Here is a 140,572-nt window from a genome sequence, read left to right as displayed (position 1 = left end):
TTTTTTTTTTTTAATTTAAATTCAATTAGCCAATATATAGTGCATCATCAGTTTCAGAAGTAGTGTTCAATAATCCATAAGTTATGTATAACACCCGGTGCTCATCACATTATGCTGAGCAAAATAAGTCAATCAGAGAAAGACAAGTATCATATGTTTTCACTCATAGGTGGTTTATAAGAAACAGCAAAGAGGATCATAGCAGAAGGGAGGGACAATTGGGTGATGGAAATTTGGAATTTCTGTGGAAAGTTTTGAATGGCTATTGGAAGTATGAACAGGAGAATGACATAACAGGTATTATGTTTGAGGAAATTCTCTTCAGGTGCAGCATGGAAGATGGCTCTGGTAACACGACCTGATTGGAAGTAGGGAGGGATCCAGACAAAAATAAGTAACTAGGACCAAGACAGGCACTCCCTCTAGGAATAGAGAGAGTGTGATGCATTTGATGCATTTGAGAGGCATGGAAACCAAAGAAACCAGTGGGAACCTCCATGTCACCCGCTAAGGACACCTTCAGATCCCATGTCTCATGTTTCATGTAAGTGGTAACTAAAGCCTTGAGTACAGATGAAGTTACCAGGGAAAGCATATGGAGTAAGAGGAGCAATGGACCCAAAAGCACTCTGAGAAACACCAGCATTTAGGGTCTCAGCACTCTTGAAAGAGATCCAGAAGGAATAATCACAGATACATGAGGAAAACCAAGATTTCATAAGAGAAGAGAAGTCCAAGTGTAAAGCAAATGATACAATCAGGGCCTATTCTCAAGAGAAGTCACACAAATCAAGGAAAGAATGTGTCCATTGGATTCCCAGTTGTGGGAGTCTTGCTGAACTTGGAGAGAAGAGTTTTAGCAGAATGTCAGGGGTAGACATGGAAAGGGTATGAACTGAGGATTGAATGTAAGGTGAGGAAATGTAAATGATTATTGAGGTTCCTGTTTCCTGAGGCTTGGCTGGGCATGTAAGGAGACAAGGTCTCATTGGATGAGAGTTACCTGACTTAAAAGAATGCTAAGCCTCTCAAATAGGTAAAACTGAATAGCAATTTGTTGGAAGGAAGAAGGAAAAAAGGAAAGAAGGAAGGGAGAGAGGGAGTTGAGGAATAGAGAGGGAAGGAGTGGGGAAGGGAGGAAGGAAGGAAGGAGGGGAGGAAGGAATTTTACCAAGATTTAATTCCTGGTAGAATTTTGTTTCTGTAGATACATTTGAATCTTTCAAACTAACAGAAAATTTAAAGTAGACAACTTATCTCATTATTCTTCTTATCTTAGTTTTCAAAGTATGTGAAAGTCATCCTATTCCAATGTACTCAAATATTTTCAACATGGATGCCTACAAACCTTAAGCTTCATTCAGATCTTCTAACCCTTGCTTTGGTTTTTGTGTTTCCAACAGAGCATCTATAAAGCACCCACAAAGTAGGAGGCAGAATTCAAGCCAGAGAAAGGACAGTGCCCCTTCTCTGTCTCTCATCACTCCAATCAAGAAATAACTTCTCAGCCTATTTAATGAATTTCTCTAAAGCCCACCCCTCCTGATCCCTGAGTTGTCAGGCTGTGGTATAAATTGTCCTGCCTGACAACTCAATCACAGATTCCTTTGACAGGTAAATGCAGAGGCTCCATTCTTTACCTAAAGTTCTCTCCATCCAGAGCAACTTAAATTCAATAAATGGCCACTCCTTAAAGTTCAGAGAATAGTTTTTGTTGTGTCATGTTGTGGTTTCCACTGGTTTGTGTGTTATGAGAGTGCTAGAACAGAGTTCACCCACAGGATTGTGTCTGAGTAATTTTTTTTTCATGAATACGATAGGGGTTTGAGGTAGAAATTTTAATGGGAAAAGCAGAAAAATACAGTATTAACAACCCCATTTAGAGTCATGATTGATTTCACTGATTTGGATTTTCTGCCCTTTTCTGGAAAGAAAAAATTATAAATATCACTGAAAACGTTTATCACCTGAGATGCACCATTTGGAAAAGAAAACAGGAGAACATATTTTTAAACCATAAATTTCTACCGTGTACACCCCTCACATAAATAAGCAGCCCCAGCCTTTGCAAGAAATATTAAAGTTCATTTAAATTGCAAATCTGACCTTATTAAAATAGCTTTCTCAAAGAGCCATAAACAAATAGAGTGCATTAGTAATACTGCCAAACAACAGAATACATTCTCATCCAGTTCTGTAATTAAAGTGGAAAAGTAGAATTTTCACAGTTCTGAATGACTCAGAGATGGAAGAAGAAACATGTGATGACAATCTTGAGGTGGGGAGAAGGCATCCATCTGGAGGGTCCCTTCAAAAACATCTCTGCACAATGATTCTGAAAGTCAATATAAGCTCTTATGAGCAGCTTGGAAACATTATTATATTGCCACTAAACTAATGTGCTTTTGAATACTTTTCTCCACAGCTACCACATTCCCTTTTAACGCTGGAGGCACAACTATTACGATTTACTATGTTTGGGGTAAGAATAAAAATGAACAATTAAGAATGAGCTTGTATCTGCAAAAGGCAAGGAAGAGCCAATAAATTTCAGAATTAAAAGCCAAACAGGCTGGGCTGGTTACCAGGTTTATGGAAAATCCATACCTGAAGGTATATTTAAATTAGTGGATTGTCAGCAAGCAAATGGTTTCCTTTTACTTAGAAAAATAATCCAAGGTGCCATAGGCCACACAAATCAGATGGAGTTGAAGAACTTGACTTGGTTCTAGCTGGGTTTAGCAACTGTGAATTTATGGTTAAGGAAGGGCTTCCGTGAGGTCCAAAGCAAAGTAATGAGAGTAATGAGTTTTAAAGAATTAAAATAAATAGATGAAGGTTCAGGACAGATCACAAACAGAGCTCTTCATTGACTTAAAATGAGATGGTCACCCAAAATACACTAGCTTCTTAAATTTTGTTAATTTTTAAATTTGTTTATTTTTTGTTAAAATTAATTAATTGTTAATTTATTAACAAATTAATTGTTAGTTTTGTTTACTTTTTTGTTAATTTTGTTCTATCTAGATGTGGGTTTTTTTAAAGATTTTATTTATTTGACAGACAGAGATCACAAGTAGGCAGAGCGGCAGGCAGAGAGACAGGAGGAGGCAGGCTCCCCGCTGAGCAGAGAACCTGATGTGGAGCTTGATCCCAGGACCCTGGGATCATGACCTGAGCCAAAGGCAGAGGCTTTAATCCACTGAGCCACCCTGGATTCCCTAGATGTGTTTTTTTTAAATTTATTCATTGATTCACTCAACAAATGTTTCTGGAATACCTACTCTGCACTAGACACAGAACTCAGTGCTGAGGATGTAATATGAACAAAATAAACACAATTCCTGCCATAGCTAAGTTTACGACTTAATTTCATATAATCTGTTTAGGAAGGCAGGATAAGTTTCACCTCATTTTATAAATATTTCTAACAAAAATAATTCAAATAAGCTTTGATGCCTAAGTGGTTTGCTTTTTGTTGTGCCTTTAAGAAGTGATGAGTGTGTGAGTGTACGAGTGTGTGTGTGCATGTGTGTGTGTGTGAGAGAGAGAGAGAGAGACAGAGAGAGAGAGAGAGAGAATTTCACTTGTGGATATTCTCTAAGATTTTAATAATTTCAAGCGCCTTTCACTGAGAGCACTGTGTACCTCAGACAAGCTGACATACATCCCTTCATCTCACTTGTGCATGAGCCCTTGGTAAATAGACCTGTCCCCTAAAACTTGCCACTCACCAGCTTCCTATGTTGTCCCAGAATAAAGAGAAAACTAACTTGTGTATGAAGCCAAAATAGCAGCATCAGGCTCAAACTTTACAGCATGGCATCCTGAGTGGTCTCTTAGCCTCTTCGAGCCTCAATTTCCTTTTGTGAAGTGAGGAAATAATTTCAACTTCCTCTTCCTGTTCAGAAGATAACGTGAGATCACACAGAATAAAGGCAGTATGAGTGCTGGTGTCCAGATGCAATAGCTGTGTCTACCACTTCTACAAACTACTACTGTTACAGTTGGGGCTCTGTGATAACAGAGAGATTCTCAAGAGAAAAACAGACAAGTGTTTTGACATGTGTTCTGCACATGTAACACATGAGAAGACTCAGAGATAAGTAACTCAAAGAAGTGGCTTAGAACTCGGGCTTGTATAGCAGTTCCAACAAAGAACAATACATTTATAGAGAAATGAGGAAAATGATTTGAGACTTCCGAAGGTAGTAAACTATGGGAAGGTAAGTAGAATGGAAACTGATGGTAGTTAAAAGCTGGTGACATAGATGCCTCTGGTGCCATATCCAGGCTGATATGGAGCTAAAATTGTCTCTTATGATTACCTTTTGTCCTCCTTGGAAAAGAAAGAAGAAGAGACACCCTTGAAATGTTGTGTCCTGCTTTCAGGTGAATAGGGGGAAGGTGGGGAGCTTTCCTTGTAGCTGCTTCTTCTCAACTGCCTTCAGCTCAAAATGATCCTATGCCAAAGTGACATATTTTGGGGTGACATGTTCTATGTCCTCCAAGGACAATGGCTCTCTGCAGGCCAACCAACTGTTTGTACTTGGCTGCTAAAAGTATCCTCAAATTAGGCTGAGGCTGCAACCGGGCCACTGGCAGAATGAATACTAAGCATATGTGTCTGACGCTGACACACCCAAAGATAAATCAACACTGAAATTCCCCAGGATTTTCAGAGCATCTGCCTCCACTTGCGTGGAGTTGAGGTTTTATTCTTTGAACCCACTTTGTTTAATCATCAAATGCTAATTGAACCCCTTCCTTGAATCATGGTAGGGACTTAGATTTCACAGGTGCCACAGGGACCCACTGAAGAGTTAATATGCACTCGTACATACCCAGCACAGTATGCATTCAATTATTTTTGTTCCCATATAATAAAAGATCTGAATACAACAGTCTGCTAAAACAGAAATGGAAAAAAATAAAAGAGAGAGAAAGAAAGAAAGAGAGGCAAACCACCAGACTAATGGAGTTACTGAACTTAAGCATTTCATTTTGTTCTATATAAGCAATTCAGAGTTAGGAACGTGTTTTAGTTCTTGTCATTTTTTTCTCTCTGTAACACCAGGAGAGAAAGTTTCAAATGACTAATGACTAAAATGGCCCCAGATTTCTCATTCAGAAAGGACCATTTTCTATGTTTGAAATGTAATGAGAAAAATATCCATCAATGCTAAGCGCTTGAGTGTGGCTATTCCCAACTAATAAATCACAAACCTTGGTCAATCTGTTGATCCCAAAGCCTGACCTGAGAGATTGCCATGCTCCTCCCTTTTTCTGCTCTGAACCCACTTCTCCAGAGTCCCATGCCTCACATGGGATTGCCACTGTTGGGGAGGTAGGGATGTGAGCAGCCTCCATGCCCCATGCCCTCTGCCACCCTCCATATGTGATTCATGTTGCTGCTATGACATCAAGTTACTACCAAATTATAACCACTATCCCAATTCCGCTGTCATTTATATCACTTACAACACCATCCTCTCAACCCAAACCAGTGATGTCAAGACTCAAAGACATGGAAAGGTCATTCACTATTAGAGAAGGTCGGGGAAGCCACTGGAACAGAATCCCAAGTGATCTGGGTGTTAGCATTCAAGTTAAGAGCCATTGTCTCCACCTCCACTGTGGCCTGCCCAAAGGCTGTGGAAGAGTACAGTGGGGTGGGAAAGAGTGTGGGGAGGAAAACAAACCCCCCTTGGGCATCAGTAACCCCAGAGAAATAGCCCATTGTCTCCACTCAGTCAGTGCATGCGCCCTTCCTCCTATGAATTCCAGCTCAGGAAATAAAATCAAGAGACTGGAACTCAGAGACAACAAGGGGCAAAATTGATTAAAGCTTCAATTTTCCATGTAATACAGCTTGAAGATAGCAAGCTGTATGACTCCTTGAGGGGATAACAAAGAATGTGATGCATTTCTCTGAAGGCTTAGGAAAAGGATCCCCCAGCATCGTATGTGGTTTTATTTCCTGGAAATCAGAAGAAAGCACTCTTCCCCTCCACACTGGTACTTTTCTATGACTTAAGCAACACCCTAGAAATCCCCACCAGGCGATAGCTACAGGTCTGGCCTGAAAGTCGGCTGAGTCAGCAGGTATTTATCACCTACTCTATACATCACCAGGTGTCTCGCAAGGTTGAATTTACAGAATAAACTCAAACATTCTTCTCCCCAGAGAAGTTCAGTCAGGATGGAGAAGCAGTATCTCTGTACACAAAATGAGAGACCAAAAGAGATGAGCACAGAATCTGGTACAATGTATACGTACGATAGAAATAAAGATGGCCGGGACAAAAGAAAGGCAATAGGAAAGGCAACATGAGATGGAAAGTTCCGGACAAGTTTAGAAGAATGCATAGTTCTGCTGGTGGTGTTCCAGGCACCCTTTGGGGGCTTGCAAACTCCATACTGTAGAGTCGTGTCCTACCCACCATCACGTGGAGCTAGATTCAGATTTCCAGATTCCAGAAGCCTGCTATCTGCGTTTCTGGAAGCTGTCCAAGACCACAAAACTCCTACCTACTCAAAAATCTCAGGGTGAGCAGAAATGGGTACACCCCAGCTAATGGAGAATGTGCATACTGGCAGACTTAAACGGGGATTGGCGGGGGCAGGGGGGGATCATTTGGCAGGAAGTTTTCAAAGCTTCACAAATATGCCTTCTTTGGCTCCAATAATTCTATGTGGAAGAATTTATGCTAAGGAAAAAATAAGGCTGTGCATAAAGATTTTTTAGCTGTGTCCATTTTTATACATATCATAAAAAGTTTGAAGCGACCTAAACAACCAAGAACAGCAAATCAGTTAAGGAAATCATACCACGTTAGTATGATAAGGTACTGTTCAGCTATTAAAACTGAACCAGATAAGTATGCATTGGCATGAAAAGATGTTCATGACATGCAAAGCATACTACAAAATTGTATGTATGATATGACTCTAATTTTGTAAAGAAAATAAAGTGCATTTAACATACACACAAACACACACACACACACACACACACACACCAGCTTATTATGCATCCTTGTGTGTATGTCTATAATTACAGACAAAATACCAGGGTGATTATCTCTGGATGGTGGGATTCAGGGGTGCATTTTATTCCCTTTTCAATTATCTGCATTTCATAGTTTTTATATGACACACATGAATGGCTTTGGATATTGGGGAAAAAAGTTTACCTTTTTTATTTTTAAAAAATGTTAAAAAGCAAACTCTCAGGGGAAATTAATCCATGAAACAAGATGAAGAGCCACAACATTGGTCTGCCAGAGAGTCTATGGGGGCCACGGGTTGATGTATGACTGTAATTCAACTCCAGGCAAAAGTGTGGTAGGAAAAAGAAATGCATGCTGATTCTCAGCCAGTCAGCTTGGCCATTTTATCCAAGACACCCCCAAGGTGGGCAGGAAAATAAAAGCCCAGCAGACTGGAGGGACTTCAAGCAATTCCGTGTGACTCAGATAAAGATGAGAAGGGACACATGCAGTGGGTTCCTGTCAGGCATGAAGGCAGCAAGGTAAAGCTTGTGTTCCTTGGCCTTTGCAAGCTCAAACTATACCACTTCGTCTCTGCATGAACAAATAGGGAGACGATCATGGGGAGGCTCCCTGGAACCCAGCTCAAGCCTTCTCAGCAGGATGAGGCATGTGACACTGTTACCAACTTAATAACACAATTACACATTACACAACACTGTTACACAACTTAATAACAGTTTTTAGGCAAATGACAGAAAGCTCACTGAAGCCACATTACCCACTGCATAGGGAAAAAAATAAATAAGGCAGAGTTTATTAACTGGCAGAGAAAATGATTATAGGGTAAATAAAAGTGACTCCAGGAAACGGAGATAAGGACATATTAAGGAAGAAAGAAAGACATTCAGCCAAAGAGGGTCTGTGGAATGAGGTAGGGAAGGGGCAGGCCGCTCCAAGGAAGCAGGGAAGCCAGGCTGGCTCAAAACACAAAGAGAGAATTCATTCGTGGTTTTCTTAACACAATGGCGGGCAAGATGGGAAACAACATGGGACTCCCTCATGCACACATTGTCCTGAAATGCAGAAATCAGGGTCCTGGAGTGGCCCAGAAAGGGCACATGAAGGGATGGACGCCCTTTTGAGGAAGAATCTACGGGACGGGTGGAAGAGAGCATGAAGCAGACTGCTCAGAGAAACCCAAGAGCTTCTCCGAGCAATTTCTCGCATACCTCCTGCTGTGCAACCAGGGAAGCTAACCCACAGCCCTGTGGAGAAATAAACCCCACAGAGCTCATCTGTCTGTCTGTGACTGCGGGAGCCGGGTAGTGACTTCTTACGTCGACACTCATCCATCCCTACTCCAGTTCTGGAAGAGATTCCCTGGAGACGGACTGTGTCTAGAAGTCAACCAGAGACACTGGCTCCACTCTGCTAAGTGCTTACTGCTTTGGACACGTGGTTGTGCCAACTTGTGCTCCACATGACACATCCCCATGCAAAGCCCTTTACCTGAGATTTTGTCGGTGAAAGACGTAATGATCATACCCAAGCTGCTGTTCCCACAACATCTATCTCTTTCACTTGGGAGACAGTTTACACTCTGTACTTTTACTGTTGTACGAGTTATGAAAAATTCCCCCAATAACCTCACAAGCAGGTCCTTCACAACGCTGAGCCTTCAGAGTGATGCTCCCTGTGTAAACTGCTAGTTTTCACCTTGCTAACTTGCAGACTAAACTCCAGGGGCATCCCCTCTCAGGAGGCTTCCTTGCCAGCCCCTCCTTACTTCCGATAAGCCCCCATGGTGACCCGCCATCACGTCCTTCCATGACCAGACTGATAGTTCTCTGAAGATGTGGCCCGAGTCTTTTTCCATGTTCATTTCCGGTCACCAAGCCCTGAGGATGGCATTTTGATGAGGCTCAAAAATGCTTGCTAAGTGAGTGAGAAATCAAGCATGCAAATGGCTTCCTCTCCAAGCCATCCCTCCCTCCTGTTGTTCATGTTTTGGGAAGAAGAACACGGATTCAGGAAGAGAATAGCTAAGATACATTCTTGCACGGGCAGTCTTCTACCCTTCCCAAGTTGCCAGCTAGAGTTCATGTCAACATCCTTGCTGTCTACTCGTGCATTCAATATATGGATGAAGGGCTTATCAGGGACAAGACCCGTCCTTTGTAGGGTGCAGCCTACTTGCCTTGCCCTCTTGAAGTCTTTACTTCTAAATTCACGGCTCATAGTACTCATAAAAGTATAAGTATTAGCTCCTATTTATTTAATTTCCACTACTCTCTTCACGTCAAGCCCCCTTGGCTGCCCCTAGGGCCGGCCTTGCCAGCCCTCATGATAATTTTGGCCTCCTGGTTTCCAGTGGATAAGCTCTGCTCCCTCACCTTTATTATGCTGGGGTTCCTTCCTAGATGGAGCTTCTACATAAATTATGTTCCCCAACCCTTGTGGCATTAGCATTCCCTTCTCCAGATGAGAAATGAAGGTACGTAAGGGTTACAAAACTCACCACAAGACACGTGGTCTGTGGACATCTGAGCTGGGATCAGAACCTGTGTCTTCCTGGAATGCCAGCATGCTACTCCCACTCTGTGGACCCTCCCTCTCTTCACCCTTAGCTCTCTTAACTCTTTTTGTGTATATATGTGGTTCCTTTAAAGAATTTTTTTTTAACTAGAAAACCAGTACAAGTAGCTGTCACAAAACATGACAGTTGGTAAAAGTCAGGCCCATGGCCTAGATAATAACGGTTCTGTATCTTAAAGTTGGAGAAATCATTTTGAGCAAGAGATGGAACAGTTCTCTTTATAAACTCGTTTATGAACTCAGCACTTAGAGCTACACTGTCAGGAGGAGAGAGATGGGTCACAAATTGCTTCAGAAGGAAACCGATCAATGCAGGGTCCCTGGCAAAGGTGTTTTGATTTGTTGCCTCTTGACAAAAAAGAAATGTCCCAATGAGGAGTTGTTCCCAGATATTAAGAGACCTCCTTTGGCAAAACCCAAGTAACTGAAGAGCAGACAGAACCCCTTTGAGCAAGCTGCTATCACACAAATACGTCAGAGGACAATGTGGTGTTTAGTCACCTCCTGGGGTGACCACAGCCCTGTCAGCTTACGATTACATTTCACTCTGCTGCTTTATATTAATTAGAGGAGCAAGTGAGGTGACCTACCTGTTACTAAAGCAAGATTCCAACCGAAGGCACGTTCAGCCACGTGCATAAACAAGGCCCTGCCCACAAATCCTATTGGATTTGGCTCCTCCCATCTAAAATGGGATTAGATATGCAAGATACTTACTGGGGAAAGTGCCAGGAAGGGAAAACGGAAAAGGACCACGTAGAACTGGAAGAGCCATCAGACCAGAGTGCAGGTCTGACCTGTCTGGAGACAGAGAAGAAGGCAGGTGTGGTTGAGGTGTCCTCATCTGTCATGCAGTCTGGCCAAAGTTCCTACAGGCTGTCCTAGAGTCCTGAAGCCAAGGTGGCCCATCAGAGGAGTCTTACTTCTTGCAGAAATGGGACTGCATCCGTGTGGTCACAACGTTTAGCCATCAGCTGGAACAGCTCAGGGAAAGCCCATGGACATGACCACTGAGGGATCCCATGGAGCCTGTGGGCCCCTGTGAGCCAGACTTTGTCCAGGACATTATTCCATACCTGCCCCCTTAGGCCTTCACTCTAACAGAGGGCTATGATGAGGCTTTTGGTCTCTCAGTCACAGTGTCAACTCAGATCTGATGTCTAAGTGTCCTCAAAATGTCCCCGTTCCCCTGTGTGCAGTCTGCTCTCAGTGAAGAAAGTTCTTATCACAGGAAATATTGAAGAGCCTCAGGCTGAATGTCAGTCAGTTACTGGAGAAAAAAAAAAAAGAATCTGTCTCTCAGTTTCTTTTTACAAGGCCACCAATCTTTTCTGATTAGGATTCCACCCTTTCCCTCATTTAACGATGATTACCTCCTAAGAGTCCTAACTTCAAATACAGTCACACTGGGAGCTAGGACTTCAATAGATGAGTTTGGAGGGAATACAATTCAGTCCAAAGCAGGCCGCCTTGTGCCACTGACTATTGGTGCCCCAGAATCCAGTCAGAATGAGATCCTGTTTGCTACCAGGTCATAAGTGACACAGTCCCAGAACCCCATCTTACCACCTGTTTCCTGGGACATCGCTGGCATCACCTACATCGGTTTGGGTTTTCCAACAAGTGGATGACAAGACCAGATTTGATATGCAAGAGATTTATTGGGAGAAATTCCTGTGAGGAAAACAGGGTGGTCCAGAGGAGGTGGGGAAAACTGTCAGACAGCAGTGTGCACGTGGGCCTGTGAGGGAGAGAGGGAAGGAGGGGGTTTCAGATGAAGATCTCAGACTGCAATGCAGTTCTAGAAAGTTTCATCCAAGCTGAAGGGCAGTTCTCGAATGATGAGCTAAAGCAGCTTTCTGCTGAGCAGTCATTGCTGGAGCAGCCCATGGAAAATGAAGCTTGGCATGAGGTCAGGGAAGAATGCAGAGCTAAAGTCATCAGTCAGTGACCTCCTCCCCAGCAGGGACTCTGAGTAGTATATGGGCATGGTGACCAAACCTACCTACTCCAGAGGTTTACTAGAAAACATACAAAGTATCTGGAGTCTACCAGGAAACCAGGAGACAATCAACTGAAAACCAAGCAAAAATGTACTTGCCTTTTGTTAGAGGAATTGCTGAAAACTTCTATCCCCTTGTGGCAGACAGAATTCTATGACCCCCGTGGTCCTTGTCCTGTGGATTTCGTGAGATCCTTCCTATGACTCTATGATATTAAATGGCAAAAGAATTCTTACAGGGGAGCCTTGGTGTCTCATTTGGTTAAGCATCTGCCTTCAGCTCAGGTCGTGATCCTAGGGTCCTGGTTCAAGCCCCACATCGGGCTCCTTGCTCAGCAGGGAGTCTGCTTCTCCCTCTGCCTCTCCCCCTGCTTGTGTGTGCTCTCTCTGTGTGTCAAATAAATAAAATCTTTTTTAAAAAAAATAGAATTCTTGCAGATGTAATTAAGATACTAACGAGTTACCTTTGGTTAATCAAAAAGTAGATGATCTGAGTGGGCCTAACTTAAGCATTAACTGGTGGTAGCCAGAGAGTTTTCTCAGCTGGCATCAGGGGGAGTGATTCACAGAGTGAAGGGGATTCAACTTGAGGGGTCTCACGGCCAGCTGGGAGAGGTAGGAGGGCATGTGAGTTCCAACAAGGAACCACAAGTGACCCTCATGACAAGGCTACCCCGCTGGTCGCCAGGCAAAGGGGCCCTCGGTGCCGCATCTGAAGGACCAGAATTCTACCAGTGACCTCAAAGCCTGAGGGAAGGAGACCCAGGAGCCAGGCTTTCCCACCGAGAGAGCTTCCTGGAAGGCAAGAGTAGCTGAAGACCTGTGGACAGTGGTCCCATGGGCTTTGTTTTATTGTTCATGTTATTTGTGCTACTTCGCTTGTTATTACCATGTCTCCAGCCCTCCAGAGGAGGTCAGAAGGGAGAGAAGGAGGAGCCGAGAGCTACAGAGGAAAACACACAGGACAAGAAGAGACATGGTCGCACTTCAGCAAAGGGGGCTGTCAAAGCAAACCACTTACAAGCTTGAGGAAGAGAGTTAGGAAACCCAGCATCCTAAATGGACTCCTCAGAGACCCCTGAGCGATGATGCACAAGAGAGGTCTTGAAGGGGTCACACAGGCATAAGAAAGCCCGGTCTCTTTACTTGCCTGCACACCTATTCTGAAAACCCTCAGCTCCAGTGTCCTCGGTTGCAAACCTATCAGAGGAGGGGAGGCATCTTTTTCTTCTCACACCGCCCTCTAGCTCAGCAGCACGGCAGAGACCCACGTGGCTATCCTGCTTTCCAGTCCTACCTGCTCACCTCCTAAACCCAGCACTTTACCTAGGATCTGCCCATCAGTAGGCACTCAATAAATATTAGCGGAATTAATAAATGAACACTGTGACAATTAAATTGGATGTGTGAAAGTCAATGTAAATTTAGATGTATGTTGAAGTCTCTAGCCCCAGACCCGGTGCATTCAAAAGGCTCAATACATGTTAGTTTCATTGTACCCTTCTCTTTCATCTACCAAAGAAGCCAGATCAAATTGCCCCCCTCCTTGCTAGCCGTTGCAATTTCACAAGCTTGTCATGCTAAACACCAAAATGCCACCTGCTGAAGTTTCATAAACCCCAGGGAAAAGAATAGAGTCAAAAGCAGTTTCCTTGATAAATTACCCTGGGTGTTTCTTTCACAAGCTGTTTGCACATGACATAATCATGCATAGAAACAGACTCGAATTCTCCACTACCATTCTCAGATACAATGACTTACTTTCTAGAGAAAATTGAAGGGGGAAAATGTGTCTTCCTTTTCTGCAATTCCTCCTGGAAAGCAGACATTCTCCTTTCTGGGTTGTTGTTTCATATTTTTAACGAAAAAGATTTTGAACACAATGATCAAAAAGCTGTAACTCACATGTCTAGTCTGAGAAGTGGAGCTGAAAGAATGAGTGTAGCCCCTGAAAGAGATTCCAGAATCACTCCCATCCTTTATGTGAATTCTCAGAACCTATAGGTCATGACAAACTTCTTCAAACTCCCCCTTTCCTGTCCCTTCCACTTCCTTCTCCAATTGCAGTTGCTCCCACACCTGCATAGCTGAGACAGGGGATACCTGGGTTTTTCTTGTTTTAAAGGCCACAAGTAGAGGCCTGTCTTCCCACTGACCAGCTGTGAGATTTTGGCAAAGCTAAGTAACTTCTCCAAGCCTCAGATGCCTCATCTGCAAAATGAGCATGCCATGCCTATCTCATGAACCGTTGTAATGAATGGTTGTATTAATGAGATATGCATGTAACACATGTGTTACCTTGCACTCGCTAACTAGGGGTTTATGGCTTTGCAAATTATATTAATGATGTAATTAGAAGCAGTCTCCGGTCATCTAATAAGAAGCAATCATCGATTGAGAGTTTACTATATTCTAAGCACTGTTGGAAGGGTTCTCCCCATGTCTTCCTGTTATCCTTGCAATTGTTATGAAAGAAGTTTTCTAATCCCCATTTTTCCCAGGAGAAAACTTGCCCAAGTTTACGCCACTGGTGTCTGGCAGAGTTGGGATTTGAACCAGGCTGTCTGGTTCTGGAACTCGGCCTCTCAACCACTAGCCCGGACTGCTCCCCTTTGAAATACCACTGTGGCTTTATAGTCCTGAGAACTGAGCAGAGATGCTAACGACCAACCGAGGAAGAATGTTCTTTTTTTTTTTTATTATTCATTTTTTAAATTTCTTCTCAGTGTTCCCGAATTCATTGTTTATACACCACACCCAGTACTCCACGCAATATGTACCCTCCACAATACCCACCACCAACCTTCTCACCCAACCTTCCACCCGCCTCCCCTCCAAAACCCTCAGTTAATTCCTCAGAGTCCACAGTCTCTCATGGTTCATCTCCCCCTTCATTTCCCCCAACTCCTTTCTCCTCTCCATCTTCCCATGTCCTCCGTGTTATTCCTTGTGCTCCACAAATAAGCAAAACCATATGATAATTGACTCTCTCTGCTTGACTTATTTCACTCAGCATAATCTCCTCCAGTCCCGTCCATGTTGCTACAAAAGTTGGGTATTCATCCTTTCTGATGGAGGCATAATACTCCATAGTGTATATGGACCACATCTTCCTTATCCATTCGTCCGTTGAAGGGCATCTGGTTCTTTCCACAGTTTGTCGACCGTGGCCATTGCTGCTATAAACATTGGGGTACAGATGGCCCTTCTTTTCACTACATCTGTATCTTTGGGGTAAATACCCAGTAGTGCAATTGTAAGGTCATAGGGTAGCTCTATTTTTAATTTCTTGAAGGAATCTCCTCATTATTTTCCATTCTAACAGTAAGAATGGATTCTCTTTATTATTTTTATTTTAGATACCATTTGTGTTTTAAATTTTTGTTAGCTGTTTGTAATGAATCTTTCAATGAACTAATTAGGAATCTTGAAGCCTTTTGGAAGCTTCTTTGTATCAATTAAATTAGGTCACCCATTCAGTTTAATTTGGGAACCCTTACTTTCTTTTCTTTTTAATCATGTTATGTTAGTCACCACACAGTACATCATTATTTTTTGAGGTGGTGTTCCATGATTCATTGTTTGCCTATCACACCCAGTGCCCCATGCAATCCATGCAGATTCTCTTTTTTAAAATCTTTACAGTCTTTTGCTCTGGATTTCCAGGAAGGCTAACTCTTCTCCTTGGATAATATAGCCACACTTCCATAAATTTTCCATTAAATATTTATTTTACATAAACAGAAAAGAGATATAAATTATTTTATACATTATAACATAATACAACTATGTAAAATCTAAACACTAAGTCCTAGAAAAAAAAGAAAGAAAAATACCCCAAAATATTGATAATAATCATCTTTTAAAAGTGATTCCCACCTTACTTTCCATCTTTCTGTATTTGCCAAATTGTCTATACTTTCTAATGCATCACCTTTACAAAGGAAAAAATACCATTTCATGAAATGAAAATTACACATTCCGTCAGATGATTGCACAGAAACCAAGATTCCTCTGATTATCAACTACCCATCCGAGGCCTATTGTGTTTATATAAATACTCCAAAGTTTCCTTAAACACGTAAAAAATTAACATCTTCTATTTAAATTCAACAACCTCTACTCCTCCACTTCCCACATATGCTAGTTTAAGCCTGACATTTAGAAACTGCCTCAAACCATTTCTGTGAGTGGAATCCTGCCACAAAATACAAGTTTATTTTCTCTCTGGTTTCGTGCCATTGGATTGCTTTGCCCTCTCTCGTTCAGGTGTTCTCCAAAATTCTTGCATATGTTTACTAACCATGACCATTGTGCTAAATACTATACAAGCATCAGACAGAAAATAGAGACAAATAAACTTTATTAAATGTCATTCTTCATCACTAAAAGCCAGCCAACTCACTACACATACAAAGCTTTCAAGAATCATTTTCCAAAATGTGCCAAGCGGGGTGCTGAGTGCTTTCTCAGACAGTTACTATTCTGAGAAGCCTCTTGTATTAGTCAGGATTCTCCTGACAACAAACAAGATCTATATCTAAATCTACGGACATATGTATATTCGGGGGAGGGCTGGTGGGATTGAGATCTATGTTAAAGAATCAGCCCCTATAATTATGGAGGTGCATGTCTGAAATCTACAGGGTAGGTCAGCAAGCTAAAAACCCAGGGAAACGTTGCAGCTCAGTTCAAAGACCAACTACTGGCAGAATTCTTTCTTACTCAGGGGAGACCTGAGGTCTCCTAAGGTCTGCAACTGATTGGGTGAGACCCACTACATCATGAAAGATAATCTGCTTTACTCAAAGTCTATAAATTTACATGTTAATCTCATCAAAAAAAATACCTTTATAGAAGCATCTGGAATAATGTTTGACCAGCTATCTAGGCACCCATGGCCCAGCCAAGTTGACTCATAAAATGAACCATCAGGAACCTGTGATACTAACATGAAGAAACCAGCTTCAAAGCATCTACAACTTTCCTTACTAAACACCATAGAGTTGGCGTTGGTTAATAATTTCAAAACTTCTGTGTAATCTGTTTTTATGTCTAGGAATCAAAATTCTTCAATATAATTTAAATATAAGAAAAGGAAGCTGTCAACACTGAAATACAGAAGAATCTCATTAATTGACTGTGCCCAGGAAAAAGTCCTGAACTACTGGATATTGAAAGAAATGCAAGCTTATTAAGTACAACAATATATTTTAGTCAAAAGTGGGATCACTATAGGGGCACCTGGGTGGCTCAGTGGGTTAGTGTCTGCCTTCGGCTCAGGAAATGATCTCAGGTCCTGGGATCAAGCCCTACATCGGGCTCTCTGCTCAGCAGGGGGTCTGCTTCTCCCTCTCCCACTGCTCCTCCCCCAACTTGTGCTCTCTCTCAAATAAATAAATAAAACTTTTTTTAAAAAATGGGATCTCTACAAATTATCAAGTCAATTTCCTTCTGGATTTCGTTTAATAATCAGCTGTAAATGATGAGGAAACAGCACATCAATTATTGATATAGAAATAGATGTCAAGTGGACTTGCAAAATTGTGTTCTTGGGGGAGGTCAAGCCTGTGCAGTGTAGCCTGGTTTTCAATATTGATGAATGTAACCTTTCAAACATATATCTGACTTGGAAAACACCTTACATCGGTAAGGCCCAAATTATTAAGGTTCTTCTAATTCTAACAATTTCACCAGGCGTCTGGACTTTCTTTTTAAGACACATAACTTTCCATTAGTGCAATGCCAGAGAAAAAGCCAGAAAAGGTCCCTTGTCTTCCACAGTGAGGGATGCTCCTTTTAGTGTGGTCAATAGAATTCTTGAGGGGAGGAATATTTCAGAAGGACGTATAAGCAAATGTCTAGCACAGGAATAAATGCCTGCTGGCTAAGAGACCAAGTCCTCGTGGAGGAGGGCACACTGAGCAACAGTGTGCAGGTGGATTCAAGTGCAAAGCAGTTTCGTGACAGACAAGAGAAAGACAGAACAAATGAGGCGGTTTATCAAAGGGGAAGGGAAGGGTGATTCTAACAATAAAACGAGATTGATGGAGTCTCCTTTCAAAAGTGTTCTCTCCAAAATTCCCAAGTTCTTCTAGAAACACGACTTTGTCCAGATGTAGTTTCAGATCCCCCCCTTTTTATTGTCAGAGAGAAAGTCACCAAAAAAAAAGAAAAATTCTTTGAAATCTTTGAACGCGTTTGACACGGAGGACGCGCCCAGCCTTAACTTCTCAGCAACATGGTGCTTCGTGCTTTTCCTGGATGACCAATCATCATTCTGCTCAAGACTCAGTTTTTTTAAAAGGCTTCAAATAGGTAACATATAACAGAATTACTACAGTTAGCCACACTTCTCAATTTCAGTTTATCCCATTCTTCATCTTTTTTGCCTTCAGCTGAACTGATTAATGATTGACCTTGCCTGTTCTCCATAATGCGTTGGCAAGGAGACTGGGATTCCATTTCCTACTGGGACAGCAGGGTGGGGGGGACTGCTGGGCAAAAGGGGGTGTGGTTGGAAGCCCTCTGCAAAGATTCTGCCTCTGGATGGACCTCAGAACTGACCAGCTTTGACTCTATTGCCCAGATGTTTATTTTTGTGCAGAAAGGCCCCCAAATTTTAGGAGCCAGGATTTCCTGGACATTCTCCTGGGATGATGGGCCCAAAATGAGTGGGGGGAGGGGGAGAATAGTAAGGCAGGAAAACCTGGGTTCAAACTCTTGCTTTGACACCGAGCAGCTTAGGTTGCCTGGTCTCATCACCCGTCAAGTGGGATAAGACCACATGCTTTGCAGGCTTAGCTAGAGGCAACATAAGCATCAACAGCTGGGAGCACGGGACATACATCAAAAATGATGTTGGCTTCTCTGTATTAAGAAAAAAAAACTGGGGCAGTAGAATTCAGGTAGTTTGAGAGAACAGCTGTAGGAAGAGACTGCAAAAAGAAAATAAATAATTTATTCCCCCTAACAATGCAGATTTTTCTAAGAAGTTTGTCACATTCACTTCTGGATTTAATAAAGAGAACGACAGAGAGCCAAACTGGCTGCCTGGGACTTCTGCTCAGTCCTTGAAGGCCAGGCTGCCTCAGAAAGGCGGGGCCCCTCAGGGTCTCCCTACACAAGCTGCAGAGACAAAGATGCACCTGTCTGTCTAGGTAGGGGCCAGAGGGGTCTTAGAAAGCCCTTCCAATACCAACTGCTGATGTCAATGACCTTCCTACTTTTCTTCCACAGCGCCCACCTCCCTGCTCACCTTCCTTCACCCACCAGACAGTTGCTAAAAATCCTGGCAGCTTATTTCCATGCAACATTAAAAGGTTTCTACCAAAAGACATAGGAACATCAAAGGCATCCAAACTTGGGCCTTTACTGATTGTGGGGACACAACTGACAACCTCCTTTTGATTTCAGAGCTAAAAGAATCATCCAGCCAAGCAAACCCCCAAGAGAGAAGTGCCTCGCACACTCCAGTGTTGGGCTGTTGACCGTGCAGAGGGGTGGGGTGGGGGGGGATGCTGAAATCCATTTGATGTATTTATGGTCCCTACTCTGTGTGATACCTTCAAAGAATGTGATGACCAAATGCCACAAAGCTTCCTCAGAAATGCACTGCGGGCCCAATAAATACAGACATAACTTGACATTTCTTTGACATTTATTGGCTTCTCAGAGGCTCACGGTATATGGAAGACAGGCCACTTGAATGTTAAACAGTATCCTACTCACGTGGTTTGCGTTGCCGTTTACAACGCCTTTCTCGAGGCCCTCTCTCTCCCGTCCAAGTTCCAGAAAAGAAATGGGGATTGAAGAACTACAGACGGGGATGTTGGCAGCTGCTGGATGGTCAACGGAGACAGACATCCATCCACCGCTTCCCCTGAGAAGTGGAAAGCAGTGCTGCAGAACGTGCTCCCTTCCCCAGGGGTCTGACCTCCCATCTGGTAAGAAAGAGGCCATTACTCTAAAGGGTTAATGGTACCCAGTTCATTGGGGGTGAACTTCACAAAGGGCATTAGCCAGAACATAAAGGCTCTCCTTTGATATAGATGATGATTGTGCTATGCATGACTAACATCACTTCAGGGCTCACAATCAAGTCGAGGGTTTCCATTGGAACCACCTGCACCAAGAGTGAACATAATATCCCCAAGGGGAAGTACCAGGCAGAGGCACCAACATGCTCCCTTCTGACATCTTGCACCAATATGCTATGACCCATCAAGGAAGCCGTATTTCATCTTCAAATGGCTGAGCTTTCTACTGCAACTCTTAAAAAATGCTATTTGTAATTGTAACCAGATTGCCCCCCCCCCAACACACTACAGAATTTGGTAATAAAGGTAATGTTCTTCTATAAAACAACGGTTTCATAAAATGATCAGAGCCTGGCCCAGTGTCCTAAACACTTACCTACCCCCTTAAAGTTTGGGATTAGATTAAAGTGCCATGGGGACATAACTGATGTAATGTTTCAAAAATCATAAATGCAGGGGGAGGGATTTTAAAGCTGAATAATGGAGAGGATGGAATAATGCAGTAAAAGCTGGCTCAAATACTGAGTCTGTGATACTTGATTTATTTTTTTAATATAACGCCGTAAAGGCCATGCTTGAATATACAGCAGTATTTTATTTATCTGACCGTCGTGATCCTAACAATGGGTGTTTAACAACAGCTTTCCTGGAGCTGGTGACCCACACAGATGACGCTGGTTTCGGGATATCCCCCGAGTAAGGTAACAGAACAGGAGGGAGAGGTTGACAGGCTGTGTTTCAGGGGTACGTGAGAGCCCCACTGAAAGGCAATTCCTCACCTCTCCCGCATGGCTCTACAGTTTTAAGAACTGCCTCCAGCCCTGAAAAGCTCAGCACTGGACACAAGTTGAAGACCCTCATGGAGAGTCACAGCCCCCAGGACTGGCCCTGAACTTTCAGGTACTGAAGCTGGCAGTGGGGAACACACACCAGCAGAGAAAGAAGGTCGTGGGGAGGTGGGAAGAAAGCAGCACCCCCTGTTCCTCATCTGCCTGAAGACCCAGCTCTGCCCTCTTGGAATGTGCCAGACTAAATACCGTGCGCCATGGGACCGAAGTCTCACTTTATTCTGATGGAATTTTCAAGTCCTAAACTGAGAGATGGAAAATTCAGCTTGATGGATTGACCAACATCCTTCTTTCTTTAAAAAGAAAAAAAAATCAAATCCCACCATCTCTGCGCTATTTCCAACAGTTCCTTGTCAGACAGCCCATGGTGGGGCCCTTTACTGCTCCCCCAGCAGCATGGCACAGTGGCTAAGAGAAGCTCTGGGTTCAAACCCTGCTTGACTCCCAGCTAGTTTTGTGGCCTCATAACGACCAGTGGAAACTGGTCAAGCCTTAATTTCTCCACCTTTTCAATGGAGATAAAAAGATTACCACCTCAGAGAAGGTTCAACAAAATACCATCTATAACCAGTAATGACAGAATGAGAGTGGTTCAAAGGTTAAAATCAAAACTCAATACTCCCTTTTATGTCTTCAGTGGGGGACATTGTTTCTTAGCATTTGGTGGAAGACCATCTGAGGCATGGCCCACAACATGTGCACCTGAGATCTTAAAGTGTCTTCAAATCACGTCTCAAATATGGTCTCATTTCAGAAATTGGAAGGTCCAGTTCTAGACAATAATCACATTTGACTTGTCTTCAAAACTTCTGCTCTCGCCAAGCTAGTGCCCACTCCAGGAAGAACTCAGTCCCTCCGCATGGTTCTTTTGGGCTATCTCCTTTTAAATGATCCTAGACCCAACATTATAAACGACCTAGACTATGACCAGTTAGCACCTCTGGCCTAACATTCATACACCTTTGACCTACTTCCTTCTTCCTCACCACTTCTCTCCTTCATCCTGCCCACCCTCCCACATCAGACCCAAGCTCAACGTGCCCCCCAAATGCCAACCAGACAATCCCTTCTCCAAGTAGTCTCACTGAAATCCCTCACAGGGGGAGGGTGGGAGAGGGAGGGGTCTGACACAAGCTACCTTCAAAGAAATCCTCCTCAGGGCACCTGGGTGGCTCAGTCAGTTAAGCGGACAACTCTTGATTTTGGCTTGGGTCATGATCTCAGGGTCCTGGGATTGAGCCCAGTGGCAAGCTCTGTGTTCAGCAAGGAGTCTGCTCAAGGATTCTCTCTCACCCTCTCCCTCTGCCCCTCCCACCACTCTCACTCTCTCTCTCTCTCAAACAAATAAAAAATCTTTTTAAAAAAGGAAAGAAGGTAGGAAGAAGGGAGGGAGAGGAGAGGAGGGATGGTGGGAAGAGGAAATCCACCTCACAAACCCACACCCTTTACCTTTTATACCCTACAGGGGGAGTTTTACACCATCTAATGCCTGTGCCCTTGAACATCTGTGTATGGTCTGGCATCTCACCTTAGAATTTCACATCTATAGTGAACTGGTGTTTCTGTTGACATACCCTGTTTCCCTCCTATCCCATGTGTACAGAGTGGTCAGCACTTGCTTGGCATACAGTAAGTACTTAATAAATGTGTCTCTCCAGAGTAATAATGTGAGTCACAAACTACGGCACTTGGCACAATAACATCAAGTCTGAAACACAGATCAGGGCATATCTCCATTTGGCTAAAATCCTCAGTGGCTTCCCACTGCACTTAGAACAAACCCCCATCACTGCCCTCCCCCGCCAGCCCCTGCCCATCACCCACATGTCACCTCCACGCACATACTTCTCTGCACATTTCCTCCAACCACACTGGAAATCTTCAGCTGCCGTTTCCCCAACACCCAAGCTCTTCTCTGTCTCAGGGCCTTTGCCCTCCTGCTGCCACGGCCTGAATACTCCTGCCGGATCTCTGCTCTGATCCCAGCCGAAGACGCCCACCTGACCAGCCACCTGGAGTAGGTTTCTCCATCCCACCCCAATCCCAGGTACAAATGAGCCCATTCTTAGGAAACCTTTCCTTCATGGCAATTTCCACAATCTGAAATCATCTTAATGTTTCCATGTGCTAATATTACGGACTGAATGTTAGTGTGATCCTAAAATGGGTAAAGCCCTCACCCCCAGTGTGGTGGAACTTGGAGGTGAGACCTTTGGGAGGGAATTAGGTTTAGTTGAGGTCATGACGGTGAGCCCTATGATGGGATCACTGCCCTTAATCAGAAGAGGAAGAGAGACCAGGGGCCTCACACTCTCTGCCATGGGAGGACACAGTGAGGAGATGGTCATCTGCAGGTCGGAGGAAGGCTCCCACCAGGAACCAGCTATGCTGGCCCCCTGTGCTCAGACCTCCAGCCTCCAGACTATGAGAAATAAATTGTTGGTTAAGCCACCTCTTACGGTATTCCGACATAGTGGTCCATGCCGGGACAGTTTATTTTCTCTCCTCTCCCTCAGACAGTGAGGGACTCCTTACGATTTCCATCTAAAGAAAAATCATCTTCCTCTTCCGAAATGCATGGTGTTCTCCTAAGACTACTACCTATGATAAGGGAACAATTATAACTATTAACATGTATAAAGGAGTGGGAGGCAAATTGTCTTATGGGTATTAGCGCACTTAATAAACACTATAAGGTAGGTACTTATTATGCTCATTTTCTACTGAGGAAAGGAAGGCACAGAAACGTTCAGTAACCACTGTCAGGATTACACAGATAATGAGGGGTGGATTCAGAATTTGAACGTGGACTGTCTGGCCCAGAACTTGGATTGTCGCCCATCTTGCAGTCCGCCATCTTGTTCTTCCATCACCTCTGTGCGCAGAGTGGAGGTCTGCCAAAGCAGGGATGGGCACCCTCTCCCCTCCCCACTCCACCCACTCTCTGTCTTTCCAAATCCACAGCACGCCTACAGCTTGAAGACTGAATTTTTACACAAATGCACAGAATAGTCATAAATTTATAGATTTAAAACTCTACGTTTTTACCATTCAAATTCTTTTTGGCTTAATCATAATTTTATGATGCTTCTCTGAAATCTTTCTATCAACATCTGCTTGGCACCAGCTAGACTGCTAGATGACGAAACATGTTAACTATTTATGTGTGGTGTCACCACATTCCTGTTGTGTACCCATGGGATGGGGTGACTTCAAGATCAAGTCAGTCAGAACTTCTCTCTCTCTCTCTCTCTCTCTCTGCTTGTTGTTGTTGTTGTTGTTGTTGTTTTGTTCTGTTTATTTTATTTTTTGGTTTGTTTCTGAGACAAAGCAGAACAGAACTACAGGAGTGTGCTCCAAAACATTTTTTTTCTGGGCTCAATGAAAACAGTAATGTGACCATTTGGTGAGGAATTCTTGGAGAGAGGCAGTGTTTAAAGTGTTTAAAGTTCGGGTTCTGTAGGCAGACATGCTCTGGACACTCACTTGAGATTCTGAGCAAATTACATCTCTTGGTGCCTCAGTTCCCTAAACATGAGGAGTGAGGACACATTTATCATAGATTATTCTGACTATTAAATGAGTTAGTATGTACAAAAGTGTTTAGAACAGTGCTGATATAAATGTGAAGAGCCCGTCAGTTTGGGGCAAGTAAGGCAAAAAAGGGATGTGTCAGAAGGGGGGAACCCCCCCCAAAAAAGTAGGAGAGGAGCTCAACCAGCCTGTGGATTAGGGCAAATTTCATGAAACATAACCCCAAGACAATGCATTTACAGACAAAAGGGATGCTGAGGTGAGATGAAACATTATGGCACAGAGCAGAGAATAAAAGAGAAATGCTTTCATTTTAGCCTGACACAGTCTTCCCTATTGTCTCCCATTTACAACCACAGGTTCTAAGTCCCCACAGGTCCCACCTAAAGCAGCTTCCAGCCCACACAAGAATCACCTTCTGCCATGTCGCCAAGGTAGCCACATCCTAATCCTCAGAACCTATGAGCATTACTTCAAATGGCTAAAAGAACTTTGCAAGGGTGAATAAGTTAAGGATTTTGAGAGGGGGAGATTACCTTGGGCTATGCATAAATAATGAGTAAGTCCATCACAGGAAAAATATTGATAATAGTTACCAGTGTTTGAAAACATAACACCATTGTCTTCATCCATTTGGGCAGCTATAACAAATGCCACAGACTGGGTCACTTAAAAAAAAAAAAAAAAAAAAAAAAAAAAAAAACAGAAATTTCTTTCTCATAGATCTGGAGGCATGAAGATCCAAGTGCCAACATGGCTGCCTACTGCTGAGTTCAGAGCTGGCTCCTTCTCCCTACGTCCTCACGGGGTAGAAGGGGACAAGGTTCTCTCTAGAGCCTCGTTTAGAAGGCACTAATACCATTCACAAGGGCTTTACCTTCTCCATGTAAGCACCTCCCAAAGACCTCACTGACTAATAACCATCCCCTTTGGGAACAAAGATTTCAACGGATGGATTTTGAGGAGACACATTCAGAGCAACCATTAAGCTTTTCTCTGTATATTTTCATTATATTCAACCTTTACCATAATTTCCTTTCTACAGGTGAGCAAACAAATTTGAAGTGGTTATTTATCCAAAGTCATAAAGTTAATGAAGTAGCCAAATGGGAACTCAAACCCAGGTCGAGTCCCTAAATAATTACATTGAATTGAACAAATAAAAATATATAAAATTTAAGTTTTCTCTCAATTTTCTTATACTTATGAGGTCTATTACTACGTGTCTGTCGGCATAAGCTACCAGAGATCCACACAAAAGAACTAGAAAAACATAATATTATTAACGGCAAAACTCAGTATCATCAATGCCTAAGATGGAATCAATGCTTTAAAAACACTAGGGACTTGGACTTGTAATGTTACTTTGTTTAATAGAATGTACCATTTAGTTATATTCAGTGTTTCTAAGCATTGTAAACTGGAAACAAATAATGAGCTCCCTCTGAAACTTGCCATTTGTCTATATGTGCCTGCTATTGTCAGGGGCCAGGACGTTAATTCTCAAGACTACACTAGGATGCCAGTGATTTTTTTATTCTTCCCATTTTACACATGGGGAAACTGAGATGGGAGAGGTTAAGTCACTGGTCCAAATTCACTCGTGATATGAGCGGCAGAGCCACAGCTGGAATCAACAGACAGCCATCTGATTCCAAAATCCATACTCTTTTCTGAAACCTCTCAAGAGGAAAGAAAACTAGCAAATTCTATCTACTTGCCCCTCCCACAAAAGATGTCCTCTAGAAGAACATTCCCACCCTCAGTCCCTTAGAGGGACTGAGAGGTAACAGATCATCTAGCTCTGAGGAGAGATGAGGAGAAGCAGCGAGATGAGGCAAGACAGAACAGCTAAGTCTGTGGCCTTGTGGGGTTCCACAAAGAACACAGTGACTTCTAGGTATGAGGGGCCCTAAGCTAGCACATTATTCATTTTGAGGAGCCTGAGTCTGTTTGCCTGTGGCTCAATCCCTTTCCCTGGATCTTACCTCTGGGGTCACTGACAACAAACCCCCTTCCTTTCCTACCAATGGATCTGACGTGCCTCCCTAAGTTTTGTTCCTGAGCTAACCAACTCTGCTTCTTCAGATGCCCTTGACAGAATTACAGAGGATTGATAGTAGAAGGTTTCTGCATCAGAATCTGTCACCATCAGAGGTGACTTCCTACCTGGATGCTTCCTAGACTTTAGTCATGTCAACTCATATCATGTCAGCAAGATGGACACTGCAGGATGGGGAGGAAGAGGCTGGTCAAGGATTTCGTGTTTGTTTTTGTTTTCCTTTAGTTACTGATCAGGAGAGTGTTGTAATATTCAGTTCTTCCAGTTGCTGCTTCCAGCTCCTGGCCACGGGAGTGGTAAGTTGAATGAAGAGCAGCCGGGGCCCCGAGCTGGCACTGGTCATCAGAACACAGGGGGTGACACGGAGCAGTGGCCTGCACCTGACCACCTACCCTGTGAGCATGACCCGAAAACTGCCTCACTGGAGTGGGGGAGGGTCCCCTCTATTTCCTCCCCTGGGCAAGAACGTTCCTACCTCCTCTAAAGCATGAAGAAGTGGTCCCTCTCCATCTCCAGAGACGTGAGCAAGCATAATTTCTGGGCAAGGAGCTTCTTGTCACGTGCCATAATACCCCCTGGAAAAGGGCAATGAGCACATGCAAAGTGCCCACACTCAGGCTTATTTGTTCTTGAAAAAAAGGAAAAAGTTATTCCTTTCAGGGTGAGCCTCAGTGAGGTCTTTGGGCTCCTGAAAAGAATTTGACCCAAGATCTCCTGTAGCAGTTTCCATTTGTAACTTTCTGGTTCTCATCTAGATAATTCCATTTAAGGTGGCTTCATTCACACAGTGGTAAAATAGAGGTATTGCAGAAAATAAATGACTTACAGTACATTCTTCTCTAAGAAAGATGGCAAGGCATTAAGACCTTGCCACAAAAGCCAACCAAAATATCCTAAAAGATATCATGCTAAAAGAAAAGAACACAGACTTGGGGCACCTGGGTGGCTCAGTGGGTTAAAGCCTCTGCCTTCGGCTTAGGTCATGATCCCAGGGTCCTAGGATCGAGCCCCACGTCGGGCTCTCTGCTCAGCAGGGAGCCTGCTTCCTCCTCTCTCTCCGCCTGCCTCTCTGCCTACTTGTGACCTCTGTCTGTCAAATAAATAAATAAAACCTTTTTTAAAAAAAAAAGAAAGAAGGGGCGCCTGGGTGGCTCAGTGGGTTAAGCCGCTGCCTTCGGCTCAGGTCATGATCTCAGGGTCCTGGGATCAAGTCCCGCATCGGGTTCTTTGCTCAGCGGGGAGCCTGCTTCCCTCTCTCTCTCTCTCTCTCTCTCTCTGCCTGCCTCTCCATCTACTTGTGATCTCTCTCTGTCAATAAATAAATAAATAAAATCTTTAAAAAAAAAAAAAGAAAGAAAGAAAAGAAAAGAACATAGACTTGATCTGGATTCCATTTAAACACACATGGGCCCAGGATGAAGGACACCATGTTGCAAGCCAGATGCAAGGCCCCTGACAAGAGATCTCCGACTTTAGGCCAGTATCCTTTGGGTTCCAGGGTCCCAATGGACTTTGGTTCTGCTGCCACTTCTGACCAGGATGTGGGAGCTCTGTGGTGAGGTGGGACAAATAGAATCAGGAAGCCAGGGTTGAAGGTCTGCCTCTGCTTACTTTCCATCTGGGATTTTGCACCCACCCCTGACCCTTCTGAGCTTTGATCACTTCATCTGTGGAAACATTATCTCTTCTCACACTATGACTTACCCAGCAGAGTTATTGTGAGAAGTAACAACAGAAGCGCTACATTGCCCAAGTATAACTGGTGGGATACAATCCAGGAGCAGGTCCGGGCTCTCTCTTACTGGCTCTCCTGGTTCATTCCATATGACTGGCTTTTTCTGGCCCCTCTATCATATTTAGGTGAAGTGTCAGGATCCCTCAGACATTTTAAAGTACAGTAGGTCCTTCAGCAACACAGGGGTTAGGGATGCTGACTTCCACCCAATCAAAAAAACACATATAACTTTTGACTCCCAGAAACTTAACTACTAATGGCCTACCATCTGCTGGAAGCCTTACTGATAACATAAACACTCGATTAACAGATATTTTGTATGTTATATATAGTACATATCCTGTATTTTTACAATAAAGTATGCTAAAGAAAAAATGTGATTAAGAAAATCATAAGGCAAATATACTTACTAGACTGTAAAAAATCCCTGTATAAGTGGACTCACAGGTTCAAACCTGTGTCGTTGAAGGGTCAACTGTAATCAAAGCAGTCTTGGTTGGGTAATTCATACCTTTGGGTCCAAAGGAATAAATAAAACTTTCCACTTTTATGTTCGCACTCACAACCTCTCTGTGTTCACAGCTGACTGAGCCGGCTGGCCGCCTGCCTGGGAAAAGAGGATGTTTGACTTCTCCTTCCCCACATTGTGCATTCATCCCTTCTCCTCAAATGTGTTAATCATGGTTTCTGACCCTTTCTGGATCCAAGTGTAAGGGAAGGAGAGAAGAAAAGGTGTCTCATCTTGGGATGACATGAAGCCCCAGCTTCTCTCCAGGGGCTCTTTCCTGAGTCTCTCACCCCATAGGTTAGCATTTCTCTCCTGTAACTCTATTGACTTGGGCAAATGTTTCCCTTCCAGCAACACTTAGAGATTCAGACCTCTGCTTCCTCGGGAGGGAGGGGGGAATGGACTGCACCTTCTGGCAGCCATCTTGGTCAGGATCTAAGAGAGCCCCACCGCTCACAAGCAAGCCCTCACCTGCTCCATAAGACACCCTTCCTTTGCCTAGAGAAATGCACAGACTGCAGTGGGCTCCAGGGAAGCACAATTGCTCCTTCACTCCTTTCTGTCAGCAACTAGCCAGTCAGTCTCTCAGGGTCTGAGTTCTAGAGTCACACACCAGTCATTGATATCCACCAAACTGCCTGAGACATATTACAGTCTCTGGGTGAATTCCTTGCAGCTCCTTTCTCTGGACTTGAGGAGAATCACCCCACCCTTCTCCCTATGGCAGTGACTCACCCCACCAACAACTCTTTGCACCATACCCCTTCTCATCTCCCCACCTGTACATCCAGCCTCTTCCAGGCTGGTGGTCAGGAGGGAGTCAGAACCTAGGTCTTGTTCCCCTCGATACGTAAGTCTTGCTTGTGGTTTTGTGTCTCACTTTGGACCATAGCCTCTATTAACTGGAATGCCCACCTACAATTGGGACTGGTAGAGCTTGGTGTTAATACCTTATTACAACAAGAGTTACAATGGTAGGCAATGCTGATCGTCACTGAAATGCACCGAGTGTTTCACAGGCATGTTCCTATTGACTCCTCACCGTCCCCTATGAGGAAACTGCGGTGTTTGTTTCACCTGACAGATGACAATAGCTGAGGTCCAGAGAGGGTCTGTGACTTGCCTAGGATTGCAGAGGGGTGATGGTGAGAATGAAAAGCGGGTCGGTCTGATGCTGACGCCAGGGCTCCAACCTCTGTTCTCACACTGGAACGCCAGTGGAGCCATCAAATCAGCCATTTATTTGATAGTCTACGAGAAAGCCTTTTGTAAAACTATAAAGCATTCCTCAATTATTTATATTGTTATTGTAGTTATAAAAAAACAATAATTTTTATTATTCCATTCTATCGATATGGCTTTAGGCTGCTTATATAAGATACATTAAACACTCCAGGATGATTTAAATGGGGACTGGGGATTGGGAGGTGATGGAATAAGTGTTGCAGTGGCCATTAAAATGTCTTAGACACTAAGGTGCCTAAAAATGGAATATTTAACTGCATTAAGATCACCAAATTAAATTGGCTGTCTTCCCAAGCATGATCTATAGCAATTGCCACTTGACTGAAAAGTGAACCAACAGAATGAAATGTAGGCAACACCAATGATGTTCAAGCCCCCCTCTATGCGACACACGTAGCTTTACTGATTGCTCCGAACACAGAACACCTATGCTTCGCATTCACACAAACATCAGAAATATTTGCACAAGTTTCCCAAATCAAGAGGATTTAAGAAGATAGTTTTCCATTAAAACATGACGCGCAGGGGCACCTGGGTGTCTCAGTCGGTTGGGCATCTGCCTTTGGCTCAAGTCATCATCTCAGGGTCCTGAGATTGAGGCCCGCATCAGACTACCTGCTCAGCAGAGGGCCCGCTTCTCCTTCTACCCCACCCCCACTTGTGCACACTCTCTCGCTCTAATAGATAAATAAAATCTTTAAAAAATAAAATGTGACGTGCATACTATATCTGCAGCTAGCAGGTAATGAGTTGCTGCTGTTGGCGGGGGCAGGGGATGGACACTGGCCTGAGCTATTCCTGAGAATGACTTCCTTCAACCTTCTCAACAACCTATGTAAAACCATGAGGATTCTCGAATTACGGAGGGAGCTTAGGACCAGCACCATGGGAGGCAGAATGATCCCCTAAGAACAATTCTTGCCCTGGGGAGAGGATACTAGATGATGCAGGTGGTAATTGCAAGGCTCCTTAGAATCACAATAGGATGGAAGGACAGAAGAGAGAGGCAGAAGGTCAAGGTCAAATTCAAAGACAGATTTGAAGATAGCATGTTCCGGTCTTCGAAGGTGGAAGAAGGGGCCCTGAGCTAAGGCATACGAGCAGCTCCTAGAGGCTGGAAAAGGCAGAAAACGGGTTCTCCCCTGGCACCTCCACTAGGCACGCAGGACTGCTGACACCTCAATTTCAGCTCAGTACACCACTCATTAGGACGTCAGATCTCTAGACCTCGAAAAGAGTAAATACGTATTGTTCTAAGCCATTAAATATAGTTTGTCTTAGCCACAAGAGAGCACTAGTACAGTCACTTGCATTAATCAACCAATTTCTTCAAGCCTGGATTTGGACTCTGGTGTGCCTGTCTCCGAATTCCATCCCTGGGCTTTCTCACTGTTATGGGATAAAAGGCGTCCGCACCACCACCCTCAGAAAAATAATAATAATAATAATAACAAAAATAATATGAAAGCCCTAATCCCCAGTATCTGTAAATGTGACCTAAATTGGAAATAAGGTCTTTACCCATGATCAAGATGAGATCATTGGGGGGCCCTCATCAGTACCACTTGTGTCCTTATAAAGGGTGAAATTTGGTCACAGACAAGCGCAGTGAGAAGACAGTGATGTGAAGACACAGGGAGAAGATGGTCGCCTACAAGCCAAGGAATGTCTGAGGCTTCCAGAAGCTGGGAGTGGAAAATCCTCAGGCCTTGGAAGGGAGCACGGCCCTGCCAAAACCTTGATTTCGAACCCCTGGCCCCCAGAACTACAGGACAATAAAAGTGGATTGCTCCAAGCCACCTGGTTTCTGGAACTTCGTCTTGGAAGCCCTAGGAAATCAGTGCGCCCAGGGCGGGAAGCAACCTCGTGGTACCTGAGTGTGGTCTTACACACGCTCACCACATCTAATGCTGGGGAGCCTACTGATCACAATGATGAACAGTGAAAAACAGTACCACCTGACACTGGTGTGAGTTTTTATCTTCTAGAACACTTAGCCCGAGTTCTGACTTACTGGAACTCAAGGCAATCATGTAAGAGAAGCCAGGACTCCTCCAGGGCGGCTCCATGGGGGCAGCACCTTCCAGACACTGACCTTCAAGAGTCTGGGTGCAAATCCGGCCGCTGTCACGGACTCTGGAAATGTCCCACCACCCACGTGCCTCCGTTTTCTTCTCTGTGTATTAGAATCATCATCGTTCCAGGCTCGGAAGTTTTCGCGAGAGTTAAATTACATAACACACGTGATGTTCTTCACCCAGCCCTAATAAGCGCCCCCAAAACCCCACCTCACAGACAGGAAAACCAAAGCTCAGAGAATTTAAGTGATTTACTCAAGGACGTACGGCTTCTAAGTCACAAAACCAGGACGAAAATCCAAGTCTCCTAAATACCAGGGCAGAACTATTTGTACTATAATATGCTGCCTCTTACTTTTTATTTTCATTATTCTTCAGGTTTAAATCAATCTGAACTTTTTTGTCCTTTGAGCAATTCTAATTTTAATTCTGCTTTCCATGCCCACCCCAGTCAGTCAATAAAGATTATAGTTTCCCCCAACCACTAATTCTTCTTGTCTAAATGCTTTTATGAGACCCTTTATTCCAAGGAGTAAGTCACCTTATGGCCCAGCAGCAAAGCCGTTTTCTCAAGATAAGGCTTTCACTGGATAAAACACCAAAGACATAAAAGGGTGGAAGTCACAGCACCCCCCACCACCTGCCACCAAGCCACTCGACCCCCCAATCTGCTGTGTTCTCTTCCTGGGTCCACTTTGCTAAGTGAGGCGGACCCTGATAATTTATGAGTTCTTTCGGTGTTTGTAAATAAATTCAGTGTCCCACAGATTTAAAAGCTGCCTTGGGACCTCCCTTCCACCTTATTATATTTTCTGCATTTATCCAACCATTTCAGAAACTGGTTCTCCTTAAAATTATGAGATGCAGAATGAAAAACCCATCAGGATTTAACGACCACATTTCAGCATCTTACCGCTTAAAGGAACTTGGCTTTTTCAGCGTTTTTGCAATCTTGCAGACTGGAAGCAGATCAAAAAGGTAGAGCGAGAGTTTGATTTTTTTTTTTTTTAACTGTCACAAACCATACATCAAAGTGAAACTATTGATAGGGAGCAGGGAGAAGGAATGAAAAGTCATGAGGGAGGAGGATGGGACAATATTAAAAAGGACAATCTCTCAGTCTAATAAAATACAATTAACTGAATTTCATCAAGTCTTCTATAAAAAATACACAAAGAATCAATATTAGGCATAAAACCCAAAAGTGGGTTGTTATCTCTAAACCAGAGAAAACGTTTCATTAGGCTGAAGGATTTTATACTCCCATTGGGAAAATTGCTTTTCCCTGGTACCCCTCCTTCGCTTACTTACAGAAACCCAATTGAAAAGTCAATCATCAAAATCACTTAGCAAATGTCAAAAGGTGTTGCCACTTTCTAAATATATTTGTTCCTTTATGGGAAATGCAGGCCCCAGAAACCCTGGCACCTTGCCCCACCCCGACCCACACTTTTCCAGCATTTTGCTGTTCTGCCATTTTCACAGTTTTCTTTTTCTGTTTGTCTGCTTGTTTTTGTTGTTGTTGGAAACAGAAAGCCCATTTTATAAGGTTATGGGCAACAGCTTTTTCTTTTAACGGGTCAGTGTTCTTTAATGGCCATGCACTGTGAGACCTCCTGTTGCCTGGGTTATAAATGAGCGTCACTCCCAGGCCCGGCTCACTGCAAGCCTTTTCCAGGCTAATCGGACGACATACAGTCATTTCACCTCTCCTCTTAAGAAGAGCCTTTTGGTTACTTTACACTCCGTCCAGTAACAAAGCTGGTTCTGCGTAGGGTCCCGCGACCACAGATCAGATCTCCCACCATTTACTAAAACACAGGTGGAGCAGATACACGAAGACCCCAGGAGCAGAATTTGAAGATCAGGTGCACGGACACGCACACACAGTCAAACTTGGAACTCAGAAAATCATCCAAAGATCTCAAGCCATAAATTACTGAACCAGAAACAGCATGATCTAAGACCGTCAGGCTTGGGTACCAAGGGCCCAGCTTCTAATAAATGGTAGCCATAGTATATTGGTAACCTACTGGGTACCCCCAACGTGCACCCAACATGTTTTACCATTCTGCTTCTGAATTCTCTCCTCACTGGCTCACTTTGGCAGCTGGGGCAGAGGGCTGCATTCTGCGGGCCCAGGGCTGTTAAACTCCTATGTGATATATCTGAACGCTCTCTGTCAACCATCGAGTGCTTTAAAAAGCCGCCCACAGTGACTAGTTCTGTTTGTGGACCAGTCTGTGTGTGTACTCACTTATTTAGCTAACGAAATGAACCAGACCGGCTGCATATTTCTAACCTACTTTGTCTAGGCCATGTGGATGTGTCCTAAAGATGACAGATGGTGACAATAGGGGGACAGCTGCAGCCCGGCCCTGGTCCCCAACGAGCACGTCTGGCATCGGTCTCCTAATAATCCTTAAATTTGTAAAGCTGCCTCTGATATTCTCAGATCCAAATCCTTTTCCGGATCACCCAGCTATTTCCGAAAGAACTTTCCATGATCCACAGAATAAGGGCCTCAATCTTAAAAGGACTTGTAAAAGAAAGAAAGAAAGTTAATTTACTAACTAGTACTAAAGTAGGTACCTTAGATACGTGTCGTGGTATCTTCCAGCAGCACATAACCTCCATGAAAGCCTCGTTTGACATCACCAACAGCTCACACATGGCCTGGCTCTCAGTAAAAACATAAGGCCTTAACATATTGCATCCACAAAATATCAGAGATCAAGCTGTAGTTGATATGAAATCCTGGGAGAAAAAGAAGAATCGGGCTCTATCATACGACTGAGGGAAACTCACGACAGAGCCATAAAGAGCAGGATCACAGCTGTGTGGCTCACGCTACAGACTAAAGCCATTTAGTAAATAAGCATTCGTTGCCCTTTGAAGAATGTAGTTTTAGCCAAGCCAAAGTTGGGATTCAATGAGCAAAGGTGGTGATAGCCAAAGGACAGTTAGCCATAACATAAAAACTGCTTAAATAACACATGAAATACTTCATGATCCTAAGAATTATGCCAAGAACGCCAATATACTTTGCACAATAATAGGAAGAATTATATATTAAATATACTATGATTTAGAATTTTTAACAGCATATTCCTATCCATAAAACCATCAGAGTTCCAACCTCTGTGTAGTATAAAAAGATCCTTTTTTTAACGTCACAGCAAGCCCGTGTGATCCTTTACCATGGTCCTGCTGCCATCTAGTGGACAGACCTTAGAATGGAGATTCTTCTGTTGCCCGGATAGGTCAAGGGAAGGATACCCAGGTCCTGAGGTTCATGTCAGACATGCATTTTTCTTTAGGGGACCAATTTTTGGAATTCCTCCATAGATTTTCCTGTGTATTCATTTGTGTCATCTTACATTTATCCCTTTCCCGTGTCTTCGTAGAAAGATATTTTCAAATGTGTCAGTCATACTCAGAGGGCCGGAATAGAACTTGTTTATCTGCTTTGGTTTACAAATGAGAAGCTTCCCACAAGAGGAAGTGTGTCCCCCTGGAAAGAATCACCATCAGTCTGACAACAGCCTCCCATGGTGTGTCCTTGAGAAACTAGACTCAAACTAGTGACAACTTCCCTGTTTTTTCTTTTTTTCTTTAATTAATTTTTAAATTTTTTATAATTTTTTTTTCTTTTTGTTATTGTCCCCAGACATTCATGAACACTGTTGTGTGACCAATAGGCTACTATTTGGAAAGAGACATTTCATTTCAGTCCCTTCTCATGCATTGCAGCACTACTGGGGTCACACCAAGGAGGGCAGAGGAAGTGGAAGGGAAAGCAGAGACAGGGCTCCTTTCTCAGCCTCGGGGCTTGAATGAGTCATTCCACATGCCTGAGTCTGTTTCTCCCCCTGGCAAATGACCAGTGGCATTAGAGGATGAGAGAAAGTACCTCTTCCCTCAGGGGTCCTGGGTGGCTCAGTCCATTAGGTGTCTGCCTTTAACTCTAGTCGTGGTCTCTGGGGCCCTAAGATGGAGCCCTGCATTGGGCTGTCAGCTCAGCCTGAGTCTGCTTTTCCCTCTGCCCCTCCATCCTCCACCTCCACTGCCCCTTCACCTCCACTCCATGCTCTCTCTCTCGTTCACTCTCTCTGTCTCAAATAAATAAAATTAAAAAAATAAAATAAAATAAAGTACTTCTTCCCTCAAAGGCTTGTTCAGGTTGTTGGGTCCATGGTCAAAGGAACAAGACTGATACCAAGCAAAGGTCAAGCAAAGCTTTATTTAGCGCCAAGCATCAAGAATCAAACCGACCGTCAAACCGACCGTCAAACCGACCGGTCGGGGCCGTCTCTTGCAAAGAGGCGACCCCTCCCTGCCTCACAGACTAACTTTTATAGAGCAAAGGCCATGTGGTTGGGCCTGGCCACACGCAGGTGGCCGATGAGATTGTAACACAGAGAGAAAGCTGCACAGTCATGCTAGGTCACACACGGGTGGCCAACTGAATTACAATTTACTCCATAGTATCTATTTGAACTAGCCTATCACCTTGGTCAGAATTGGCACCCAAAAGGCCCCCAAAAGGCGGGGCCCACACTCCTTGGTAGCTAGGAAGAGAGTATGCGCTCCCCACTGATTGGATATCTCCACCTGGCCTGACCCACCCTTGTATTTGGGCTTTGTTACCTGGGACTGGTTTCCCGGGCTTGCTTTTAAGTAAGTCCCCTGGGGGCGGGGAGCGGGGTCAGTTTAAGTTTTACTGCATAAACAAGAAAATGACTGTTTAATCCAAGATGGAATCCTCTGGCTAAATAGGCCCTTACAAGATCTATCTTTATATGTGAGTTTAACCACCTTAGGAGCAGGGCCAAGACTTTGCCTAGACTGCAAACATAGAAGAAAATGGCAGGTTTCTCTGGATTCACCCTCCTGAGTGGCTGTCAGGCCCTCACTGGCATCTAGAAAGTCTTGGAGAGAAGCGTTGCTTTTATCCACTCAGTGGATAGAATTGACATATGCGATTCACACTGTTTCTGGGCCCTCCATTCACTAGGCTCATGGGTCTTCACTTTGGGTGCCCATTGGAACCATCTGGGGAGATTTTGCGATACTGATGCCTGGGTTCTCTCCGGATTTAATTTGGCGTGAGGTGCTCCTGGGGCCACAGGATGACCTTACAGCTCTCCAGGTGACTGTCATTTGCAATAAAGCTTGGGAACCACTGCTCCAGAGAAAACAAAACACAGAGCCCTTTGATATACATCTTTTCGAGAAAGGGCAGGAGACTTATACCTGTACCCAGCCACCCCATGCCTTGTCATCCATCACCTTAAAAACTACAGCCCACTCTGGCTTCCTTTAAACCCCCCTACTCACACTGCTGAATGCCACACCCTGCTAGTTGGCTCCTGATGTATATGCACGCATTGCCATAACTCTCTTCACCAAAGGAGGATAAAATAAAAGTTAAGGGAATACTCAATTCTCTTTGCCTAAGGCTTTTTAAGTGCCATAGACATTTTAAAGAGAAAGGGTAATTTAGAGATGATCTATTCTAATTCCTTGATTTAGCAAGCAAGCGTGCAGACCAGGGGAGATCATGAGTCAGGCATTGGTTACACGCCCTTGGAACAGGCAGACTCCTCGCTCCTGCTGCTATGTAGGCTTTACCATTAATGCTTCACTACAGATCAATACGGTGGTCATTTTACAATTATGTTGAGATTTCATAAGATTAAGTCACATAGGTCACTCGGACATGAACTTGAACCTGGACCGCCCCAGCTCCCATACCAGGCAAAATCCTGGTCCCAGAGCTCCAAGTATCCAGGTCAGACCTGAAGCCTCAGGGCTATCCCTCCACCACACCTCGACTGCCCTCCATTGTCCACCTGCTGGACCTGAATTCTTAACTCTATACAGCAGTTCATCTTCCCAGTCTTGTTAGAAACCTACATTAGAAAAACCTTGACTTTTCTTGTCCCCAAATCCCTACAGCATCTTATTTCCCAGCCAGAGTGAAATTTCATAATCTGACAACAGGGCAAAATTTGGAAATTGGGATAAACTGGGAAAATCTACATGGTGTTGTTTATCTCTAGTGGCTTCATACACACGAATGTTTTGTGTGTGTGTTTGTTATGTTCATTGAGGAGACTGTGTAAACTTTACAACAAAATACAAAAAAAGAAAATAAGAGTCCCTCTATTTGGACCTCTGAGAAATAATCACCATTTTCACTTTGATATTTTTATGCATTTATTTATAGTTGTTTTTTATAAATTTTTTATTGTCTTTGCAAAACTGGAAACATAATGTGTAAATTCTACTTTATATACTGTCTCCAAAAACTTAATGTTATATCATGAGCAGTGTCCCCTGTCACTAAACATCTTTCTGCAAGCGTGTTTTTTTTAAGGCTTTGATCCCATTGTACAAGTATACATAATTTCTTTACCGATGCTTCTATCACTGGACATTTAAGTCAATTCTCATTTTTCACTATTATAAAGAACGCTGTAACAAATATCCTTACACACACATTTTTGTAACTAAAGCTATATTTTAAACATATACAAACATACATAATGTTTATAAATACATAAAACACAATATGTTATTTTACACATTACCTATTATATACAAAACAGCATTTATAATAAATATTTATATATGTATTTGCCAATATAATAGGTTAAAAAAAAGGCTGTTTTATTTAATTAAACTACCCATTTTCATAAAACCTCCTATGAACTACAGCAATGCAAGTCTCACATAGTCATCATCAAAACAATTGATTTGGTCGTTGAAAATGGCGCCTAAGATGGGTTCTTGACCACAAACCACCACAAAGTGCAGGGTCCAGAATCCTCCCCCGGTAGAAATGTTTCACAGGCACACACAGCATTGTTATGTTCTTAGAATCTCCACACTCAGGGCGCCTGGGCGGCTCAGTGGGTTAAAGCCTTTGCCTTCAGGTCAGGTCATGATCCTAGGACCCGGGCTCTCTGCTCAGTGGGGAGCCTGCTTCCCCCTCTCTGTCTCTGCCTGCCTCTCTGCCTACTAGTGATCTCTCTCTGTCAAATAAATAAATAAAATCTTAAAAAAAAAAATGCTCCACACTCAAGGGAAACACTCCTGAGAATACCATCAGCCCCCACTGAGCCAGTGGCAGCCATTTTCTCTCTGTTTGCTCTGTAGTACCCCAATTTACCCAGCAGGAAAGACAAGCTTTTTGTTTTAGCTGTAGAGCAGAACTGGTCCTTCACTGGTCTAACAGGAGTCCCAGAGAAACACATGTTAGAAACCTACATTAGAAAAACCTTGACTTTTCTCATCCTTCACTGGTCTAACAGGAGTCCCAGAGAAACACCCGGGAGTGTTCAGCTGCTCTCAGCTCAAGGAAGTCCTGCCAAGCAGGGCATGCCAACGAGCTGCCAGCTGTGGCCTTGGGCAACTTACACCCCACCTCCCTAGGCCTCAGTTTCCCCATCTGTTGAACTGGGATATTAACTGATCTTATAGGGTCCATAGTACTTTTTAAGATTAAATGAGTTCATGGAAAACAGCAAAAGCAGAGTATAATTCTGGTACCAATATCAATGTGGGGGGGGTGTTCCCTCTACCCCCAGACAATTCTCAGACCCCAGCCGGGTGTCCTACAAATCAGTTCTGACACTTGCTACCTGAGATGGCGTCAGATCCCACAAGGGCTCAGTCCCACAAGGCTGTTCTCCATTTTAGATGCCAATTGGAAGGTTGTCACTTGTGCTGACCACCTGACTATAGATCAGCGTTCCCATGACCCCTTCCTCAGGTTCAATTAACTTGCTAGAGCAGCTCACAGAACTAGGAAACCAGTTCACTCACAAGATTATCCGTCTATTGCAAAAGCTTTACAGGATGTGCATCAGCAGCCAGATGTAAAGATGGGCAAGGCACAGGGTGAAAAGACTCGGAGTTTCCAGGCTCTCCTGGGGCACATCTTTCCCCTATTTCCATGTGTCCATCAACCCAGAAGCTCTACCAATCCTACCCTGTTGGGATTCTAGGGAGGCTTTATTACATATGCATGACAGATTAGATCTTTGACCATTGACCATCTATCCAGCCTCCAGCCTCTCTCCCATTCCTGAAGTCCAGGGGTGTGGGACTGAAAGTTCCAATCCTTGGTTCTTCTGGTAACCAACCACTTTCTTGGGTGACTGAGGGACTTTCCAAAAGTTGTCTCATTAACATAGCAAAAGAGACCTTGATCACTCTCATTCCTTCAAAAATTCCAAGGTTTTAGGAGCTCTGTGCCAGAAACGAACCAAACACCAAATATATATTTCTTATTATGAATCACATCAATGCAGAAATAGCCTTCAACACACTGACCCCCTCTTCTGCCTGCTAGAAGGAACTCCTGACCTAGTCTCATCCTTCCCTTGGCTGCCGAACTGAGCCAACCAATCCTTCTGGATTAGCCTCAGGGTCCCCTCTACCTCTCTCCATACAGACCCAGCCAACATTCCACTGCTGCCAGCTGGGCCATGTTTTCTCCTGAGAACCCCACCCACTTGACCCCCACCGCTGCTGGTTCTCTGGTTCTCCAGAACCATGGGAACCAATCATCTGTCCCAACACACCTTAGCTATGTAGCCCCTCCCCAAGCAAAAGGGCTCACCTCTTCCCAGTCTCCACGTCTAGAATCCGTTGGCTCCTTGTACAAAACATACTGATCTACCAAAGTGATTTTAAAAAGGGACTGTGAAATTAGGGTCCACAAACTCAACTGAATGCTATCTGGCCACCAAAGATTACAATTATAGAGAATATAAAAAAATAGATACAGTACCTTTTATGAAAATGCAGACTGTGGAATAGGGCTATGAACACTGATTATAATAAAGTTAAAATGTGCCTATACACAGCCAAGGGGATCCAAAAAATAGGAAAAGCCATGTTTTGTTAAAATATGAGGTCAATGAATACATTACTTCATTTTTTAAGTTTTCATTGTTGTAATGTATTCTTTTCCATTGTTATAATGTGTTCTTACAACAATAAAATTCAGTCTAACAGGCAGGAAGCTCAAATTTTAATTAAAATCTCCATCTTAAATGGTTAAAATTAATAGAACTTTGGACTCCAAAACTAATAGCATTGAGTTAAATACTATAAATTTATAATAAAAATAACAATCATTTAGGAAGTACTGAGTATATGCATTCTGGAGCTAAGTTCTTTGTATGTATTATCTTATTTAACCTGAACAACAATACTCAGAGGATTAATTAACCTAGTTTGTTTACACCCAAGGAACCTGCAGCCCCGAATAGGGAAATGGTTGCCCAGGAACAGAGAACTAACAGGAGACAGAGGTGAGGGAGGTCTGTTTGGCCTCCAAACCCTGTGGGAGGATTTCCACTTACGCTGTGTGATTCATTCCTGACAGAGCCAAATACGTAAGGGGTCTTAGTAACATCAAGTTTGGTAAAGTCTCGTTTAGCAGGGCAAGCACGCCCAGATCCTTCATTTGGGTAATTTATATTAGTGAAAAATGCTTAAAAGCAGATTACACTTTTCACTTTGCCTGCCTCTGAAATACATTTAATAGGTAAACTGTGATACTTATTAAAATGGACTTTCACAGCATCTTAAACAGCTGTGACAGCTTCGTGGTGAATTTAAAATTTGCACTTTTTTTTTTTCCTACTCTGAAAATACGATTTCTACGATTCCTCACTAATACATTTCTTATCTGATTAGTGTTTGATGACTCCAGCTCAGCGGCTGACACATAGTAAGGATGCTGTCCACCAGGGAACACGAGGGAAGGGCTTAGGGCCAACCCACACCAAAGACAGTACTTTGTGATACGACCGATCAATTCACATCTGCAAAGCCATTTAAGGCTTCCGGAAAACACTTAGCCATTCAGAAACGTGCATGAAAATATCATTCGTCTTATGCAGCCAGTGTCCTAGAAATGCTATGCAAACCACGCAGCCTTCACTGAATTATTCCTTTAACCCCCTGAATAAAAATCCTGTTGGAAGGGCCCTCTATCCCAAGCCACTGAAAAAAATTATACCCTCACCTTTGAGGGTATAATTTCTGCTGAAAAGCGACAGAAGCGCCTTGGATGAAGGAGATAGAAAGCTATCAATAGACTGTCACCAGCTAGACCCCAGGACCTGATCTTTATTGCTCACAGGCTTATACCCACTGACCTATTGTCCCACATTTTTTCCTAAGCTCTTCTTTTCCACTTATCTTTTAACTCGGGCAAAAGACCCATGGGGCATATCACCCCAGGCTGGAAACCCGAAATACCTTTCAAACAATAATGACTGTCCTACCCAGATAAAGAGTTCTCATTGGCCTAGACCACCCAGCCCAGCTTGAACATAACTGCCAACACACACCTACGCAAATGGACCTTGGAGTGACCAACGGTGACCCTTATCTCATTATAATACCAAAATCCTGCCCAAGCAGGAGCACAAACCTCATTTACATAACATACAATGTATGTATAGGCATGTTTCCGTAAGACTCATGCATACCCTTATGCCCGCCTCTACACACCATGACAATATTTCCCTACCTAAATATTCATCCTAACCCTAAACAAAAGGAATCCACTCATGGAATATTCCTCATCATCTCTTTTTGCTACAAATAAAGTTTCTTTTGTGGGACGGCTCACCTGGTGTGGTTTCTACCTGTGATTCATGGAGGAGCGAACTCACCTTGATTCTCTTACAGGATGACAAGTAAAGGGAAGAATTAGGTAGAAGCACAATCCAGATTTTCTGCTCTGTTGAGAGTAGAGGGCAGTGATGGTGAGACTTTGAACCTAATGGCCTCAGGCTTTGCTCTTTTAGCAAGAGTTCATGGAACCCCCCAGAACATATCCGGAGCATACACCCCACACCACCATGCTCCCTATCGTCTAGACTAGGGTGGCCTGGCTCCCATTTCATTTCAACCATCCAGAAATTTCCTGGCTGTTCATGCCTTTCTACCACCTCTGACTTAGGGTCCTGCTTCTGCTGAATTCACTAATCTCTGGATTCTCTCCTCACCCAACCCTGTTCTGCACGGCAGCCACCGTCCCTGGAGCTTCAGGTCCTTCTACCTACACAAATGCCCTGTCTCTGTCTTTCCCTCTCACATATGCACACACAAGCTCTCATACATACTACACACACAAGCACCCCACTAAGAAAAGACATGCACTTGTGTGCACAACACACTTGACTAAGGATTTCAGCAAACTGGGAGGTCAGCATGACAAAAGTGCAGTCCCTTCCATGTGAGTGTTTGCCATCTCTGTGCAGAAAATTCCTTGAGCTTCTTACCAACAGCGGGACTGGGATCATCAATCTTGTCTGTCCACCTGATTGGGCCAGATGTTCGGATTTCTAGTTACACATTACTCTTGGCTGTGTCTGTGAGGGGGCTTTGAATCAGTGGACTGAGTGCAGGGATTGGCCTCCCCATCGGGAGGGCCTCAGTTCAACAAAGAGTGGAAGAAGGTTGAATTAATTCAGCTTGACTGTTTGAGCTGAGATTTTGGTCTTCCCCTGCATTTGGTGCTCCTGGTTTTTAACTTTCAGACTTGGAATCTGTACCATCAGCTCTCTGGCTCTCAGACCTTTGAACTCTATCAATATCTGCTTTCCTGGGTCTCCAGCCAGCAGACAGCAGATCATGGGGCCGCTCACCTCCATAATTAGATGAGCCTGTTCCTTGTAATAAATCTCTTCGTGGAGGTACATAGGTAGGTAAGTCAATAGATAGGTAGATAGATAAATAAAGAGAGAGAGAGATATGCATACACATACATTTATGTATATGTCCATATCCTCTTGGTTCTGAGTCTCTGGAGAACCCTGATGATACAAGAAAGGCGTTCACACTCCACAGGCCTCTGGCCCCCTCTCCCACTGCTTCCTCTCTTCTCCTTCTCCCCACATCTTAATATCATGTGCAAAGCACTTTCAAAATTCCTTTCGTTGTCTGGACTCCTCAAAGCCCTCAGGGCTCCCCTTCCACCCCCAAATGACTTGTCAAGATCCTTTCTTAAAGGAACTCCCTTCCTGGGAGTGTTTCTGGTAGCAGATGTTAAAATAGTACACTCTTCTACCACCTACGTTTGTACTTCTGTCTCCTCTGCCTCCTTTTTTCGTGACTTGCTGCCTGGTAGCTAGGACAATATTCAAACATGGTATTCTGGATTTGATAAAGTCTGATAACAAAAAGAACCATTAAATAACTTAAAAATACCCCCATTGTTACGGATATCCCACTAATCGGAAGGACCTTCCTGACCAGAGGGAAGACCTGTATATTTCTTGGCTTGGGATCCTAACCAGGCAGAGGCCCCATCAGTTCCGTGGCTCTCAGCTCTATTCAGGGACAGCTGGTCATCCATCAACCACAAGAGTTGAAGCCTAGAAGACAGATGTTCAATAATCCAACAAGATGGTTGGGGGGAGGCACCAAGTGCCTGATTCCATGTCAAAACAGAGGCTCGCCCAAGACTCTGCTTAGCGGGAACTAAAGAAAGCCATGCCAAGCAGAAGGGATTTCAAGATAATTCAGTAGGAGTGGGCATGGAGAGGACAGCTGGAGTGTTGCTTTCAAACCTCCGACCATCATGCCAAATGCCCAAATTGAACAGAGTAGAAAAAAACAGAACAAAGGCATGAGCAGATGCGAACCCAGAGTGTCAGGTGTCATCTTTGCCATGACAAAAAAAAAAAAAAAAAGGAGAGAGGAAGGAAGGGACCAATTTCTTGGATCCATGACTTTACACGTGGGGCCAGTTCTAGGTCAAAGACACTCAAGAAGCCCACCCCTCCTTTCCCACCAGTTCTGCCCTGGACTTTCCCCTTCCACCAGCCTTTTCAGGCCCGCAGGACATTCTTTCACCTCCCTGCCCATCCTCTTTCTCCCCTGTATTTGCCCTGAAACCCACACCCTGGCCCACACATGAAAGAGGATTCCTGGGGCTTTTGCCTTCATGGGAAAAGCAGAACACTGTCCACACCCCTCTGGGGCAGCTGCATTTTCACCCTGTTGAGAGGATAACGCTACCTTCGCATGAAGGTTCCATCCTACCCTAGGACACGAGGACAGGAGGTGGGGAGGGCAGTATGATGTGCCTATATTTTGGTCAAAAATTTTTTCCTCTTCATTCCCGAAATCACTCTCTGCCTCTGCTGGCTTCTTTTTTCAGTACAAAGAGAGCAGCTTAGCCAAGGATTATGGGCAATTTGGGAGGTGCAATTTGCCTGCCAAGTTGCCAAGTCACTAAGAAAATGCAACTTGTCTGGCAATAAAGGGACCAGGAAAGAGTGATGGTCTAGGAGTTCTCCCACAGCTGCAGCAGGGATCCACCGAGGGAGATGCAAGGCATGGTAGGGAATAGCTCTCCTGCTGAACCCCAGCATCTAATCAAGGGCAGCTCTCAGCCCATACCCCTGTGGCCCCACCAGTAGTATCCCGCTGGCCCATCACACTCTCCACCTGAGCCCATTCTCCCTGCCTCTCTCCAGCCATGCTGCCCACTCCTGTTGTCTCCTGGGTTGCTCTCTCCTCCCCCTGAGCTCCAAGCACAAACAAGCTAGGGCTCAATCTGTGTACCTGTCTTTTACATCAATTCTCATGCTCTCACTGACCCCGCAAAGACCTCTCACATGCTGGTGACTCTCAAATTTGTAATCTCAGGTCCTTCCCCTCATCTCAGACATGTATATCCAACAACCTACCCAAGTTCACTTGGGTGTCAGATAAGTACGTCAAATAAAACATGTCCCAAACAGGATTCTCTGTCTTCTGCCCTAAATTTGTCCCTCCTTCTCTCTTATTCAGCTCAGTCAATCAATGGAAAGGCCATTCTTCCAACTACTCAGACTAAAGTCTTAGCCTTGTCCTTGACATTCTTTTTTCTCAGACCTTCTACATCTGTCTAGAATGCAACCAACTCTGATCCCCTCATCACTCCCGTCCTGGTACCAACTGCCTTCCCTTTGAGTCTGGACCGTTGCAGTAACCTCCAGCCAGTCCTCATGTTTCTATCCTTTCCTCAATGTGCTCCACCGGAGCTGGGAGTCAGATCAGACCATTTCTCTGCTCAAATCTTCCGAGGATTTCCAATCTCACTCAGCATAAATTCCTACATGATCTGTCCCCTGCTGTTCACAGAATGTCTTATCTTTATTTTTGGCACTTAGTCATACCTGCCATAGTATATATCTGTTTTATTGCTTAGAATAGGAGTCAGCAAACTATGACACCCAGGCCAGCCACCTGTTTTGTAAATAAAGTTCTTTCGGCGAAAGCCATGTCTATTCACTTATTATCTTGTCTACATCCACCTTAGTGCTAAAAGGGCTCACATACCCTATGAAATTTACTATCTGACCATTTACAGAAAAAATATGCTGATCCCTGATCTAAGAACATACAACCCACAGGAGCAGGGATTTTGTAAATGTTCCATCAATATTTGGTAGATAAATAATAAACAAATAGAAGGGCATGGTAGTGCCCAGAGTTCCAACAAAGGATCAGAATGTGATATCCAAATGAGTGTCATCTTGCAAAAATAATAATAATAATAATAATAATAATAATAATAATAAGGTCATGGGTGTAGACCTCACTGAAAATAAATCAAAAATTTTTGGACGCTGCAAATGGTTTCTGCCTCCTAAGAGAGGAGTTTTGAGTTTACTTTCAAGAAAGATGATGTTTTGGTTTAGAAAAAACGGATTAGCGGGTTCCCACCTATTGCCCCTGAGAGAGATGTTTGTACACTGGGGTAAAGCAAACGATGTTCAGGACTGCTGTATTTAATAACTCAAGTAAGGTGTGTCTTTCAGCAGGGATATTAGATGAGAGGAAGGCAAACAACCAAATGATTCCTTTTCTCTTTAGATGCCAAAGAAGCTTGTCCTTAACCCTGAGGAGGGGAGATGCCTGGGGCCTTCCCAGTGCAGCCCCGGGAGCCACCCCTGCTGTGCGGAGACTGGCGGGGAGGTAGGCAGGGAAGGCTCCCTGAGAGGAACAATCTGAGGGCAGGTCTGGGCCAGACAGTTTGTGTGCACCAACACCAGTGGTGGGTTTAAGTTAGTCTCTGCGGTTGCTGGATCTCTCATGTGCTCCTGGGAATTAGAAGAAGGGCTTGGCCCAAACATGGAAAAGCAAAGGGGAGAGGGCAGTCCATGCTCTCCTGAAGCCAGAATGGGGATGCTGGAGAGGGACACCAACCCAGGGAGCTGTGCGCACTGGAAAGGGTCACCAGGAACTGGGACAGTCATCACGGGAGAATGCTGGGGCCAGTTGTCCTGAGCACCGGCGATAGACATTCCCTCAGAAAACTCCCAGAATTCCACTGGGGAGGGGACTCCCATGGTCAAGACAGTGCAGAACATGACAATGTGGATACTTCCAAAGGAATCGTGATCTTGTGCTGGATCACAGCCTAGGAAGACTGGGACATTCAGCTTACAATAAAATCAGCAATTTAAAGAACATTATTTTAATGACCACCAATGAGTTTTCATGTACTCATTCATTTGGTAAATATTGATTGAGTGCCTGCCAGGTGCCCATCATTGGGCTGGTAATGGAAACAGAATGCTGAGCATAACTGATGTAGCTGCATTCTCAGAATCCCAGGGACAATTGGAAGAGGCAGACAATAACCAGAAATTAAACAAACATGCACTTGCTATCAACCCCACAAAGGAGAAGCACGGGGAGGGAAACAGAGAGAGAGGAAGAGAGAAAGAAAATAAAAGGAGGGAGGGAGGAAGAATGAGTTTTCCAACTTCCCATACTCCCAAAATCATCCAATCCGTTATGATTTGCTGGCCTAAGAGACATGTGTCATTCACAGCTGGCTGGTGGGGTGACTCGAGCTTACATTCCTAAGAATATCCTTCCTTTGGTCAGGAAATGGACCCCACTCATTGCAAGCCCCCAGGCCTGTCCCACACACTCGCTGTACCACACACCCCCAGCATGGAGACACCTGTCTCTCCCCAACTGCATGCACCAGACCAGGGGACTTCTGGTCCCCTGGACCAGAACTTGGTCTTTCTAAATTAAATTAATTTTTTTTTAATTTTTATTTATTTATTTGACAGAGATCACAAGTAGACAGAGAGGCAGGCAGAGAGAGAGGAGGAAGCAGGCTCCCCGCCGAGCAGAGAGCCCGATGTGGGGCTTGATCCCAGGACTCTGGGATCATGACCTGAGCCGAAGGCAGAGGCTTTAACCCACTGAGCCACCCAGGCGCCCCGAACTTGGTCTTTCTAAAAACGGAAAGGTGACCCAACCCCCCAGCAGCCTCATGGTGGTACAGTAAACACCGGCTGTTTATAAGGACACCCGAAGGAGCCGAACCATTCCCTGGCGGTGTCACTCACGGGTGGTGTAAACGCAGGATATACTCCTTCTGGTCAGTAACTGCCCTGCCCAAAGGATCCGCTCTGCGGCCTCCTTCTGCTAAAGAGAAGAGGATTTTAGTAATATCTCAGCCCAGTTCCCTCCCTTTTTGATCACTTGCAATGATTAGAACAGCATAGCTCCAGTGCTTGAAGACACGCTCTCCATTTTGACACGTCCAACTCCGACAGGCTCCCTCCAGCCTCTTGCCATCCGCATCCCTCAGCTGTGGGGTCAGGGCAGGAAGCTGGCCAGGAGCCCCAGGTGACCACTGGCTGCCTGGGACCCTGCGCCAGCTCCTTTCTCTTGGTGGCCTCTGCTCCTCGGTGTGACCTTGTTGGACATCCGTCCCCTTCACCGGATAAGGCTTCAGAATGGACTCTCAGGAGCGCGTTCATGGAGTCTCATGAGGGACAGCGGTCCTTACGGTCCCTGCCCATGGAGAAGTCCTGCTGGGTGTATCCTGCACCCACCTCCCTCAACACCCCCCAGAGGAGACTGCAGGGGCCCCTCTCCCAGAAGGCAACTCTTTTGCAGGGAGACACAGGAGGCAGCCAACCACCCATCCTGGGCACACTCTAGATCCACGGGGTGTGTGTCTGTCCCTCCCACGCCCACAGGGGATGTATGGGCGGCGTCACTGGGCTGTGCAGGGGCCCTGTCTCCACATTCCAACAGCCCTGGGGCTTGGACGGACCAGACCCAGGAACCACCAGCAACCACACTGGAGGGAAGAGGGATGGTGCAGACTCTCCCTGGCTGTGGGAGTCTCCCATCCCTTATTTTGAAGAGGAGAGGAAAAGGAGACCTCTCTTTATCAAGTCCCTCTCTCTCTATACACACACACACACACACACACACACACACACACACGAACACACCAAAAGGCTAATAATACCTGTGTCCCTAATACCTGTGTCCCTCGCCCCAGCCCTCCTCCAGCAGGACTGGGCCAGTTCTGCAGCTGGTGTCTCTCAGGAAGTCCTGCAGAGAGGGGCCGGGCCGCATCTGCTGGCAGTTCTCTGAGCTCAGGACATGGGGTCTTAGCATCTCTGGGTCTCAGCTGCGGGGCTTTGCAGGCAATTCTAGGGAAAGATGATCCGGGGCACACCTGACCCCAACCTGTTACATCAGTTTAACTGCTCAAGACCAAACTGGGTGAGAGCATGAGAATTCAACACTGTCTCACTGAAAGGATGGGTGAGGCCCAAAGGAGGGCCCTCGTCTCACCCAGCTGGAGCTCTCAGGACTCCAGGACACCTCGCTGGTGGAAAAGGACATATCGTCTGCCAGCCGCTGAACCACATGCTCACTAACAAGGAGCAGAGCAGGAGTCGAGTGCTGTCTTCAGCTGCATCAGAAGGGGCACCCAGTGCGTGGGGCTTGGTCTCCCTGTCCTCAGCACCAGCCACGCCGTGAGTTCATCCCAGACAAGGACGAGCACTTGGGAACCAGAGATGGTCTCTGGGGCTGTCAGTCTAACGGAGGAGACATATCTGAAAGCAAACCTGCTCCCTGTGGGGCAAGGAGCGGCAGCAGAGAGGGGCAACTCCCCCAGAGAACGGGGAAACCTTCTCAAAGGTAGAACATGGGTCCTGGGTTTTGAAGCAAAGCTAGATAAAAAGGAACATGTTAGGGGTGACAAGGAGAAACCACATCAACTTTTCAAATACAATGGTGAAGGGATGTGTGGCTGCTTTATCGTCACACCCCTAAAACCGACGAGCTTCTGAAGTACCCTCCCAGAAAAAATAAACACCAGTTTCCAGAGCAGTCCATGACAGTGACCTCAATCTACCTGAAGAGTTTTGAAGTGGGACAAGAAGTAGACTTTCGGGGAGTTCATTCTGACCTAGAATTAGAATCAAGAGGTAGAAGTTCAAAAGAGGCATGTCTGGGGCTCAAAACAACTCATTTCTGGTGATTATAACTCTCCTGCAATAAAGACATCTCTCTAGACACGTAGGGACACCTGCCAGCAGAGGGACCAGGTTGAAACTGGGCCATCATGGGTCAGAGCTGCAGAAGCGGGGGTGCCCTCCCCCCAGACTCCAAAGCACCTTCCAAATAACGCGAACATTTGCTAATTCTATCTTAAAGAGAGTCCCATCCATTCAGATCCTCATTTCAAACATGTTTATTAAACAATAATCTCCAGAGTCCATAGGTCATCAGAACAGGCAAAGTCTGCCAAAGAGGACCGCTAGTAAGAAGAGCTCACGGGGTGGATCATTCACCAGTTGTCTGAGCCTACGTCGGAGGACTAGACTTTTTGTTCTGGGCCTTTATTGATGGAGGAAAGAAGGTTTCTGCTAAAAAAAAAATATAAAAATTATAAGCTTCTTATTTTTACGACCCTAATGATAAAGAAAGGTGCTTTCTTCCCTCCAAAGTACTGTTTCAACTTTCCATTGTGGTTGCCATGGTGATGGGAGTCTCCTGCTAGGATCCCCCAGCTCCCTGCTGTGGTCCAGTATGTCTCCAAGCATGTGATACCCCCATCTTCTCTTGGGGACCCTGGCACCCTGTCTGCCAGGAGTGGGCTTGTTGTGTCTTATTTTAGGCAAGATAATAAAAGGAGGGAATTTAGACCCTGGCCCTCTGGGTTTTTTAAATAAGTTTTTGAAAACTGCTCTGTGGTACATTAGAAACATGCATACATACACACACACACACACACACACACACACACACACACACACACACAAATAAGACCGTGCACATAAAGTCAAATCACTGAGATCTCATTCAAAGAGGACTTCTGTTAGTATCTTTAACACGCTGGAAAATTCTGTGGTTGCGTCTCTCCTTTATGTGTGTGTGTGCTCACGCGTAGGCTGCTTTTTATATAAAATAGATCGTAATGTACTTGATCTTTCCAAACCTTAATTTATCACTTAAAATGCCATGCCATGGTCATTGATCTTGAGCAACAAACATAATATCGAATATTCACTGAGAGCAGAAAAGGAGCCATCGTATTAACTCATTTAATTCTCATAAAACCCCAGCCACCAAGGTTATTATGTGTTATGCCTGCTTGGCTGTTATTAGCTGTTTCACAAATGGCAAACTGCGCTCCAGGATCACACAGCTAGTTACTGCAAAGCGTCGGGGTTCGGACCCATGCACTCTAGCTTCAAAGCCTGTGGACTTACTCGGCACGTGATACTGTCCCTGAGCAAGGCCCCTCTTTCTCAAAGGTGGTGCGTATTTCATGGTGAAACTGTACCGTCATTTACATCCTTACTCCCTGTGGGCTGGGCATTTAGATTTGCAGTGTTTTGCAATTAGGAGCCACATCTTGAAAGCAACACTCTGATGCTTGGATATGTCTCTTGCTAACTTCATGAGATCATCGTCTCTTTCCTTGGCTGACATATATATTTTTTAAGATTTTAATTATTTATCTGACAGAGAAAGAGAGAGAGTACAACCAGGGGGAGCTGCAGGCAGAGGGAAAAGGAGAAGCAGACTCCCGCTGAGCAGGGAGACCCTCGTGGGACTCCATCCCAGGACGCCGGGATCAGACCTGAGCTGAAGGGAGATGCTTAACCAACTAAGCCACCCAGGCGCTCCCTGGCTGATACTTCTTGAAGTGAGTTTGCTAAGTCAGGAGGCTGACTCCGCCCTTTATAAAGGTTGTCTGATTTTTCTGGTGGCATGAGGCCTCTTCCCACATCAAGAAAAGAAAAACAATCTTTTCTTTCATTCAGTACAATTACTACTTCCTCCTTACAATGTGTATTGGGGGCAGGGGAGAGGCCCTAGAAATAAGACAATGGCCATAATCAAACAGTCCCATAGATTTTTAAAAGCCTTTCATAAACACTTGAATGTGCACTTTATTCCATGCCAATGGGCGGAAAGCTTTCTCTGGAAAGGACAGACAGTAAGTATTTTGGGCTCTCCTGGCCCTAAGGTCTCTGGCAACTGGTCAGCTCTGCCCTTGAACCATGAAAGCAACTGTAGATAAGATGTATGGGCATGGGCATGGCATAGCCTCAGTGCCCCGGCCTCCTGTCCCATGTTCTCCATTCATCCATTCCCGGGCCATTACTGTGCTCACTGTCTTAGTACAATTTAAACTCCTTTTTCATTATACTTCTTTACAGACTGGCTTTTTTCTTGCTATCCTTGAGTACCTATGCCTCCAGAGTGTTCTAGAGCAAAGAAAATAGAAGTAAAGCTTCTGAATTATCTTTAGGAAGCAAGAACAACATTGGTATAAAAGAATGGGTTGGGATGGTACTTAAAAACAGCCACTCCACTTTAGAATTGCTTTCTCAAGTTAAGAAAAGCATATTGGAATTATAACTGGAGTATAGCTTTATTCACTAATGATAAAGGGAATGCCATCTTTACAAAATTATCTTCCAATCTCCATGTAGGCAAGTCTCCTGTTGTCAAGAACTGTGGCACAGATTTGAATCTCAGCTCTGTCACGTCCAGGCAGGGTGACTTTGGGCAAGTTACTTCTCTGTACTTCTATATTCTCATCAGGAAAATGGGAAGAATAGTATCTTTCCTGCAGGGTTTTGGGAGGATGGGATGACTTCCCTGGAACACATAGGAAACGCTGCTCACTTGGTGCTCTAAACTTCCTGTTACATCTGTTGAATCAGACTGGTTGTTGCTGTGGGCATCCCATGCACTGCTAACTTCAGAAACTGGTTCTGAACTATTTTACCACTAAGCGTGGAAATAACTCATGGAAATTTCCCTAATATGACCTATTACCACTTTACTGTTTTGTGTATCTGGAACATTATGAACTTACATCAAATGCCCTCGCCACTTCTACTGAAATCAGCATCCTTTTCCTGTCCTTTACCCGTCAAAAGAGAGAGTTACATTAGCAGATTTCCACTACTGATCCATCTTTGATCTTTGGGGTTTAAGTGAACCTCACTCGGCCATGGTCCTCTCCTCTTCTGCCTTGCTGGATTCTATGTGCTTAAACTTTACCTGGAATTTTCTAATCAATATTCTTGGGGAAGGTTGGATTCTTGGCTGTTTTTAAGTACCATCCCATCCCATTCTTTTATACCAATGTTGTTCTTGCTTCCTAAAGAGAATTCAGAAGCTTTACTTCTGTTTTCTTTGCCCTAGAACACTCTTAAATGAGCCTAAGAACCATCAGATCCTCAAGAATTTAAAATTATCAACTGGAAACTGTTTGTACCTGACATTTCATGGCAAATAGCTCAATTTCCATCACGATCATTGGTCATTCTCCTGTTTTCAGTTCCTCTTGAGTCCATTTTATGAAAGTCTTTTCTTAGAAAAGCATTCATTGGGCCTAATTTTTCCATTTGTTAGGAGATAAACTGACCTCAGATTTACTGGTTAGAGAAAAACTATAAAACTCTCCTAGTTCACACTTGTTTGGGGTTTTTTTTTTTTTCCTCCCTGAGGTTCATTCATTCATTTTTAATTAAAAAGGAAAACAGTCTCTTATTATATACACCTCACTCCGGGCTTTTTGTAGAAGGCGCCCTGCCCGCCCTCCCTCAACCCCAGTCAAACACACTCTTTTGACCGTCTTGGAAACACCATCCAGTATAACCAGCAGCCTGCATGCTAGAAGAGTCAGAACACAGGAAGGGGGACAAGGCAAAGAAGACAATGGTTGCCAGGGCAGGAGCCTTGGGAGGCCACAGGAAGGACTCAACCTGGACCACACACAGTGAGCGCACACTTCTAAGTACCAGTGTCAGACTCCTCCCCCAAATCTTTGGGGTGGAACCTGGGCATCAGTAGCTTCCGTCTTTTCAGATGATTCCACTGTGCCCCCACGGATGAGAACTAGGCTCCAGAAACATGGAAGGAGAGAGACACAAAACCTTTGAAGGCACGCAGCCATGTGACCTCTAACCCACATCCACCCCTCGAAGACCCGACCCCTGGACCAAATCAGTCCCACGGGTCTGCGTCAAGGATTCTCTGTTCCAGACACAATAGCTTAAGTATCTCCGGATGGGTCTGAGAAACAGGATCCTGTATTCACCCAACACAGGTTTCTGGCATTAAAAATGCCTCAAGCCAAACAGAAAGGAAAACAAACAAACAAACAAACAAAAAACTCATACACAAAAACAGAAAAATTCTCTCCCCATGAGGTGGAGAACAAGGCCTAAGACATAGATACCTCAGAGAGATGGCTCCTGGAGCTCCCGGCTCTCCTCCCGCGCAGATGTCCCACGGCCTTTGAAAGAGTGTCCCGGACATGAATCCTCGGAGTAAGATCTCTGAGCCTTTCATCTCTGCTCTAGATGTGATTACACCACAGGATGGCATTTTCAAACGGAATGTATGGCTCAGGAGAAAGTCTCTTGACATCTCCAACACAACAGAAGCTTACTGGATAACCATCCTCCACTCCACCTCACCGTTCCCCAGAAATATACCCAATTATCTTTGGCTGTCCCATTGGTTGGCCTTTTCCTGTTTTATTCTGTTATTTTTTAAGTAAGGTTAAAATAACTTATCTTTGGTGCTGGATAACATGTCAACTAAGCGGGCTTTCAAATTCCTCGTAGTTAATCTGACAGTTTGATACATCTCAGTCATAATCAGTGGCAACCCCAAAATCTCCAGCTTCCCTAGTAATTCAGCCTGGAGTCAGACGGACCAGCCAGGGCCCTGCCGCTACTATGTTTGTATCCTAGGGAACATTTTCAAGTTTTAGTTTCAGGTATTGCCTACCTCATGGGATTGCAACGGGGATGCAAGGAGATACCCGGTGCAAAGCGCTTAATGCAGTGTCTGCCGCTGCGTAAACACGACCTCTAGCCACGCGGCTGCTGTTGATTTCTTGTATTATATTCCGCATCGAGGACTACGCGAGGCACTGCGGATACGGCAGTGCGTGAAATCAAAACTGATCCCCGCTTCCATGGGGCTTACAAACTAATTCTCAGTAGATGCCAGCTGTTATTTCAAGATGCTGAGAATGGGAATGATCCTTGCACTGCGGAAAAATGAATAGTATGAGTGGTAGAGCGCGCGCCTGCAGCCTTTTCCCGGGGTTTGCGATTCCCAAAGGGCGGGTATGTGTAGTCAGGTTCGCTGCAAAGAAACCAGGCAGCACCAAAGGGCCAGAAGACTTTCTGACTTCAATTAAACTTGCAATGACGGGGATCGGGGTGCAGAGACACAGCCTGAGATGTCCCACTGCCTCCTCCAGGAAGCCTTCCCAGGGCAGTGTTGCTTCAGGCAGGTCAAACTCACCTCCCTGGGCTCTGCTGTCTTCCTCTGCAAAAGGACAAAGCTGTGGCAGGTTATGTCTCTGCCGGCCAGTGCTTTTTCCCATAGAAACAAATGTGGGAGTTGGGGGAGGTCCCTCCTAAAATGATGAATCTGGTCCACCGGCTTTAAGATAGTAGCCCTGAAAATAACTAGGCAAAATAAAATGTTCTTCCACAGACTGAGCTTTTAAACTCTCTCTCTCTCTCTCTCTCTCTCTTTTTTTTTTTTTTTTTTTTTTTGAAAGAGAGAGAAAGAGCAGGTGTAGGGGCAGAGGAAGAGGGAGAGAGAATCCTAAGCAGACTCCCCACTGAGCCCGGAGCCCACCTTGAGCCCAAGGCCAGCCCAACTCAGAGCCCACCTCAAGCCCAACTCAACCCAACATGGGGCTCCATCTCGCAACCTTGAGATCACGACCTGAGCAGAACCAAGAGTCCGGAGCTTAACAGGCTGAGCCACCCAGGCTCCACCAGATAACCTTAATAAAAGTAGGCCCCTGTGGCAAAGGCTGTTTCTTACCTGACTGGACATTCATGTTCCCTTTTATTCTTAGTAACTAAACCCCAATTTCATTTGAAGTCTCAAGGTGCCCAGCAAGAAGACCTGCTTCCTAGCCTGTCTTGTGACTCCAGTTAGAATTTTACTGAATTCCAGTCAATAGCATGTAAACTGGTCTTTCCAGCACATCTTCTGAAAAGGAAAGTGTCAGGTGCTTTTTTTCCTCTCCTGAACAGCAATAAGCAAAAGGAATAGGTGGGAGTAAAATGCTACTGAAACATGCAAAAGAGGAATTTTCAAAAGTCGATTTTTCAACAAACTTTTTACTTAAATATCACCATAATCCAGCAAGCAAGCTATATGCATTCTTTTTAGAGGATTGAGTTAATGGCTTTTACATCCTTTACACCTGCCAGAGGGAAAAATGTCATCACAGTTAGACTAATTGTAAGTTTTCAATTCAACATTCATTCACAAATGTTTGTGATTATTGAAGGTTTCTCATATTCTCTTCAATCCCCTATGAAAAACAGACCAAAATCCTCATGTTCTAAATGATATTTTTATTAGAAAATGTAATGCAGTATTCCAAATAGAAAATTTTATCTACTTTCATTTAAGAATTCCAAGATGAACTTCCAAAATAAGACCATCTGTATTAGTCAGGGCTCTCCAGAGATGCAGAACCAGTAGGCGATATGCATATAGAGAGATTTATTTTAAGGAATTGGCTCACACCATGATAGAGGTTTGGCAAGTCCAAAATCTGCCAAGTAGCCTGGCAGGATAGAGACCCAGGAAAGAGTTGCATTTTGAGTCCAAAGGCAGTCTGCTAGCAGAATTCCCTCTTCCAATGAGGTTGGTCATTTTTAAAATTGAAGCCTTCAACTGATTGGATATGGCCCACCCACATTATGGAGAGTGATCCTCTTTGCTCCGTTTACTGACTTAAATGTCTATCTCATTTACAAAAATAATTTCATGAAACATTTAGAATAGTATTTGACCAAATATCTGAGTACACGGCCCATCCAAGTTGACACATAAAATTAATTTTCATAGCATCTTAGGTAGTTTTATTTGCAAAAATAATAAGTCTGTATAAATCTGTCACAGTGGGTGTGTGGAAAGAGACCTCTGGAGGCTCTGTGACCTGGACAGACAGGAAGAGTCCATACCGAAGAAACTGACTTTCAACTTATCTAGTTCTGCAGTAGTAAATTCTCAGATTGTTCTGAGATTGTTACCAGTTATACCCAGGGAGTAGCCATGCACATAGCTAGCAAACAATTGGGAAGAGACAGGTGCATAGAGACATCCTGAATCTTCCCATTTGCAAACAACCTGACCAATTCCCATCCCTGTCAGAAGCCGGTGAGAAATCTTGTGAGCCTTCAGGATAGAAATTATACAACCCCACCTGGCAGGATGGCCCCAAGTGCCCCACGCTGAGCCACCCGTACACAGCTAAGATTTAGTGACATTTGCCTCATTGAAGGAACTTGTATCCTCTGCCTGGGTCTAGTGGGGTCTTCCAATTGTGAGGCTGACAGCCTGTTTGTTATCAAACAGATCAGTAAATCCACGGCGGCAACTTCGCAGCTCCCAAAGTCCATGATGATTCCCAAAGCACATGGTGCCACCTTGCACATAAAATCTTTAATGCGGGCTTTAAAACACTTCCCACGTTGTGTTAAATACATACCACACAATTCAAAAACATTAATCAGTGCAATCTGTTAAACAGATGCAGAGAGCAATAAACTGCCTTTTCAGTATAATCTTCAAACCACTTATTTCTATAATGTTTTCCACCCCCAGGAATGTGAAAACTATAAATATCTTGTCGGAGTAAAATCATTTCAAATTCCTTGTCCAACAACCCCCTACAATCCGTCAAAGTGTTTGCATTTTTTCCTGGTTCAGTAACAATTATCAGTTCTCTGGAGCATCCAGTTCTCCTTTATTGGTGAAGGAGGGGGCAGTGGAGGAGAGAAGGTGGTGGAGGAGGAAAGAAAGAGGGGGGAAAGAATAAGGGAGAGAAGAAGGAGAACACATTTTAGAACTGTTTCAAATCAGTCACAGGCTTGAATTAAGCAAAAAGGCTATTTTTAGAATAATATGATCGAATTGTAATACTTCTGACATACAAAGAAAAGCAAGCTTTCTTTCAAGTAAAAGTAAAATATTAACTCCCCATGTCCTCCATGCTATTTGAAGGGGAGGTGAACAATGAGAGACTGTGGACTCTGAAAAACAATCTGAAGGGTTTGAAGAGGTGGGGGGATGGGAGGTTGGGGGAACCAGGTGGTGGATATTAGAGAGGGCATGGATTGCATGGAGCACTGCGTGTGGTACAAAAATAATGAATACTGTTAGGCTGAAAATAAATTTTAAAAAATGATTATAAAAAAAAAGAAGTGCTTTGTAAAGTTGACTCGGTTAGTATGTAGATGTATGTACTCTGATTTAAAAATCAACTGAACATTGTCAGTTTTATACAAACCCTCCAGATATAATTCATGGTGTGTGTTGGGTGGGGTGTTAATTACAAAAATAAAATAAAATAAAATAAGGTAAAATAAAACCAAAAAAAAAAGTAAAATATTAACAAGAGAAAAATCAAGTGTTAGGAAGAATCTACGTATAAGCACAAACCAGGACCCTGTGGTTTCTAAATCACGCCTCTTGATTGTCTCTTGTTCGGACACTGTGACAGCTTAAGCATATTATGAACAGTTCTGTGAGAGTGATAAAGATGGTCCTTTTCATGCAGATCACATACCTTTAGAATGGAACCTGCAATACGGCTTATCTGTATTAGTCTAAAATGAGGTAAAATGCCGTTTGAGCCATGATTTCACTTGATGAAGCCATTTTGCCAGAATGAAAATGTACAAAATGTACAGGGCATTGTATGATCATCTTCAAGTCTGGGAAACAATGAGTGGCGAACATTACGGATTTAGAGGGGAAAAAGTTCTCTTCAGGTAAGCAAGATTAGAATGAAATGAAGAAATGCAGCTTTACAAGTTACAGAATTAGAGAGTAAGGACTAGAAGGTGTCTCGGTGACCAGCCTGAGATCTTTGTTTTGCACACAGCAGCTTCCTACTGGAGGGCTTAAGTGATTAAGCCCAAGTTAAATTAATGGCAGAGCTGGCATTGAACTCAAACCTTAGGACTCAAATTCCATATTCTCACCATGGCACTCTATACACTTTGAGGTGTGTGCTGTGTTCCGAATGTTTGTGTCCAGATTCTGGGTTGAAATCCTAATGTTCGTTGGGATGGGATGGGGATGGATATGGGGCCTTTGGAGGGGCTTCGGTTATGAGGGTTGAGTCTGCATGACTAGAACAAGTGCTCTTGGAGGAGTCAGACATCTCCCTAGCTCCCTCCACTGTGTGAGGACACAGTGAGAAGTTTCTGTTGTTGATGAGTTATGCGGTCTGTGGTAGTTCATCACAACAGCCTAAAAGGACCAAGACAGTGTTTGGAGTTGTCAAGACAAATTGCCAAGACAGTCTGGCAATTTACAAAGTGCTTTCACCTAGAGGCTCTGCTGGATCTGCTTCAGTAGGTACAATTCATGGTTACCTGTCACCACATATAAATCCAGTGTTTCAGATCAACCTAAGCAGAAGTCAGGTCCCTGTTGAGCCCCGAAACATGAAATGTAGAGGCATGAGATACATTCTCTATACCCAAAGAGCTACACGCTACTTCAGAAGAGTAAGATTCCATGTGAAACATCATCAAAGTCATAATGGCATAGGGCTCAAACATGTTAGCATTAAAGGATTTTGGAAAAGGTCCACGAAGACAAAATATTAAACTGGATGGGTTGAGAGCTCCATCTCAAGCCATGATAGAATAACAATGGGAACTGTTTCAGGTTGACAGCAGGCACCCCAGGGCTGTGAGCCCTCAAAGAAGGGAAACAAAAGAGGTGATCCCTGAGACCCCCAATTTCTGTCTGGAGGCATTTACTAGATTCCAGTACACAGGGGTAAATACAGAGCTGTGAAGATAAAATCCGAGTCTGAGGAGGCTGACACATGCAATGCAGAGCACCTGAGAGAAGGGAGCTCTGCAGAAAAGGAGGTCCGGACATGTGCAGAGGGCTCCCTTCGTGTCTGGCTCTAGACTAAGCTATGTATTCACAGCATGAAACTCTGTGAGCTAGGCAAAGGATCCACAAAGAACAGTTACCAGGATCCCATTAGCTGTACAATGATCAGGATTCTCACAGGGCTTGGGGATGGTCAAGATCGGAACAAATTCAGTGGAGAATGCTCGTTCCACTCGGAGAGAATTCCTTGCCTTGGGAATAAGGCCATACATTCCCTGGAGGAAAGGCTACAAGGCTACTGTCCCTGCCCTAGCAAAGCTCTAAAGTATTTTTATTTATTTTTTTGAGAAAGAGAGAAAACAAGTGGCAGGGGGTGGGGGTAGGGGGTGGGGGTTGCAGAGAGAAAAGCAGGCTTCCCACTGAGCAGGGGAGCCTGATCTGGGACCCCAGGATCATGACCTGAGCTAAAGGCAGACACCCAACCGACTGAGCCACCCAGGCAGCCTCTAGCAAAGCTCTCAAAGCCCCGGAAGAGTCCAGCTGTCAAAGCTGAAGAAGAAAGAGAAAACACAAAATTTTATCTGGAGACTTCAATGCTCCTCTCTTGGTAATTGATAGAACAAGTAGACAGAAAATCAGTAAACACATAGAACTCTTACACAACATAATCAGCCAACATGACTTAATTAATATTTGTAAAACATTACAGCCAATCAGTGCAGAATGTGTACTCTTTTGAAGGGTACACTGACTAAGATAGATTGGGTCATAAAACAAGCCTAGATACATTTAAAATAATTGAAATCCTAGAGAGCATACTCTCTGACCGCAACAGAAGTATCGATTAAAAAAAAAAAAAACCTGGGAAATCCTTAAGTATTTGGAAATTAAACACTTCTAATTAGCACAAAGGTCAAAAAATAAAAATAAAAAGGATATTAGAGAACATTTTCAAATGAGTAAAAATGAGACATGTAACATATCAAAATATGTGAGATGCTGCTTGGTGTTCTACACATTTCACAGTGTTAAATGTCTATATTAAAAAAAAAAATCACAACCCAATCATCTAAGCTTACATCTTAAGCTAGAAAATGAGCAAATTAAACCCAAAGTCAGTAGAAGAAAATAGAGGTACAAGCAGTAATGGATGAAACCAAAAAAACGAAGAAACAATAGGGGGAAAAAATATAAGAAACCAAAAGCAGGTTCTCTGAAAGATAAATAAAACTGACAAAACTCTTACTAATAAAGATCAAAAGAAACAAAGAAAGCACAAGTTGGCCATATTAGGGACATCTTACAGATAATAACAAGGAAATATTACAAACCAGTTTATGCCCATAAATTACACAATTTATGTGAAGTGGACAAATTCCTTGTAAGAGACAAATGGCCAAAACTAACACAAGAAATGTAGAAATTGGAATAGTGCTGCTTCTGTTAGGGTTCCCCAGGCCCCAGGCCCGTTTTGACCTGCTCTGTGATATTGGAGCTGGGATCTAAAACCTCTGTCTTTTGCCAGGCAGCATAGAGAGACTGCAGGGGCGTTGCAGGGGAGAAGCGCTTACCATCCTTGTGCCAGGGTGCTCTTCCTCCCTGCTCCAGTGGTGTGTGGCCACTGGAGGCATTTGGTACACTCAATGATGCACCCCTCCCAGGAAGGCTGGGACAAGCAGTGGTATTTACAGGTCAACCAAGAAAAGCAACTATTTCAATGTATTTCAATGTATGTGCAACAAATAATTGAAAAAGGAAATAAAAAAATATCATTTACAACAGCATCGAAAAACCATAAAATATTTAATGATAAATTTAAAATACATGCAAAACTTGGTCTCTACAGAAAACTACAGAAATGGCTAAAAGTATGGAAAGCCTAAACATGTGGAAGGTGGAACATGTTCATGGATTGAAGGGTCGATAAAAGTAAGAAATCCATTCTCTCCAAATTGAACTGTAATTTTATTGTAACCCTAAATAATAATTCCCCAAGCTCTTTGCAGAAATATATAAGGCGAGTCTATAATTTATATGCAAACTTTACGTTTACCTATATTAGCAAAAAAAATTCTGAAGAACAAGTTGAGAGGATTTAAACTGAGTTTGACATTGACGATAAAGCTACAGAAATAAAGACAGTGTGGTATTTGCCTAAGGACAGACATATAAGTCAACAGAACAGAATACAGTGTTTACTTCTGGATGTATACATAGATAGTCAATTGATTTTTCACAAAGGATAGTCTCTTCAACAAATGATACTCAAAAAAAACTTGACTATCCATAAAGGGAAAAAAATGAAACTCAAATCTCACCTCCCAGCATATACAAAAAGTAATGCAAAATAGTTCACAGACCTGAATTTAAAAGCTAAAAACACAACACCTCTGGAAGAAAACAAAGAATAAGATCTTTGTGAATTTAGGATGGACAAAGATTTCTTAGGACACCAAAAAAACACCTACCCTAAAAGGAAAAAAAAAAATTATAAACTGTACTTCCAAGTTAAAATTTTATATTCTTGAAAAGATATGGGCTAGGAGAAAACTATTTATAAAATATCTGATTTAAAATTTCATCTGGGTAAACCCAGGGGTCTCAGTCATTTAAGCCTCCAACTCCTGGTTTCGGTTCAGGTCATGGTCTCAGGGTCATGACATTGAACCCGGCATCAGGCTCCATGCTTAGCAGGGAGTATACTTGGAATTCCCTACCTCTTCCTCCACACCCCACCCCACTCATGCATTTTTTTTTTCAAATAAATAAAACCTTTTAAAAAATTGCATCTGAAATACATAAAGAGCTCTTACAACTCAATGAGAGAAAACCCTATTTTTTAGCAAAAGATCTGAACAGACATTTCACAAAAGAAAATATATGAATGACTAAGTCCATGAAAAGATGCTCAACATCTCATGCACCTACTACATACCCACGCACCTAAAATTAGAAAGAGTAACACCATGAAGCAGTGAGGAGAATGTGGAGCAACCAGAACTCTCCAACACTGCTGATGGGAGTGTAAAATCATACAAGCATTTTAGAGAACAGTTTGGCAGTTTCTTATAAAGCTATACATACATTTCCCTAAAGATACAGCAGTTTCACTCTGGTATTGATTAAGAAATGAAAATAGGGCACTTGGGTGGTGCAGTTGGTTAAGTGTCCGACTCAGGTTATATCTCGAGGTCATGAGATTGAGCCCCGAGGCAGAGTCTGTGCTCAGCGGGGAGTCTGCTTCATACTCTTTTCTCTCCCTCTCTCTCTGCTCCTCTGCCTGCTCTGCCTGCTAAAATAAATACTTAAAAAAAAAAAAAAAAGAAATGGTAACATATGTCCACACAAAGACTTGTACACAAATGTTTTTAACAGGTTTATTTTAATTCCAAAAAGTGAGGGAGGAGAATGACAAATTGTGGTTTAACCATACAATGGAATATTCTTTGAAATAAGGAGCAAACCATTGATATACATAGCAACATGGACAAATCTCAGAAGCATTATGCTGAATGAAAGAAACCATTCACAAAAAAGTACATACTGTATATCACTTCTATAATGTTTTGGAACAAGGAAAACTTATCGGTATCAACAGAAATCTGATTGACAGTTGCCTGAGATGGGGGCAGGTGAGAGGATATTACTGCATAGGTGCACACGAGAACTTTCTAGGGTAATGGAAATATTCCATATTGGCTGGGGTGTTGGTTTTGTGGGTGTATCCACTTGTCTAGGCTCACTGAGCTGTATACTTAAAATGGGGACACTTTATTGTATGTAAATTATACCACCATAAAGTTAACTTAAAAAAATATGTAGACCTGAAGTGGAAATCACTTAGAGTTGGTTTTAATTAAAACTTTTTCTCTATAATCTGATATATTCTAATATTTAGCTTCTTGTCTTTAACAGAAATATGAAACTTCATGTCAGTTTAGCCTATGTTAAACCATTACAAATTCTAAAATCATAGAATTAGTCCAATGAAGTTTTGAACTTTCACTTTAGAGAATTCTAGAATTTACTTTATTGACATGAACAATGGAGGTGTTTCTAGGAGGTTCATTAATGTTTAGATATAAATTATACTGCATGAGAAATTTGCTCCCCACACTTAAATATAAACACATTTGTACTTTCGTGAAATAAATGTATCTAATCACACGAATATTAGAGGATGATCCAATTCTATGAACTGGCAGAAGCTCAGTGTTCCCCTTCTTCCATGCACAGAGAGAAGTCATGAGCTGTGTTAGTCCGTGACCCGCGGCACACAAGAAGACAGGCTGTGAAAGGCACCATGAAATGACACACCAGAGAACTGCTACAGCTTCCTCTGTAGACTCGCGAACAACACTGGCCACGTGGGATTTTTGTCCTCCTTCCAGCCACTTGGGAAAATGTTCACAGAGAGCTTTACAGGTTACAAGACTAAAGGTTGGATTTAAAAGAATTAAAAACTGCGGACAGCCCAATTAATCTGCTCACATTGATTACTGCAGGACTAGCTTTAGAGGTAGTTTATTAGTGAGGCATTTTTCAAATGATCCACTCATCGTATCTATAATTCAAAAGCATCATCGTAAAAAGGAAAAGAAAAAAATACTCTTTAGAGTGTTAAGATTAACATGTTGAAGTAGTTTCCAAAAAGCAGCACTTCCAGTGTTCTTCAGTTCCCTGTGGTGGGGTGTGACCTCTGGACGAGGCCATCTGCTCACTCAGACACACGGTCCGTCTCTGTGATGATCGAGTTACTGCCATCCACGCCATCCCTTGCTCATTCAATGAAGACAGCCACCTCAACATCAATGCCAAGGCTTTGAGGTGTGAACCACCCAAACCACTCCTCACAACGGGACTGCTGCACAGCTTGAATTTTAGGGGACATATCAGGTCATGTTCAAGATTCATCGGTTTCCCCTGGGCACTAGTTCTAAAAATATCTTCCAGAAGATCAAGTAAACATGTATTTCTCTCCCCATTTACTCTCTACTATTGTTAGCCTCCAAGAGGCTCGATATTGATCCATCAAAAGAACTGGCTCTCGACCAAAACCAAAAACAAAAGAAAGAAAATCCAAAGAGTGGTTCTATGGTGCTCCATGAATATCAGCTTGAGGCTTCCACATGAAAGTTGTCAAACTGTGCAAATTCAAAGGAGTGAGTTCCAATGGCAGCCCAGCCGTTCTTCGGGAAACTCACAGGGATGTTCGTCCAGACATACTGGCCGTTCAGCATGCCAGAGGAGAACCGGCCCTGGAGGAAAAATAAATGCACCCCTTGAAGACATATGCAAACGATTCTCTGAGGTCTGTTTCATAATGTGTACAGCCAATCTAGTCAGTGGAGCTAACATCCTTCTCACTTCAGACCATGGCAAAACATAATTCCACAGTCTGAGCAAAAGTTGGAAACAGAGGAAAAATTCTCTCAGAGGAAATTCTTATCTATGTATGTAAGAGTTTCCAAGGCACAAGGAAGACCTCAGGATTTCCTTGTACCTCACCAAGATGCTGTAAAACCTACAGAAACGTAAAACTTTCCATAGCATCATAAAATTTTGGACAAAAGCCCACTAAAATAAACAAATATTTGTAATTTACCAGTACTTATACGCACACACGTTGTCCAACAGGCACCAGCTCTTTCGATACGGCTACTGGAGCCAAACCATCCATCTAGTTAAGTCCTTTTGACTCCATGTACAGAATACCACTTCAAAGTCACATGAAGAGCCCACCCTTAGGTTAGAAAAATAGTAACCATCAGTTAAACTGATGATTGCAGTCGGGGAGATCAGGGGGTAAGAAGGGACATATCCATAGAAATGACTCACTGGTCACTGACAGAGAAAGATAAAATAATTTCCTCAGACAGCTGCCATTCCTACAGAGCTAAGTGCCTGGCAGACAGCGGATAGTAAACATTAGCTCTTATTATCATTATTACAGCACATTTATGAGCATATAGTCACAGAATATCAATTGCAGCTAAACATGTAAAAGTAGCTAATTTCAAAAGGCGAAGAGCTAAATAAAGATCCAAAGCACTAGACCGAGGACCAAAATAAGATCTGTTTTTATGTCACAGAATTACAATGCGCTGGGCCTTCATTTTGTTCTTTCATCTTATGGAGAAAGATACGGAGACATGAGACTCTAAGTCAAAATCACAGGTTCACCGGCAGAGCTGGAACCCGAATCTTAGTTGTCCAACTCCACGTTCAGGGAACCCACATTCCTGCTGCCACACACATGCACAGCCCTCAAAGTGGCCACCAGGGACTACTAACCTAGAGCCAACCCATGGTCATACGGCCCAGGTGCCCTGTACCCCCTCCCCACTCCCGCCGCTGGCCTCCAGGCTGCTCCTCACAGCAGCCCAGTCACGAGCGGCCTCCTCTGCCCAGAACACTCTTCCCACCAGGCATGCCTCAACTCAAAGAGCACCAACTCTAAGAGTCCTTCCCTGGTCTCTAGACCTGGAGAATCCTGACAGGGGAGCCACCTTATCTCATTGTCCCGTTTCGTTTTTGTTTTTGTTTTTGTTTTCTTCACAAATTAACTGACTGATTGATTTGTTTGATTTTCTTACTGTTTTAGAGCAAGAGGCAGCCATTCTGGCCCACAGGCCAGCCACCTATTATCAATAAAACGTTACTGGAATCACAGTCACATGCATTCCTTTACCTACTGTCCGGGGCTGCTTTCTCACAATACAAGCAAAGTTGAGCAAAGCTGCACAGACCAGATGGCTCACGAAGCCTAAAATATTTACTATCTGGCCCTTTACAGAAAGACTTTGCCAACGCGTGTCCTAGAAGAATACAGGCTCTAGAGAGCAGGAACCTTGTGTGTCTTATTCACTGCTGCATCCCTAGCACCTAGGAAAGTACACATAAAAGGTGCCTAATAGACATGTATTAAAGGAAAGAAGAAAAAACATCTAACCCTAAGACAACCTACAGAAGCTATCCTCCTTTTACAGATACGGAAACAGAAGCTCAAAGAGGTGAATAACTTGCAGGGAGTCAGCAGGTGTCAGCAAGGAAGTCTGCACACAGATCTGCCTGGTCCAAACATGCCTGCTGCTAACAACACTCACTTAAGGGCCGCCTGGGTGGCTCCGTGGGTTAAGCATCTGCCTTCGGCTCAGGTCGTGATCTCAGGGTCCTGGGATCGAGCCCCATATCGGGCTCCCTGCTCAGTGTAATCTGCTTCTCCATGTCCCTCTGCCTCTCCCCTCTGCTCATTCTCTCTCTCTCTCTCAAATAAGTAATAAAAATAAATAAATAAATAAATAAAGGATGCTCACTTCATTCCCTAAGGGAGGAGGGACAGAAATGAAGATGTGTGCTGTTTTATACAAGGTGGTCAGGAAAGAACCTGAAGGGAACAAGGGAATAAACTATGTAATCCAAGATTTTGGAAAGTCAACACACTTTAAAGTGTGACACTGGATAATAAAAGACAAACCAATATAAAGAACAAAGTTCAGAAATAACCTATCCACATGTGATGATTTGTTACATCAAAAAGGTGGCCTTTAAATCATAGGCATAAGGACAGTCTATGTAATGAATGAGGATGGCCATCCATTTGTTATGAAAAAAAATTATATTGGGCTCATCCCCTTTATGATTACAAGTAAATTCCAGATGTATTAAAGCCTTCAACATGGCGGGGGGAGGTGCCTGGGTGGCTCAGTCAGTTAAGCATCCAACTCTTGATTTCAGCTCAGGTCATGATCTCGGCTGGGATCAAGCTCCATGTGGGGCTCCTTGCTCAGCAGGAGTCTGCTTGGGAGTCTCTCTTTCCCTCTGCCTCTGCCCCTTCCCCCCTGAAATAAAGAAAATCTTAAAAAAAAAAAAAAGACTTCAACATAAAAAAATCCTAAACTTTGTTTATTTTATAAAAAAAAAATGTTCCTCACCTTGAGAAAGGTCGAGGTCTTCTTAAATAAAACACAAAATCCATGAAAAAAAGTGAAATATTTGGCAGAATCAAAATTTAAAACTTCTATTCATGAAACATACCATGGGGCAAAAAATACACACAACAGGACAGAAGAAAATTATCTGTGACATACATAACAGACAACAGGTCATCACTCAGAATATATAATAAATTCATATGAATCCATCAGAAAAAGAAAACATAGTAAGAAAATGAGGAAAGAATGCAAACGGGGAACTTCAGAGAAGAGAGAAAAATACAAATAGCCAATAAACATAATAAGGGGTAAAGTTCCCTAATTATCATGGAAATATAAATCATATCAATTAGTTTGAAAAATAATCCTTAAAAATAGGTAATATCAAATATTATTATAACTGCTATAAAACTAGATACAGCTTGGCTAGCAATAGGGCAATACCTGTCAAAATTCAAAACACAATTACATTTCTAAATGTCTGCCTAATCGAACAGCAGCACACACGGCCCCGGAGGCAGCTAGCAGACCCGCCCCTCCACATGCACATCAAGCCAGCCCAGACGCCTCCGTTCCACGAGAGGGAAGAACTAGGAACAAAGCTGTGCCCATCGAGGGTGGCAGAGTTCAACACACAATGCTGTTCCCAAACCAGGTGCTCAAAACGTATTGTTACCACCTGAAAAACGTGTAGTCATTTTGGGTGGTTGGCTAAGAGACACGAACAACCTGAAAACAGTATCTGATTTCCATAATTTAGCTGCTGTTCTAACCTAAACCAACTTAGGGCAGAACCCTATTGCCAGAGAGCAGCCCTGTGTGACACAGAAGTTTCCACACAGCATCCCTTGGACGCACGTCCAGCAATAACTCATGATCACCCAGGGATGTAGACAAATATGTTTAGATGCCGTGATCCTACAATTAATCTGGTATCTTCTTTGACAAGGGTCTTCACGGAAACCAACTTCTAAAAAATTGTACTTATCACTGAAAACCAAATTATTCTCAACTACCAAAAATAAATTTATAGGCTCCAATTTATAATCTTGGTTCAGCCAACTTGGAAAAAAAATTGATTCAATTATTGACTATCTACCAATTACCCCTGAGTTTAAAAAACAGAACCAAAATTCTAAAAAACTGCAGAGCGATAAATTCAACAGCTGGTGGTTCTCCTGCGGGCTTACCCTGACACACACTATCACCCTAGGGTCTGCTGGTTTGCTGGCATCCTGGCAGATTCTCTGCCTGTTTCCATTACTACATTTATCACAGTTTTCCCCTCTTACCTGATAACAGAAAATGCCAGAAAGTCACAAGAAAAGAATATTTTACCTCCAGGCATGCTGGTCAGCATTACTTACGTTAATAATTAGCGTGAGTGTATACCATTTTTTTGCTGTAACGTCAACATGTCCTAAAGCATATATGATCCATCCAGCTGCAACACAGAAAGATTATCCTGATATATTTTTAAAATCAAAAGCACAGAATCACAGAGCTCAGTTAGGGTACTTAGACAGCATTTATATGTAACAAAGTAAGCCTTAATAAAGATCTACATTTCCAGATCTACCACTGATTTAAAACAAAACATCCTTCCTTCAGGCATGCAATCCACAAGCATGTCCTGGGATCCTCCTCTGGGCCACATATTCTATGTGAGTTCACAGGAGAACCAGTGAACTAAACTCACAAACCAACCACTGTATAATGTGTCAGCTTCTACAGTTCAGGCACAGATTTATACTCAACTGGACTGGATAAAAATAAGGAGCAGTGGTCAAAGGTCACCACAAGATTTCCAGCTGGCCTAACTGGTTACATGAGAATAGCATGAACTAAGAATCAGAAAACAATGAGTTAATTTGGGGATAGGTTATCCTTGAATGCCTGAGAGTTAAGAATAAGATGTTGAATGGGCAGTTTAAAACACAAGAACAGTGGGGACTAAAGACCTGGATGTAAATTGCTAGTTCCAGCTCTGCTACGAGCTCATTTTGAGACTTCGGGCAAATCAATTAACCTCTCTGATTTGGATTGGACAGTCAGCAAGGAATGTTCCAGATGGGTCATGCTATGATTCTGCAGTCCTACTCTACTGTCCTTATAACCCACTCTTTCTTTTTTACTTGTGGAGCCCTTTCCACCTTAGGAGGAGGCAAAGAGTGGCACAGGAGAGAAGGTTTTTCACAAATGCAGGGAAGTCAAGAGGCAAGCAATCAGGAAGACACAGCACCAATACGGTCTTTTTCAACAGTGGGTGTACCAACACCAAAGTGAATTAGAATTCAACACGGACATATTTTAAGCACCTATCCTGGATAAAATACTATTCTACATAAGACAAGGGCTGTTCAAGATGAATGTAAAAAAGTCAAGCTGTTTTCAAATTATTCAATAATCTGGGAAACAGAATTTCTCCATTTTAAGCAGACCAACCCCTCTCCTTGTATTTCCGTAAGCACACCAACACACTCTGATAGTCTTGCTTTTTATATATGGGGTTTCCCAGTCATTCTCTCCCTACTACATCCACCTCACCCCAGTCTATGTGAATCCTACCCTGACAGCCTCACTCAGCTCTACCTGAAAAAGCTCGGCACTATTTTCTTTTACACTGCTGCCTCTCTAATTAACTCTCCAATTTTTAATCATTTGGTTTTTGCTTCCATGTGCTGAATCTCTTCCCAGTTAGACACCCAAGCCCCTTGAGGTAAAGCTCTCTCATTACACAGTAAGTGACAAGCTCACCGTGGCGTATGTCATAGCAAGTCATGTGCTACAGAAGAAGTCACTTACCTAGATCACCTGTAACTCTGTAGGTTCCATTTGCAAAAATCCAGAAGAAAACTCCTCTGGCGCCTCTAATCAAGATACCACCTTTGTTTACTCTTCCGGCAATGAACACGCCTCCCTTCTCAGGAGTCTCTATGTAAACGTCACACGTTACAGTCAGATTGGACCTGCAGAATGAAACCGTTAGTTAGCGCTCTTAATTATGCCTCTCCGAATGCCGCACAGACGTGTCCCTTCACAGCCACACGCTGCCAGACTTCTAATTGAGGTGAGTATGTGATTTGCTTAGTCTGTGCGTGTAGCAGGGATAGACTTCAAGAATCTTGATTCCTGAAAAAAAAAATCTCATTGATGACAGTTTTAAGTTTTATGTGGCTGAAGTTAAGTCATTTCATTGCCTCTTTTAATGTAACTGGAAAAATAGTACTTATTGTTTTTAAGTCTCTTAACACATCTCTTATCTCTCTATAATAAAACAACTTCTCATCCTAAGAATGTAACATTAGAAGAAGGCTACCTCGAATCCAGGAGGAAATATTGGGAAACAGCACATGATAAATAGGAAGAGCCTGAATCTGAAAGGGTCTCGGAAGTCAGGGCCAGACGTGTAGATCTGCCTGGGCTGCTGGCGAGAGTCACTGCATATTCCTGAGCAGAGGGCTGCACGACTAAAGCAGGGCTAAGAAGGATGAAAACAGTCCCTTCTCGAAGGGCGTCACTGCCCTTTCCTCATTCTTTCTCGTTCAAACTATGTCACTCTCTCCCTCCCTGCCTGCTTCCCTCTCTTCCCACCTCCTTACCCACTGCAGCGGTCAAGATGATCACTGCTATTTAAATACTGCAAAATCTTCAAAGTTATGAAGATGTTTGGTTACTCTCTGGACGGTGCTCTATCCCATCTCTACGACAGTTGAAGAGCCTTGGTTTTTCTAGAGTCCCTGCCAGATAGAAGTCTGGGTTCGGGGAGAGCCACTCTTCTGTAGCACTCACAAGCAAGGAGGGTAACAGTTGTTGCAGAAAGTTAAAGGTTTTCTATGGTGGCTGGCTTCCAAACTGGCAATCAAAATAATGGGGCCATCCCTTAGACAAGTAAACCCAGCTACCTGTTTCATAATAAGACCACAGGTAGCAAATGAAAAAAATCACACACCTCACTAGCACGTTCAGAAAATCGAGATACAGTGTCTACTACAGAGATGTGGGATAAATGGCATTTTTGTTGTATAAAAAGACAGGCCATGCAGGGTTATCCTAAGTTAGGCAAGCATTCTTCATTGTACCCCAATAACTCTGGGTTCTAGAAACCAGGTAACTAAAAATTTCTCGAGACTTACAGCAGAGCTTGGAACTAGAATTGGGATTTCTAATAGGGACTAAGGCAACAGAGAAGGGATAAGGACTTTCGGCAGCATGCCACAGATAAGTCAAGGCTCTTCTCAGATTTATCATCCCTGCCTAGTCCAATTTCCAAGTAATAGATATGGCTGCTTGGTGACTTGGCGTTAACAGCTACTATCACAAAACCTGGAATGTGTGAGTTTTGTTTCACAGAATTATACTAGTTAAAAGAAAAGGTAGAAAAGAAACACCTAAAACAGGTATAAATCAGTACATTAGAATCCCACAAATGACTTTAATAATGAAGGTGAAGTTTTGGTTTGGTCATTACGTTTGAAGTGTAGAATAAATATAAATTGTGTCTTTAACAAATGCCTAAAGAGAAGAGTTGAACTCACCCACCAAGTAAAAGCTGATTTGCTTTTCACTATTGCCATCTACCGTCAGCCGGTGAACAGATTTTCCACGAAGGCTAAAACAGTGTAAGTCTACAATGCATCCAGCAGGTGGCAACACCAGATCAACAAATCAACTCCCTACTACAAAATACAACTCCCTACAGCAAAACCAAAAATACACAAATCACTAGATCTGTTTATAAATATTAAATTACAAGTGGATCCAAAAGTCCTTAATTTTTACATTAAAAGCAATCTATTCCTGCAACAATCACTATTAAACTGGCAAATATGAGGGAAGGACACTGAGGCAGCATAACCACATGCTGGCTTGTCGCCTTGATATTCAACAATTACCACACACCCATTAGGTTCTTGTACAAGGAAGACCACTGAACAGTCTTTGCTTCAGAATGTACCTGACAACATTACAAGGTTATTTTGGCTAGATCTACATTAAGGACACCAATTTTATATACCATTTGTAATCTCCTATAATACTGATGGTGCTGTACGCATCAGCAGCCCAAGTAATGGGCCGCTGATTGAGAACTTGGCGCAGTGTGAAGCGATGCTCCCCAGGGTCTTCGATGTTCGTAAAGTATTCAAAGACGCCAGTCTGATCAGCGAAATTTGGAGCTTCACTAAAAAACGGGTAATCTGTTCAGAACACAATTAAATTCTCTGGTTAGTATAAAATCCTTATAGAATCTCTCTTCTCTGATATTTTATGGCACATTTTTTAAACACTTTTGAGAAGTCCTAAATAAGTAAATGATACTTATAACAAGCGGAAGTTTAGGGGTTAAGTTAATAAAGTACATCATCATTATTATTCAATACCAATACGATCAGTTTGATAGACAGACTTTACATATTTAATCCATGCAACTGCATAAGAGGAAACATCATAAGTTTTAGAGAAAGGCAGACCCAAGATTTAAATTCTTGCTCAGTCTGTCCCGCTGGCCAACTTGTTTAACTGCCCTGTGTCTCAAGCACCCCCCTCTCTATGCGGGCATGCGGATAAGAGAATTAAATGAAAGAAAGCACGTCAAGCGTGTACATAAAGCAGCACCTAGCAAGGGCTCAATAAGAGCTAGTTTTGTTATTTCTAGCGTCTGCCAAACAAGGTTCTAAGTCCCTGGTCACAGTCATCAGCTGACAGAAGATTAGGAAAGGCTCACTATGTCAACCACAGAATTTAAATATTACAAATTTTCTTTTCTATTTCTAAAATGGAGCAGAAGCAGTTGGGCCTCAGCTATCTTTCAATCTTTTTTTTTTTTTTTTGGTTTAATTAAATTACACTCTTACAATGACAAAGGCTAGAGAAGAGCAAATTTAGTCATAATCTTACAGCTAATTTCACACTTCATACTTTTCTAAATGTTTTCCTATTCATCATTTGAGAAATTAAGAAACACATAAAGGAGCGCTACAGCCTGACTTATAGTTTTTAGTTTATTTTGCAGTCAATAAAGCATTACATTTTAGATTTGAAGGTTTAGGATTGCTTTTCGGTTTTCAGGTCATAGAATAAGTAATTCTGGTGTTGGGGGAACTTCTCTCTTATTCATGAGGCCGTATCCCACACAGACTCCTTTACTGAAGACAAGAGGAGTTACTTGGCCACGACACAAGTGAGCAACAGACTGCAAAGAAATTTCTGGTGGCCTATTCACGCATTCATCTAAGAGGCCACTTCAGAGAACTGGCAGGAAACGAAGCACAGAGCCTCCGAGGGTCCCTGTTGTCTCTGTTCTGCAAATAACTGAGAGGACTCCAATACACAGTCCAAGGGGCCTCGTACTGCAATTAACCCACATATCTCTTCCTGGGAAAGGCTGCTGAGACCTGCGGCCGTGACTGTGACCAGGAGGGGGTAACAGGAAGTCTCCAACCAGCAGTGCTGCAAAGAGCAGCCCTACAGACAGGAAGTTCAAGATGCTCTCTCAATGGCAGTCCCCTTCCCTGCTTCTCTCCTACAGCTATGGATTTTAGGAGCAAAGAAGAGAGCGACCTGACCCTGTCTGTGAGATCCAGAAGCTGTACATCTCCTGGTCACCAAGTTCTGTCACTTATTGAGTGATCTGGGACTATACCCACAATGACTGTGCCTTCCAACTTTTCAAGCAGTTTTCTTACGTTACCTAAAATCAAAAGCTTTTCTAATAGGTTTAGGACAGATCTTCCTAGAAAACCAGGAGGGTGTAAGCATAAAATTCCCACGTAGATAATAAGGTGAAGCACCCACGGGAAGCCTAACTGCTCTCAGCATTCAGTCCACTAGCCCTGCGGAAAGTGAAGGACCTTGACCTCCACACTCATTGAGGAAACCAGGAATGGCTTTCATGAGATGTGAGTAACAGAGCATTGGCAGGGTCACAAACCTTAAGCTTCCCCAAAACCAAGTTAGGATTATAGCTTTCATTCTCACAATGACCTCTCCGTTTTTTTCTGGCACTGAAAAATACAGGGCTTGCAAGCTGAGTCACCTTGAGGTAACAAAGAAACAAGGTCTCAGTTACTGCAAGGACACTGAGAGCTACATTTTACAGGAATTCTATCACGCAGCCGTCTGACAGGTAGAAATCTACCCACTAGTGCTAAAAAGGGAAACCACGTTAAGTTTTAGTAAAAACAAACAAACAAAACTTACCAACATTGAAATCATCTTTATAAATCCGTGGGAAGGGCCTGGACTTTGGAGGCAGTGGGTAGCTGCCCTTGGTCCCCGTGGTGAGAGTGGTGAGCGTGAAGAGCTCGTCCTCCTGCAGCTCCAGGGTGAAAGTGCCGCCACTGTCGAGAAGCTGGAAAACGAAAATGCGGAGGTCAAGGCCAGGTGCTTTGGCTCATCTCATTTGGGCAAAATCAACTTTTTGAAAAGTCAACTTAAAGAAAAGCCAGACTCACTTCTGCTAAAACTTCATAACCACTCAGGAAGGCCACATCCAAAATCAAGGCCTTGGGATATTTTTCTTTAAGTTATTTAGAAGATCTTATAAAATTATACTTTGTAGATAGGATTTTAAAAGAATTTCTCTCAAAAGCGACATTAAAGATGTGGAGAAAAAAAACAAACAAACAAACAAAAGAATTTCCCTCCATGGAGGAAGAAAGACTAGATGACACCAAAATTTCTATTTGTCTATTCTTTGCTATTACACTGTAAGCTCCTCAGAACCCATGTATATTCAATACACATAAATAAGAGATCTGCTTATTTACTTTTTAGGACTTTACTAAGGGAGAAAAATCCAAAAAAAAAAAAAAAACCTTCACTGATGACTCAGCTGTTAATCACAGAAAACCTTTAATTAAGAAAAAAAGGTCCTACTTTTGACATGTTCAATATACATTTAAATTAGCAAGTCAGGTTTATGTCACATTTATGCTTTTGGCAGCTTAATCTTTTTAAGCCACTTCGCCACAAAATGAGGGGGTTTGAAAATACACACCTCCTAGGGTTGCTGCAGGATTTAACAACAAACTGTTTACAAACTGCTTCACTCAGTGCATGACCTTCCCCAGAGAAACACTCCCTACATGGAGGTGTTCTGTGCTGCATGCGGACCTCTGAAGACACCAGAATGCTTTGCATAATTAACGTAGGCATTACATGTATGCCCATTTCAGGAAATATGAGCAGTTTTTTTTTTTTCTACTTTGACTTCAAAGGGCTTATACCATATCTTTGCTTTAATAATAACTTATTGGTGAGATCCATGAAATACCTACCACCACATTCTGGCTCAGGTAATAACCCAAATGATATTATTTTTCCTGCGGGGAAAATTGATTTTAATATGCTATATCTAGCAATTTGTTGTGCAAAAAGCAAACTGCTCTTTTTTTAGAATTTAATGCAGAAATGGTGTTCAATCATTGATAGTGACTAGTTGATTCAGAAAACATTAATAATTTCCAGGAAAAGTAGATTTGTGTCAATTAGGTGAAGTAATGTGTTCGCTTGGACCAATTCACATTCTTTGAAATGTTTCCTGAGGAACTACCATGTGCTAATAAGTACGATGGTAGGGACGCAGAGTAAAAAGCTAAATAAAGCAGGGCTCCAGTCCTCAAGGGGCCCAGTGTAGTGGCGAAAGTGCTTAACTAGGTAAGCACCTGCTCCTATGGTGCTATGCTGGTGGCTGTGAGCTAGGACTGGTGGGGAAAGCCTTAGCAGAAGCAGCACCTGAGCTGAGTCTTGAAGGACAACAAAGACATGAGGAGAAGGCATTCTAGGAGGAAGAAGAAGCAAGTACAAAGTCACAGAGGGGAGTGAAGTGGCACGGCACGCTCTGAAAAGAGCAAGAAGTTTGGTCTGTGAGTACAGGCCATGTTAGTAGAACAGGCATCAAGAAAGGAAAGCCATCTTTTATCTCATGAGGTGGTCACAAGAGTCATGTGCTATGCTGAGGAATGTGAACTCACAGGAAAAATCACTGCGAGACTGAGCAATGTAGTGACAAAATTCGATCTGCATTTTAGACACATCATTGTGGTAGCAGTGTGATGGGTGGCCAGACAGGATCAGACTGGAGGCTGGAAAAACAGGAAAGAGTTTCCAAAATCCAAGAGAGAGATAATAAGGAACAGAAATAAGCAGCAGCAGTGGGAATGGAGAATGAGGACTGTGCAAGAAGAACATATCAGTGATAGAATGCTCTGGATTTGACTGATGGTGGTATACAAAGATAGGGTGGATGGGAAAGATGGTCTCAGATAAGACTCAATTTTCTGACTTGGGCAGCCAAGGGATGGTGGTACCATTCACAACAAACTAAATGCTAAGACCAAACACACCTATATTCCATTATGCCTTGGGGAGGACTTCTATTTAAAAAACAAAAACAAAAACAGCTGGGGACACCTTTAGCTCTATTATACTTCAGTTATAAAATCAATTATAAAATTAAAATTTCTTAATTCATTAATTAAATATCTGTCCTCTTTTACTAGTTGCAAAGCTCAAAATACAGGAATTTATTTTATAAACTACCCATAGAGAATCCAGTTGTTTAAAAAGAAATCTCGTAGATGGTCTTCCAAGCTTTGTATACCACACCTGTAGCTCTGGTATTTCACTCTGAGGAGAAAAAACACACAAAAAGGCATGGTTGAGTGGTTCATCATATCTTCTGAGGCTTTCCAAAATTAATACCAGCAAGAATGAGCCCCTGATAATGTGCAGTCTATTCCTATTTGCCAAAGACCCACCTCAAATCTTAAATAGTTAATGTTCTGAAAGTAGGAAGATATTGTTCAAGCAAATACTTTATTTCTTATAAATACCACAGACTTTTGGCAAATGTTTAAGTAAAAAGATTTTAGTGTCTTTGCTTCAAAATACTATTATCCCTCTGTAAAACACTTTTTAGGAATTTTCTAGTATTAAAAACAATTTTTATGCAATTAGTAGTCAGAAAAAGCACAGTATTTTCTGTGTTCAAAATTAACAACAGGTAGAAACAGCAAGTATCTGGTGTCTTTTTATGTTGTTGGGTTTTTTGTACAGAGTACTAAAAAGATCAATGCTTGAAAGTTCCTTAGACTACTGATGCTTCTACCAACAAGAACAATTTTGTTACAAACTGACTTTTGTTAAGTGTTCTTCAAAGTGACAGAGAGTTTTAGCCACACGGAGTTTTGCCTCTTAGGCTTCTGTACTGTTTGACTAAGACCATTCAGCAGATAGAAGATACCAGAGCCTGTATCCATTCATATGCAAACACTTAACAGCTCCTAATAGAAGACTTCACTTATAAACTGCTAGCCTGTGATAAAATATATAACTTCTCAAATCAAAACCAAAAAAGAAGTCCCACATACTTACAAAGGACCCTTTAAGAACAAAGGTAGCAAACTGATGTGACACATTGAAGTAAGGCAGAAACGGCCGTATACACTTAGAATGTTTATGGCTCTAGGAGAAAAAAAAAAATCACGTAAGTTATCCAAATGATATACAAGCCACCTTAGGAAAAGAAAATTAAACATTCATTGCCCTAAGATTAACAGAAATGGCACATATTAGGTAATAAATATGAGTTTATTTCAAATTTCTAAAGACTTTTTTTCTAATATAACCTACACTGGAAGTCTACTGTGGATGCCTAGTCAAAGTAAAGCTCAATGGCATTTCGACTGAATTAAACTGAATTCATGGCTAAACTACAGAGTTATTTTGTGGCACACAGATTAATTTTTACATTATAATTCTTTTCCAAGTAACATACATCAAATAAAACACAAATACTTGTATGTTTTCACTGAAAAGGCATCTCATCTAAATAGAATCTTCCTATACAACTAAAGTCAGCACGTACGTATAACAAATAGTTCTCACACTGACATCATTTTTTACTAAACAGTCACTACTACAGATTGGGATCAAAAGAATTATGAGACATAATCCCTACTTCAGGGAATTCAATGATCCCAGAGCACTTAAGCAAAAGGTTCTGGGCCAGGCTTCATGGACAGTAAAAAAATTATAATTGTAGTTAGAGATTCTGACACCTCATCTTCAGTAAATGATGTACAACTAGAGAGAAAATCAAAAGGAGAAAGGTAATTTGCACAATGCTATCACATAGCTTGCCTGGATTGATATCTATAGATTACCTCACCCAGCAACAGAGATGCACAAGCAACATTCACCAAGGAACACTATATTCTTAGCCATAAAAGAACTTTTAATACATACCAAAAGATTCAAATCACACAATGTATGTCCTCTGTCCACAAGATAAATTAAATGAGAGATAAATAATAGAAAAACCTCTAGAAAAACTCCAAAATGTTCAGAAACTAAATAACAAATTTCTAAAAGAATAAAATTTCTCAAAGAATAAGTAGAAATAAAAAGGGAAATGAAGAATTTTGAGTTTATCAAAATAAAAATACAATGTATGATTTGTGGGATGCCACAAAAGCAGTATTTAGAAGCAAATTTATAGCACTGAACACTGATAAGAGAAGAAGGATATGAGACTTCAGCTTCCACCTGGAGATCCTAGGACAAGAAAAGCAAATTTAAAAACCAAAGTAAGCAGAAGGAAAACATTAAAGATCAAAGGAGAAATCAATTAAACGAAACCCAGAAAAATGAGAGAATAATCAAGAAACCACAAGCTGATTCTTTGAGATCAATAAAATTGAGTAATTTCTAGCTGGACTAGTCAGGAAATCAAGACAGAAAGAAAGAAAACACAAATTGCCTTTGTCAACAGTAAGAAAGGCTACATCAGTAGAAATTCTATAGATATATGCAGAATAATAGGGACTAACACCAATAACTTTATGTCCAAAAATTGAATGAAACTGAAAAAATTCGTGAAAGACACAAAAACCAGGGGCACCCAGGTGGTTCAGTCAGTTATGCATCGAATTCTTGATTTCAGCTCAGATCATGATCTCAGGGTTGTGAGACTGAGCCCCATATCAGGCTCCACACTGGGTATGGCACCTGCCCTCTCCCTCTGTCCAATTCCTACCTCCCTCCCACTCTTAAAGAAGGAAAGAAAGAAAGAAAGAAAGAAAGAAAGAAAGAAAGAAAGAAAGAAAAAGAAAGAAAGAAAGAAAGAAAGAAAGAAAGAAAGAAAGAAAGAAAGAAAGAAAGAAAGAAAAATACAAAAACCCAAAGCTTACTGAAAAGGATACAGATAACCCAAATAGCCCTAATGGCTGTACTGGGAAATTAAGGTCAACCCTGAAGCTTTGCTCAAACATGAAGTAAAGCTACTACAAAGTTGTACACTGCCCGCTTAAGCACTGACATATACCCCATGCACACAGAGCCTACCAGCCAAGGCCAGGAGACTTGCTAGCTCCAAACATAAGGAAACCTCTGTACAGTCATGTAATGACCACTAAGGTAACTAAGCAGAGGCTTCGGGGCCACATATAATAAAGCTGACAAAGTATAGAATTTGTTCAAGAAAGTCACTAAGCGAATAAAAAGCAACAACAATAAAGAATAACAACCACAAATGCTAGACAGGGGAGAAATCTGACCTCCAGAATTGCCACAATATATTATGTAATATGTCTAATATTCAACAAATAATTATGAGATTTGAAAACAAAACAAACAACAACAAACAGGAAAGTGGCCCATACACAGAATAAAAGCAGTCAACAGAAACTATGTCTGACAAAGCCCAGGCATTGCTTGCCACATATTAGACTTACTAGACAAAGACATTAAACTGGGTATTTAAAAACGTTCAAAGGAAACCACATCTAAAAAACTGAAGTAGAGTTGTACTTCCAGAATGACAGTTTAGGAGCTCCATGAAGCTGTATCCCTTAAAACTGGTGAAAAATATTTTTTAAAATGGAAATGATCCAGAGCTCCTTGGTGGCTCAGTCAGTTAAGCAACCAACTCTTGATTTTGGTTCAGGTCATGATCTCAGGGTCCTGAGAGCAAGTTCCACATTGGGCTCCATGCTCAACACAGAGTCTGCTTGAGATTCTTTATCCCTATTCCTATCACTCGGTTCCTCCCCCAACATCTTCTCTCTCTGTCTCAAATAAATAAACATAATCTTTGAAAGAAAATGGAAATGATCCTATGGGCATGCAACAAATAAACATTTATTCAAGAAAATCTACAAAAACTCAGTAAAAAGAATAAGAACCTGTGACGTTTAAACCACGATCTACTCTGTCCCTGTCCCTCTCTTACCCAAGCGGAAGAAAACTGCATGCTGAGTAGGTGCAGCCAAAAACAGAGGGCTCCCTCCTCCCAATTCACAGCTGAAGGCTACAGTAGCTTACTGGGAGAAGCAGGTGGTCAGCGTTTCTCACCACCCCTCCCCCGTCAGATATTTGAGGTCAAGGTTAAGTAGCAGCAAGTATGGCTAGGAGGCTGAGGGCTCCCTTCCTCTGCCCAGCTCCCATTCATTGGTTCACCTTGGAATACTGAGATTAATGGGGTCCCAAACCTCCGTCTATCAACCCTGTGCTCCTAAATCAGAGGTGTTACTAAGAGAGAAACAAGAGATCTTCAGTAAGATTAAAAGTGGATTCTTCATCAGAAATAACAAAAAGTAACACATTCAAAATGCTCCAAAAAAAAAAAAAAAAACCCACTGTCAATCAAGAATCCTATATCCAGCAAAATTCTTCAAAAAATGAAGGCAAAATGTACTTCCACATTAAAAAAACTGAGAGAATGTGTTGATACCAGACACAACTGTTATAAAATATCAAAATGAGAATTTCAAGCTGAAAGTAAATGATCACACACAGTAATTCAAATCCACAAACAAAAGTATAGGCAAATATAATTAGTAATTATAAAAGATAGTAAAAATGCCTATTCCTTTCTTCCCATAACTGATTTTAAAAGCAACTACATAAAATAATATGTAAATAATCATATTGTTGGCCTTATAAAATATAGAGATGTGATACAACTGCCAATAATAGCATAAAGTAGTCAGGTGAGGAAAAAACTGTAATAAGGAAATGTTACCAAATAATAACTCAAATCCACAGGAATAAATAAAAACAACCAAAAACAGTAAGTAAAAATAACATAAATATTATAAATACATAATTTCTCTCCTTTATTCTCTCAGATTTTTTAGAAGACTTAAAATTATATATTAAGTTGTAATTATAACAGGTCTTGTTAGGCTTATAACAGATAGAGGTTTAACATATATAATAACAACAAAACGTGGGAGAGAGAATAGAGCTATATAGGAATAATGTTTCTTTTTTTCTTTTTTTTTAAGATTTTATTTATTTATTTGACAGAAAGCATAAGCAGGGGGAGCAGCAGTCAGAGGGAGAGGAAGAAGCAGGCTCTCTGTCAAGCAGGAAGCCCACTGCAGGGCTCAATTCCAGGACCCTGGACTCACGACCCAAGTTGAAGGCAGATGCTTAACTGACTGAGCCACCCAGGTAACCCAGGAATAATGTTTTTATATCTCACTAGAATTCGGTTAATATGAATCTGGAGTAGATTCAATTAAGTCAAGATATACAACCCTAGAACCACCATACAGTAAATAACTCACTAAAATACAGTGGAAAAAATTAAAGGAATTAAAATGTTATATCAGAGAATATTCACTTAATGCAGAAGACAGTAAAGAAAGAATAGATGAAGAACAAAATGAGACATACAGAAAAAAAGTTGACAGATATAAATCCAACTATATCAATATTAACATTAAATATGAATGGAATAAACAACTCAATCAACTAATTACATAACAACTAATTACATTTTTAAAAGCAAGATCCAACTATATGCTGTCAAAAGAAGACATATTTTAGATTCAAAGATACAAACAGATGAAAAGTAAAAGGAGGGTAAAACATATATTAACAGAAACCACAAGAATAACTAAAGTAACAATAAACAGACTTTAAAGCAAACAAAAAATTGTTGATAAGGTAGAGACATTTTATAATTATAAAAGATAAGTCCATCAGAAAAATATAAGAATTATAAACACATATGCACCTAATAAGAAAGACTCTAAATACATAAAACAGAATAAGAGAAAAGAGGCCAGATGATTCAACAATAGTAGTTAAAGACTTCAATTAGTTGCTATCAACAACAGAGAGAACAAGGAAACAGAAGACTTGAATGCTATAAACCAACAAGATCTCACAAATAGCTACAGAATAGAATAACAATAACAGAACATACATTCTTCTCAAGTACATATGTAATACTCTCCAGGATAGATCATATACAAGGAAATAAAATACAACTCCATAAATTTAAAAGGATTAAAATCAAAGCATATTCTCCAATCTTAATAGAATGAAATTAAAAATCAATAACAAAAAATTACAAAAGCTCATAAAAATGTACCAAATAATTCCCTCCTAAATAAGCAATGGGTCAAAGAAGAAATCACAAAAGAAATTAGAAAATAAAATGAACAATAATGAAAATATAACAGAATATAACAGATTGTAACAGTCATTAAGCGTCTGCCTTTGGCTCAGGCCATGATGGTCCTGGGACTGAGCCCCATATCAGGCTCGCTGCTTAGTAGGAAGCCTGCTTTCCCTCTCCCACTCCCTCTGCTAATGTATTCCTGCTCTTGCTGTCTCTCTCTGTCAAATAAATAAATAAAATCTTTTAAAAAATAACAGAATAAAAATGAAAATATAACATAACAAAACTTAAAGAGATACAACACAGCTGAAGTACCACTTACAGAGTAATTCATAACTGTAAATACCCACATAAAGAAAAAGAAATGCCTCTATGCTAAGTGAAGTAAATCAGTCAGAGAAAGGCAAATATCATACGATTTCACTCATACATGGAATTTAAAAAACAAAACAGATGGAACATAAGGGAACGGAAGGAAAAATAAAATAAAAAAAACAGAGGGAGGCAAACCATAAGAGACTATTAACTATAAGAAACAAACTAAGGGATGTTGGAGGGGAGGTGGGATGGGCATTTAGGAAGGCACTTGATGTAATGATGAGCACTGGGTGTTATATGCAACAGATGAATCACTAAATTCTACCCCTGAAATTAATAATACACTACATGTTAACTAAACTGAATTTAAATAAAAAATTTAAAGAAAGAAATATCTCAAAAAATAACCTAATCTTCTACCTACAATCTTTTTTTTTTTAATATTTATTTATTTATTTGACAGAGATCACAAGTAGGCAGAGAAGCAGGCAGAGAGAGGAGGAAGCAGGTTCCCCACTGAGCAGAGAGTCTAATGTGGGGCTCGATCCCAGGACCCTAGGATCATGACCTGAGCCGAAGGCAGAGGCTTTAACCCACTGAGCCACCCAGGTGCCCCTCTACCTACAATCTTTAAAGAGCAAACTAAACTCAAAGTTAACAGAAGGGAATAAAGATTAGAGTGGAAATTACTGAAATAAAGACGAAAACAGAGAAAAATCAACAAAAGTTGTTTATTTGAGAAGATGAACAAAACTGACAAACCTTTAGGTTTTCTAACCAAGAAAAAAAGGGAAGACAAATTACTAAAATCAGGAATGAAAGAGGAACATTTCTACTAAACTTACAGAAGTTAAAATGTAATATGTAAGAGAATACTATACACAAACATATGCAAACAAATTAGGTAACACAGATAAAAGAGACAAGTTCCCTGAAAAATACAAACTACCAAAACTGACTCAAAAAGTAACATAAAATCTGAATATACCTATAAGAAGAGGTTGAGTCCATAAACCAAAACTTTCTTGTAGGAAAATCACAAAATCAGATAGCTTCATTGATTAATTCTACCACACATATAAAGAATTAATACCAATCCTTCACAAATTATCTTAAACATAAGAGGAAGGAACATTTCCCAACTCAGTTTATGAGGTCAGTATTGGGTGAATACATCAATCAGAGAAAGACAATTATCATATGGTTTCACTCATATGTGGAATATAAGTAATAGTGCAGAGGACAATACAGGAAGGGAGGGAAAACTGAATGGGAAGAAATCAGAGAGGAAGACAAACCATGAGAGACTCTTGATTATAGGGAACAAACTGAGGGTTGCTGAAGGGGAGGTGGGTAGGGGGATGGCATAAATGGGTGATGGGCATTTAGGAGGGCACACGATGTGATGAGCACTGGTTATTATATGCAACTAATAATCATTGAACATAATACCAAAACTAATGATATACTATCTATTGGCTAACTGAATTTAAGTAAAAAAATAAAATAAAATATAAAAAACAAAGATGTTACAAGAAAAGAAAACTATGCACCAGTATTTCTTACGAATCTGGACACAAAAATCCTCAACAAAATACTAGCAAATCAAATCCAGCAACAAATAAGAAGGATTATACATGATGATGAAATGGAATTTATCCCAGAAATGCAAAGCTAGCTTAGCAGACAAAAATCAGTCAATGTAATACACCATAACAATAAAATAAAAAACAAAACCACATGATCATCTCAATAGATCCAGAAAGTATTGGATAAAATCCAGTACCCTTTCATAATAAAAGCACTCCACAAACTAGGAATAGTAGGGAAGTTCTTCAGTCTTATAAAAACTATTTACCAAAAAACCACAGCTAACATTACACTTAAGATTGAAATTGTTTCCCCTGAGATCAGGTACAGGATAAGAATGTACATTCTCACCATTTCTATTCCATATTTACTAAAGCACAATTAACCAAGGAAAAAAAGGAAAGGTATCTAAATTGAAAAAAAGAAGCAAAACTATCTCTATTTGCAGATGACATAATCTTGTATATAGAAAATCCTCTAAGAATCAACAAAAAACTACTAGAACTAAGAAATAAGTACAGAAAGCTTGTGGGATACAAGATCAATAGGTAAAAATTAATTGTATTTCTATATATTAGCAATGAAAAATCTGAAAATGCTATTAAAAACACAATTCATTTAGAGTTATGCCAAAATAATACTCAGAAATAGTAACTGTAACAAAAAGAAGGGCAAGACTTATACCCTGCAAACTATAAATATCTTTAAAAGAAGCAAAAGTAGGGGCGCCTGGGTGGCTCGGTGGGTTAAAGCCTCTGCCTGTGGCTCAGGTCATGATCTCAGGATCCTGGGATCGAGCCCCGCATCGGGCTCTCTGCTCGGCAGGGAGCCTGCTTCCCCTTCTCTCTCTCTGCCTGCCTCTCTGCATGTGATCTCTGTCAAATAAATAAATAAAATCTGTAAAAAAAAAAAAAAAGGCAAAAATGTAAATATATGAAAAGGCATCCATCTTCACGCACTATAAGATTTACTATTGTTATAATGGCAATACTACCCAAATGATCTACAGATTAAACATAATCTCTATCAAAACCCAAACTGGCCTTACTGCAGAAATTGACAAACCAATCCTAAAATATCTATGGAAATGCAAGGGACCCCTACTAGCCACACAATATTGAAAAAAAAAAAAAAAAAGTTGGAGGATCCATGCTTCCTAACTTCAAAATAAAGAGCTATAGTAATTAAGGCACCATAATGCTCCCATAAGGATAGATACAGAGGTCAATGCAATAGAATTGAGAGTCCAGGAAAAACTAAAAATAAAAAACCTCATATTTATTGCCAACCGATTTTCAACAAAGAAGCCAAGACAATTCAATAAGGAATGAACAGTCAAAAAATGGTGCAGGAACAATGAGATGATACCCACCTGAAAATGATAAAGTTGGACACATATCTAACCCTCTATTAAAAAAATTAAATGGATCAAAGACCTAAATGTGAGAGCTAAAACTATAAAACTCTTAGAAGAAAGCATAGGTATAAATTTCATGACCTTGGATTAAGCACTAATTTCTTAAATATGACACAAAAACATACAAAAAAAGAAAAATATATATATATATTTGATTTCATCAAAATTTAAAACTTTTATACTTGAAATGACATCATTAAAAAGGGAAAAACAACTAATATAATATTGTATGTCAACTATACTGTAATTTTTTAAAATAAAGTTTAAATTTTAAAAAGGAAGTGAAAAACCACCTACAGAATGGGAGAAAATGTCTGCAAGTCATACATCTGATAAGGGACTTTTACCTAGAATATGTGAAGAACTCTTACATTTCAATAATAAAAAAAAATAATAAAACTCTTACATTTCAATTTCAAACATCCCAATTTAAAAATGGGCAAAGGGTCTGTCTATATGGGCATTTCTCCAAAGAAGAAATACAGATGGCCAATACACACATGAAAGGATGCCCAACATCATTAGTCACTAGTAAAATATAAATCAAAACTAAAACTAAAATAAGATACCACTTCACGTCTCCAGAATGGCTATAACAAAGAGACAGGCAATAACAATTGATGACCAACAATCGTTGGTCAGGAAGATGAAAAATTATTTCTATTTGCCAATCATTTACAAAGAAAATGCAATGGAATCCACAAAAAAGTTACTAGAACTATAGGTGAGTTCAGTGATGTTGCAGAAAACAAGATCTTCATACAAAAATCTACTATATTACTATATACTGGTTACTACTTGAATGCAAAATTTAAAAACTACTATTTACAACTGGGGCGCCTGGGTGGCTCAGTGGGTTAAAGCCTCTGCCTTCGGCTCAGGTCATGATCCCAGGGTCCTGGGATCGAGCCCCACAACGGGCTCTCTGCTCCGCGGGGAGCCTGCTTCCTCCTCTCTCTCTCTCTCTGCCTGCCTCTCTGCCTGCTTGTGGTCTCTGTCTGTCAAATAAATAAATAAAATCTTTAAAAAAAAAATAAAAAAATAAAAAAAATAAAAACTACTATTTACAATAAAATTGAAAATGTGAAATACTTAGCCAAAATTTGATAAATGATATGAAATACCTGTACATTGAAAATTATAAAATACTATTCAGAGAAATTAAAGAAAACTTAAATAAACTTGAGGTTATGTCTTGCTAAAGGGCTGCAAGGCTTGATATTGTTCAAATATTAATTCTCCTTTAATTAATCTATAGATGTAATGCAATCCCAGTCAAATCTGAGCAGGCTTTTTTTTTTGGTTGAAACTGACAAGCTGATTCTAAAATTCACATGGGACGGGGCACCTGAGTGGCTCAGTGGGTTAAAGCCTCTGCCTTCAGCTCAGGTCATGATCCCAGGGTCCTGGGATGGAGCCCTGCATCGGGCTCTCTGCTCAGCAGGGAACCTGCTTCCCTTCCTCTCTCTCTGCCTGCCTCTCTGCCTACTTGTGATCTCCGTCTGTCAAATAAATAAATAAAAATCTTTTAAAAATGAAAAAATAAAAAAAAAAATTCACATGGAAGTACAAGTGACCTAGTAGAGCCAAAACAACTTTGAAAAAGAACAAATCTGAAGAGCAAACACTAACTATTTCTAGGAACTGTTTTATACACACACATCCACACACACACACACACACACAGAGTAATCACAGTATTGGTGTAAAGATACATAAATAGGTCAAAGAAATAGAACAGAGTCCAGAAATAATCCTATGTATACTAACTGACTTTCTACAAAAGTGCAAAGGCAATGCAATAGGAAATATAGACTTTCCAGCAAATGGTGCTACAAGAGACAGATACCCATATGCAAAAACTTCTTGGATAACACAGCAAAAGCACGTTCTATGGAAGTACAAATGAATAAACCGGACTTCATAAAAATTAAAAACTCCTGCTCCTTCATAGACACTGTTAACAAAATGAAAAGAAAAGCTACAGACCGGGAAATTATCTTTACAAACCATGGATCTGTGATGGACTTGGACCCAGAATATGTAACACATAAAGAACTCTCAAAATCCAACGATAAGAAAAAGTCAACAAAAAATAGGCAAAGGACTTAAACACACACCTCACCGAAGAAGACACATGAAGCCCAAGCACATGGAAAGTTCAACATCATCAGTCATTAGGGAAAGGCAAGCTAAAGCCAAAATAAAGTGCTATATCATATATACTGCGAGCTGAAATTTTTATAACTGATCACAGCAAGTGTTCACAATGATAAAGAAAAACTAGAACTCCAATTATGCTGCTGATGGAGATGTAAAACAGGATAACCGTTTTGGAGAAGAGTTTGGCAGCTTCCTAAAAAGCTAAACAGAAGCATATTATTTATTATCCAGCCAATCCATTCCTATGTCTTTACCTAAAAGAAAAGACATAGATTCCCATAGAAAGCCTGTGCACAAAGGTTCATAGCTTTCTGTGTAGTAGCCAGAAAGTAGAAACAAGCCAAACATCTACCCACAAGTGCATAGATAAAAAAATCTACGGTGTGGGGTGCCTGGGTGGCTCAGTGGGTTAAGCCACTGCCTTTGGCTCAGGTCATGATCTCAGGGTCCTGGGATCGAGCCCCACATCGGGCTCTCTGCTCAGCCGGGAGCCTGCTTTCCCCTCTCTCTCTGCCTGCCTCTCTGCCTACTTGTGATCTCTCTCTCTGTCACATAAAAAAATAAAATTAAATTAAAAAAAAAAAAATCTACGGTGTGTCCTTACAATGGAATACTACTTAGCAATAGTAGATTGCTAATAGCAATAGATACAGGTGTATCACAATGTGGATGAATCTTAAAATAATTACCCTGAGTGAAAGCAGCAAGACAAAAAACTACATACTGAACTGGTTCCACAGAGACAAAACTCTAGAAAATGCGAACTAATCTATAGTGACAAAAAGTAATGATCAGGAAAGTCACAGGGTATGAGGAGAAGCGGGACAGAGGGAATATTTAACAAGGGACATGAGTACTCTTTGGGGGGCTTATCTAGATTGTGACGATGGTTTGTTGAGCATTTACCTATTGTAAGTCATAAAATTGTGCACGTTAATTATGTGTTTGAAGGGAACCAGAATATGCCACCAAAAGATAGGCCACTTTGGTATAAATATTATTTAAAGTTGAAGGTATTTGAGATTCAAAAGATACCGGGACAAAGTCTTCTCTGAGCTTCCCTTAGCTTACTCAGAGCGGCAACTTCTGGGAAGTAAGACTGCCACAAATGGATCTACTCTGTAGGATGGATTTACTCCCAGAAAGGAGAAATGAGAATAAAACCTACCCCCAAATCCCTTCTACATAGGGTTTTTTACAGCCCTGAAGGAGAGGGAAAGACTGCTCTCCAGTATAGACATACAGTGTCACAATCATTCTTGCTTATTCTCCTGAAAACCCATTTATCTTCCCAAAAAGTCATTTATTTTCCATTAAGTGCCCTTTCTCCCCTTCTCCCTTACTTATTCCTCTGGTATATAAAACCCAAATTCTAACCACCCCTCAGGGTTACTCATCACTAAGCATCTCCCATGTGTATGCACGTTGCTTGCACAAATAAATTTTTCTCCTGTGAATCTGGCATTTTTTTGACAGTTTAATATGTGGGGCCTCAGTTTCTGAACCTAAGAGGGTATAGGAAGTAGCTTCTTCCTCCCCTACATGTTATTTGTCATATGTCAATTACACTTTGGTAGAGCTGGGGCTTTTTAAAAAGGAAGTGCTTCATTATGTTTTCTTTTTTTTTTTTTTTAAGATTCTATTTATTTATTTGACAGAGAGAGATCACAAGTAGGCAGAGAGGCAGGCAGAGAGAGAGGGAGAAGCAGGCTCCCCGCTGAGCAGAGAGCCCCATATGGGGCTCGATCCCAGGACCCTGGGACCATGAACAGAGCCAAAGGCAGAGGCTTTAACCAACTGAGCCTCCCAGGTGCCCCTTCATTATGTTTTCTACTGTTTTTCTAATTCTAAGAGAGTCAGTTAATTCCATAAAAACAACAAAGAATTACCATAGTTTCAACGATGATGGTGAGGTTACCTAGACCATCAGTCAGGGCCACGTAGCTTCCTCCTTTCTCTAAGTGACCAACTGTCTTCAGGTAATACCAACCTGGTTGAGTAAACTGAGTGGTATGAGCTATAGAAAAGCAGAGAAAGACCCAATAAAATAGTGATGGAAGAGTTTCTTTAAAAAATAAAGCTGTCTACTGGCTTGAATCTGATTGAGTCTAACAAGCTTTTTTTTTATTTTAGAAGAAAATACATGCCAATGTCATGTTTCAACTTTTGAATAATTAATCCAGTTAAATGGTACAATTGTAGTAAGAATAACTATAGTTAGAATTACCGCTAAACATAAATGAACTACACCATTAATTCAAGAGTATTGTCTTTTTTTCCCAAGAATAAAATAATCTCTTCTGAACTACTGTGCCTCTCTATTTAACTCATCCTAATATAACTACAAAAAATAAGACTAAAAATAGCTAATATTGCACTTCAAAAACTAAGCTTTATGATTTCAAACAAGTTTTATTTGCAGAATATATATTTACTGGGTACTTCCAAAGCTGGCTCTGAAAATGTACTGAGCAATATTTCATGTCCCCTTCCTACCCCCAAAACACAGTGACAATATTAGCAGAGTACATTAGTTCACCTAGATAATGTGGGACAAACAATTACAAATTTAAGGGGTTAAGCAATGAGGACATACATACAAGCATATTTTTTAAAATGTAATTTAGAGTTTAGAATAATGTTACGGGGCGCCTGGGTGGCTCAGAGGGTTAAAGCCTCTGCCTTCGGCTCAGGTCATGATCCCAGGGTCCTGGGATCGAGCCCCGCATCGGGCTCTCTCCTTGGTGGGGAGCCTGCTTCCTCCTCTCTCTCTCTGTCTGCCTCTCTGCCTACTTGTGATCTCTCTCTGTCGAATGAATAAATAAAATCTTTAAAAAAAAAAATAAAAATTAAAAAAAAAAAAAGAATAATGTTACGATTTCATGACTAATACCATCACTACAAATCCTTCTGAGGAAAATATATCAAATAAAAAATAAAATCCCCAAAATAAAGGTTTAAAAGAAAACAACTTCACTCCAAACTCAGATTTTTCCTACGAAAGCATCCTGCCTTTGAAGAAATGGATTTTTTTAAAGACTGCAGTTATGATGTTAAAACAAAATGGTCATAAATGCTTTAATTTTTTTACTAAAAAAATTATAGAAAGAACTTGAATATTATCCAACAACAGGATTTTTATTCTGTTTAAATTATATTCATTTTTAGCATGGTTATATCATTCATGAAAAAGTGGTAATTGTCAACCACTGTCTGCATGATCTCAACGTCCCTTGTGACTAATAACTGATACTGCGACAAAAATTTTGTTGCTACAGCCCCGCTGATTGTCTTTAAACTATTTTGAAACTTACGTAAGTGTAGATAACGGATGGATGTGTAAAGTGTCTCCTATCTGGCAAGGACTTAATTGATTTCCTCCCCTCCCTGCTATGGGAAACCCAACCTGTCTCCATTTGCAATTTATCTCAAATTCTTTTACTCTAAATAACTTTGTACTGTTTTTGACTTCTCCTTTGAATTGATTGATTCATCTGCCTGGTTCCTACATAGCATGAGAAAAGTCTTTAACATGTGTTCATTTTTATGTGCATGTGAGTCATGATTTTACATTTTCCTTAAATTATCTATAACAATACTCATCAGTATAAAGCTACAATATCTCACAGAACCTTTACATCTACTTACTCCTTTAGTAATTCATTTATTTTGTTAGCACACTATTCTCATCAACATAATATATTAATACAAAGCAACAAAATGTCTCCAAGACTAATTTTAAGAATTTTAGATACTTGAGTTGCAATAAATCTTTATAAATACATCATTTCATTAGAAATTATAATTTATAATTATACATTTATCAACTATTTCATGTATTTGTCTCCATCACCAGATGAAAAGCCTTTTCCCTCCTCTCTTTCCCCTTTCTTCCTCTTTTCTAAGAGCCTGGTCTTAGGATAGCCAAGACTGGAATACAAAAAGTAATTATCCAAAAGGCTTTTAGAGAACACTATGGCAAATCTTACTTACAATAGAGACAAAACTTAGAACTTACACATCACACACACACACACACACACACACACACATAATTAGTGTAATCCCTTTTGTTTTCTGCTTTTTCTCCTTAGAGAGAAATCTGAGGCATGAGAGATGGAATCTGAACCATACCTGATACCCAGATAGGAGACTCTACTACATAGTGCCCACTCCACGGCTCCTGAGCGGTCATCAACCCACATCGTCCGTAAGGCAACTGTTCATAGTAACTAGCCACCAAATTCCAAGCAATTGTGCTAAAAGGTTTATTTGATAAAAGAGAAAGGCCAAAACAGTTTGTGATCAAAAGGTAAATGTCAAGAAAACTATAGTAAAAAAAAAAAAAAAAACCTTATTAGAATTTATATAAATATATGAGAAGGAGCAAAAATGACCACCCAAAACAAGAAAATATAAGTCACCTAAGTTCATTCACATTTTGAAAACTTCAGCGCTGGATCCATCTAGGTATTTTTAATGGTGAATTGCATAATTTAAAAACACAAATGTATATGGGATATATAATTTTTGCTGAACAGTGATGTAGCCAGAAGATGAATATGCTCTACCAGTACCAGACATGTCACAGATTTAAGTCAAATACAAATAAAGGCTTTATCCATACCTGCTTTCCCTTCGACAGTCAGCCTTCTTAATGCCCCAGTTTCATGACATAATTTTATGAACTTGACTCTGAGCTGCTGCAAAGTTTTACAATTGAGAACTCTTAGAGTCAGACTGCCTGGGTTCAAATCTTGGTTCCACCACTAACCTCTCTGGACCTCAGTTTCATCATCTGTAAAATGAGGATAATAACCATATCCAGCTCACGTGATCACTGTGAGGAGTCACTGTATTAATGCCTAAAGTGTCTAGAACAAAGTCTGAGGTCTAATACTGTGATGATTCTGTCTCATCTACAAGATGGGTCAGCTTGCTGGTCTGCATTTTGGCCCACTCTTTCGGAATTCTATAGCTGGTACTGAACCCTGAAATAGTGACTCCGTGGTTTTCAGGAAAATCCAAGGAGAAAAGGGAAGCTCTGGCTCCTGGTACTGCTGGGTTTCTCACAGCTCAAAAACTAACTAAATAAATAAAATTTAAAAAATAACAAAATGAAACAACAACAAAAACCCATTAACAACAATAAGAAACCCAGAGCTTACCCTCAGAATTTCCCTTTTTTCTTACCAAGTCCTCAGCCATCATAAAATGACTTTTTTAGGAAATCAAAGCCTTCTAATTCTGTCAACACAAAGTAGAAATAATAGCTCCAATTTTCAAAAATCCTTACTACCAGCAAAAACTAAGAGTTCTCATGATTTTACCCCTGGATTACAAGATGCATAGTATCTTCTCTGACAAAAACTACCTGACTAGCATTTTATTATATAAACAAAAGTCTTTAAAATCTATATACCTCCGACCCAGATATTTATTCCCTTTCTAAGAATATACCCTAAGGAAATAATTATAGATGTGTACAAAGATACCTGTATACAATTGATCATTTCAATGTGTACAAAGCTGTCAACTTAAAATAGAAACAACTTCCGTATCTGGAAGAGAAGACCATTCAGTAAGGTATAAGACATTTTCTACATCAGTGCTTCCCAAACTTGTGGGGCATCAGAATTGGCTGGGGCACTGATGACACCAGCAGAGTCTCCAAAGCCTTCTGGGGAGATTATGAGTCAGCACACCTAGGCACCCGCCAAGGCATCTTTGGCATCAGGTGCTTCTCGAGACAAGGCAAGTTTGGGAAACCATGTTCTGTGTAACAGAATATACAGGCAAGTCTGGGAAACCATGTTCTGTGTAACAGAATATACCTAAGCATTAAAAATGACGAAATAGAAGTACACTCAAATATGGAAATAAAGGTCACAATGCCTTTTTAAATGAGCAGCTTAATACTAAACATCCAGTATGGTCTTAATTCTATATTAAAATTTCATACATATAAATATAAATGGGAGGACATACACCAACATTTTTAAGGATGGTTACCTCTAGATGGCAAAAATATGGGTGATTTTTGTTTCCTTCTTTGTACTTATATGCAGTTACTAAATTCTCTGTCATGAGCGTGCATTACTCTTAATACCAAATTAAGTTATTAGAACCAAACTCTTCGTGATAAGCATCTTTTCTTTTAAAAAGGGAAGAAAAAGAACAAAGGCTGTAAAAAGAACATATCAGCTCACATTAACATCAGAAAAATATGTACTGGCTTACTTTTGTTCTATTTATTATTGTTTTAGAAAGCAAATTTGAATCTAATTACAGTTAATGCTTCTTACAGAATTTAAGAAATGTTACCTTGAGAAATAAAAAGAGCTGTACTCTGGGTAGCGGGGGTGGCTCAGTGGGTTAAGCATCAGACTCTTGATTTTGACTCAGGTCATGATTTCAGGGTTGTGACAGCAAGCTCTACGATCTCAGGGTTGTGAGCATGGAGCCTGCTTAAAATTCTCTCTTCACCCTCTCTCTCTGCACCTCCCTGCCCCATAAGCATGCATGTGCGATGCTTTCCTCTCTCCCCTCCACCAAAAAAAAACATTGTGTTCTCTCTTAAGAGACAGTTATACAAATTAAGCGATTCTATGAGGAATCAGTTAGGCAGATTGGGAAGTGGACAGTCCGTAAGACCACTTGCCTCATCTTTTCAAAAGGTCACAGTCATAAAAAATAGGGAAGGAAAGAGGGGCACCTGGGTGGCTCAGTCAGTTAAGCTTCTGCCTTTGGCTCAGGTCAAGATCCCAGGGACCTGGGATTGAGCACCATGTCAGTCAGGCTCCCTGCTCAGTGTGGAGGGAGTCTGCTTCTCCATCTTCCTATGTGCACTGCCCCCACTCATGCTCTCTCTCTCCCTCTCAAATAAATAAATTCTTAAAAATAAAATTAGGGGAGGAAGGAAACCATTCTAGATTAAAAGAGATTGTAGGGCATGACATCTAAATGCAATGCAAGCTTGATTGGCTCTTAGTTTTTTTAAAAAAAGGCTATAGATGATACCTTGAGGAATAATTAGGAAAATTTTAACATACACTAAGTAGCAGATATTTTTTTAAAGTGCTCTTATGCTCTTATGTATCAAAATGATATAGTGATCATGTAGGAGAATATCCTTTATGTTTTGGGACCACATGCTAAAATCTTAAGGGGCAAAGTGTTATGACATCTGTAATTTATAATTATTCATTAAAAGATATACATAACATCAAAAATCATAGAACTGCATAAATTTTACTATAAATTGTATCTCAGTAAGCCTGACTTTATTCAATACAGACAATATTCAAATATAAAAAAACAGATAACCTTAGGTATAGATAGAGGTACAGATAAAGCTAATAAACCAAAATATTTACAATCGTTGAATCTAGGTTGTGAGAATATGGGAGCCTATTGTACTTTTTTCTACTTATTGTGTTTTTGAAATTTTTCATAATAAAAACCTTTAAAAGTTTTCAATAACTTACGCAGTCATGTAGCCATTGATATAATTCTGATTCAATATGCGGCCCAAGCAGCCTGCACCCGCATCATTATTTAAGGTGCTAAAATCTTCAGAAGACCAAAGCTTCTTCTTAGTCAACTTCGCATCCTTTACTGTGTGGGTCCCAGGATAATGAGCTCTAGAAAAGAAAGCATGGAAATGGGAAAAGGCAGAACATGCCACTTATATCTATTTGTTGAATGAATAAAAACACGTCCTCACCACTGTTTTCTATTTTAAAACAATGGGCAGCTAGTGGGTAGAGGTCACACCAACTAGAAGCTTCTGCTTCCCATTCTTTTGTGTCCGGATGCCCTTAAAATGTGATAAGCCTATACTAACACACAGAATAGGAAGGAAGACCACCAGTGGATGAGAGATTTCTGTTTCTAGAAACCATAAAATGGATGGAAACCCGCTGACAGACAGAGACAGCAGAGGTGGTCACAGCCTAGAACATCTCCAAGAGATGAATCAGATGGAGAGAGTATTCAGACTTCCCAGGGGAAGCAGAGAGCTCAGAACAGAAGAAAGGAGTATGAAGGAAGCCAAAAATAAGACTAATGAGACTATTGTATACCTACCCCTGAGTGTAGAGAGAGAAAAACAGCTTGGTATTTTCCCAGGCAAAAACAAGAAGTCAAAATCAACCAAAGCCCAGAGAGTTATTTCTTGAATAAAGAATAAAAAGAAGACACTAGGGGCGCCTGGGTGGCTCAGTGGGTTAAAGCCTCTGCCTTCGGCTCAGGTCATGATCTCAGGATCCTGGGATCAAGCCCCACATCAGGCTCTCTGCTCAGCAAGGAGCCTGCTTCCCTCTCTCTGCCTGCCTCTCTGCCTACTTGTGATCTCTCTCTCTCTCTGTCAAATAAATAAAAATCTTAAAAAAAAAAAAAAAAAAAAAAAAAGAAGACACTACCTTGGGTAAGCTACAAACTATCACCCCAAAGCAGTGGTGGTTCTTAACCCTGGTGATTCTGCTGGTGGAGAAGGGAGGGCCAAGCACCATTTGCTACTCCCATCCTACAGTACACAGGGCAGGTCCTCACAACAAGAACTACCCAGGGAAAATATCAAAAGTACAGAGGATGAGAACCCCTCCCTTATTCCAACATTTAAGAAAAGTCAGTCAAAGTATAAATGTGTATTTATTATTCTGAGTAAAAACTGCCTTAATGATGATTTTGGAAGTTACTGATTACTGAATAAAAACAATTAAGAAATTTCAAATAAAAATAGAAATAGAAAATGATGGCCAGTTGACAGAAGAACAAGAGCACATTAGCTAAGTGACTTTAGGCACATGAGTGTGTACTTTCTAGGACAACAATTATTTACAGAAAATTTAATAATACGAGCAGAATAATGGGGACAGGATTAAATCGTAATTCTAAACTTTGTAGTTTAGTGTCACAGTATTCATTACATTAAAGAAATGAAGATCTGTTTTGGTTTGTAGTTATTTAATTCCATTTAGGTCATGAATCTTGCAAGAAAAATTCCCATTTGGGAATTCATTCTACCTCATGAAGATGAATTAGGGCACAGTATCAATCTGGCATTTCAGGATTTCACGAGGAAGAAAAGAACATGAAACAAACAAGAGAGGACATAAGAAGAAGGATTCGAGAAAAATTAGGTAACAGCAAGATGTTGCCACATCAGCGAACTCCACTGAAAACAGGCATCTGACCCAGCAGTGTAAATACACACTACCTACAGAGACCTCAAGGGTAGCTAGCACCTAATGGGGTTAAGAAATTATTATTCTGAGACTGCAATGCCCAACACGTGAAGTCTGTTACCAATCTTCGTAACAATTTTAACAAATTTTTACATTTTAGTTTCATAAGAATGAAGCTGAAGTATCTCAGAACCAAATATCCTAGAACTTCATTCTATGATCATGATATTCAGCCACATACTAGTATTAAGATTCATCCCAATGTTACTCAGTCAAATGTATGCTTGGTCTATCTCTGGTCAAATATACTTGCAGAAAAAAGTAAAAGCCTGGGGGCACCTGGGCGGCACAGTCAGTTAAGTGTCAACTCTTGGTTTCAGCCCAGGTTATGATCTCTATCTCAGGGTTGTGGGATTGAGCCCCACAAAGGGCTCTGCACTGAGTTCATAGTTGGCTTGACTCTCTCCCTCTCCCTCTGCCCCGCCTTGCGGTGCTCGCTCTCACTCTCTCTCTAAAACAAATTAATAAATCTTAAAAAGAAAAAAAAAAAAAAAGGAAATAAAGTGAAAGCCTGGAAAGTAATATGCTATTGTGTTACTAATGATCTCCAGATTTTAGGATTCTGAGTAAGTTCTATCTTTACAAGGTTTCTACCTTTTCCAAATTTTCTATAGTCATGAATTATTTTTATAATCTAAAAAAGTATCTCTCTTAAAGTTCCAGATAACTAAGAGATCCAAGTACAATACTGTTGACAGTTTAAACCAACAGAAATATGAGGTGATCAACACGTGTATAATTTTAAATTTTGTAGCAGCTGCATTTAAACAAAGCAAAAGGGAAATTTTCCCGATATACTTCGTTTAACCCAACGTATCCAAAATATTATCATTCAACATGTAGTCAACATAAAAAACTAATAACATTTAACATTTTTAAAATATCAAATCTTTAAAAGCCAGTGTCTACTTTACAATTACAATACACCTAAATTCCGACTAGCCACGTTTCAAGTGCCCCTTAGCTAACTGTGGCTAGTGGCTACCGAATTAGACCATACAGGTCTAAACTCTTCACGGTTTCAAAAATACGTAGCCAACAATCCTATTGGGAATGGTAGAGCCTCATGGGTAGGATAAGCTGCCTGACCAAAGTCCACATTGATGAAGACAGGAATACTCAGGGTTAGGGAGAAACAGTTAGGCAATAAGGAGAATCGGGCCCAGAAGGAGCAGACCCCAGAAGGCACTACGACTACAAAACAGGAGCTTCCGCAGTTAGGCCAAGTACAACGTGAAGATGGAAGGAGATCTACACTTCCTAGGGAGGGGGCAGCCAGAGAATGAAGAACTCCTGAACAAAATCTTATTATTCCACAATAACCTGAATTTGGAAACGATCCAAATGACCACTAACAAAGAACAGATGGATAAATTGTGACTTATTCCTACATCTGAATGCAAAACAGGAATTAAAAGGAATCATGTCTATACCTGGCAATAAGAGTTAATCTCAAGAATACAATATTGACCAAAATAATAGATACCCAATGATGCCATTTTCTTTTAAGATTTTATTTATTTATTTGAAAGAGAATGAGTGAGAGAGAGCACAAGCCAGCAGGGAGAGGGAGAAGCCGACTCCCCACTGAGCAGGGAGCCTGATGCAGGGCTCCATCCCAGGACCCTGGGATCATGACCTGAGTTGAAGGGAGATGCTCAACTGACTGAGCCACCCAGGTGTCCCTCTATGATGCCATATAAATAAAGTTTTTTTTATTTCAAATCAATTAGCCAGGGGTGCCTGCGTGGCTCAGTCGTTAAGCACCTGCCTTTGCTCGGGTCTGGGATAGAGCCCAATACTGAGCTCCCTGCCCAGCGGGAAGCCCACTTTTCCCTCTCACACTCTCCCTGCTTGTGTTCCCTCTCTCTTGACACTCTCTCTGTCAAATATATACATAAAATCTTTTTTAAAATTTTAAATTAAAAAATAAAATCAATTAGCTAAACAGACACATGAAAAACCGCTCATCATCATTAACCATCAGAGAAATTCAAATCAAAACCATATTGAGATACCACCTTAGACCAGCAGAATGGCAAAAATTGACAAGACAAGAAACAACAAATGTTGGAGAGGTTGTGGAGAAAGGGGAACTCTCTTACACTGCTGGTGGGGATGCAAGTTGGCACAGTTTTCCACTTTGTAAAACAGTGTGGGGGCTCCTCAAAAAGTTAAAAATAGAGCTACTCTATGACCCAGCAATTGCACCACTAGGTATTTATCCCAAAGATATAGATGCAGTGAAAAGAAGGGCCACATGCACCCCAACATTCATAGCAGCAATGTCCACAAAAGCCAAAGTGTGGAAGGAGCCAAGATGTCTTTCAACAGATGAATGGATAAAGATGTGGTCCATATATACTATGGAATATTACTCAGCCATCAGAAAGGATGAATACCTAACTTTTGCATCAACATGGTCGAGACTGGAGGAAAATATGCTAAGTGAAATAAGGCAAGCAGAGAAAGTTAATTATCGTATGGTTTCACTTCTTTGTGGAACATAGGAATAGCATGAAGGACATTAGGAGAAGGAAGGGAAAAATGAAGGGGGGGAAATCAGAGGGAAAGACGAACCATGAGAGGCTATGGACTCTAAGAAACAAACTGAGGGTTTTAGAGGGGAGGAGAGTGGGGGGAAGAGTTACAACAGTGATAGGTATTAAGGAGGACACGTATTGCGTGGAGCACTGGGTGTATAGAAAAACAATGAATCATGGAACACTATGTCAAAAACTAATGACGTACTGTATGGTGACTAACATAACATAATAAAAAAAATAAAAATAAAATCAATTAGCCAACATATAGTACATCATTACTTTCAGATGTAGAGCTCAGTAGTTCATCAGTTGCATATAACACCCAGTTCTCATCACATCACATGCCCTCTAAATAAGGTTTTAAACAGGGAAAATTAGTCTACAGTGTTAGGGATAACATTAGTAGTTGCCTTTGGGACCAGAGGAGAGGCCAATGATTAGAAAGCTTTCCAAGGGAAGAGTTGCTCAGATACTGATAATTTTCTATTTCTTGACCTGGGTGGTGGTGATGCAGTTACGTTCATTTTGTGACAATTCAGTATGCCATGTTCTTATTTTTTATATACTTTTATATATGTATGTTGGTATGTGTATATATGTATGTTATCCTTTGTTAAGGAGATGATTGGTAAACAACAGAGGTATAGGAAACTAAAATGAGAGAATTCTAGAATTATTATAAAAAACACATTTTAGAAATGAAGAAAGGAAAAAGAAACACAAGATAGAATAGATTTTGTGGAAAACACAATAAGGAAAATAGAGGATAGCAAGGATAAAATTATAGAGAATCAAACAGAAATAAAGAGATAACAATGGTTTGAGAGAAACAGAGAATAAAGGTAATATGCAAACAAGATCCAAAATGCATTACTGGGTATTCTAAAAGGAAAACCAAAGCAATGGAGCAGGATAATTACTTAAATTAAGATTTAAGTAAATCTTGGGGCGCCTGGGTGGCTCAGTGGGTTAAAGCCTCTACCTTCAGCTCAGGTCACTATCCCAGGGTCCTGGGATCGAGCCCTGCATCGGGCTCTCTGCTCAGCAGGGAGCCTGCTTTCCCCTCTCTCTCTGCCTGCCTCTCTGCCTAGTTGTGATCTCTATCTGTCAAATAAATAAAATTTAAAAATATATATTTAAGTAAATTTTATTGAAATAAGAAAACACAAATACAGTGAAAAGGCATATAATATATATTGGAAATGTTAAAGAGTATATAACTACTAGATTTAAAAGTTAAGGAAAAATATACTTTGAATATACAGGAATTGTGCCAAGTCATTTATAAGGAAGAAAAAAATAAATTTCATCAAGGATAACACACTTGAGAATGGCAGAACCATAATCAAAGGACACCTTATAGAACAGAGATGCTCAATCTTCCTATATACTGTTTTGTACTTTTACTCAAGAAATAAGCAACTATCTTGCTTAAACCACATTCTGTTTTGGTCTATGAAAACAATTTAAAACAATTTAAATACCCTAACACATGGAAGCTAGAGATGTAGATGTCTGACATAGTTCAGTGATCCAAGGAGCCAGGACATAGTTTCAATTATCCCCCCATGGAAATAGAACTAATTCCTTTTACTGGAATATAAGATAAGCATACCTACAAAAGTATGTTTGCTATTCTTGGAGACAGTTTCATTAACTAATATGAGGCTTTTTCTATTATTTCCACTCTGCAAAGATAAGGAATTCCAGGAGCAAAATAGAATGTTCACACAAAAAATAGGAAATACTGTTTAGAGGCCTCAGACTACAAAGAATGTAATGGCATAAAGAAAAAGAGTATATTTTACTTTCATATAGTCATTCCAAGTAGAGAATCAAGGTTGGTGGAAGCAGCACTTCTATCTTCTTCTTGGTCAAATGGCTGCCTCAGATTCTAGCCAGTAGGAAGGAAAAGGGGTAGAAGAGAGTGTACCCAATATCCTACAGTATAAACCCTCAGGTGTTACTTATCAATTGTGCTCTCATTTCATCACCAGAAACTTAATCCTATTGTCCTATCTTTTTTTTTTAATATTTTATTTACTTATTTGAGATAGAGACAGTGAGAGAGAGCATGAGTGAGGAGAAGGTCAGAGGGAGAAGCAGACTCCCCGTGGAGCTGGGAGCCCGATGCGGAACTCGATCCCAGGACTCCAGGATCATGACCTGAGCCGAAGGCAGTCACGTAACCAACTGAGCCACCCAGGCGCCCCCCTATTGTCCTATCTTTACTGCGAAGAATGCTGAGAGTCTTGCCTTGGGCCCAGGAAGAACAGGATAGGTTTTGGTAGACCACCAGCAGCTGCTTCTGCATTAGGGTAAGTGAGAGGTCCAAGAGAGGGGGGAAACAACAACCAAAAAAGAAAGAAAGAAAAGAATCTAGCATCAGAATTCTCAACAGCAACATTTTATGTGAGTAACCAACAGCGTAAATTTTATGGCATTCAAGGATTAAGAAAATGTGAGTCAGTGAGTTTATATCTAGCCAAACTGTCCTTCAAGTATAAAGGCCAAAACGATGAGTTAATAAACATGTAAGAGATCAAGAAATATTGTTTCCATTAGCACTTCCTGAAAAATATGACAAATAGTAAGCTTCTGACACCCAAGAATCTAAGGAAAAAACTTCAGCAAAAGACCTGAAGGTGAACACTGCATATGCTTAATGGTAGAACTAGACTAAAAGAAAGAATAATTTAGTACATAAATATTACATGTTCTTTTTTTTTTTTTTTTTAATTTCTCTTAGAGAGAGAGAGAGAATGCGTGAGCCAAGGGAGGCGCAGAGAAGCAGACTCCCCACTGAGCAGGGAGCCTGACATGGGTCTCCAACCCAGAGCCCTGAGATCGCAACCTGAGCAGAAGGCAATGCTTAACTGACTGAGCCACCAGGTGCCCAAATGTTACATGTTCTGATAATGTGTAACTAATATAGCAGATGCAAAATAGGAGGAGGAGAAAAGAAAATGAAATGTAAACAAAGTCTGCCAACTGGCTGGGAGTTGAAGGCTACAGCTTGCAGCTGACAATCAAGACGGTAAAGCTTAAGGTCATGTAAGAGTACAAAGATTAAGAAATTCTGGTAATTAAAATTCCATTGTAGGAGTGAGAAGGCAAGAAAGAGGAAGTTATGAAATAAGTTTCACACTGCTTATAGTAAACCAACACATAATAACTACATAGAAAAGGAACTAAGAGTATTAGTATGAGCATTTTCTCAACTGCTGCACTATTGATATTTTGGCGGGATAATTCTTTGTTGTGGGGAATTTATCCTGTGCTTGGGAGGATACTTAGAAACATCTCTGACCTCCACCCATCATGCCAGTACAATCACAAATATTTCCAGGCATTACCAAATGTTCCCTGGGAGGCACGTTATCCCTAGCTGAGAACCACCTGTATAAAGGTATCAGTATAAATGCAATCCATAGCATCAAAAAATCAAAGCTTGCTAAGTAACAAAAAAGATACTTCCTTCAAAAAGAGCAAAGAAGGGGTGCCTGGGTGGCTCAGTGGGTTAAGGCCTCTGCCTTCGGCTCAGGTCATGATCTCAGGGTACAGGGATCGAATCCCCGCATTGGGCTCTCTGCTCTGCCAGGAGTCTGCTTCCTCCTCTCTCTTTCTCTGCCTGATTCTCTGTCCATCAAATAAATAAATAAAATCTTAAAAAAAAAAAAGAGCAAAGAAAACAAATCACATAGCAAGATTTTGTTTTAGTATATACATAGTGTAAATAATTAAATAATAAGACAATATAGAGTATATCATTATATCATTAATTATATATGGTTTCAATAATTTCTTTAAGTACAAATGAGTTTAAACCAAGCATTAAAATCAGAAGATTTTAAAGCAGGAAATAAAGCAAAATCTAAATCTATGCTTTATGCAAGCCACACACATAAAAAGAAATAACATCAAGAGGTGAAGGATGAAAGTATGGGTGAAGATAGTTCAGGCAAATATAAATGAAAAGAAAGCAGAGGTCTCTCTCTTAGTCATAGGCAAAGCAAAATTCATACCAAGAAACATAATGAGGCAAAGAATGACATTTTCTTTCCTTTTCGGGTTTTTTTCTTTGGTCACCTCTGCACCCAATGTAGGGCTCAAACTCACGACCCCAAAATCAAAAGTCACATGTTCTTCCTCCTGAGCCAGCAAGGTACCCCAAAGAACGTCATTTTCTAATGTCAACAGTTCAAAGATAAGATGATAAGGTAAGACATTAATACCTGTAACATAACACAGAGCAACTTTCAAAAGCATAAACTGCATGAAACTGAAACCCATAAGTGAGAGGAAACTAACACTGGGTAACCCTGGATAGTTGAAGTGAACAAAATAATTAGGATACAGAATACCTACATAATGCAATCACTAAGGTAGATAATACACACTCAACCTTTATATCCTGATTAAAAAAAATATATATCCTAATATAATAAGACAAAAAGAAGCTTCTGGGAAAGTTTTTGAAAAAAAATTTTTAAATACATTTGGCATTAAATGACCACAGTGCAATGAAATGAGAAAATAAAACAGAGCTAAAGCAGTCCCCAAAGGAATATTTGCTTCGTCAGATGCCCATATCAATAAAGATAAAATGAATTAAACAACTAACTTTTCCATGAAGACACAGCAAATCCCATAGCTTCATTCAAATATTTTTTCCTAGACAAATATATTCAAAAATCAATACAACTTCGTTTTCCCTTCAAGACTTGAGCTGCTTATGAAAGTTTTAACAATAAAGGCAAAAAACTATATTCTAATTTCAATGTATGAAATGTTTAAATACATCTTCCTTTTCTTGCCATAAATAAATAAATAAATAAATAATCCTAAATCTAACCTAATAATGCTTCTGTCAATTTCCAGTAAGAAACAGAACAGATGGGCAGGTTAAACTAAATTGCAAGGATGAAACTATTAAATCCCAGACTGTGAGACACTTTACAGGACAAACAATCCAGTTTCTTTAACAAATGAAAGGGAATAAAAAGATGGGCAGCGGGGCACCTGGGTGGTTCAGTCGGTTAAGCGTCTGCCTTCAGCTCAGGTCATGATCCCAGGATCCTGGGATTGAGCCCTATACTGGGCTCTCTGCTCAGCAGGGAGCCTGCTTCTCCCTGTCCCTGCCGCTCCCCCTGCTTGTATTTGTCAAATAAATAAATAAAATCTTAAAAAAAAAAAAAAAAAGATGGGGCAGGAACCGAGAAAATCAGAAGAGACTTAAACATCAACCAATCACAATGTATGAAACTAAATTGGATCCAGATTCAATTAAAGCTATAAAATAACAGGAACAAATACTTGATAATATCAAGAAACTGTTACATTTTTGGATGTAATATTGGTATCGTTTATGGTAAAAAAAAAAAAAGGAAATCTTTAAAGATGCATGGTAAAATTTTTACGAAAGAAATAACGTAATATGTGGGATTTGCTTCAGAATAATGCGGGAGGAAGAAGAGAAACTGTAAGCAGAAAGAGCTAGGCACCCCCAGAAACAGAAAGACAAGCTTTCTTGACATGAGAAATGTCATCTTGGGCCCCCGCCATCTTGCCATCTATGCCTGACTGGCACTACTTGTCCAAAGCACATTTCTTGCAGAACTTCCTGATATATGTTGAAATTGCAGAGCAACAGATCCCGGTAGATAACAATTTCAAGGAAACCATAAAATGCAAGCACAAACAGCCACTATCAGGCCAGGAGATAACCTAATCATATCAGGAACAATAAATCAGTGGCAAATCCTCCAGTGCTGGTTTAAAAGTAAAGACTGACCTGACGCACATTCTTGAGCTATCTTTGCAGGATCTGGACCGTTTTGAGTGCTCAGATACCAGGAACTGATGATGCTGACTCTCATGATTTGGGCTCTGTCACTTTAAGATGACTTCTGCCCCTACTACATGCTGAATGCCCCACTGAATAAGCCCCATCACCTAAAACTTCCTCAGTTTTGTTTTTCAAGGAGACCCCGCTTTGGAAACATTCCTGGTGTTCTCCTTTACTTGTTGCAAGTAAAACCCTTCTTTTTTTGTCCTTTGGCTTGGTGTGTCTTTTGGCTCCACACACATCAAAAGATGCAAACCTAGCTTCAGGTAACAGAATGGACAGGATATGGATGGAGAACTAGCAATGGGGTCACAGTTATGGAGGCTGAGTTACAGGAACCAGGAGATTCATTATATTATTCTGCCTACGTCATATACATTCAAAATACTTCATTAAAAAAAATAGGGACATGTAGATCAAGCAGTCTTCATAGTGAATGAAGAGTGCATTCCATACATATGTGTATTCTATTTTTCAAATGTTTATATACATCATCACAACAGACAAAATTCAAATTCACTTAAAAAAAATACTGGTAGGTGAGGGGTAGAAGAAGAGGAAATTGGAGGAAGATGGTCAAAAGGCACAAAATTCCAGTTATAAGATAAATAAGTACTAGGGATGTGCTACACAGCATGAGGCCTATAATGAACAATGGGACAAATAGTAAAGTTGTTAAGAAAGTAGGTCCTGGGAGCTCTCATTATAAAGAGAAATCATCTTTCCTTTTCTTTTGACTGTATCTATATGAGATGATGGATGTTAACTAAACCTATCATGGTAATTATCTCACATATATGTAAATCAAATCATTATGCCCTATACCTTAAAGTTATACAGTGATGTATGTCAATTATTTCTCAATAAAACTGGAAAAAAATTTAAAAAGACAGAAAAAAATTACTAGAACTCAGGAAGGCCAAGGCCCAAAGGACTGACTGGCAAAACTAGACTAAAGAGCAGGATCAAAGCCAGCCTGCTAAGGAAACATGACAAGAGCCATGGCCGGTAATCAGCCGTGCCATTTACATGAAGTGTTCATTCATGGAAGAACGCCCAACACAGGAAGTCTGTCTTTTGTAATTTCTAAAATTTAAATACTACTCTGTCCCTTAATTGAAACAAAGCCATGTTTCATTACTCCAAACATTAACACATTTCTTAAAAAGTACCAATATATTCCATTGTCATAGAAAGATCTCAAACTACAGGTGACCCTCGAATAATGTGCATGACCCCCCCAACTATGTGCATCTGAAAATCCAGATATGATCTTGGACTCCCCAAAAACGTAATTACTAATAGCCTGTTGACCAGAAGACCAATAACATTAATAGTTGATTAACACATATTTTGTATGTTCTATGTGTTACATACTGTATCCTTACAGTAAAGGAAGCTAGAGAAAAGAAAATGTTATTAAGAAAATCACAAGGAAGAGAAAATACATTTATAGCAATGTAAAAATTCCACATATCAGTGGACTGGCTCAGTTCATACCTGTGCTGTTCAAGGGCCAACCATGCATACATTTCAAAGGGAAAGGAATGAAACACCAGTCACGGGTGTTTTAGTTAAGTAAATACAAGAAAGCTCCCTCTGAAAACATAATCAAGCGGGAAGGAAAAGCAGAAACAAAGGTACAGTCAAGTATTGAAAGCAAGCAATCAGAAACTGGTAAGCTTTCAAAGCAAAACCTTCCTTACCCTATAACATCAATCACCTCCAGGAGCTCAGAGTCGAGCAACATAGAAGCAGAAATGGGCTCCCAGAGATTATCACTCGCTATGATTTTCACTCGATCGAGACCTTGATAGTTCAGCATTCTTCTTAACACCTTTCGGAGAGAGAAAGAGAATGCAGGCAAGTTTACAAATGAGTTTTCAGCTGTTGAATTACAACCACAATAGCTGAAGTACCTTGGAAAATCAGCATCCTGGATAATAGTATCAATATTATTTCTCAATAGAAACGTGCCTCCTATGGCAAATATAAAGCATTATCATTAAGATAACCTACTTCATGGGAATATAAAAAGAAAAAAAAAAACAAGAGGTAAAAATGCTTTAGAGGAATTCTCCCTCTGACTTTAATGGAATCAACAACAGACATAATAGCAAAAAAAAAAAAAAAAAAAAAAATGAAGTAAACCACCACCATATATATGCAGATCACTAGTTTAAAAGAAAAAGGAAACCAGATTCTACTGTTTCCAATGCTTCCTTCAAATGAACTAGAGAAGCACATGTATAATCACGAGGAAAAACACAGGCTGTGAAACGTCAAACCTGGGTAGATAAAAAAGTTCCCCACCTTCACTATTGGGACCCTGTCATGAAGCCGCCCCCAACTGCGGGGTCACACAGAACACACGCAGGAACGTGGCTTCCACCCTGGGCTCTTGATGCTCTCATTAGCCCTGCGCTCACAGAAGTCACGACTTTGCAGGAACAACCCTGTGCTTCCATCTTATCCCAGCTCCACTGCCCCACCTCCCACAGCCCCACAATGCCCCTCCACCGCATCTCACTTCACTGATAATGCCTGCAGCCTGGAGGTGACCCTGACTTACACGGATCTGGCTGCAAGCCAGCCCATCGAACTCCACAGCTCCAGATTAAAGCGTGCTGATGATCATCGAAGCCACGCGAGCCTCAGAGTTCCCGCGTGTCTACTCTTTCACCCTAGCTCTTCCCCCAAATCCCTTTACTCTCAATCATCATTTCTTGGTGGCATCCTGCCCCTGCCCTAGCAACCAGGGGAGTTCCTATGCATCCCACCTTGAAGATTCCAACCACACGGCACCTTCTCTAACAGCATTCCCTAATCCGCCTAGGCAGAAGCGTCAATGTCCACTCTGTACCTTCTGACAACCCTGCATGGGCATTGTTCTGCTAGAGAAATTATGGCTGAATTTTCATTGCCCATCCAGGACTATAGCCCTCAAATGTGAACTCCTTTTGGGAAGCAACAGTATTTTGTGTCCTTGTCTTGTAAGCATGTGCAGAATGACAGACACCCCCCAGTGTTGAGCCAATGCTTGCTGATGGAATAAATGAATAAATAAATTGAAAGAAATTTAGTGGATATTACCTGCTTAAACACACAACACACTTAAAGAAAGAAATTTTTTTTAAAACCCAAACAAACTATAACCACAAAACCATGTTTTTTTGGAGCAAACACAGGACAAAAAGAACTGGAAAGCAAACCAGAGACTACCTCCACCTGAAAAGTTAAACTGGCATTAGTTTCCCAGTGACAGAGGAATTATTATTCTCAGTTTTTCCTTTCCTGAAAAACAGCAATAACAGTAATTACCTAATAAAGAAGTTAGTAAGAATGAAATGGAGATAAATAACTAGGAAAAGCGACCCTAAAAAACACACTTGGCAAATGTTACCGATTTGCTACCTATTTGCTAATCACAGAGAGAAACATATGGAACATTCCAATGTAACAAGCATTCCAAAGAAAATAACCAGGAGACTATATACGAGAAATTTTGATGTAAGATGTGGAAGTGTATAAAATTTCTGGCCAGAAGAGACTTCCTTCCCAAGAGATGAACTCTTGACCTGGGCCAGAAGTGGCAAGGGCGTTACAGGCAATTGCTTATAACATTCCAACAGAAAAACTGGCATTCAGAACATGTGAGGACAATAAAGTTAATTAATACATTCCAGCGACAGTTTTGTTTGTGATAGCACCAATAACATAATCGATGAGAGAGTTACCAGAAATGGCTCAACCAGTCAGCCCCAAATTAGCAGTGTTTTCTTTATCTACATCATGGAATTACCTCTTCTTTCTTTGTCATAAAAACCTCTTGCCCACCCCACCAGGGCAGGACACTCTTTTGGTTATTCCAGAATCTGTGCTCCCTAAGTTGCAATTCCGACACCCCAAATAAAGGTCTTTGTTCTTTTTCAGGTTTGCCTCCTTTTCTCAGTTGACAATGAAAAAAAAAAAGCTACATTTCTTTAAGTCCTAAAAGTCTACCATGATGCATTGTTTTTATAATGATTATCATAATTCCACAAATAATAAATTTTAAAATAGGAAAATTCAACACAAGTCTTCAGACAAAGGAAATTTGGGGTTCACAAGGAATTATCTATGCTTTAATCAGGAATTTAAATATGATTAAGCTTTTGCTTGAATTTTATATCACAACTAGCAAAACAAATATCTATGCTGTAAAAAACAGTGTTTCTACTAATTTCCATGGGACCATAGAGAATTATTTACCAATAACTTTAAGATAAAAAAATTTTATAGTTGTACAGACCTTGATATAATTGATGTCAAATGACCTCTCATTCCAGATCTGCAAAACAGAAAGTCAAACAGTCTGAATTGAAAGTTAAAGGTCAGAAAGTTAAAATTAAAATATTGTCTTTTAAAACCTTGAATATTTGGTGCGTATTTTTAAGTAGTCACTTATTCTGGTGATTTCTTTTGTTTTTTTATCTTTATTTCTTTGAGAGAGAGAGAGAGAGAGGGCAAGCAGAGGAAGAGGGGAGGGAGAGAAATCCTCAGGCAGACTCCCTGCTAAGCATGGAGCCTGACATGGGGCTCAATCCCAGGGCCCTGAGATCATGTGAGCTGAAATCAAGAGCTGGAGGCTTAACTGACTGAGTCGTCCACGCACCCCATTCCAAGGATTTCTAAAACGGGAATACCCATTCAATCATTCAACAAACATTGCCAGTGTAATGTGTGCAGGGACTCTTATTAGGCACTGGAGACCTAGCAGACACAGGGAATGTTGTAATAATTCTTCAAGATCTTACCAGCACACCTAAACCCAGGTATTAATAAGTACACTGTAGAAGTAATTTTTTTTTTTTTTAGCCCATATGATGTGCTACATCACAAAGGCAAATTCTTAACGAGGATAGATAAAAGGAAGATGCACAGCTCTCATTGGTTTAGAATCAGGGGGAATGAAGTTTTAGAACTGAAAAAGAATTTCCATGACATTCGTTTTGGGGCTAAAAAAACTGTTAATAACAGAAATGACCTTGAATCTAGGCACTATATATAACTCATTTTCCTCTTGCGATACAGTGAAGTACTTCTTATAAAAGAAGCTCCTCACCACAGCCTATGAGTCTAAAAGAGATGTGAATTACCCATTCTTTACCAGAAACATTTTCTAAGTGTAACTTCACCATAAAATAAAATGTTATTTAGATCTAAACCTACATTTAGTTTCACTACAGGTTAAAAATACCCTGACATTTGAAAATTCTCAAACTAATTTTCAATTATAATTTGGAGAAAGATAACAAAAAAACAAGTATATTCTTGCTTCTGGCTCCCTACAGCCCTTAGCCCATCCTCATGTTCTCTCTCCTCCTGTGATATTACAGTTTATCTGTCCCAGTTTCTACCTCTCACTAACCTCTTTAAGGGTTTACTCATCTTAGTATCCCTAGAACATAACAGTCACAGTGCCTGAAACATAGCAGGAGCTCAATAATTGCTTGCCAATTGCATGAATGCTTTTAAAATCAGTTTTAACAGATGATGTATTAATATGCAAACAAGTATGGAGACCACTGTGTGTATATGTGAGGCTCTGTGAGGTACCATGCCTCCAGCCTGCCAACAGACCAGTTGGAAAGATGTTATTTCTACATTTTTTCAATCATTAAAAGGTGTTAAATAACAGTTTAAGATAAGGGTAGGCAGATTTTAGCCAGCCTGCCAAATCCAGTCCACCCACCATTTGTATTTTTTACAACCTGAGAGCTAAAAGTGGTTTTTACAGTTTTAAATGGTTACATTTTAAATGGCTGTATAATTACCTACATAATAGCCTTAATACTGCCTTTTGACCCACAAAACCTAAAATATTTACTCTTTGACACACTAAGAAAAAGTTTGCCACCCCCTGGTTTAGGACAATAAAAGATTCAGCAAAATGAGATTAATCATTAAACTGTATGGTAAATATAGTATTTTTGTATGACTAGAGAAACTAGGGAAAGCGTTTTAAGAAGGAGAACATGAGCTGGGGTGATACCAAAATCAAAATTAAAAATAAAAAAGAAAGGTAGTTGAAAGAAGGTATTATATACTTAGTAGTTTTCAAAAGGGGTCAAAATTTAGATGGGCAAAGAGGAGAAATAAAAGGTCACATGTAGTTAATTCATTATCAGATGCCAATAAAATAAATTAGTCTCGTGACACAAAATGATCAGTCAACAAAATGCCACAGAATCAAATTACTTTAAAAAATTACAAATAAATGTTCAAAAGTTAATCGAGTTTTAAATACATTACTAACCCCAATGTAATCAATATCTAAATCATGATAATGCTTGGCACCCACAATCCAGGTCATGACATAGTAGGCAGTCAGCTGAAGATTTACATAAGGCCAGTTGTAATGTTTTCCCAGCCATCCGGGGAACGACCACGGCAACCCTGCAGACAGGAAAAGGCAAAGGTAGAGTGGGCATACCCATGCTGGCCCCACTAGAAACAAAGCAAAAGAAACCTAGAAGAACACAGGTTAAGCAAAAAGCCAATACAGATTTTTTTTTTTTAATACAGATCTTCTTAAAGATTATACACCGTGCACAAATTCTCAAAATCCCTTCCAGTTTATGAACTCAGCAACTCTTTACTGATCCCTAGAATTGCTTCCATAACTCCAAATGCTCTTTCAAGAAAAAGAAATAAAAACACTTTCTCAAAGATACTTACCAGTAGAAAGAAATGTAACATACAATTAATTTAACATGCCCACCGCCTACTATAGGGATATTTAATATTCCATTTCTTTCCTCTGAAGTCAAATCAGAGGTTAGGCTTATGCCTAACCATTCCTACAGGTTAAGTATAATACAAATTCCTCATTCATTCGTACAACTTCTAAAAACTTAAGCCTCCTTAAAATACTAATTAGTCAGATAATCAAATTCAGCAAAACTAGTTTCTCATCGTATCAGTATAAATGCCAATGACTCAACAGGAAAGTGTGCCTTTGTGGTATGATTTAGACGAAATAACACACATTCTTCCAACACCTTAATTATTATTTTTAAGAAAATGAGAACAGTCAAGAAGCACTAATTACAATTCTAAATCCTGTTACTAACATATCAAAATAAGCTCAACAGTTAAGTTCCTCAACTGTTTATATCACCAATTTAGTACACCACTGAAAAAAACCAAAATGAACAAAAGAACAAAATGCTTATTTTTCTAAACTCAGGAGGAATGCCTCGGTGTATGTATATTCCATAAGAAATGTGACACTAAAATACTGGAACATTTTAGAACAATGAAATGCCAAATACATTCAAAAGGCCCAGCATGTGTAAGTCTTTGTTAGAACATGGTTCAGCATGCCAGATTTTCTACATTTAAATGAGAACTGACCTTGAAAGCAGCCCAATGGTGCTTAAGTCAATAATGCTTCTTTTTTTTTTTTTAACTGCTCCAAACATTTCTGGAATCTCTTACAAAAGACCATTTTGAAAGAACACACCAACTCCTCATTTTTTTAATTTAGAAAAACTTATGCTTGTCCTTTAATTCAATTGTTGAAAATGATTTTTAAAATAATCTGAAATTAAACCCTAAAAAATGGATCTCACTGGTCTGACACAGACTGGATATGGAAGCCTGTTTCAAAAAATCAAACTCATTTCAAATGATGACTGTATGCCATCACTGGGTATGTTTACAACATCTTACAGGTCTGTGCATTAATATATGAGAACTGTAAAATAAATACAGTAGTCCTATTTGAGAAATCCAATGATCCTGCTACTAGAACTTAAGCTCCACAAGGGCGGGAATTAGGGGCTGGATTGCTTGGTACCCCCAACGCCTAGAACAGTGACTATCACGTTGCTGAGGTCCAAAACAAACTTTTATGTGTACCTCTTCTAGAAATGGGGTCTACTACTGTATGCGATGCATAATTTTACAAATAGTTGGTATATACTACTGTAGCTAATATATAATTTTCTAGATAGTATTGCCCTTTTACAAATTTTAATAAGAAATTTTGTTGAGGATAAGAGTTTAGCATCGCAAAACAACCAGAATGGAATTAGGTTCTATATCTGATTTTGCCATTTACTAATTACCTGACCTTAAGTCAGTGGCATAACCTAAGCCTACACCGCTTCTGTAGATGGAAAGAGTAATGCCTCACTGCAGAGGTATTACACATATAGAGCAGACACAGTATCTAAGGGCAAAGAAAGGTTCAAGTCTGACTCATGTTTTGCTGCTAGTACGATAATATCGGCAACATTATTGGTACTTCAGTATTAACAGTGACTCCACACAGAGAATTCAGAAGCTGAAAGTTAAACAGACTGCAAAAGCGTGGCAAACTTCACTTCTTACCCATGAGTATAATATCAGGGTTCCGCTTCTTAGCTTCCTTCATTAACCACCACTCATATCCTCGGAAATAATTCTCATCTAACGCGTAGTGCATGTGAGAGGGTTCAGTACCATCTGCAGGGGAGAGAGCAGAAGAGAAAGGAAACCACCCATTGATGGTTTCATAGGGTCCCTCTCCCCTATACATACACACATTTCAGAGAAGACATATTCTGGTTCCAATCCTGACATGGGGCAAGCAAGAAGGATCCATGAGGATGGATGATCAAAGCATCTTATTTCACATTTTTTCATTACTCTAAGTGTCATAAAAGTCTTGAAAAACAAAGCCACAACTTTCTATTTTATAAGCAGCTTTGAGAGAAGTGTTGTCAATTCACGTAATTGAAAAGTCCTAGGACTACATTCTCCCAGGCTTTGGTCTGGTCTTTCCGGGGTTTTCAAATCCCCATGTTTGACACTGGGTTAGATCAGCTCAACTTGTCCTTGACGTGAATCTCCAGGCTCCTAAGCCCCATTCTCACACCCCAGGACTTGAGCCTATAGCTTGCCGTTGTGACACCAAGACAACAGAGCTTTGACAGAAAAAAGAGTAGACATCTGTATTTCCCCTCTGTAAGAAAATTCTACCTCACCTCTGTGGTGTGAAAAGGTCAGTAGCTGATATGAGTCCTCATAATGTCACATTTCACAAACATCTGCCCATGTTAGGAAGGGTCTCACAAGGAGAAGGGCCTTGCCCTTTTCTTCTCAGAGATAAACATCAGATTCACAAGAACTACCCACTTCTGTATCTCTACCTCTAATTTCACTTCAGCAAATGTAGGCCAGCCATTACCCATTCTGCATAAAAGGAGTGGACAAGGAAATACACGTCCTCTTATGGTAGCTTGAGGAAGTTTGTGTTACAGAGGTTTCTTTTGTTTTTTCTTTTTTTTTCTTTCACTATTAATTAAACACTAATATCACCACACAGCCATATCTCTTTAACAAAAATTATTCCCAAGTCACCAATAGGAACACGTGTATACAGACGATACTATAAAGTTCACTCTAATGGAATCTGGCCTGTAAATAATTATCACGAAGCTACATTATCACGAAGAGAATTTTCTTCTTCCTGTACATTAATTGACTACATGGACCACACAAAGCCAATCAAAAGGGTGACAATGAAGATTAAAAATTTAATGGTTAAAAAATAATTTTGTTTTTGGGCGCCTAGGTGGCTCAATGGGTTAAGCCTCTGCCTTCAGATCAGGTCATGATCCCAGGGGGTCCTAGGATTGAGCCCTGCATCAGGCTCTCTGCCCAGCAGGGAGCCTGCTTCCCCCTCTCTCTGCCTGCCTCTTGCCTACTTGTGATCTCTGTCTCTCTGTCAAATAAATAAATTTTAAAAATCTTTAAAAAAAAATAATTTTGTTTTTAAAAGAGAAAAAAGCTGTATCTCTGAAATACTGATGACTTATATGTTTGCCACATTATTTTATTTAAAGCTAATAACATAATAACATTCTACATGTCTTCCACATTAAGAGTTTTCTTTTTTGAACTTCTCAATAAAAACTTATAATTGTCTCTATGCTCTATCTAGTGATATAGTTTTTTGAAAAAACTGTGGGTTTGTTTACTACCGATTAATCCAACTAAATAAGCAATCTAAAGTCCAAATGCTATTTTTTATGAGAAAAAATGAGTATTATGATGTATTTTAATAGGATAAAAAAGGAACAATAAGAAACAATCTATAAGCAATAATCGACATCAATAATGTTGGTATCATTTATATTCTAATTCACAGTTCCTAAGTTTAAGTATAGATTAAAATGTTGAAGGAAATCAATCCCATTTCCCAAATCTCCTACCTGTTGTCTGCCCATCACCACCTATTTCGACTTTTAGAATATGCAAAGAGGCACCGAAGTTTGGCTGGGGAAAGAAGTAGGAGTATTAATACTGTGATTCCCTGCAAGAAGGACAAAGCACATTAAGACAATTACTGATGCGAAAACCCATATCAAATAAATAGCAACTTATTCCAAAAGTAATTTGCTGGTTTTTTGGTTTTTTTTTTTTTAAGCTAGAATTGTGAAGGCGATCAATTCTACCACTAAAATTCAACATAGTTTCAAAAATACCACAGATGCCATTAAATAATTATTTTCTCATTACCTTAAAGAGATAATCCAATATTTGAGAACGATAGGGCTCTGGATAATTTACTAGAAGTCGGGAGGTTGCCTAAAAAAAAATTTTCAAAAGTATGAATAAAACAAATCCAATCAGGAACATATTTCATAGTGCTGATGCATGCCATCCCTGGCAGGCCCATGTTTTGACAGTTCTTGGGGAAAGTTGAGTAGTGGAAAGTCATTTCCCAGGGCCTCCATCAGCCTCCCTGTATTCTATTCTCCACACTACTTGCCACATTAATCTTCCCAAAACACAAACCCAACCATGAAAATATTCTGTTTAAACCTGCCAAGACCTCCCCTCTGCCCAGAGCTTTCAGGATAAAGCTCAAATTGTTCAGTTTTATACCCAAATCTCTTAACTATTTGACTGTGACACTTCAGCTGGTATCACTCTTGTGCTTTCTATCTAGACTTATCAAATTACTTTTTCTCTTTCTTCTGTCTGGAATGAATTCCACACCCCCATTTGGCCACCTCCAATGCATCCTTTTCAGGGAAGGTCCCCTTCTGCTCCCTCCTACTAGTTTGATGTAGGTAGTAGTAATCTGATGTAGTCCTGTGGACTCCTCTGGCCTCGGGTCTACATTTCTACTCTAACTGGTCTAACCCTGCACCCTCATCGTCGTATTTCTGTCTCACCTCTGAGTTCCTCGAGGACAGGACTGTGTCTTACTCAAGTTCATATCTCCATTTATTCTCTTATTCAGTAAACATTTAATATCTTTTATGGTATTGTTGGTTGCGCTGGCACAGGCAACATCATACAGGAGGCTCTGAGTCAAGAGCTTGCACCCTGGTTACAAGCTATGTGACCAAGGGCACTCTGTTGTAAAGTAGGCTATCTTACTCCTTAGAACTCCTTCAGCTGTTCTAAGGTGAAAATAAGATGTATGTAAAGGACATAGCCCAGCAGCTGGCACACAGTTAGCACTCAATAAATGGCAAGCACTGTACAAAGCGTTTTTAAAAACACACTCTTGGGCGCCTGGGTGGCTCAGTGGGTTAAGCCTCTGCCTTCGGCTGAGGTCATGATCTCGGGGTCTTGGGATCGAGCCCCACATCGGGCTCTCTGCTCGACAGGGAGTCTGCTTCCTCCTCTCTCTCTGTCTGCCTCTCTGCCTACTTGTGATCTCTGTCTGTCAAATAAATTAATAAAATCTTAAAAAAGAAAATTAAAAACACACTCTTCTCAGAGCTTACAGACTGGTGGAGGCTTACGTATTGAAATAGGCACTCTTTAAGTGAATGAACACTGTATATGCCCGATAACCCAGCCCTGATCAAAGGGAAAACAATGCTTCCAACCCTAAATTATGTCATTAGAACAGTGTGTTTGGCTGTTTGGGGGTTATTTTGCCTCTATGCAATCCTATCTGTAACACAGAAAATGCCAACTTTAAGCAAACACACATCATTACGCTATCGCAAAGCCGAGGTCATTCTCAATGCAAAAGCATTAGTCAATGGCAAGAGCCAGTTCAGAGTACAATAGCCAAATGTTGAAATGCACAATCAAAGAATAACAAAGTACCAGTCACACTCCCTGAAAAAGGCCTGAGGCTGTTTCCAATCATCTCGGGAAGAAGCCTTCTCACAAGAGATGACACACAGTAAGCTCTCAATAAATGGCAGACATTTTATACCCAAATAAGTTTTTCATGTAACTTCCTCCTTCCCAATCCATGAAACAGGATGATATTAACCAGAATAATCATGTGCCAGATGCCATCCTAAGCACTTTACATCTGTCCTCACGATGCACCCACCAGGTTTCAAAGTCTCCTCAAAAAAGAAACTGAGACACTGGGAGGTTAAGTAACCTGCCCATGGCAGCACAGTAAATGGCGGGGCCCAGAATGGACCCCTGACAATCTGCTCTTAAACCCACGTTCTTAACTACCGCCCCGCACTGCCTTACCCACCCGACTGGGAGAGCAAGTGAGAACATTCCAAACACTACTGCTGAGGCAGATAGAGACCCCGGGGCCCTAGCCCCTTCCTGTCCGCTGCTCTCCATTGCTCCTGCTGAAGCAGGAGAAAAGACCAATGGCCGTCCTGTTTGGTTAAGAAAAGAAAGAAACAAGTCCCCCAGGATGATTTAGCACTCTCCTGAGATGCCTCTGTATAGATTATGAAGAAGGCCAATGGGCCCTGAGACCACGAAAACATCCCGTTACCATCCCCCATCACCCGTAACCATAAAAACTCACCCCTAAACCTGTCAGGTGCTCAGCCTTTGGGAAAGGATCCCGCTGAGCCCGCCAGCGATAATAAAGCTGAGTTCTCCCTGATTTCCGTGTGCCCTTGAGTTTCCTCAGTCGCTTCCGATTTGCCGCAACCCTGCCACAAACTTTGCTACGTACAGGGACTCCACACAGAAATCTAAAGTAGTGTTGCAACCATTTTCCTTCAATCAGTATCTATTAAGCTTCTTAGATGAGAAATGCACTATACACCGGGACACTATCAAATAGATAAGAGTATCCTACTCTGAGTTATGCAACATTCTTCTCATTTTAATAATCTTAAACTGAGTTAATAAGTATAAAATAATGAAGGCTTCCGTTTTTCCGCAAGTTCAAATACTGGATTTAATGCCACAAGTAAAGACGTGAGAGCAGATGGGTCATCATTTAATGAAATACTGGCTATTGTAGGTTTAAACCACAAAAATCAAAAGAAGAATGACTGTAGTAAAAAACACACACATTGACCCGTTAGTCTACGTTACCCTGAAATACGCTCCAGCACCTGGGAGTAAGGTTGCAACATGAGGAAACAAAAACGTAAAAATCAAGAAGAGTAAGTTGGGTTAAGGCAAAGGTTTGTCTCTCCCCATTCCAACACCTCCCACATCCCCACCCCCACACACAAAGCAGGTCAGATCAGCTAAAAACCAGGTCATTCATTCTAGTATAAGCCACAAAGGTTGGCTTTTTTCTTTTCGTATTGCAAACGTTTAACTTAAGCTTCAATGGTCAAGGCATCCACTTTTCAACAATAATTGTGTTTTATGGTATGTGTACTTAAAACATTACCCAGAGCTTTTTGGTAACTTGAAACCTTAGTGATTTACAAAGTTCAATGATATAGCACATTGCCAAATATGAAATACTGCAACACTAATTACTGAACACAAGTTTATCTTCTTTTGGTTTCTTGTAATAGAGAAGCTAAAGATATCTGGATCTCTTAGTAAACATGTCCTGTGCTATAGTGAAAAATTACTATTTTTTTTCTAAAAAGAGGCATATGCCTCTAGAAATTGTGAAATGTATTCATAAATTTTTCAGTATACAGAATGTTAGTAAACAGCTCACAACTGCTTAGTCACTGGTTTCACTAGAAATTAAGGTTTCTAAGAGTTAAAAATTCTAACAATAATGTAATTAAAAGTGCAATAAATAAGAGAACTCTAGACAAGGAAAGTAGATGTATTTTAGTTAAGGTATGAGGCATGGAGATGCATTTTTGTTAAGGCAATTGAAAGTAATTTTGTCCTAAAGTATACAAACTAAATGGATGTAGCAAGTAGGAGAAAGAAAGAAAATAAAGAGAAGTGAGAATTTTATCTTGTGTAGACAAACTGGCTAAAAATGAAATAATTTATTGTAAAGATTTTTTAATAAGCTTTAATAAGTAGTGTACTTCTGAAAACTAGCTTAATTTTTCTTTCACCTGCTAAAAGGACAGTTTTCTTGGACTATTGGTTAGTTCTTGATAAGACTGTGCAAGGTCTTTCTTTACCTTTTAAGTAATCTGCCTAGGAAATAAAGATTCTGTATTTTATCAAAATAACTTCCTGTGTTTCAAGTTGTCTTTATCATGTCTTTGATTACTTAAGAAAACAAGTCTCTACTTAAAGAGCTAAAGTTCTTTTTTTTTTTTTTTAATAAACTATGTAGCTTTCTGAATTTGCCTATAAAGTCTTTAATTGTAACTTTGGTTAAAGTTTAAATGGATTACTAATATTGCACAGCAGTCTATGATCCACTGTAATCAAGTGTTTTAAAACCTTTTGATTATTTCTCACAAATTTCCCAGAATCAAATTCTAAATGAAGTCTTTTTAAACCTTGAACTAATTTTGAGATTTTTTTTTTCCCAAGGATCCTGGAACATCTCAAATGATTTGTTCTTTTTCCTCATAAAAAGAGAGATGTTGAACTACATGGAAAGCATTGTCAAAAAGTAATGAGAAACCTTCTTTATGTTAAATTTATATGGAATATGTGATTGATTTAAGTGTTCCAGAACATGAAATTCCTAGACATCTGCTATGTCCTGGTATGATTCTCTCACTTATAATTCTAGTTATCATCTTAGAATGTTATATGTCACAGAAATAACCAAAGTTCTTTGCCAAATGCATTGTAATGAACTCCCATCAGGTATTTAACATGGCTATTTTTAAGCCTTTAAGTGTTCCTGCAGCCTTACCAAGCAATTAAGTAGGCCACTTGGGAAGCCCAAAAACATCAGGATATTTGGGGGTATTGAAAGGAGAGGAATTCACCCAAATCTACAGGTATTTTAGGCGAAGTCTAAAGGCAAGTCCTTGGCTTGATTGCCCAGTCCTAAGTCCAAGCTGAGATTCCTTGTGAAAAAAAAAAAAAAAAAAAATCCAGGAGAGCACACTTAAAAAGGCCTATTTGATTGCTACTTACATGAGATGGCCAAAGATGTTTAAATATTTCACAATACTACCCAAATTTGTGAACACATTCCTGAGCCCCAGGACCACTGACCTGCATGGCAGGAAATTTAAAGCTTGTAACAATGGCTACAGACTGGATTTCAGACTATTATCTGTATAATTATTATAGAAGTGCTATATAATCCTACTTAGATATGTACTTTCTGGGTTACAACATGCTCTACCCCTGGCTTTTAACCTATCAGCTATCCAGGGTCACCTGAGGGATGCCTCAGCATCAAGGTAGACTGTAGTGTAAATCCAGACAGTTTTTTTCTTTTCTGTAAGGCAAGTGCCTGAGGGCATCCTCCTCAAAGAGGCATCTACTTCAAATATTGCCTTTTCAAAGAAACACATTTTCAGCCACACACCTGGATAAGGTGACGGGCTGCCCAGAGGGGCGACCCTAGCCTTCTTTGTTTTAAAGATCTTGATTGATTTCCATAACTGACCATTTAGGCAGCTCGGTTAGTCTCTTACTGCACTTTAAATTCCCCCTCTTAACTTTTAAATCCAAACAATGAGTGAGCCTGCAATAAAACAGGACCCCAGGGGCTCCCGCACCCACTCTCTCATGCTTTCCCCCCACCCCAACCCACACCCTTGCTCTATGGCCCCAGGTGTGCTATGTGCTTGCCAGGATCTGTGAATAATAAGCCTTTTTTTTTTTTTTTTCCCAACGTTTCCTGATGGTTATTACTGAGGACATCTTACAATCATAATAAGAACCATAAGGGCCAGTCTAGCCACAACACTAGCTATCAGTAGGCGGAGATCAGCACAAAACATCCATTCAGCAAGCAAGCAGTCCAACTAGTTCTGAAATGCATCTGAATATACAAGCTCCATCTGCCTCAACCCAACCAACCACCCATTCAAGAGTTAGGCCTTAACATCAAATAAAATTAGCTCTAGTTGTGATTTGGGGTACAATGGAAGGGGATAAAACAAAGACAGGAAGAAAGTTACAGACAGCATATGATAGAAGCAAGTAAATTTTTTTAGAACCAGGAAGAATCATGCTACTAAAGCAAGCTCCCAGGCCTAGAGGTCACCTGTCAATATGACCAGGAAACTAAGACAATTACCAGCTATGCCCATACAATTTTACACAAGGCTGGAATGGCGCTCCTGTCTGCCAACACGTAAATGTTATGGAATATCAGGGTAACAGGAACTCATTCATCCCAACTGTCACAGCCAAGAAAGGACTAACACATGCCAATTAAATGCAATTGGTATTCTGGATGAGATCCTGGAACAGAAAATAGGCATTAGGTAAGTACTAAAGAAATAGGAAGTGTGGATTTTCATATGCTATCAATACTGGTTGTGACAAATGTACCATACCAAAGTTTGGATGCTGGTAACAGAATAATGGCTGCAGGGTGCGTGAAACTCTGTCTTGTCTTGGAAAGTTTTCTGTAAATTTATACTATTCGAAAATTAAGTTTACTTAAAAGAAAAAGGTCTCTCACTACTTAGTATGAGAATCAACTTATATGTTAAAATGCAGATTCTCAGGCCCCCATCCAGAACTATAGTCAGAATGGGGAGTGCATTCTAACAAGCATGCCGGGTGATTCTTATACACCATAAAGGTGGCGAGCCACCTTGGCTGTTGACCCAATGTTTTCCCCTTTCTGCACACAAAAACTGCCACCAATGAGACACAGAGGCACTGACCTTTCCGGTGGGCAACCCACCCCACTTTGGACCTAGAGGACTGCCAAAAAACAAAGCCTCCCAACTGTAAACAATCCTAGACTACCAGTTGATGCTAGCATAGACTGCCATTAAAAACAAAACACGGGTGGGGGGGGTCCCAGATTGGCCTCTAACCTTCCTAAAGAGGCCCTGAGGCACCTGTCGCACCTCCAAACAAAAACGTATTGTGCACTGGCCCCGCTGAAGTTAGCCAACCGCACCCTGCACTAGTGGTCCAGGGCTTCCGACTCCCCGACTCGCCGTGGGGCATCCTTTTGGGAAGAGATGCTCCCCGGCTCCCTGGCCATTTCTGGAAAGACTCTCAGGTATGCCCTCTCTGCGGCAAAGAGAGCCCAGGCTCCATCGCCCGGGGTGAGAGTACGAACCCCAGACTTGTCCCTGCCTACACTTGTCACTTACTCGGTCGACCTCCGCATCTTCCTCTATTAAAACTAAGCGCCTCTATAGGTTCATCTAAAACGAACAAGCGCCGCTTCCAACACTGTAGGCGCCCGGATCTCTGGCCGAGGGACACCGACCAACAGTGGGGCTGCGACTGGAGTGCGTCGAAACGCCCGGCTGCGCCGCGGGGGCTTGTGGGGCGCCCCCCTGGGAACGCCCGCGCATCCCACCGCCCGCCGCTCACCCCGCCGCCGCTGACAGCGCCGATGCCATCGAACTCCCGGCCCAGCCCGTCGGAGTCGTCCAGCACGTACGCGCCGCCGGGCACCAGCAGCGCGCACAGCAGTAGGGGTAGCCCTGCGAGGCCCGCCGAACCCGCGGCGGCCGTCATGGCTTTCACTCGGCGTTGCCGGGAAGCCTGGAGTAACCGTTCAGCCATTGTGTGGGTCACATGACTCCGGCGCCCTGGGAGGCGGGTCCGGCCGCCGCCATGATGGAGAAGGGCAGGAGATCGCTGACGCCAAAGCCGCCATCTTGCGTGCGGGCACAGGTCGCCGACGGGGCCAGAGTAGTGTTTTGGTACTCCGGAGCTCGAGCCCTTTCTGGTCCTGACCTTGTGGGGATAGGGCCTTCAAGTGTACTCAGATCTCTGCTTCTCTTCCGGCTTCATCTACTGGAGTGCGTTATCGCAGGGGAGGTGGATGTCCAAGGCCGCCTAGGGAACTGGATTTCCCTTATCATCTTAGGGCGACACCCAGCCTACATCCCTTAAGGAGGTCCCAGTTCAGGTGTGGCCCTGGTTGAGTCACTTAGCTTTCTGAGCCTAAGTTTCTTTTTGTGTCAGGTAAAACAAGAGCAGCCACAAGGGGACATGTGATTGAATGAAATACAGGGTAACAGGCCCTCAGTAAATCTGAGCTGAATGCATTACACACTAGGCAAACGTTAGCGGACAAATTTCTCGATTCTGGTAACCACTGCGTTTATTTAGCTTTCAGCTTCATCAACTACCCTGCATTGCCAGTTGACATGGTTTCAGGAAGATAACCCTAAACTGGTAGGGAAATTGTGTCATGGGATTTTGCCACATTCAGCGCCTGTCTGAGATTTCTGATCTTCTTGTATCAGAGCAAACTGAAGAGACTGAGTGGCTGCAGAGAAAGCATTTCTGATCCCAAAATCTCCCTTTGTAGACCCATGTGTCTGCAGAGAACTTCAGTATCTGCACAAGCCCTGGAGACCCCAAAATGGCAAAGAGGAGACTCAAAGGCTATAGGACACAGGAGACCTTATCTTCGGGGTTCTATTTGGAGTCAGATTGTTTTGCCCCTTAACTACAAACCTAAATTTAAGTTTCAGGACAACAATTATAAGGAAGAAAAGTACCTATGCAGTCCCAAAAATGAAGTTGTCAGGCCTTTCGGCTATCCCTGCATTCTTTTTTTTTTTTTTTTTAAGATTTTATTTATTTGATGGTGACACAGTAAGGAAGGGAATACAAGTAGGGGAAGTGGGAGAGGGAGAAACAGGCTCCCCACTGAGCAGGGAGCCCAATGGGGGGCTCGATCCCAGGACTCTGGGATCATGACCTGAGCCAAAGTCAGACACTTAACGACTGAGCCACCCAGGCACCCCTATCCCTGCATTCTTAATGGATAATAGCTATGCATGCTTTTTCTCTGAAATTACTCTAGATCTATTTGGTTTACCAAGACCAGTCCCAGCTTATGTCTATTGTTCTGGTATAATTCTTAATAGTGCCCCTTTTGCCCTCAAAAGTGCTCTGGCTTGGATGATAAGTTACATAGCTCCCTACATACGGGCCACTTTTTCTTCCGTTTTTTCTTTTCCCAGTACAGCACATGTCTGGACTCTACCTTCTCTACCACTACCATTCTATGATACAAGTCAGGATCTATGCAGGTTACATAGATATGATGAAGTTCTAGAACATAGGTGAGGTTTGGTGGGGTGAGGTCTGGAGCCGATGACCAAGAAAGAATTCTTGAGACATCTTTGGTGTAAAATGGTGGTTTATTAAAGCACGGGGACAGGACCCGTGGGCAGAAAGAGCTGCTGCCCCAGGGATGTGAGGAGTGGTCTATTTATATACTTGTAAATTGGGGAGGCGATTAGGGATGGCGTAAGTCTCTAAGGAATTTTGGAAGCAAGGTTTCTAGGACCTTGAGGGGCTAGCTATTGTCTGGGGAAAAGGTTATTCATTATCAGTAATAAAACCTTCTCGTGAGACCCTTTAGATGTGTATCAGTGGACCATATGCTTGGGAATGATTGTCGACACTATCTTGGAGGTTTAGAGATAAAGTTTCCAAAAGGAATTGTTAAAGTAGATTTCCAGGATCCTGGTTGGGGATAGAGGGTTGGTCAGGCTAGGATTGTCCTTTGCTCTTAGCAAAGCCTTAAGGTGGGGGTCACTCTGCCAGTTTGAAGGGCTTGTCAGTAGATAAGAAAATTTAATGATTTTCTTCTGCCTCTTTTTCCCACATCAGATACACCTTCCCTGAACTCACTCTGATCCATCCCTTCTAGTACAATATTTTAAACCAGAATTTGAGCACCAGAGGATGCAAGCAAAGCCACAGATGATAAATCAAATGAATGCTAAGCTCCCTACCAATTCTGAGACTTTGTATCTGGATGTATATATAACATATGCATAATAATGCAACTAGAGGGCAAGTACCAGGGTGAAAATAGAAGAAAATACCATACACATGAAATGAGAAGTTAAAACCAGTACCCAGTATACATCATCTTGTAACACACCATTGCACCTGTATTTGAAAGGCACACGACAAATATTTGTATACTTTGTGATCTCTAGAGAAGAGGAAACACAGAATATTTAACAGAAAAAAGTGTTCTCAGGGTGCCTGGGTGGCTCAGTCATTATGCGTCTGCCTTTGGCTGGAGTCATAATCCCAGAGTCGGATGGAGCCTGCATCAGCTCCCTGCTTGGTGGGGGGCCTGCTTCTCCCCCTCCTGCTCCCCAAATTTGTGTTCCTGCTCTTGCTGTCTCTCTTTCTCTGTCAAGTAAATACATAAAATCTTTAAAAATTAAGAAAAAATTAAAAATAAAGTGTTCTCATTCCTAGGATATATCACTAGTTTTTACTACTTCATATACCAAAGTAATTCCTTAACACAGAAAATATCTCTTACTTAAAATATCTAACCTACATTTGGGAAACCATTAGAAAAGAAAATGTCTAATAAAAAGACAATTAAATATAAGAAAGAAAGAGAAATCCATGGACAGCTGGACACAGGAGTCAGATTTGCTCAAAAAGTGAGATAAAAGAAAATAGCAGTTATCGGACAAGTAATCATGTGTTCAGCTTCCCTTGGTCCTGTGGTTTGGGGCTTGAGATAAACAAGAGAAGGAGTGCCTCTCAGTTCTCAAATTTCAGATGCCTTTTGAAAGTAAAGACTGCCTTTGTCTTAAAGGAACTGCACTTCAGCTACAGCAAATTTCTCATTTTTCCAAAGTGAAAAATGTGATTAAAATCAGATGGTCTCTTGAGAAAGAAGAGATCTTGTCTTTTAAGGAAAAGTTACTGATAAAGTCTGATAGTAGTCTGTTGTCTCTAGAAAATGGCTCTACTTTTAGAAATCTAAATCCAGCCCTCAAATTCAAGAGCAGAGGCCAAGACTTTTTCCTCTTTGTACTTCCTAAGTGCAGGGTCCAAACTGCAGTAGGTTCTCAATACATATTAGCGGAATTCAACTCTTAAAAAAAAAAAAAAAAAATTTGCTGTGAAAATGGTGCCTCAAATTACTGGGGTAAGTATGGAACTTTTAAAACATACAGAGACATCTGGATAACTATTTGGAAAAAGATCAAATTTTAGATCTATGCTTCACACCACACATAAACTGCAAATGGATAGAGCTCTAAATGTAAAATATGAAAACTTTCATTTTCTAATACAAAACATGGGTAAATTCCGGTATGTCTTGAGGGTCTAAATATGATTTAATATCTCAATACGAAAAAATAAAAGTTTGATTTTTAAAAAAAAATCACTGAATATGGGGCACCTGGGTGGCTCAGTCGGTTAAGCATCTGCCTCTGGCTCAGGTCATGGACTCAGGGTGCTAGGATCTATGAAGACCCTGTGAGGTCAGGCTCCCTGCTCAGTGGGGATTCTCCTTCTCCCTCTCCCTCTGCCCCCGCCCCCCTTGTGCACTGGAGCACACACACGCACTCTCTCTCAAATACAATAAAATCTTTTAAAAATGTTTAAAAATAATAACAAGTCATAGAATAATCATATAAGGGGATGAGGAAAAAGGTTTGTCTACAAAAGAAAGTGGAAACATTTCTTAAAGTAGAATCTCCTGGGGCATAAAAGAGTATAAAGTATATTCTCTTCATGAACTATCCTGTAACATCTGCTGTTTATCTTACTTTTTTTGAGTTTGGTGTACATTGTTAGATTACAGTTATTAATAGTGTCACTCTATTCAATGACTTCTAAAATATGTGTCGGAATTCTCTAAATTCAGGACTTTATATAAAGACAGTAACAATAGGTCAGAGGACAGAGCCCACATAATGGAATAAATTATATATTGCTTACTAAACATTTTCTTAAGTAGAACTCAGATAAAAATGACTATAGCACAGAACAATGTGGTATAGTAGTTAGAATCAGCCCTGCAGTCCCAGCCTGCTTTACTGCTCTCCTCAAAACTAAGATAATTCTGGGGGGTAAGAATATTTCTGTCTTTACACTAATTAAAATTTTTTTTCCCTTTTTGTTCTCTACAGTCATTCAAACCCGGTATGTCTGATTCCCCAGGGTGCAAGTCTTGGTGAGAGGCAGATTCCACTCCTTCAGGAGGGAAGGAGGGAGATCTTCCCTCTTCCATTCCCTGGCCGCAAGTGCTCTGGCAGCCATCAGACTCCCTCAGCCAGTTCCTTGAACCTGTGACTTTGATTGTGTAGGAGTAACTAGACAGAAGTATGACATCCAAGAAAGCACCCTGGAGCCATGTCAGAGTCCAGAAGAAGTGCAGGCACAGAAGGGTTCATCAGAGGAGCCCCAAGTGCCTGGAACAGCAGGGTCAGAAGTGCCATCCTAACCTACGGCTCAGGCAGGGTGACCTGGAGTGTCTTTCTGGTCCTCTGACTCTGGCCTGTTTCACAAGCCTGGTTGGGCAGCTTCAGCAACAATTCTGTGCCCTATCCTGATTTATTTTTCCCTATCCTAATTTCTTTTTTTTTTTTAAGATTTATTTATTTATTTGAGAGGCAGAGCAAGAATGGGAGAGAGAAGGACCATGAGAGGGGCGTGGTCAGAGGGAGAAGCAGGCTCCCTGCTGAGCAGGGAGCCCAATATAGAACTAGATCCCCAGACTCCAGGATCATGAGCTGAACTGAAGGCAGTTTCTCAACCAACTGAGCCACCCAGGTGCCACCTATCCGAATTTCTAAGTCATTCGTTTTCTGCCCAAGTTAGCCACAGGTGATGCTATTGTCCTTAGCAAAGAACAGTGACCAGTACACCAGATGGCAATCCAGAGAGGAGGCAATCATCCAAAAGAATTCTCAAAATCAACACTCAAAAAAAGAGATAACCATGTCAAAAAATGGGCAGAAGACATGGACAGACACTTCTCCAAAGAAGACATATAAGTGACTAACAGACACATGAAAAAATGTTTATCATCATTAGCCATCAGGGAGATTCAAATCAAAACCACATTGAGATATCACCTTACACCAGTTAGAATGACCAAAATCAACAAGACAGTAAACAATAAGTGTTGGAGGGGATGTGGAGAAAGGGGAACCCTCTAATACTGTTGGTGGGAATGCAAGTTGATGTAGCAACTTTGGAAAACAGTGTGGATATTCCTTAAGAAATTAAAAATAGAGCTACCCTATGACCCTGCAATTGCACTACTGAATATTTACCCCAAAGATACAGATGTAGTAAAAAGAAGGGCCATTTGTACCCCAGTGTTCATAGCAGCAATGTCCACAATAGCCAAAGTCTGGAAGGAGCCAAGATGCCCTTCAACAGACAAATGGATAAAGAAGATATGGTCCATATACACAATGGAATATTACTCAGCCATCAGAAAGGATGAATACCCAAATTTTGTATCAACATGGACAGGGCTGGAGGAGATTATGCTGAGTGAAATAAGTCAAGCAGAGAGAGTCAATTATCATATGGTTTCACTTGCTTATGAAGCATAGGGAATAACACAGAGGATGTTGGGAGAGGAAGAGGAGAAGGGAGTTGGGGGAATTCGGAGGGGGAGACAAAGCATGAGAGACTGTGGACTCTGAGAAACAAACTGAGGGTTTTGGAGGGGAGGAGGGTAGGTGGTTCAGTGAGCCTGGTAGTGGGTATTGTGGAGGGCACGTATTGCATGGAGCATTGGGTGTACTGCATAAACAATGAATCTTGGAACACTGAAAATTAAAAAAAAAAAAAAAAAGCGCAGCTTCTGTGCCTGCATTGTCCACCCCAACCCCGCACTCTACCTCCACTCCCTGGCTTTAAAACACGCTTTACCACCTCTTGTTCTTCCCTTGGTCATTGTGACTGTGTGGATTTGCTCAAATAAGAGCACTCCAGGAAGCTGTGCTCTCCTCCTATGTTTTACCCTTGATGTGTCTGTTCTTTGGATTGTCAGCACTTTTTTCTGCATTGCTGCCAGGGAAAGAATTTTAGAGTTTACCTAATCCCAAATCCTAATAATGAAGAAAATGACAGGGCAAGAGGTTTCTACCACTCAAAAGACTTTTTTTTTAAAATATCTAGTGTAATGCTGTCCAACAAATACAAGGCAAAGCACATATGTAATTTGAAATTTTCTAGTACACATTTTTAAAAAAAGCAGATGAGATCAATTTTAATGGTCTATTTTATTGAATCCCAAATACCCATGTATGACCAAATATGTAATCCATATAAAATATATTAATACAATATTTTGTGTTCTTTTTTTCATACTAAGTCTTCAAAAACCTCGAGTGTATTTGCCATATACAGCACATCAGTTTGTACTAGCTACATTTCAAGTGCACAATAGCCATGTGTGGTCAGCAGCTCCTGTATTGGACACACTAGATCTCGTGGATGGTTGGTCCCTGGGCTAGGCACACTCAGTAAGTATCTATCTCTGTGGTTAAAGATGAGGCTGAAAAATACCCACTCTTTGCTAGAGCTGCCATAACAAAATACAACAAAACAGTGGTTTAAACAACAGAAATTTACTTTCTCACAGTTCTCAAGTTCAAGATCAAGGTGACCAGAGATTTGGTTTCTTCTGAGACTTCCGTCCTTGAGTTGCAGGTGCCTGCATCTCTCTGTGTCCTCACGTGATGTTTCCTCTGTGCTTACAAGTCAATAGTGTCTCTTTGTGGGTCCAAATCTCTTCTTAAAAGGACACCAGTCGGATTGGACGAGTGCCCATGCTAACAGTCTCCTGGTAACTTAATCTCCTCTTTAAGGGCCCTGTCTGCAAATATGTCACATTCTGAGGCACTGGGTGTTGGGGCTTCAATACACAGATTTGAGGGGGACACAATTCAGCCTGTATAGTCTCTAACCATGCACAAGTATCACCCCATTGTTCAACAATTACACACTATTGAGTATATAGTTGATCTCTGATCAATAAACTTAACAACAAAAGTTATCAGGAGAATTTAGAACTCTCTTCAGAAAACTTAAATGTATAGTTTTGTGTCCGGGGGGAAATCTGTTGCATAAACAACATACCACTGTATGTTTTGGGAATTCACAACTGTGCACATATAAGTCACATAAGACTGGAAGGAGGAAAAAATGGTTCCCCATTTCTTCTTATAGACAGTGTGGAAGGTAATCACTTGCTCTTCCCAGGACACACCTGACAGGTGCTCTTTTGTATGACTTACCTCATGTTGTTGTGGTTTGGAAATATCCTTTCTTCCATATCTAAATGTCTAAAGTCTTCTCATTTTTAAAGATACATCTGAATGCTACCTTCTTCTTACGTTTCCCTTGATTTATCTGTTTGAAGCAACCTTCCCTCCCTCTAATCTGTCACGTGTCTTCTTTACGTGACTCTAAAGTTGGACAAAGGTTATGATTATATGGACAAAGGTTATGTATGATTCATTATAATTTCTGTTGGAGCAACACCGTGTTAGGCTATGGCACAGACAGTGATTGTTCATGATAGACACCTCATTAGTCTTGGTAAAGGTTTGCTGGTTTGAAGGTTCAAAATAATACCAATACCTTTTTAACCTGCTACCAAAACTCCACCCTGGGGGGTTCAGCCCGTGTGTTTCAGATGTTGTTAAAATGCATTAGCCGCAGAATCTTTCAAGACATCGCATTTGGGTAGCAGGAGGAAGGAATAAAACAAGCAGGCCCAGGGCATCTGAGAGAGGCAGGGAAGGAGTAGAAAACAGAAAAGAAATAAGAGGTTTTTAACCAATTTTATCACTGTACGCAGAGTGGACCCTGGTCAGAACAAAGACCCTATGAAAAAATGAACTATTGGAAATGACTCTGGTCTAATCCTACTGGGTTGAACTTGGCTTGGGCTTCTGGCTCTGTTTTCTATTTGTAGTTCTGGGGGCCAGGATTAGAGTTTAGCCCAACCTCAGGGCATGTTCCCTACTTGTTGCTTACTCCCCAGGAACTAGGCCAGATCCTTCTTTCTCTGCTTGCCCCCTTAAATCCTGCTCTCAATGGTTTGAATGCCTGGGAGTCACAACTGTCCACCTCATCTCTGTCCCACTTAATGCGGTTGGGGTATTGTGATATAGTAAGAAATATATATTTGACCCCCAGTTCTTGACAAAGAGTTTCTAAAACCCTCAACACTTCATGAGAGCTCAAGGTGATAGAAGCATCTTTGGTTACAATATTTGGCCTTAGTCCCTGGTTCTGAGAGAGCTTAAAGAACCACTGGACCCTGCAGAGTGATGAGTATCCCTTTTTGTCCTAATGAGATGACTGGTGCCTATGGCCCCCAGGGAGATTCAGGATGAGGGTTGATCACTAGAAAGATCAAGACATCCCTAGAAGATTAGAACTTTTAGTCCAACTTCCTGACCTCTTGGAAGGGGAGTGGGGATGGAGTTAGTTACTAATTGGCCAATGATTTATGTAATCATTATACCTATGTAATGAAATCTCTATTTTTTAAAAAAAACCATAAACTATGGGGTTTGGAGAACTTCTGGGTTAGTAAATACAATCACATACCAGGAAAATAGAGTGCCCCAATTCCACAGGACAAAAGCTCCTGAGCTCAGGACACTTCTAGACTTCCCCTATGTACCTTTTCATCTGGCCATTCATCCGCACCCATTGGAAATACCCTTGTATAATCTTTTCTATAAATATTCCCCATAAGAAACCAATAGATGTGAGTAAAATGCTTTCCTGAGTTTGGGGAGCCATTCCAGGCAATTATCAAATCTGAGAAAGGGGTCGTAGGAACCTCCATACATTACTGGTTGGTCAAAAGTAGTGGAGGCCCAGGACTTTTGACTGACATCCGAAGTGGGAGTAGTCTTGTGGGACTGAACCCTTAGCTTGTGGGATCTAATTCTAGCTCCAGGTAACAAAATCGATTTATACTGTAGGACATGTACCTGGTGTCTGGAGTGTTGGACAATTGTTTGCTGCTGTAACGGGAAATCCCACATATTTGGTATCAGAAGTGTTCAATGTGGGTAGAAACAGACCATAGTAGTAGCCAGTCCTCCCGTGCACCAGCCTGCAGCAAACATAAACCCATCATTTGTACTCATGCCAATTTGCAAGAACTACCTGCAGCATTCATTCCGTCTTCCTGCTCTCTGATCTTGCTCCCTAGATTTTAGATCCCTGGCTCCATACTCCAGCTGTCAATACTGTTTTTTGAACTTCCACCTCAACTTAGAGGTCACTTCAGCGGCCCTGGATCCCCATTTTGCTTAGTGGATTTTGGCACCAATAGTTTGCAAAAATGGAAGCCCCACAGAAGTCTTAAACACTTCTATGGAAGAGTTGGATTGCTACATAGGATTCCTGTGGACTCCTACTACCCCTTACTGCCCCCCTCCCCAACATCAGGAAAGGAGATTTTGGACAACAATATGCTTTCCCATTCCCATCTCAGATTTTATTGCCTAATACTATGGACTGAATTGTTGCTCCTAAAATTCATATGTCAAAGCCCTAGCCCCCTGTGGTAACTGTACTTAGAGATAGGGTCTATAAGGTCGTATGTGATCATAAGAGTAGGGCCCTGTTACAATAAGATTAGTGTCCTAGTAAGAAGAGACACCAGAGTGCTCACACTAGCACACTTTCATGCACACAAACCACCCCCTCTTCTATTTCCCACCCCACCAGGTAAAGACAGAACAAGGAGACAGCTGTCTACAAGACAGAAAAAGAGCCCCTACCAGAAACTGAAGAGTAGACACCTTGCTCTTGGACTCTCAGCCTCCTGAGCTATGAGAAAATCAGTTTAAGCCTCCTAATCTATGGTACTTTGTCGCAGCAGCCTGAGCTGATTAAAACATCTACCATCTATACCTCTTGCATATTCAAACCATGGAATCAAAATTTCTTTTTTCTCAACATATGATACTTTTTTAAAAATCAACAATAAGTGGGCACCTGGGTGGCTCAGTGGGTTAAAGCCTCTGCCTTCAGCTCAGGTCATGATCCCAGGGTCCTGGGATCAAGCCCCATATCGGGCTCTCTGCTCAGTGGGAAGCCTGCTTCCCTTCCTCTATCTCTGCATACTTGTGATCTCTGTCTGTCAAATAAATAAATAAATAAATAAAAATCTTTAAAATCAGCAATAAGTAACCATGATTATTAGAAACTTCAGTTTCAAATGACTTAAAACATGCCATAAATCTGGAGAGTTAACAGAGTATTTAGACTATACAAAGAAAGTTTTTTGAATATTGACACTTGCCTGAATTAATCCTGATTTCATAATTTCCTCCTACATCAGACTACTGGCACCCATTTTCCATGTCACAACATTCAGATGGACTCAACAATATATATACTGAATCAGTTACTTGTTGCTTTGTAACAGATGGCCTGAAAAATCAGCTTAAAACAACAAATATTTAGGGTCTCTCAGGTTCTTTGAGTCAGGAATTCAGGAGCACCTTAGCTGGGTGGTTCTAGCTCAGGATTTGTCATAGGGTCACAGTAATGATGTGAGAAGGAACTGTGATCATCTGAAGGTTTGACAATCCACTTCCAAGATGGCACACTCAGAGGCTCATCATGTGGACCTTTTCTCATGGCACGGCAGATGGCTTCCCTCAGACCAAAGAGAGAGAGTAAGGAGGAAGTCACGGGATCTTTCTGACCTCGTCTCCAAGTAGCACACCATGACTTCTGCTTTATTCTCTTCACTAGGAGGGAGTTGCCAAGTCTAGCCCACACTCAAGGGATGGGAAATTAGGCTTTACCTCTTAAAAGGAAGAGTGTCAGGACTGTGTGAATATATTTTAAAATCACTGCACATACTCATGACACATTTCAGCAAACCACCCATATGATACAGTATTAAATATTGCAGTAACTAATATGTGGTGAATTAATTTAAAGAAGTGAGTATTATAAAACACCTTAAGTAATGTGCTCAATTACTACACATCTGCAAAAATATTTTAGAAACCTTGAAAAAAGCGCCAAGGAGAATAAAGACTAGCATTATTTTCTATTAAATTGCAGACATTTCTTTTTTTTTAAGATTTTTTAAAATTTATTTTAGACACTTGAACCTTCTTAGATATCATAACATATTTGCTTTAGTTAAACCTGGATTCATGAAATACTTTTTGGATCTAAATCTTAAATTGTTTGTTGGCTATCCCTACCATAAGCAGACTCAACAGAAGAGATACTTCCACAAAGGATGACAAGGATGTACCCTTATTAGCCTGACTTCAAAAATTAAGTTAATCAGCAGTCTTTACACCTACAATACATCAGAGGAAACAATTTGGAGTTAATACCCTTCTTAACATTTATGGACATAATACAGGCCATTAAAATTATTTATGTAATTTATAGACATCAAGAAATACATATTAGTTCTCCTAAAAAGGTATTTAACGTATTAAAGCTTCTAATGTCTAGTTTGAAAATGTATCTTCCTTTTAACTCTTACAATACTTAAGGTGATCTGACTTGATGTTGAGGTCAAAAGCATTTACAAGTCTGAAATGACAGGCTCTATCAGCTCTAGTTTTTGGAAAACGCGGGGCCACATAAACTAAAGGTAGAATGGTGCAAAATGGAATCGAATCACTGATGAAGGGACAGTGGGAAAAGCAACCAAAGGCAAGAGTTCAAAAAGAGGGTGTTTCCTCACTCTTCTGTTTTCAGAGGTTCTTATCTCTCCCTCACAGTCTCTTACCCAGACACCCATCCTAGGCATGAGTTGTTCTCAAACTTGGGAGCATCAGAATTACTCAGAGGGCTCATTAGAACACACACATCACTGGACTCCCACCTGAGCTTCCGACACCCTACGCCTGGGGAGGGATGGGTAACTGTAGCCCTCAAACATGACAGGAGTCACCGGACATTGATGCTGCTAATCCGAGACCCACACCTGGAGAACCACGGATGTAAATGATTCCAGTCTTGGGCCAGAACCTTAGATGCAAGAATGAGAACATTCTTTATCTTTCTGTAACTCAGCTAAAATGGTGTTTGAATCTTTCATTCTGCCAAGGTGGTGGAAACTTAATCGCATTTCATTTGGGGTCCAACCTCACCTTCTTCTGGGTCCCACCTGTCTTAGCCTGCTAGGGCTACCACAACAAAGTACCCCAGACTGTGGGTTGAACAAAAGAAATTAATTTTCTCACAGTTCTGGAGGCTATGTAGTCTACCATCAAAGTGTTAGAAGGGTGAGCTTCTTCTGAGGCTTCTCTCCACGGGTCACAGGTGGCCAGCTTCTCCCTGGGTCCTCACATGGTCTTTCCTGGGTGCACATGCAACCCAGTGTCACTATGTGTCCAAATCTCCTCTTCTGATAAGGACACCAGTCATATTGGATTAGGGCCCTTCATTTTCACTTAATCGCCTCTTTAAAGGCTCCATCTCCAAATGCAGTCACAGTCTGAGGTACTGGGGGTTAGGACTTCAGCCTGTGAGTTTTGGAAGAGGGATGGAAGGACATAATTCAGCCCGCAACACCAGCTAAGATCCAGGGAGTTGTCAAAGATACAAATGTAGTGATCCCAAGGGGCACATGCACCCCAATATTTATAGCAGCAATGTCCACAATAACCAAACTCTGGAAGTAGTTGAGATGTCCATCGACAGATGAATGGATAAGGAACATGTGGTTTATATACACAATGGAATATTACTCAGCCATCAGAAAGGATGAATACTTACTATTTACATTGATGTGGATGGGACTGGAGGGTATTATGCTGAGCAAAACAAGTCAATCAGAGAAAGACAATTATCATATTGTCTCACTCATATGGGGAATTTAAGAAACAGTGCAGAGGATCATAAGGTAATAAAGGGAAAACTGAGTGGGAAGTCATCAGAGAGGGAGACAAACCATGAGACACTCTTAACCATAGGAAACAAACTGAGGGTTGCTGGAGGGGAGAGGGATAGGGGGATGGGATAACTGGGTGAAGGACATTAAGGAGGGCATGTGATGTGATGAGCACTGGGTGTTATATTCAACTGATGTACTATTGAACTCTACCTCTGAAACTAAGGTACTATATGTTGGCTAATTTTAAAATTTTAAATTTTAAAAAGAAAGAAAAGAAAAATAAATAAAAGAAAATGAAAATAGCCAGGTACCTGGCTGGCTCGGTTGGAAGAACATGTGACTCTTCATCTCAGGGTTGTGATTCAAGACCCGTGTTGGGTGTAGAGATTACTAAAAAATAAAATAAACTTGAAAAAAAATGTAAATGCATAATCTAGGGGCAAAAGGTAAAAATATTTTAAAAATAAATAAATAAAATGAAAAAAAAAAAAAGATCCGTGAAGTTTTCATGTCTTCAATGCTGGAGGGTAGTAGCTCAATCCTTGGATCTCAAGCTGACCCTCTATCAAAGCTGGCCTCTCCTGAGATGCCCTCCCTCGCTCCCTCAGGTCTTCAGTCATTAGCCTCTACAGGACTCACCCAACCTGTTTCTCATCAATGGTTGCAAGGCAGCTCACGTGACACACCAGGCCACTGGCAGCACCGTGACATGGACTGAGGCCCTCTGTCACTTCTGTGTGCCCTCTGTGGCCTTCCAGAAATGATTCTACTCCCCCTGTGCTGTGCTAGGCACGGGGGATCTTGCTGAGGCTGTTTCCCACCTCTCCCCACACTCTTGAGTCTGACCACCCAGACTTCACCCTGGACCTGAGCCACAGGTTTCCCCTCCTCCCCAGATCCGACATCTCATCTGGGGTAACTGCCACCTCACCTCCCCACAGGGCTTGCTGGGAAGGGGAGGTGCAAGCAGTCAGGATGCCAAGCCCTGTCTCAGATGTGGCATCTGAGCTCTCATAACTTCCTCTCTCACCACCCTGAGAGGAAAACCCTTTTTCTGCTCCTGGGGGCGGGAAGCTCTGCTTTGTCTCCGCAGGTACACTCCCCAGCAGATTCTGTGCTTCAGTAATTTCCACTCTCCTACACCACAGAAATTTTTTGAATCTCAAACCCAAGGATTATCTTCTCCCTCCCATCGACCCATCTACTTTTCTGCCAAGAATTCCTCTTCTGGGGCGCCTGGGTGGCTCAGTGGGTTAAGCCTCTGCCTTCAGCTCAGGTCATGATCTCAGGGTCCTGGGATTGAGCCCCACGTCAGGCTTTCTGCTCAGTAGGGAGCCTGCTTCCTCCTCTCTCTCTCTCTGCCTGCCTCTCTGCCTACTTGTGATCTCTGTCTGTCAAAAATAAATAAACTCTTTAAAAAAAAAAGAATTCCTCTTCTGACACAAGATATGCAAAATAGTTAATTGCATTGGGTCAGGGTGGGACAAGGACATAGGTCAGTATTTCAGAACACACCCTGCCGTGTCTGCTAGCTGCTTTCGCTAGTGAAATTGCACTGAACAGGCCACATGGCCTCGCAGAGGCCCCTCCATCAGCAGATGGCACTGCCTGCCCCATGGAGAAGTTGGAACTGGGCAGAACCACATGCTCTTCCCTTTTCCCTGTGGGTGGACCAAGTGCCCTGCCACTGGCCAGTGCTGGCCTCAGAAGAGCAAACAGCTGGCACATCAGCAACATCAGCTCCTTCAGGCAGTGCTCTGAATAGCTACGAAGTGGCTTTTTCTCACCATGGAGCTGTTAAAAATATCACAGAGGCTCAATGCCCTGAAATGTCCAGCTGTTTGGTAGGTAGCCCTATGGTGGAAAATACGGTATTGACGTATATTCGAGACTACATGAGAAGGAAATTTACTGGGGCACCTGGGTAGCTCAGTCGGTTAAGCGTCTGCCTTGGGCTTGGGTCATGATCTTGTGGTCCTGGGATCTCAGGCGGTCCCTGCTCAGCGGGGAGTCTGCTTCTCCCTTCTCATGTGTACAACCCCCTCCCCATGCTTGTTCTCTCTGTTTCTCAAATAAATAAATAAAATCTTTAAAAAAATTTACAATAGAATGTTAAATGTCTTATGGTGTAGAATTGGCCAAGTTTTAGCATAGGTGAGTGCAGAGATTTTTCTCCTTTTTAATCAAAATTGAAAGTTTGTGCTTCTTGTGCCTTGTAACTATGTCCTTTTTTTCTTCCTGAAGAGTAAAATTCACAAGTATTTTGATTATGGATATGAATATACCTTTCCCCTAGCAGAAGTGTAGCATTTAGGCAAAATAAGAGATTGTGAGAGTCATGAAATAGCAAAGCACAGATACATGGATATACAAAACCAAGCAAAAGTGAGAATTTTGGATTAGAATCACAAGGAAAATGGTATCAGTATTTCAATTTTATAAAGTCTTAAGGGTTTTATTATCAGTTTTCCATATTATACTTAAATTTTTCATTATTCAAGAAAAATATATTCTAAATTTTTAAGTTACTGTATGCTAAATTACTTTGCAAACTCTCATGTACTTTATAAATATGCATTCTTACTTACAGTATTCTCCATGAGAAACCCGCAAAGGAAGTAGAGAAAATCTATTACATTTGTGTTATGTCCTGAATAACTCCAAGATTAAAAGTCTTGGTTCTATCACTAGATCATCTTTGCTACTTTTGTGTGGAAATTAAAAACAAACAAACAAACAAACAAAAAACCCTACCAACAACATCCTCTGATGTCCTTTTACAAAAACAGACTCAGATTGTCCTGATTACAGCTTTTCAATTTAAATCAAATGTATCCAACCCACATTAATTCTGTCCTGATAATGTTTTCCCTTCCTTTGTAATAAAAGTTTACGAGGGCCAGGTTCAAATGTGACATCTCTGACTTTTTTATGTCTCAGAAGTTCTGGGAGTTAATTTCACCTCATATTAAACCATTTATAGATTTGCCAGCAAAGGTCAGCATGTTAAAGTACTACACAAGTTTTTATTAAAACAATTCTGTCTTTCTCAAATAAATTTTCAAGTTTTAAAGAATTATTGATTTGTCTAAGCCAGTTAGGTCAACTGGTTGTAGCATGGTTTTTAACAATCTCTGATCTCTATTCTGAGAGGGCAATGAAAGGAGAAAATGGTCTACAAAAAAATACTATGTAGCTAATCCTTCTGGTCAAGAGAGAAGAAAGAAAGGGAGAAAGGAAGAAAGGAAGAAGAAGGAAGGAAGGAAGGAAGGAAGGAAGGAAGGAAGGAAGGAAGGAAGG

At 41.2% G+C, this 140,572-nt stretch overlaps 1 protein-coding gene across 2 annotated transcripts; it reads right to left on the bottom strand.

Moving 5' to 3' along the window:
* Positions 1 to 63,247: 63,247 nt before the first annotated feature.
* On the bottom strand, positions 63,248 to 124,176 carry LOC111148622 (galactosylceramidase). 2 transcript variants are annotated; one of them, XM_022505348.1, is made up of 17 exons: positions 123,982 to 124,176; positions 116,911 to 116,979; positions 116,604 to 116,667; positions 114,739 to 114,852; positions 112,658 to 112,797; positions 110,651 to 110,689; positions 108,066 to 108,196; positions 96,205 to 96,360; positions 92,852 to 92,976; positions 90,607 to 90,734; positions 78,189 to 78,278; positions 77,355 to 77,441; positions 75,012 to 75,162; positions 72,829 to 73,009; positions 70,617 to 70,780; positions 69,179 to 69,255; positions 63,248 to 65,135 (listed from the first exon to the last, which is right to left on the bottom strand). In XM_022505348.1, the coding sequence occupies exons 1-17, from the start codon at positions 124,174 to 124,176 to the stop codon at positions 64,989 to 64,991; spliced, it is 2,058 nt and encodes a 685-aa protein (XP_022361056.1). In that variant the 3' UTR covers positions 63,248 to 64,988. The 2 variants fall into 2 exon arrangements, with proteins under 2 accessions (XP_022361056.1, XP_022361057.1); XM_022505349.1 differs by lacking the exon at positions 116,911 to 116,979.
* Positions 124,177 to 140,572: the final 16,396 nt, after the last annotated feature.

Source organism: Enhydra lutris, unplaced genomic scaffold (genome assembly GCF_002288905.1).
Source record: "Enhydra lutris kenyoni isolate GAN:26980312 unplaced genomic scaffold, ASM228890v2 scaffoldscaffold20, whole genome shotgun sequence".
Taxonomy (NCBI): domain Eukaryota; kingdom Metazoa; phylum Chordata; class Mammalia; order Carnivora; family Mustelidae; genus Enhydra; species Enhydra lutris.
Note: the sequence above shows the minus strand (reverse complement) of the source record. Positions and strands in the feature narration are given on the sequence as shown.

Excerpts from the sequence above, each read along its gene's own strand:
- LOC111148622 (XM_022505348.1), bottom strand. The coding sequence starts at position 124,176 with ATGGCTGAACGGTTACTCCAGGCTTCCCGGCAACGCCGAGTGAAAGCC. Across the intron at positions 92,977-96,204 it reads ATCAATGGCTACATGACTGC|CACAATTGCTTGGAATTTGG; the intron begins GTAAGTTATTGA and ends TAAACCTTTTAG. Across the intron at positions 90,735-92,851 it reads GTCTCCTATCTGGGTATCAG|CTCATACCACTCAGTTTACT; the intron begins GTATGGTTCAGA and ends GCTTTTCTATAG.